The 144179-nt window shown below is 38.0% G+C and overlaps 4 protein-coding genes and 1 pseudogene across 4 annotated transcripts in view; 1 reads left to right on the forward strand and 4 right to left on the reverse strand.

Moving 5' to 3' along the window:
• Positions 1-28806: 28806 nt before the first annotated feature.
• LOC134380888 (hyaluronidase PH-20-like) lies at positions 28807-35004 on the reverse strand. The gene is made up of 3 exons (XM_063101022.1): positions 34051-35004; positions 33356-33445; positions 28807-29367 (listed from the first exon to the last, which is right to left on the reverse strand). Exons 1-3 carry the CDS (start codon positions 35002-35004, stop codon positions 28807-28809), a joined length of 1605 nt encoding a protein of 534 aa, XP_062957092.1.
• Positions 35005-43580: 8576 nt separating this feature from the next.
• LOC134380730 (GTPase NRas-like) lies at positions 43581-44139 on the forward strand (annotated as a pseudogene).
• A 12712-nt stretch (positions 44140-56851) lies between these two features.
• On the reverse strand, positions 56852-80556 carry LOC134380889 (hyaluronidase-4). The gene is made up of 4 exons (XM_063101023.1): positions 79603-80556; positions 71033-71122; positions 69082-69475; positions 56852-57036 (listed from the first exon to the last, which is right to left on the reverse strand). Exons 1-4 carry the CDS (start codon positions 80554-80556, stop codon positions 56852-56854), a joined length of 1623 nt encoding a protein of 540 aa, XP_062957093.1.
• A 10236-nt stretch (positions 80557-90792) lies between these two features.
• On the reverse strand, positions 90793-102473 carry LOC134380890 (hyaluronidase-1-like). Its single transcript, XM_063101024.1, is given in 3 exon segments — positions 90793-91260; positions 98282-98371; positions 101553-102473. Coding segments are annotated over 3 exon segments (1479 nt in total).
• A 39696-nt stretch (positions 102474-142169) lies between these two features.
• The window catches only part of LOC134380891 (hyaluronidase PH-20-like), a 6169-nt gene continuing 4159 nt past the window's right edge, over positions 142170-144179 (reverse strand). Inside the window, exon 3 of the mRNA XM_063101025.1 lies at positions 142170-142730. Within this exon, the coding sequence (XP_062957095.1) occupies positions 142170-142730 (561 nt within the window). The remainder of the gene's footprint in view (positions 142731-144179) is intronic.

Here is a 144179-nt window from a genome sequence, read left to right on the forward strand (position 1 = left end):
GCTTTGGACAAATTACTTAATCTTTTTAATTTAATCTCTTCAGCAGGCAGAAAAGAGTTCTTATGTCTGAGGATTCCTTAAGTAATGTCAAACAGACATCCTGTAGTCCATTTTCTTTTGACTTTTTGGCTTGCACTTAACTCCCATCAGATGGAACATATGTGCAGCTCTGGGATAACTAAAGAACTAAAAGACAATTGGTTCTTCCCTGGCATCCGCAAAGTTTCTGATCAAATTATTTTCCAACGTACTACTTGGAAATTTCACCAAATTTCTGAAGGTAACCAACATACCTTAGAAAATTCTCCAAGGCCCACACTGTCCTTTACAACGCTTCACTTGGATTTTATAGATTTACCTATTATCCTTAGTCTATTCCCACGGTTTGGTTGTCTGCATTTTTACTGGATAAACTGAAGGTCATACAACTACACATTCTGACATCATGACAATGGTATAGAAAATAATAGCTAAAATTATTTCTCATTTTGGCATCTCTTCATAAATTGAATCAGACCAAAGAACTCATTTTAAGCAGAAATAAACCACTTGTTCACAAAAACTCTGCGGCACTCATTAAAATTTTATAACTTTTTCGATCCTCAAACATCAAGGCAAGTGGAATGTAAAAATCCAGACATAAAAAGGATTTAAGAAAAAGTCTGTCAAGAAACTGGGCTTAAATGGCTAAAAGCATTACCTTTGGCTCTGACAAAAATCCGGAATTTTTCAAATGGGAGCCATAGATTAATCCCTTTTACAATCCCTTATGGACACCCTGTACCTGCTAGCATTTCTGCACCTTCCATTCCTGGATTGAGTGAACATTAAGGGGACTTGATGAACAATTTGATGTTATAACTAGCTATATACATGAACTAACTAAGTATACTTGGAGCATATCATAAACAAATGAAAAAGTGTGACCTCCATTGACTGACAAATCTTGCCATTTTTTTCCATTAGGAGATCAGGTGTACATCAAGATTTTTAGAAGAAACCATGCACTGTTACCTTGCCAGGAAGGACCTTGTTAAGTACTGTTAATCACTATGCTGCCATCCTAATAAAAGAAAAATCCTCCAGGACTCGTGTCAGCCACGCCAGGCTAGACCCAGATAATCACTCCCAGGAAAACTAGAAGATTATTCCCACAGGTGACCTCACAGTATGGATTTCAGAGCCCATGCCAAAGCTCTAGAAGCAGATGACACCACAAAGTAGACAGCTTTCCCCCAAGATCACAGATCAAAAACCCTTGCTTCCTTCTATTTTTCTCTCTTTTAAGTCTCTCTCCTCCCTGAGAAAAGAAAAGAAAAAAAAAGAAAAAAACTACCTCTTTCTCCACTTTATTGAAAAGCTGATTGGAGATGACTTGTCTCGATCTGATCTACTCTCCCTCTGATCTCCCACTGTGGGCTCTCTTTCAAACTGTGTCTCTCCCATATTAACCTTATCATTTTCTTAACAGGTCAGGCACAAACCTGGTACCCTCTTACATAAGTTTTCCAAACTCTGATCATTTTAACAAATCAATCTTATTTCTGGTCATGTCAATATCTAGATACCGTTAAAAACAAAAAAACAAAAAACTGGACTAATTTTCATTCTTGCCAGTGGGAGCACCTGGTGAACCAACTGTGGAAGATGGATGAATGAAAGCGTATAATGTCCATGACCAGAAAAACAATGTCATTTTACCTTTTCTTCCAGTGAGTTCATTGGGCCTGGGAAAACCTCTGTGTAAGCTTAAAGACTGTTCCTTGCTGAGGTAAGATATTGGAAAGAAATTTTTCTCTTTGTGTTAAAAACAGACATGGTCCTTGTGATATTTTGAAATACAGTGTATATTTGATCTTCATCTCCATTCCTGTACCTATCCTGGCATGCAACTTCTAAAATCCTTAGAATCTCCAAAGTTGTGGGGGTTTTGTATGCTAATGAGTTGACTTATGGCTGGCAGCCCCTAGGTAGCTTCAGAATGGGGGCTGGTCACGAGACACCAAGGCAGAATTTGAGGTTCAGGTCTTTCAGCCTCATCCCCCAACCTTTGGGGAGGGGAGAGGGGTTAAAGGTTAAGTTGATCACCAATAGCCAATGATTTAGTCAATCAAGTCTATGGAAAGAAGCCTCCATAAAAAGCCAAAAGGATTGGGTTTAGGGAGCTTTGAGATAACTGAACATATAGAAGTTGCTGGAATATGTGTGTGTGTGTGTGTGTGTGTGTGTGTGTGTGTGTGTGTGTGTGTGTGTGTGTGTGTGTGTTCCATATATAGTGGCACACCTGGGGAAGGCTTGGAACTCTACACCCCTGACCCGGTACCTCGCCCCATGCATCTCTTCATCTGTATCCTTTGTAATATCCTTTATAATAAACAGGTAAACATAAGCAAGTGTTTCCCTCAATTCTGTGAGTTGCTCTAGCAAATCAGTAAAATCTGAGGAGAGGTTGTAGGAAATCCTGATTTATAGCTCGTCAGTCAGAAGTTCCAGAAGCCTGGACTTGTGGTTGGCATCTGAAGTGGGGCAGTCTTGGGGACTGAGCCTTTAACTTGTTGGATCTGACACTATCTCCAGGTAGATAGTGTAAGAATGTATCTGAATTAGAGAACACCCAGATGGTGTCCACTGCAGAACTGATTGCTCATTGATGGGAAAAATCCCCACACAGTTTGGTCACAAAAATCAGTCTTATGCAATGATTGTTGCGGTGTGAGAGAATAAAAAACAAACAAAAAAAACCTTGTTTTCTTTCCTTTCTCACATTACTGGACTCCTCCTAGGTGACAAACCAAGACAATATTGCAATCAAAGCCTGTGGTTTGATTCCACAGGCAACATCCTCAAATCCTTTATGGATGTCATAAATATTTCTAGAACTGCCCTTTAAGGCACAAACTTTTGCCAAGTCACCAAGTGTTTTGACTGGTTTACAGGCCACCCTTGGACAACCTGAGGTAGCTCAGCTCCTGCCCTGATTAGGCTACATAACTCCAAAAATTTTATATGGGTAGACCAAAACTCTGGACTAACTTGGTCAGGTGACATAACCAACTCTTTAGCTGCCAAAGCCAGATTGCAGGCCTCCTATATCAAGTACTTTACATTTTCTGCTATTACAAACTTGAAATGGCAACATGAAAAATGCAAGTGTGTAGATGCCAACATGGCCAATGACAAAGGTTATAAACCACTCTGGACCTGAGGAATTGCAGGTTCCAATCTGACCTTGCCAATGAACAACACTGGTCTTTTTATCTTATATGGCAATAAAGTATACGAAGGGTTTCTACATACGTGGTCAGGACAATGTGGACTCAGATACCTGGATCATTCTGTTACCATATACTCCACCTTAAATACTAGCCAAATTATAAACTTGGGTTCCTTCATTCATAAAGTAATGCCATAGAAACATATTAATTGAGACTGCATAGGAAACCTGCCTGTGTATCACCACTACAAGTTGTTTTCAGTGAACCTTATTCCCAAGTTTTGAAACTTGTGACTTGGAAAAGCAATCTTCAATCCTTCCATGGTAATAGAATAAGAATAGTAGAAAATGTTGAATGCACTCCAATCAGAAGCTGACAGCTGAGCTTCTATTTTACTCTAAAATCGTTGTATCCTAGATACATGGCTGCCTAACAAGAAGGAGTTCATGCAACCACTGGTGAAAAATGCTGCTTTTATGTGAATCAGATGGAACAGATAGCATCTCATTTATTTATTTGTTTGTTTGTTTGTTTGTTTGTTTGTTTTTGGTGGCTGGCTGATACAGGGATCTGAACCCTTGACCTCGGTGTTATAATACCACACTCTAACCACTTAGCAAACCAGCCAGCCCCTAATTTATATTTTAACAGGAAAAATTAACACTCTCTGTCAGATAAATGAGGTTCAACCATTTTATTGGCTTCCCCTATTCTCAGGGTCAGAAGAGTGGTTTAACGTGATGCGAGAAAATGAGCTTAGATTTGTTCTTTTCTGCTTATTTATCCTCATTCTAATGTACATTCTTCTCCCTCTTTGCAAATCTCTACCATTCAGCTACTAACATAATTCTTCTCTCCACAGCCACCAATTCAGCTTTTATTAGGACAAACTTATGATGAAGTTTCAGATGGGGAATGTAAAGGGGTTCAGAAAATACCACCTGAATATATGCCACTTTGGCATATTAATTACTTTCAGCTGAAGATGATTGAGCAATAGCAGATGCAGGAACAGCTCTCTAACCTCCCCTTTTCTGACTGAAACAAGACATAAGATTTCCCATATGAAAGTTGCCCTCCGTGTACTAGGAAGAGGAGAGCATTTTTATCACTGGAGACTGGAGGTTGATGCTGAAATGGATCAGTACAAACAAATCTACTAAAATAACCCTTATCTAACGTTAGTTACCCCCATGTGTTTCCTAGTCTCTTTCCCACAAATTACTGCACCTAGAAGTTCAGACCTCTTTTCCTTTGTCTAGTCACTTCATAATTCATTGTTCTTTACTAAAAAAGTATATAAGCCCTCAGTTCCAACTGCTTTTTTGGGTCTTCATTTTTCCTGGGAAGGCTTCTATGTACACATAAAGATATTAAATAAAACTTGTACAACTTTTCTCCTGTTAATCTGACTTTTGTCAGTTTACTTCATAGGCCCCAACCACAGAATTTAAGAGTCTGGAGAAAGATATTTTTCCTCCCTTATACCTGGTACATAGAAAGTACCCAATAAATGTAAGTCATTCTTGTTGTTATTATTATTAATAATATTGTCTCTTGCGCCCACCCTCTTCTATATGAAATGCAGTGAAAAGCATGAGAAAAACAGGCAAAGCCCAAGTCCATTTAATGTTTCATCAACCTGCTGGAATAAAGCTTCCCTAGGAAATTAAGAACAAAAGCATGTAATCTAAATAAGTGAGCTATTAAGAACTTTTTCTGGTGGATATTAGATACTCAGCCAATTCATACTGCAGTGGAGCCAAATCTGATGACAAGGTGCTGTGCCTCAGTAAAGGCAAGCATCACCACACAGCATGCTTCTGAGAGGAAACCTACATTAAGAAATCTTCATTGATTATGACTATACCACCACAGGAGACTGGATCAAGCCTCAGTGTGCACTGCATTAACTTGATTGACTCTTTGCGTCTTTGTGAGGGAGTTCACTAGGGAAACACCCTTTTAAGCTCAGACTCCAAGTGGCTTTCCCTTAGCACAATTGAAATATTTTTCTAACATGTAAAATGTGAATTATCTGGAAAGTTTTCAGTCTTTTAAATTGGATTAGTGGAATGAGTCAGTGATATTTAAAACAAATAGTGGCAAGACATATTGACACAGAATCCAGATATTTTTACATGTTTGGTGGTTCTGTATTAGTCGAGTTAAACAGGCTGGTTGTGGTTCTATTTCACAAAAGAGGACAAAGAATAGTTACCAAAAAATTAAAGAAGCAATAGTTAACAAGATTATTTCTTAGTTTCAAACTCAAACTAACTTACTTTGGATATTAGCATCTATAAACTACAAGCAATCATTAACAACCATTATAGTTGTTGATGGTGTTATTAAAATAAACAATACGTCTAGCATATAGCCTGTATCATACATGTACATCAGATGCTATCCAAAAAGAAAATTACAACTTCAACCTTTTTATACCATTATAAACATGAATTAATACTCATACTTCCCTCTGCCCCTTTACACTACTTCATGAAAACCTGAGTACATTTACCCTTATGGATGAGAAGACCAGGTAGTTGTGTTTGTCTCCTCACCAGGAACAGAGGAAAACAGGAGTGCCCTATGATTCTCACCTGAGACAAGAGAAACAGGAACTCAGGGCTAGAGCAACAGGTGGCTAAGAATCTGGCTGGTAGATGACAGGATGGGAGTGTCCCTGACACTCACTGGGAGAAGGCACTGGAAAAGAAGGAACTCTGAGAGCATCTGGGAAATCAACTGTGGAAATATCCAGGAATATTCATTTGGATTGGGGGCTGTTGTGCTTCAGAATTTTGAAAAAGCTTGAACCAAGTAGGAGGTTGGGGGGTGGGGACACAATCTTTAATAAATCTATTATTTGTTTAAAAACAAAACAAAATTAAAAACGTAGAAGAGGCAGGTAGCAAAATAACTTCAAAGGGTTAAAAGAAACTTCAAAAGGCATGTGCTTAGTTGTAAACATAATTACAGGGCAGCGAGTCTCCAAACGTTGCACCTAATTAGTACCTTAGCTACTTCATGAACATTTATGATTGACCAAAATAAATATGGTTGTCATTCAGTTGTGTATGTCTTGTTATTTGCTTTTAATTCTTAACATGCAATAGCTACAGTTTCAAAAATCCAAGCTGTAAGTAACATTTATTGGTGGCCTAAACTGCTTTAACCAAATGTGGGGTACCTGTTGTCATCTTAAATGTTAAAATAAATATAACAAGTCTTTTATTAAAATTTCATTGAGATAGTGTTAAGGAAAGCAATTTCTACCAAATCTCTAAAATCAGACAATCCACTGAGTATGAAGTCATTTAATGATTTTCAGTAGGGTAAACAATTAATTACAGCATTAAACATTGCATCAACACTCTGGGGTAAGAATTATCATCTTCATTTTCCAAATGAGGAAATAAGCATTGGAGAAAATCAATAACTTCTCCATCGTCCCAAGGTAGAACGCCCAGTTCTAGCTAATTCTAAGGCTCTTGCTGTTTACCCTGCCCTCTAGTGGATGAGTCACTGTCCTTACAGAAATAAAAAGATAAACACGGGACATTTTCTAGAGAAGGGAGACTGACTATTTTAATTGTCTGGTATTGTATGTACATGACAGAAATCTTTCTGCCTGTATAATTAACCATCATATTTTGCTCTTAGAATCAAACTTACTTGAAAAATAAAAAGGAATTAAAGCTCACATTCTAAATATCCTCAAAGGTAGGCATTTAGTTAGATCCCAGTGAAGGGCTCTTTTCTTTACAGCCGTTTTTGGTTTAGATGACTTTGACGAAATGGTTGCCTCAAGTCTAGATTTTTTTTCACTCAGCATTTGTTGTTTGTTCATTTTCCCCAAATGATTAGAGGTGTTAACATGGCAATTAAGTTATGTTTCATGTTTTGACTTAGTTAAATCAGTTTTGATCAGGAAAATGGAAGTGCTTCATATTTACTAACTTTTCACATCATGGGATCGAAGAACTTAAAATAAGAAGCTCTTTAAACTAAGACAATTATTTATGAGGATCTTTTATCTCCTCCTTAATGGATAGTATCTTCTAACTTTGCCAACAGAGATAAACTGAAGGTCAGATGTATTATATAACTTTCTCAGAAAAATACAGTGAAAAATGGTTGAAGTCTGGGTCCATTAGTACCAGCCTGGAAATTTTTCAGATATAAAAGCCCAAGAAGGAAACAGGATGGAACACACTAGCATGAGTCTAACCTCTGTCCTAAATCTAAGAGGATTTAATAGTCACAAACTTTTTTTTTTCTTTCCTTCACTCTTTTACTCTCTCTCTCTCTCTTAGATACTCTACGTATATTAACACATGTAATAGTAATAACACTCATGAGGTAGGTACAAGTATTGTCCCTCTTTTACAGATGCCACTCAACTTTTTCTATCTCAGGTCAAGCAAATTTCAGTCTCATCTGTTGGATTCAGATTCAGAACCATGTCTGCCGCACTGACGAAGTAGGCGTTGCAGGTTTTTGGTTTAGCAGTGCAGGTGAGGATAATAAGCCAGTTGGGGTGAAGCCACCTGGGTTCTTCAGCTCAGGAGGTCTGTTTCATCAGAAGGCTGGCTTGAGTGATGTGTTTGATGTTTGGGGCCATCTTCATGAACTTAGAACAAAGCTTCAAAACCTGAGAGAGAGAAAACTCCAGAAGGTGCCATAAGGGGTGTGGCTGGAACCAAGGATCCAGACCAGATATTTGGCTAAAACAAGACTGTGCTCAAGAACCTTCAGTCTCTTTTAGTGTCCCTGTCCGCAACAAGCCATGACGTGGGGGACTACCAGGAGGGACAGATCGTTCCCCACCTCCATTCTGCCCCCTTCCATATTCCTAAGAGTGCAGAACTGGGGATTCTTTATTATTTTTTGTCACATGTCTGCTTAAATTGGCTCCTACCTCCAATGCATCTCCTCCCCAAACAGAAATAAAGACTTGGATTTCCCACAATTGCTTGTGTGCCTGTGCTCTGCTGGCCTCTCTAGGCTCTTGCTACAACCCACTGCTTCTCATTGCTCGACCTGTTCTGATGCCTTTGGTTTTCCTGGTTTTCACTTCTCTGCTTAGAGTATTCTGATGTACACCGCACATGCCCGGCCTGCTTCAGTTTTGATTCTTGTTTCTCCTCTGTACTCTATCTCAAGAATCCTCTTGGCTGTAATCTCTACAACCCAAGTAAGGCTCCCCACACTACAGTCAAGGTCTGACATCCACTCGGTTGCAGTGGATTAAATTCTACTTCATGATTCTGATCTTTCCTGGCCCACAACCCCAGTTAAAATGGACTTCTCTCGTGCTCCAATTCCTTAGCTAATTTACATCTATTTAGATTTTCATGCTGTGATAGTTTATAGTACATGTTCAGGAACTATATTCATATTATTTGATATATATATTATATATATATATAATATATTCATATTATACATTATACTATAATAGAAACAATGTTAGTGCATTGTAATAGATGCCCTCAGTGCTTTCATTGATTGCCTAAGTGAGAATTTCAGACATTGCAGAAGCATATTGAGGGGGTGTTCTATGGTCACTGGGGCATCTTAAACCATACCATAGTTGCCAACTACTTAATTTACTAATTCAACAATGTAACAGATGTTAATGAAGCATTAATTACATGCCAAGCCCTGTTCTAAGCATAGAGGATATTGGAATAAACCGCACAGAACAGAGTCTGCTCTCTTGGAGCTTAGTGAGAGGAAGCAGACAATAAGCAGGTAAATAAACAAATAATTTCAGAGTAACAGCTGATATTACAGAATTTAAAAAAGAAAAATGGAAGAGAGTAATCAGGGTTGAAAAGAATAATGCTGGCTTTTTATCCAGTTAGCACTTCTTCCAAAAATTGAGTACTTATTCCCCACAGCCAAGCTAACATTTATAATACTGTGTAATGTCTTTGCCAATTTAAATAGTGTAAAAATGGCATCTCATTGTCATTTTAATCATAAGTTCTTTTATTTTGAGAGAATGTGAGCCATTCATATTTTCTTTGCTGTGATTTTCTGTTTATGTCTTTTTTCCGTGTTTGGTTTGGGTCTTTGAATTGATTTGCTTAAGAGCTCTTTACATATTAGGGGAAATTAGCACTTTGTCACATTGTCCCAAATGTGTTTTTCCAATTTGAATTTTGACTTGCCTGTGGTATTATTTCTATGCAAAAGTCAAGCTCCTTTTTTTTATATACAATTTATTCCTAAATATTTGGAAAGTAAATAGGACTTAGGTCAGTTCCCCCAGTAGAAGACCCTAAGGTGAGGTTTCATGTGCAAGTGATTCATTAAGAAAGCTTTCTCAGGTAAAAAAAAAAAAAAAACTCTTAAGAAAATGGGAGAAGCAAGACTGGGAAGGAGATAAAGCCATGAAAAGGGTGTAATTTTACATAAAGGTCTGTGGAGGGCACCTTTAAGCTGATCCTACAGAGGATCTAATTAAGGACTTGTGGGAGGAAAAACCACACTGAATGGGATGGAGGGAGGGAGAAAGGGAAGCTCATAGATTCAGGGAGTAGAAATGGATACCTAATAAATAATAAAAGAGACCTTAGTAGATTTGTGTGGGCACTGACAGTGTCCCTTAAAAATGGGTGGGTCAAGGGTCAATGTAAGGAAAGAAAAGTGAAGTTCAAACCCAGCATTTTATTTCATAGTGGAAATCTCTTCTTATTTATCTGTGAATTATTATTAAATTAGGTAATAGAAACAACCCACCCAGTCAGGATACTTTAGTCAATCCTAACTTACTAATGATTAGTGATGTATAATTTGTTTCCTTCTCTCCTTCATATATTTCTGGATTTTCATAGTCAGGCCTGAGAGTGCCAATGTTATTGAGAAAGTCAGTTTTCAATAAGTTGAAGACCAGGTAAGTAACTATAGATGTAGATCCTAGGGGTCTTTGAAAAGAGGTAATGGACTGAAAAGGGGACACTCGGTATTGGTTAAGGAACGGAGAATTTAGTCTTGCACCATTACTCATAAAAGACATCCTTGCCTATTTCTGGTGTAACTGGAAAATAGCTCCTAATATTGACTCTCATTAGTATTAGACACAATATTTTTGTCTTGGAGGATACACAGGCTCCACTAAAGAAATTTCATTCTTAATCCTCCTGTGAAGTAAAACTTTTATCTTGTAAGGTAATATCAAGCTGAGAAATCAGTTCAACACACGTTTGCTCACATTTGAGGAGACAGTTTGCACAAGCTGTGGGTTGTTAGAATCTTCTATGAAAGTTGCACAAAGTTTATCTGGCCTGGTACTAAGGCAACTAGGAGTAGTAATTTTGCATAGCAGTGCAGTCTTTTACCAGCAGTGTAAACAACTTAGGTGAGCAGTGTTCGATGATGGGAGGGTCATTCAGTACAAAAGGTAGCTTCTGTCAATGACCTTTTGGTTGTTGCTTTTCTTAAATGAAGGCACTGAACCTTCTCATGAAGGTTTCGGAAATGACTTAGTAAATACCAAGGATTCTTTCTAAAATAGTATAGTCACATTGAAATGGTGATCCCCTATGTCTGAAACTGTAAGTCAGGCACAATGCATATGACTGAACTATTTGCTAGTATACGTTGGACATTACCACCAAATGTCCCCTGACACTGTTTCTGTTTAAAACTTTTAAAGTTCATCCCAAGCCCATACTATCTGAGTTTTTAAGCAGCAAATAATATACCTGTGTCTGGTACTACACAGCAAAAAAATTCTTTGTGGTCACTAACTCACCAGTGCTTATCACTTCATTTGGATTCAACAAATATCTAGAGAACGCTAGCTTTCACTGTGTACTGGATATTATGCAAAGACAGACAGTAGATTAGACTTGGACCTTGCCATCAAGGACCAAGACTGATGATATGGGTTGAATGTGTCCCCAAATTTTCATGTATTGGAAACTTAATCTCCACTGTCACAGTGGGGATTAAGAGGGTGGCAAATCTTATTATGGTAATTGAAAGGCAGAGGACTTTAAGAGGTAATTAGATTGTGAGGACTATATTCATAGTACAGTACTGATGGCTTTATAAGGAGAGCCAGTGAGCAGGTTAGCTCTCTCTTGATCAAACCATTTGCTATGAAATACCCTGCACTGCTGTAGAGTCACCACCAGCAAGAACAAGGTCTTCACCAGACACGTTCCCTGGACTTTGGATTTCCCAGCCTCTAAAACTGTAAGCAATAAATATCACTTCTCTACAAATTACTCAGTGTCAGGTATTCTGTTATAAGCAACAGAGATGGACTAATACAACTGATAAATATAAGATTAATATAAAATATATTCATATGTTTAGGTAGGAACATAACAGCAGAAGTAAGGCATAAATGATTACATAATTTTATGCACCAATGTGATTATAAAGCATAGATATTATTAGGCAAATGTTCTCACATTTAAGTTGCCTTAAAGTAGTATTCTGTGAATATATATTTCTATGTGTAATTGTCACTGGGCTGTCCTGATATTCTTTCTTTCAGGACATATCAAATATGTAGAAGAACCAAAATGAACTATGGTATATGTGATGATTTAACCTTAACAATAAAAATACAATCACATAAAAGCTCATGTACAAACAATAGCATAACCTACCATGGATTTTCCCTTCCATTTACTATAAGTTTCTAAATTTACATTTTTGTGTGTGTGTTTATTTTAAACTTAATCACTCTCTCACCTTTGCACACATAGTATTTTGCTATATTTCTTTTATAGTACTTTTCATAATCTACCTCTGTGTCTTTTCACTTGACTGTAGATTCCTTTAGAGAGGAGATAACGTCTTATTAATCTTTGTAATCTTCACAGTACTGAGTATATTTTATTCACAAGGAAAATCCTTACCAATGCTTGTTGAGTTAAGCTGAATGATCTTTTATTCGTTAAGCAAATTTGGGCAGTGTTCTGGGGCAAACAAGATGAATGAAATTCCACACCTAGAGTATTTATTTATTTATTTATTTAATCAAAATTGATTATACATACTTTGGGGGTTCAACATTGAGATATGTTGATCACATCAATATTACTTACTAGCTTATATATTGTTACAAACATAATTATACTTTATTCCCCTTGTCCAATCTCTCCCTATCCCCCTGTCTTCCCCCCTCCCCCCTCTAATTAGCCGAGATTTCTTCTCTCCTCCTGAAAGAATAATGGTTACTCTGTTGATTTGTTCACTAGATGATCTGTCCAATGCTGAGAGTTGTAATCGGGTCCCCCAATATTATCATAGAGCAGATGCTTCTTCTGTCATTCTGAAATGAGCTTTGTGGAGAGAGACATCCTTTTCTTTATCTCTGCTGGTGACTCTCCTTGTGTCAATGCCCTCCAGTGGCTGCTGGACCATCAGCATGGTGTTGTGGCATCTAGCCACTTTTGTGGCATCCATGGTTATTATGGTGACTGTGGTGGGCCACACACACAGAGGTGATGTTTTGGGCATGCTCCTTGGTGCTGGCAGTGTGCCTGGTTGTGGGGAGTGTCTGGTCCCTGACTCCATGCCTTGGGACCCCAGGTGGGCCCCAAGGCACTGGCCCGGTGTGCTTGGTTGTGGGAGGGGGTCCACTCCCTGGCTCCAAGCCTCAGGTCATCAGGCAGGCCCTGAGGTGCTGGCATGGTGTGCTGGTTGTGGGAGGGGGTTCTGGTCCCCTTCTCCTTACCCTGGGTCCCTGGGTGGGCCCTGAGGCACTGGTGCAGAGTGCCTGTTTGTGGGAGGATGGTCCAGTCCCCTTCTCCATGCCTCAGATCCCCAGGTGGGGCCATGAGGCACTGGTGGTGTGCCTGGTTGTGGGAAGGGGGTCTGGTCCCCAGATCCATGCCCTGAGTCCTCAGGCAGGGCCCCGAGGCACTAGTGGTGTGCCTGGATGTAGGAGTGGGGTCAGGTCACCTCCTCAATGCCTTGGGTCTCTGGACAGGCCCTGAGGTGCTGGCATGGTATGCCTGGTTGTGGGAGGGGAGTCCAGTCCCTGGCTCTAAGCCTACAGTTCCCAGGCAGGCCGCAAGGTGCTAGTGGTGTGCCTGGGCTGAAACAAATTTTTTGTCCTTTGCTTACTTCTAAAATGGGGGAACTTCCTGTGGGAACGAGTACTTGAGCTGTGTGGTTGAGCTAAAATTGCTGTTTTGTTGCTTTTTCCCTTGGAAAGGCTTTTTATGCAGCTCAGGGTTTATTGGTTGACCTAGTGGGTACTTCCGGCTCTCCAGAGACCTGGTGGATCTGGATTGTGTAGAAACTCTGATCTGGGCCTGAGATTTTTCATCAAACTGCACCCCCTGCAATTCTGCATTCCCAACCAGTCTCCTCTGAGAGGTACTGTGCTGATTGCAGGGCAGATCGGCTGTCCTTGCTGAGTCCCAGTGTTCTCCCAGTGGGCCCGTGTCCCCCACTGCCCGTGCTCCAAACACATCCCATGGGATGGCCCTGTGCCGGTCCCTTGTGATGACTCACTGGCCTCTTAATGGCTCCCTTTTTTCAGTTGTTCTGTCTCCTCGCTCCTGCATGGGTCCACAGGAACCCTATAGTGGTCTTGCTGTCCTGGGTGCTGCCAAGGCCCTCTTCTTCCCCGCTGACTGCAAGTAACTCCATCTGAAGGGCACAACTGTGACTTCTGCCAGCTCCTGCTCCATGTGCTCATCAGCTCGAGCCTTAAAGTGGCCATGGCCTGAAACAATCAGAGCAGTTTTTTCTTTTTCTCATCGTGTTTTCTCCCTTCATGAACTCCACAGGTCTCTCTTCCTCTTCCCCTGAGCTCCAGCAGCCCAGTTTGGCTGATGTTACATTTTTATAGTTGTAAATTGGTTGATTTGTGGGAGACAGTGATGCTGGGGACTGTCTATTCTGCCATCTTGACTGGAACTCCCCCACACTTAGAGTATTACTGGGTTGCTAGGACACATACAAAAATAACTATGGAACAATATAATATTTGGTACTTAAAAAAAGCTACTAAATAAATGTAAACAATACACTAAATAAATTCACACATTAGAGAGAGGGCATATATATCAAACAGTAAAGAAAGATTGCAAGGCAAAAATAAATTAGCAATTTTGATTTCAACAGACACGACGGAAGTAGTGCTGGGGGCTGAGTGGGGTGGTGAGGAAAAACATGTTACTACAGTCAAGGAAAATATGGTAGTATTTGAGTAGTAAAAGATAAGTCTAGAAAGATAAGCTGCAATCAAATTGTGGAAGATTTTTAACATTAAGGTTAAGAGTTTTTACTTTATCTGGCATGCAAGTGGTATTATGAACAAAGGAATGGCACTAGTCGAAATTAATCTTTAGAAAAACTAATTTGATATCTATTTATAGTGGCTTTGGTGCAATCAAGAACCAATCAACTGCAACAAAGAATGGGATCCTTGTCCCTCAAAGAGAAAGTGGCAGGATAAAAAATTTAAAAATAACAGATACATGGGTAAGAGCGCTTTCTCATTTCATATATAAAGAGACACTCACTGTAATTGACTGAAATCATAGGGACCATTTTAAATTACAAAAATCAAATACTGATAAAGACAGTGACAAATAATTGAAAGCAATAAACAAATAATGGGCTCTGAAACAGAAAGGAGAAGAAAGCCTTCTTCATCTTTTTATACAAAAGAAGTCATGTTGTACTTCCCAAGAGGTGGATTTCAAATTTATGAATAATTGCTAATGACAGGAAAACAAATGATCTTAATTGATAAAAAAAAAAAAGATACTCACTAAATAGTAAAAAATGTATCTACAATTCCCAGTACAAAGTTCTAAACAAGCACCTCTTGCAAAAAGACCCAAAGGTAAATTTGATGGCAACAATTAACTGATGTTCACAATTAAGATCATTTCTCTGTAACCGTAATAGCAATGCTGGGCTCTGACAAGTCACAACTTACTGTATGAGTGGCTTGGCAGGCCCCCAACCATGAATAAAAATGCAGAGAGGGATTGTGATCATCTTATTACAGCAGAGACCTCCAGTCCCAGCGAGGTTTGGGACTCCAAACTCTGTTCACATGTGCTGTGACCACCAAACCTCAGGAGCAGGAGCATTCCAGTAACCCTGTGACATAATGAATGGTTTCTTTCTCCAGTTTAATTACAGAGGTTTGTATTTCTCTTACTTTCCCCACATTGTCAAGAATCTCCTGTTTGAATGATCAGGTTTCATATTTCACCAGCTGAGTCCTGTAATTTAGCCACATCTCGATTTGTGTGAAATTGCTGGCTGATGGAGTTTGGATGTGTTGTCACCTCCAAAACTCATGTGGGAGTTTGATCTCCAATGTGGCAGTGTTGGAAACTGAGTCGTGGGGGCAGATCCCTCATGAATGGATTAATGCTGTCCCTGGCGGAGGAGGGGTAGTGAGTGAGTTCTGGCTCTATTAGTTCCCACGAGAGCTGGTTGGACGCTGGCACCTCCTCTCTCTCTCTCTTGCTTCCTCTCGCCATGTGATCTGCTTGTACCCGTGGGCTTCCTGCCGCTTTTCTGCCATGAGTAGAAGCAGGCTGAGGCCTGTGCCAGATGCAGCTATCTCAGAATTGTAAGCCAAATAAACCTCTTTCCTTTAGAAATTACCCAGTCTCAGGTATTTCTGTTATAGCAACACAAAACGGACTAAAACACTGGCTTCCTTGCTAATTCCTACTGAAAGTCTAATAGAGATACAGGCGCTGATGTTTATTATTCTGGAAGAGAAACATATTTTCCCAGCCCCTCTTGTTTTTTAGGAGAAACGGTCCCATAGTTATTAGTATGGCTCAGCTGTTAACATTTGTTACTTTGCTCATCAAACACAATGCTGCTATAGTGGGAGATGAGGCTTTGCAAGGCTTCCTTGTCAGTGTCCATGATTCTCTAGTCACGGGGGTGGCCATTACAACCTCATTTGCCTAGAACAGCTGATGAGGGATGCTGTTGTCTATGCTGAAGAGATGACAGTGGGATGGTCACCCGAAAGAGCAAGTGTTGGAGGGTTGGAACTTTTAGCCCCACCCACTGACCACCTCCACTGCATACCTTGGCCTATGTGTCTCTTCCATTTGGTTGTTCCTGAGTTGTAGTCTTTACAATAAACTGATAAACTTTTTTTTATAAAGATATATCAACAAAACAGTGAAAGTTGTAATACACGGTAACTTAAAGAGGCTACAGATCCTAGTGTTGTGGTTCTTTCCCCTCAAGTGTCATAACAATTTTAGTATAATTTTTACATTAAGTGCATTTTTTTTTTGCATATTACACTCTTTGTAGATATGATATTACAGCTAAGAACAAGCTGTGAGGTAATTTGTCACAATGAAAACATAAACGTCAGTTTGGAGGTTATTGGGATTTGGGGCAGAATTAATAAAGCTGATTTTGATAAACTGGGCTCTCACCCTAGCAACTCCTCCCTGCCAAAAGGCTTCTTTACTCTGATATTACATCTTGACTTGGATGGGCTTCAGGGGGAATCCATATTACATGCATAGATATGCATTTTTCTAAGAAGAGTATACCATACTTTACAGGTGTCTGCAGTAGAAAAATAGTTTTAAAATCTTGATGTACAATTAAGCTGGAAGAGAAAAAGACATTTCACAGCCAACTCGTGTTATGTGACTTTAGAAAAAAGTGGTTTCCATTGTATCTGGAATTGGACCTGACCTTTATTCCTGAGCATACTTACATTTCTTAAGAATAAAGAACCTAGATAATGTATATATGAAGCCAGATAGAGTTCCAAAGGAATGCAATGTGTGTGTAATACTGACTAAAATTGCATAAACACACTGTGAAGCTGAGATTTTCCTCACTGCAACTTCCTATTGTGACCATTCTGACACTGTCCTCTCAATGATAGGCTGAAAGAACATTCCTTTAAGGGAGACGGGATGTCAGGATAACAATTCCAAAATTGGAATTACAAAAAAACAACATTCTCTTTATCTCTCAGATGACGACAGTGACAAATAAGATCTAAGCTTTCCCATAGGAAGTCATAGTATCTTGTGAGCAGTCCTAATGCCCCGATGCACAAATGGCTCTAAGGGAGAAATATTTGCTCTGTCTGCTAGAAGACTCTCTACACCAGAGCTCCTCAAACTGTAAAGTGCTTGCAGATCACCTGAGTCCTTGCAAAATGCAGATTCTGATTCAGGAAGTCTGGTGTGGAGCCAGAGTCTACATTTCTAACATGCTCCCAGGTGGTGCCGGAGCTGTTGTCCTACTAACACACTTGAACATATTTAGCTATTGACATATGTAGCTATTCTTTGCTATTCTTCTATACTCTCCTGTAATCTGTTTAAAGTTATATGGTTTGTGCTGTAAGGTAGCCAGTAATTTATGAAGGAAGTTGAATGTTTAGACTATTTTTTAAAACTAGAATCACCTGGGAAACTCAACACAAACAAAGAGACAGGGCCCTTGTTCCATCCATATCCATTCAATCAGTATTTCTGCATATAAAGCTTAGGGTTTTCTTTTCAAACAGGTTTAATGAGATACAATTTGCATATCATACAATTCACCCATTTAAGTATACAACTGAGTGCTTTTTAGTGTATTCACAGATTTATACAACCATCAACACAATCAACTTTAGAACATTTGGATCACTTCAGGATGACATGCTGCACCCTTTAGTTATTACCCTCCTTTCCCCACATCACCCCCCAGCCCTAAGCAATCATTTATCTACTTTCTGTCTGTATAGATTTTCCCTTAAAGATGGAATTATGCAATTAATTACGTGTCTTATGTTACTGGCTGCTGTCACTTAGCATAGTGTTTTCAGTTTCCTTCCACATTACAGTGTGTATCAGTACCTACTCCTTTTTATGAACAAACAATATTCCATTGTATGAATATACCACATTTTGTCCATTTATCAGTTGAGGAAAATTAGTATTCTCTTCTTTTCACTATTGTAAATAATGTTGCTATAAACATTTGTGTAAAGTTTCCATATGGACATATGTTTTCATTTCCCTTCATTATATACCTAAGTGTGGAAATGTTAGACTATATGGCAACTCTCTGTTTAACTGTTTGAGGAACAAGCAGACAGTTCACCAAACAGCTGCAACTTTACATTCCCACCAGCAGTGTTTGAGGGTTCTCATTTCTTCTTTTCTTTGTCAACACTTGTTATTATCTGACTTTTTGATTATAGTCAACTGACTGAATATGAAATGGTATCTCATCATGGTTTTAATTTCCATTTCCCTAAGTACTAGCAAAGTTAAGCATCTTTTCATGTGTTTGTTGTTGATTTGGATAACATGTTCAGAGAAATATCTGTTCAAATCCTTTTTTAAATTAGATTATTTGTGTTTTTATTATTGAGTTATATGTTCTTTATATATTCTAAACACAAGTTACTTATCAGAATTATGAACTGCAAAAATTTTCTACCATTCTGTGCATTATCTTTTCACTTACTTGATAGAGCACTTTCAAACACACAGGTTTTTAATTTTGATAAAGTCCAATTTATCTACTTTTTCTTTTGTTGTTCATGATTTTGGTGTCATGTCTATGAATCCATCATTAAATACAAGGTCATGGACATTTATCCCAATGTTTCAATCTAAGAGTTCTATGAGTTTAGCTCTTATTTTTAGGTACTTGGTCTGTTTTGAGTAAATTTTTCTATATGGTGTGAGGTAGGGCCTCAGCTTCCTTCTTTTACATAGGGCTATCCGTTCTTCCAGTAACATCTGTTGAAAAAAAATTTATTTTTTTCATTTAATGTTGTTGGAATTCTTGTTAAAAATCAGACACATGGGTTTATTTCTGAATGTGGAGTATTGAAGTCTGTAACTATAATTGTTAGAATGTATATTTCTCTCTTCATTTCTGTCAGTTTTTGCCTCATGCATTTTGGTGCTCTGTTTTTAGGTGTGTATATGCTTATAATTGTTTTTTTCATGAATTTTCATGAATTGACCCTTTTGTCATTATAAAATGTTCCCCATTGTCTCTAATTATATTTTTTGTTTTAAAGTCTCTTTTGTCTGATACTACTATAGCCACTTCAGCTTTCTTGTGTTTGCTGTTTACATGGCATATCCTTTGAAATTAAAGCATGTCTCTTGTAGGCACTACATAGTTGGATCTCATTTTTTTATCCAGCCTAACACTTTCTTCTTTTTAACACACTCAATGGTATCATAGATGAAGTTGGATTTACCTCTGCCATTTTATTTTTTGTTTTCTGTATACATCATGACTATTTCTTATGAAAATTAGGGCTGCCCTCTCCTCATTCTTCCTCTTTGGCTTGACCATGTGTGCATATATATACATGTGTTTGTGTGTGTGTGTGTGTGTGTATGTGCTTGAGTGAATACACACACTCATACAACCTTGACACAGGATTTAATTATCTCTATAAATCTGTGTGATATTTGGGACAATGTGTAGATTTGAAAATAACACTGGGTCCTAAATTATCTATACAAGGCAAGCCTATCACACAGATAATTAGTATGAAAGTTGTCTATGTTCTCTTTAATCCTTTTTATATTAAAGAGAGTAAAATGAATTACAGGTCACTTGGAAGAATGCTGATCTTCTGTACTGTCAACAAGTGAGTCATGAGTCTCATCAGCAAAATGGCAGAATAGGAAATCTCAGGCTTCATACCTCAGCACTGAAAGTTTAACTGGTAATTAATAACAGGCCAGAACATCTTTTTAAAACTCCAGTATGGGGAAACAAGCCTGAGATACCCATGTGGTCCACAGAACTTACTGAAACCTGAATTAAACGGATAAGAATAATCTTACTTCTCCTACACCACCCCCTACCCCAAGTCAGTACAAATATACAGAATTTCTGCACACACAGTTTCTGCAGGGGAGAAATAGAACCAGAGACAGCCATCCAGCTTCTCTAACATTCCAAGTTGCTTCCCAGGAAGTCCATTCCAGTTTCACCTCATGGGGAACACTGGGGTAATGGCACAGCTAGACCACTTGGGTTCAGATAAAAACAAAGGAATTGTGACCAGCCTGCAAATCTTGTCAGTACCTCTGTGCTTCACCCAGCTATAGTACCAATTGGAGATACCAGCCAACTGAGTAGCCCACTCACAAAGCTGAGCTTTTCACTTTCAGAAGCATAATAGGAAGTTGAACCTGGACTCAGTCCTTGCATAGCTGGTCTCCATGACCAGTCTGAGTTAACCCCAATGACCTGACACAGGAAGGGAGATGCCTGCCCATCTTCAAATTTTAAATAGCAGAATTGACTGGCCAAGGTATACACCAAGTGACCAGCATGACCGCTGGCCATGGGAGTACCCCACCAGCAGCTCTGTGTAATAGCAGAGCCTAGCCTGTGATCTTGCTGGACAGCTAAGTTAAAACAGCAGCTCCACCAGACTTCAAAGCAAAGCCCAGGCAACTATAGAACACACTACAACCTCTGATATACAGTATTGTCACCAACTAGCCCTTTCAGTATTATAGCCTAAATAGTGAAGGTCGTTCCCTGCCATAGAACACCTGCAAAGACAGGAAAGAGTGGCTGTACCCTTAAATTTGAGGACAATAACATAAGAACAAAAGTTTTATGAAGAATCAGAGAATCATGCCACCTCTCAAAGAAAGTAATACAGCTCTAATAATGGACTCTAAACAAATGGGAACCTATGAAATGACTCACAAAGAATTCAGAGTATCTTTTAAAAAAAATTCAGTGTACTATAAAAATATACAAATAGAAAATTAAATAAAGAAAGAAAACAATACAAGATCAATGACAAAAAAATACAAGCAAACAAAAAAAGAAATCCTAGAGATGAAGAATAAAAGACTGACCCTAAAAACTCAATAAAAATATTTGACAGCAGACTCAATCAAGCAGAAGAAAGAATCAGTGAGGTAGAAGACAAATTATGTAGTCAGAGGAGCAAAATACAAAAGAATGATAAAGAATGTAGAAAGCTTATAGGAATTATTGAACACCATCAGAGACTATACCCTAGCATAAAAAAGCTCCAGAAGGAAAAGAAAGAGGAGAAGGACCAGAAGACTTATTAAAAGAAATAATGGCTGTATACTTTCCTAATATGAGGATAGATGCCAACATTCAGATACAAATAGAGCAATAATCTTCAATCAAATTTAATCTAGAGAAGAGTTCACCAATACGAGTAATAAACAAACAACCAAAAATCAAAGACAAAGAAAAAATTCTGAGAGCAACAAGACATAGAAATACATTACAAAAAAGGAGTGCCAATATTCCTATCAGCAGATTTTTTAGCAGAAACCCTGGAGGCCAGGAGAGAGCAGGATAATATATTTTATGTGCTGAGGCAAAAGAAAAAAACAAAAAACTTTCAACCAAGAATACCTTACCCAGTGAAACTTTCTTTCAGAAATTGTGATAAATTAAAACTTTCTGAGACAAATAGAGCTAAGGGAGTTTATTGCCACTAGGCCTTACAGAAATTACTAAAGGGAGCTCTTTAAGCTGAAGCAAAAGGCCACCAATTAATAATATATAATACAAAAATTACAAAACCGAATGGTACAAATAATACATAGCTGTACTTAGAATACTCTAGGACTGTAATAAGGGTGTGTAAAGCAATTTATCCCTAACATAAAGGTTAAAAGACCAAACTAATAATAACAATTATAGCTAAAGTAAATTGTCATGTGATGCACATTATAAAGTGATGTAATTTCTGACATAGAAAACATAAAAGGTGGGCAGGGAGAATAAAAGCACAGAATTGTCGTTTGTAATCAAACATAAGTTGTTATAAACTTGGAATAGACTGTTATAAGTTGTTCTGTGTAAGCCTCATGGTAATTACAAGCAAAGATCGTTAGTAGAGACATAAACAAAAATAGAAAGGATTAAAAGCCTACCACTAGAGAAAACCATCAACCTGCAAGTTAAGACAGCAAACAAAGAAAGAAACAAAGTATCTATTAAAAAATCAAAATGACAGCACCCCTAGCCTATGAAATTATCTTGAATATAACTGTATTGAAATCTTCAGTCAAAAGACATAGAGTGACTATATGATCTTAAAAAACCACTATCAAACTATGTACTGCCTACAAGAAACTCACTTTTCTTTTAAGGACACAGATATACTGAAAGTAAATGTATAAAAAAATATTTTTTGAGCAAACAGAAACCAAAACAGAGCAGTTGTAGCTATGCTTACATGAGACAAAGAAGACTTTAAGTCAAAAACTGTAAGAAGAGATAATGGAGGACATTATATAATCATAAAGGGGTCAATTCATAAAGAGGATATAAAAATTGTAAATATACATGAGCCCAACATTGGTGCACTGAAATATATAAAACAAATATTAAAAGACTTGAAGAAAGAAATATATTATAATACAATAATAACAGGGGACTTCAATACCCATTTTCAACAATGGGCAGATCAACAGATGGAAAATGAATTAGGAAACATTGGACTTGAACAACACTTTGGACCAAATGAACCTAACAGACATATACAGAACATTCAATTCAACAGCAACAAAATATACATTCTTTTCAAGTGCACATGAAACATTCTTCAGAACAGATCATCTGTTGGGCCACAAATCAAGTCATAGCAAATTTAAGAAGATTGAAATCATATCAAGTATTTTTTCTAAGCACTTTGTTCCAAAACTAGAAATCAATAACAGGTGAAATGTTGGAAAATCCACAATACATGGAATTTATGCATGCTCCTAAACAACCAGTGGGTCAACAGAGATATTAGAAGGACAGGTAAAACATATCTTGGGACAAACCAACTGGAAACACAACACTAACACATGGGATAGAGCAAAAGCAGTTCTGATAGGAAAGTTTATAGTCATAAATGCCTACATCAAAAAAGGTGAGAAATCTGAAAAAAAACAAAAAAACAAAACCAAGATTATTCCTCAAGGAACTAGAAAAAGAAGAACAAGTGATTGCCAAAGTTGGCAGAAAGAAAAATAAATAAATAAAAGAGACTAGTAAGATAATATAAATGATCAACAAAACTAAGGGTTGGTTTTTTTAAAAAAATAAAATTGACACAACCTTAGCTAGACCAAGACAAAAAAAGAGAAAATAAAAATAAAATTGGAAATGAAATGTGAGACATTACCACTGATAACACAGAAATACAAAGAGTCATAAGAGACTATTATAAATGATTGTATACTAACAAATTGGATAACCTAGAAGAATTGGATAAATCCTAGGCACATAAACCTACCAAGAATGAATCATGAAGAAATAGAAAATCTCAACAGTAAGGACATTGAATTAGTAATAATGAGTAAGGACATTGAAACAGTAATAATAATATAAGAAATCCCATCAAAGAAAATCCCAGGATCTAATGGATTCATACTGAATTCTACCATTTATAGAGCTAGTAATAATTCTTCACAGATTCTTCCAAAAAACCAGAGGAAATACTTTCAAACTCCTCTTAAGAGGCCAGCATTATTACAACACCAAAGCCAGATAAGGATATTATGGGAAAATAAAATTATAGACCAATATCCCTGATGAACTGGATGCAAAAATCCTCAATAAAATACTAGCAAATCAAATTCAACAACACATTCAATGATTCATACACCATGACTAAGTGGGATTTATCCCTGGGATGCAAGGATGATTCACATACATGACTCAATAATATGATCTATCACAAAGCAAAAAGAAAGACAAAAACCACATGATTGTCTCATTAGATGTAGAAAAGAATTGACAAAATTTAACATATTTTTATGATAAAACGCTCACCAAATTTGTTATAGAAGGAATGTACCTTAACACATTAAAGGCCATGTACGATAAACTCACAGCTAACATAGTCATTCCTTACTTCTTTTTAAAACTGCATGCTATCTCATTTTACAGATGTACTATAATTTATTTAACAAGCCCTATGTTGATACACACATAGGTTCTTTCTCCATTTTTAAAACTACTTATTTACTGAAAAATTCACATTATTTTTGCAGTAGATTGCCCTGAATTGTGATGATTACATCGCAGACATGTTGTTCTGCATTTTCTTTTGTTTCTTATGTTTCCTGTGAATTAGGAGCTAGATTTTAGAGGCCTGATCAGATTTCAGTTTGATTTTCTGGAAGGATTATTCTTGGCTGATGTTTCATACTACAACCATCTGGTATAACATCTGGTTGAATCCCTTGATTTTAGCAGCATTTGAGGAGCAATGTCTCTATCCATTAATTCATTAGAAATTGCAAAATGGCTATATTCTAATTCTGTCATACCCCCTTGGTTTATAGGCTTGAATAAAAAGAAACTTACTCTTCACTCCTACTTGGTTACCTTCAGACATAGTTCATATAAGAAATGTAGAGTAAATGGTTCTTTCCCTTTATTTACCAGTTTTCAGAGTAATGAGTTGGTTCCTTAATGTCTTTTAAAGGTGGCCAATGAAGTGTTGTTGTTGTTTTCTCTTTTTAAGTATCCCTTCAACCTCAAGGATTTAAACATATCTGACATCTTTCAACCAATTATTTCTTTAGCGACTTTCAAATTTTTCCATCTTTGGCAGGGGGAGACCCTTTAAGTTGACTCATGGTGCTTTTGATACAATCTTAGTGATTCTTGATAGCTTCCTTGCTTTATGATATAACCAGATATTCCAGACTCATCTTGTACATTTTCTGACTTGAACCTGGAATCAGACATTTTCCTAAATGGCCCAGTTTCTTTTATGGGTAAATGATATTTCAATATTTAGAATATGTGAGATGGATGCTTTGCTAGTAGACTGGTTAGTTTAACACTTTTCCTTCCATGGGGTCAAAAAAAGCCCTGATTGCCTGATGCCAGAATTGGTATATTTGCGGGTTATATTTGTCTGTTAATTGGTTAAAGAAAAGAAATGTGCAAAAAGAAATACATGCAAATTAGTCTTCTGTATTTCCTGCTGAAATTTGATGAAAAAGTAACTAGTTGAAGGCTCAAGAAAAAAGCTCCAAGGCCCGAGTACTTCTCCGTGGTACTAAGTAAGTCATTTTATAGTATAAGTCATACATAATTTCTTCTGCTTCAAAATAGTGGTTATATTACCTATCACAGCCTTTGTGAAGACCAATATTGAAAGTACTTGATAAAAATAGCTAACGTTTTACAGAGTTTATTTTGTTTGTTTGTTTTTATGGAGACTTTGCACTCCTTTTTAACCAGGTCTCTTAAGCTGATGTTCACAGAAGGGCATCAGGGACGTCTGTGAATCAGGCATGTGCATGTGTGCGTGCACACACACATGAACACAGATGCACACAAAAACAAACATGCACACATACACAGCAATTATTTTTTGATTTTTCCAAATCATCTTGATATACACATTACTTTTATGTCTATTATAAGTTGCTCCTGTCGACAGGCAGTGTATAATCATCAGTGTGGTCATGATATTCAGAACAGCTTCCCAATGGTAGAGATTAAAGAATACGCATCTTGCCATTATGATGAGCTTCTGTTTTTGTTTACTTTAGGATTGACTTAAGCTGTGAAAGAAACTAATAAAGCAGAAATATCAAATATCCTTTGGCTTTGCTTTCTATTGTGTGATTGAACATCAAAGCCCAGGTGCTTTATTATATCGTTCTTGCCAGTGGAAGAAGAATGAAACCAAAAATACTGAAGATTATAATTTTTGTTCCAAAAATATATTCATGCAGATCTTTCTTAAGGGAAGTCTAGAGTTGAAAAGGCAAAACTTTACCAAAATTTGGTCTGCCTTGATGCAATAGCCTAGTCTTTAAATAGCAACAAGGTCATTGGTAAATGCTGTGTACCCCAGAAATGGTCCAATTCACATGTAGTTTAGAGCAGAGGAAGCAGGTTAAAGTAATGCCTCTATAAAATGAAATTATCTGTTTCATGATTACTGACTTTTTAAAAATTAATATTTTGAGACATGTGATGGAGGAATTGGAAGCTTCTTCATGCAGCCAGCTGATGCCTTCAAAAGTGAATTTCTACTCAGCAGATCCTTTTTGAACTTTCAAGTCCATCAACATCTTTGGAATGCTGACAAGTTTTTTCTACAAATAAACCTCACTGGACACTTTGTGAACAAACAAAACATCTCAGGTGCTTTGTAACACATCTCAGAGTTTCATTGTTTTGGAGAAGGAAATACCTTTATGCAGTAAAATCTGACCCATTGCTTTCTATGGTCCCGCTTGTCTATAGCAAGATGTCAACTAGTGCTAAAGCCTTTAATTATTGCCTTTTCAATAGGTTTTCTCATGAAATGAAAGAAGAATATGAACTTCTCCTTTACAGATGAAACTCAGTGATGTGAATCCAGCAGAAATTAAAGGACATACATCCAGTTCAGATGATCTTGAAATATCATGGTGTTCCCTCATCACAAGCCCATTGTATTTTGTGTGAACATAAACTGATTGTTTGCTACAACATGCTGTTGTGAGCTCAGCTTTTCAGTGTGTGTTGCCACCAAAACAGAAAGTCTACAGGAAAGTGCATCCATTGCCATGTCAAAGAACATTCTATAATTTCAGATTCTCATTCAAGCTAAGGGAAAGATGCCTTCTCATTGGAGTTTAGTTTTTAGCAAAGCCAAAGGTAATTTTTAAATTCTCTTTATATACTATAGATTTCTTCTTTTTCTTTCTATTTTAAAAAATATTGCCCGAAATTAATTTTGCATGCAAAAATTTATTTTCAAAAAGCACAATTCATTAGAAAAAGTATTTTGATCCAATGCAATAAAACAAGTTGCACACATAATTTTGCTTTATAATTTTATATAAATGACTTCCGGAAGAGAAACTATAGCTTTCATCAGATTCCCAAAGCCTCCATAATGTCAAAGGGTTAAGAACAATAGCATAAGAATAAGACTATCCCGAGTGAAGGGCCATCTTTGTAACCTGCTTTCTCCCCACAGCATCTAATTCCCAAGGGTGTTGGCCATGGTAGCCATGGTTTTCCCATTCCCTAAAGAATGCTGACCACAAGGGACAGAGTTGGCTGAATGAACAGGAATATCTATGGATTTTAATTTTAAAACTGAGTGCAAATTTTTATTCCTTATCAAGAGAAAAAAGAAATCCTCTTTATTTAGTATCCTGTGGATTGAAGACTACACATCTGACTGGGATGATGTAAAACAAAAATTTATTTCCTTTGGTTGATATCACAAAATCTTGGGCCAGAATACGTTTCTTTACTCGCAGTGCAGTTTGGCACTAGATGCATCTAAGTCAAAGTCTTTAACAATAAAAATAAACATCATTAGAGTATTGATATTGTAATTGGATGAACTCTGTTTCCTCAAACTTCATATGTTGAAGTTCTAAACCTCGGTGCCTCGAATGTGACCTTCTTTGGACACAGAATCTGTACAGAGGTAGTTAAGTCAAAATGAGGACTTTAGGGTGGACACTACTCCCATACGACTGGTGTCCTTATAACAGGAGGCAATTTGGATACAGAGAGGGACACCTAGATGACACAAGGAGAAGATGATCATGTGCAAGGCCAAGGAGAGAGGCCTAGAACAGATCCTTCCCTCATGGCTCTCAAAAGAAACCAATTCTGCCAACACCTCGATCCAAGACTTCCACCTTTCAGAACTGTGAGAAAAGTAGTTTCTGTTGTTTAAGTCACCCAGCCTGCGGTACTTTGTTATGGCTTCCCTAGCAAGGTAATACAGATATACAGAATAAATCCCAGGGACCTCAAGCAAAGCGAATGAATCCAAGCTAAAGGACCATGGAGGAAACACCGCTGGGGCACAAATCACATATGACTTATTAATCCCTATGACCACTGCCTAGAGGAAGGAGAGACCTCTTAGGACTTGAAATAGACCAGCAGCTCTGAGGTTCTATGTTTTAAGTTTCCAAAACAGAACTCTGAGGCAAGGGGAAAGGAAGTGGGTGTCAGTAACATCTGCTCGTTAGAATGGGTGAGGCATTCAAGTACAACCGCTTGTAGCTTTAACAGGAAGGTGAAAGGAAATTGGGGTGGTCCTTTCAATCCTGTGCAAATCAGAGTCCTCAGTGGCATCAAAGAAAGCAAAGAATTCTAGTTCTTTTCCTTTACCTCTCTTTTTGGTTTGCTTTCTTCTTTCCACTCATTCTCTTATGTCCCTCTATCTTGATTGTAAGCAGAGGAGAAAAGAGAAATGCCCAGTGTCTCTAAATTTCTTGGATGAATTTTATTGATGGAATTTCATTTTTAAATTCTTAACCACTCCATGTCAAATTGCAATTTCATCAAAATATCAGTATCTTGCACAGAATGCAAGATAAATTGCATTTAAACAATCCTGGCATTTTTACACATGAAACAGATAATATGTGATCGTGTACTCTAAGCCTGGGAATACTGATTGGCAAGCTATTGAGTCCTGGAATACAAATCCTGAAGCCAGCATTGAGGATTCCTGTAAGATTGTAGTGTTCACCAAATTTAAAGGAAACTACTATTCACTAAGTATAGTAATTCAGGAAGAACATTCCAAAAATGCCTTTCAATAAGGGATGTTCTCTTCAAAGATTTATTCAGTCTAAAAACCACACTTTAAAATGGACATGTTGTTCATTTCAGCTAATATGGAGACTGACAAATTCACTACAGAAGAACTCATGGTAAGAAATAAAACATTAGCAAAGATCATTGTGGCAGACAGTGTGGAGGATGGGACATTGTCGGAAATGAGGTAAGGTTCCCCTTGCTCACTGTTAGGATAACTGGTTTCTGACTTTAGTGAGGCCTCTATACAAATACCTTCAGCAATACACACATCAACTGCATGAATGCCTTTTACATCAACTGTCTTCGTACAATTCATGTTGGTATAGCAGCTGCAATCAAAGTTTTCAGAAAATTGCTCCAGGTCTGCAAGTGTGGGTTTTCCATTTATAGTGTACAGTCCACCATTCTCCACTTGAATAACAAAATTCACTGGGTTCAGGTGAAGATAGTCACTTGAATTCCAGCGTTTCCTTATACACACTCCTTGTCCCTGGCAAAGCGCTTGGCCACACATTTTGGCTGCTAGAGTGATGTTGATTATGTAAGGATTCAATGTATTCTTCACGTAATCTTCTAGGTCCTCACAAGTTGCCTGCAAAATTGTAAGATAGTCAAAATATAAAGGGACAAGTAATTTTAAGGAAGAAGAAAATAACAGGTACAGAAAGGGGTAGGAATTATTGTATCTTTTTTTTTTAACCTAAACAAGCAAGATAATTCCAACTGTTTTTTGTAATATTTGTAAGTTTCACATGCTGTTTCATGCCACTGAATAATTGGCTAATTGAGACTTAGCATACCGTAGCCTTAATCTTACTCAACAACTCATTAACAAATTAGGGGGACAGAATAGTACGGCTGTTAGAATAAGGGTGCTGGGGTCCATTTGCCCTGAGTGGAGTCCCAGTTACATCAATGACTAGCTGCATGAACTTGAGGCTTTCTCAAGGTTTTTAAGTCTTAGTCTCCTATCTGGGTGACCCTGGGCAAATTAATTAACCTGGTTATGCTTTATCATCATGATCTGTAAAATAAGGATTATTATGGTGCCTACTGCATAGTCTTGTTGTGATGATGAAATTATACAATGCATAGAAAAGGGCTTACAGAGGCCTAGCACATCTTCAGTTAACACTCAATAAATTATAAATCAGCGTAATAAGCACCACATTTGTCAGACAAGTTTAAATAGCACTGAAAGAGTGACTCCCAAATGCTGGCTCAAAACAACTGAACAGGTTCAATTGAGTATACTTTGTGTTAAATGTTATGTATAGTCAAGTTACAAGTGAATAATAACAGCTCTATGACAAATTTGGCAGAGTATGAGTGCGAGTACTGAAATGATAAACCTTGAGACCAGTATGTTCTAAAATCTGGACAATATGCTTTTTAAAACATTAAAGGTTCTCATTCTCTTCCATGGTCAGCATTTCCAGTTAGTGAGCTGGCCGTGCTAGTCTTTCAGCAGACCAGAGGGAGTAGTGGTGGTAGGTCAGTGGTAAGTCAAGGAATCATGGCAGCTTCCACTTGAATTGATTTCTTGTTACCTTCCTTGAGATGATGCCATCCATTGTTGGCAGAATAGTGGCCTTTCAAAGATGTCTTCTCCCTAATCCCCCAGAATCTGTGACTATGTTAGCTTAAAAGGGACTTTGCAGATATGGCTGAGGTTATGGACGTTGAGAAGGGGAGATTATCCTGAATTATCTGGGTGGGCTTAGTCTAATTACATGAGTTTTTGAAAGGGTAGGAACTTTTCCAGCTGGGTTAGAAAGATGAAATGGAAGGAGGAGGAGCGGTTCAAAGTGTAAGAGGGACTCAACCCACCACTGCTGATTTTGAAGATAGAAGAAGAGGACCATGAGCTAAAGAATGTAATGGCACTAGAAGCTAGCAATGGCCCTCAGCCAGCAGCCAGACAGATAATGCAGATCTCATTGCTCCAACCACAGGGAACTGAGTCTGCCAATGACTCAAGTGAGCAAGTGAGGATCCTCCCCTAGAGAGGAATGCAGCCCTGCCAAGACCATGATGTTGTTAACTTATTAAGACCCAGGTTGGACTTCTGACCTACAAAACTATGAAATAATAAATTTCCATTGTTTAAGCCATTTTTTGTTGTAATTTTTATGGAAGCAATAGAAAACTAATATACTTTTCTTCTTCTTAACTCTCCAGTGGCTTTGGATGGTGTTTAGAATAAAATTCAACCACTTATGGTATAACTGTTCGACCCTCCCACACCCACTCTACCTTAGACATCGCACTTGTTTCACTAGCATGGCAGGTTCACTTCAAACTGCACGTATTGTTTCCTCTGCTTGGAACGCTCTTTCCTCTAATTTTTAACATTGTTAACTACATCTTGTCATTCCCATGGTAGCTTTAATTAGCCAATGCCCTTCTTGGATACCTTTTTGGTTGACTCTGTCACATACCTCTATTTTAATTCTCTGTATAGCACTTGCCACATCAAATACTTTTTCCCTTTTGTATATTGTTCCTAAGCACTCATGAGCTTCAATAGTGTGTGGACTTTGACAATATTCTACACTACTATATTTCCAGTACCAAGGATGTATGAGAATTTACACCAAGTTCAGATGACACTGCAGTTGGTTTTTCAACTCCACAGAGACAAGGGTTAGGCAAAAAGAGGAGGAAACGGATGAGAATGATTTGAAAATCATTAGTTCACATGCGATGTAGTCTATGAAAAGATCTAAGTCTGGCTGTCTAATATATAAGGTCTGGTTTATATCATATACATATATATGGTGTAAATACTTCTACCATGGCCAATTTCAAGCTACAATACTGGCATTACTGAATACAGAATTAGGAGTCGAGTACATCACCATTACACAGTACGGTAGTGTGGTGTGGTGTGGAGTAACACATCACGAAATAGTGATTTTTATTTATACAGATACAATAGGTGTATATAACCTCAAGGACAGAGATAATAGTAAAATGAAGTTAAATAATTAATACATTCTGAGTATTTATTTGCTTTGTTTTTAACATAATTTATTTTACTGTGTTTTTATAATTTAATTTTTAATAATGGCTGAATTTAACAGCTTCCCAAAATTCCTGCTTATTTATCAATCAGGTCTGACAAGATGGGACCAGTAAAGCTGGTTCCCTTGCTCAGCTTTGGATCTAATAAGAAGGAATGGAAGGAAATGGTTTACTTAAGTTTGTTTTATTTCAGTTTCAGAAATTGCAAGTAAACCTGCAATTACCAGTTTCTCAAGTTGCCAGTGAATCAGAGGAAACATGACAAGTAATCCATCAATTTATTGATTATAAATGACATAGAGAAAAGGGGAAGTAGTGACAGAACAAGGACTCAAAATGATCATAAACTGGGAACGGTAGCAGAAATATATAGAACCATAGCAGACAATTTCAAGACAGTGCCATTAAGTAGAAAACAGTCATATTAAAGTTTAAGAACTGTCCCTGTAGGAATAATGCTGAAGATGATTTGTGAGGCATGATAGTATAATGTGAACTAAGATTAAAGTGCCGTTAAACAACAAGCATGACACTTAAACAGTATGTCACGTCATTCTTCTCATTGGGGAATGCCTCATTCATTTTTCATCAAAGTAAGGGTAGAGTTCTCAGTTCTTTGAAAAAAAAAGAAGAAGGGAGAATTCATAAATTGTTTCATCATAGAATTAATAGGATTATTGAGAAAGGAGTTAATGGAATTAGGAAAACAAAAAATATGAATTAGGAATATAGTTAGGACAATTATAATTTTAAAATAATTTGCTGGCATATGAAAGATTTTACCAAGGGATATATACCTTTCTCTGAACTTATATTTTCTGTTATTCCTTTTTTACTGGAGACCAAACCAGAGACAAAAGAATTATACAAAATAGGGAGAGGGTCTCAGATTTCCATGGAAAAAATCTTACTAATGTGACTGCTAGGTATTTTTAAATGAAATAAAAATATGACTATTCTACCTGAAGGGTAAGAATTGAATATACTCCTTCTGAAAAGGACTCTTCTGGTCTGAGAGTATAAAGTCTATTCTGTACAGGGTCTAGGGTAGGACCCCTGGGCCATGAGCTTCGTTTGACATTCTCCATGGCACGTTTATGACTAGTATTTCCACGTCCAACAGAGAAGGAAAAGTACAGCTCAAATTCAGCCGTGTCCAATGGCAGCATTATTCTTGCATTGAGTCAGAAAGATTGAAGAGGTGAAGGATAAAGATCTGAAATGGAGAATTAAACAGGAATAAAAATGAAGAGAAACCTACCTTCTGACACCAATGTCAAGAAACAGATTACAGTCTTGTTTTTATTACTTAGCCTAGAGAATTTCAATTAATCTTACTGAATTTCTGTTTCCCCACTGGAAAACAGGTACAATATTTTCTGCCTTTCAGCATAACCACACAAATGCAAAATATTTTTATTTAGCCAGTATTAATTGAGTACCTACTACTATGTGCCAAGCATAGTACTTATTTTCTTATTCAATACAAAAACAATCCTCAAAAATATTCGAGGCAGAAATATTTTTATTTACTTCCTATCAATTCAACTTACCATAGTTCGCATTAAATTAATGCCTTCCCATATTATAATTCCAGAGGCACCCAGAGCAATAGTTTCGCCAAATGTATTCAAGAGGTCAACCTGGCAAATGCAACAGGAAAAGTTAACAGAAAGGTTCAAAATGAAAGTGTTATGCCAGTAACAACAAAGCTAAGCATGGTCACCCAAAAATAATAATTTAAATATTTCTCCACTATCTATTTCTATCCTTTACACAGCCATCACCCTGTTATGAAGAAAAGAAACTATTACCTGATTTGCGGATCACATACTGCACACAGGTATATTGATATTCAACTCTGTACCCCACAGATATGTACAATCAATTATCTTTCAATTAAATAAATAAGTAAAGTTTTTCTTTTTCTACTTTTTTAAAAAAGAGACTATTATTATTTTTAATTACATCTCTTGACAAGAAAGCAAATCCATTAAAGAAAGAAAAAAAGGAATTGAGTTAATAAAATCTCTATACACCCAATTCTCCATGATTCCTAAGAGATTATATGACTACATTAAAAATTAAATATATTCTTATTTTGCATTGATAGAATGATATAGAACTATTTGTGTGCATATTCTTAAATAATATTAAAAGCTAAATTTCACTTCCTTCAAAAATGATATTAAATTTCACTAAACACCACCAGTGGATATTATTTCATGGCCCTCATACCATAACTTACCGCTGAAAGATATCTCGTAGTTAGATCAGTATAAACTGGGCGAGCATATACATAAACCGGCACTGGATTTTTAGCATCACGTACTTTAGAAACCCTAATGGCTTCCTGAACACGGTTACGGACAAAGAGTGCAGCTCCTCGAACAGATGAGATGCTGTTGAAATAGACGGATGGGAAAAGGGCGGTGCTTTCCTTCCACAACCATTCGAGATCATCATTTCTACTCTTTTCGATATCGTGGCAATTTCCATTGTAACCGGCTTTATTATAATGATGGTTGTAACAATCAGGAAAAAGATAATAACCCCATAAGTGATTTGGTCGAAGTAATTTTCCCAGTTTTAACGTCTCTTGCATGAAAGTCTTTCCTGCCTTTTCAAACTCTTCTTTGGCTACCTTGGCAGCATCTTTGGCATTAAGGCTTACATTTTGTTGCTGAACCAACTCAATAGACCGATTCCTGTAAATATCTTTAGGTGCCCAGTTTCTTATCCAGCTGGGCCTCCATTCTTCCCAGTCAATGACAGCTAAGCCCACCTTGTCTGTTGGCAAGTAATAGGCAATGTCTTTTTTAGCTTTCTCCAAATGGTCATTTAAGGACCCACTCTGGGGGATTCCTCCATGCACACTTTTGCCTGTATTTATATCTATATGAGGATAGTAGCCAAGTCGATCTACATAAAATATTGTAACATCTTGCCCTGTTACGTCTTTTTGGGGGCTTCCTAGTAAAGAGAAGAGGCTCAGATCTAAAGGCACTTTAAACCTTTTATCACAAACATCAGTTGGGGCATTCCAGGCCCAGAGGAAAGGTATATTTGGTAGAAGAGGGGGTGCTATGAAATTCAGACTCAAGCTACATGGAATCAGAAAGAAGGCAAAAAGTGTCTGGGATAGTCCATTGGACTCAAAAAAGCCCTCAGAAAAGATGTGTTTGAGCCATAGCACTCCCATTGCAGAGAGTAATGGCTATGAAAAACACTTATTTCTTCCTACACTCTTTGGTTTACCCAATATTTGACGGAAGATATGAGCACAGATGAAAAATAGTGGACTGATGTCACTGTGATGAATAAAGAGGTATAATGATTGTGTTAGATTTATATACTTTCTTCTTGTTTCATGTTCAGGAATGTTTTGCAAGTTGCATCATCTATAACTGAAAAAAATATAGAATATGTTGTCATGCTGCATTTCATAATACAGATTGTAAACTTTTTACAAAGATCTCAACTTCAAGTGTGGGGAGTTTATTTCAATTTAGAAGATGGAGGACCTACTCCTGTGTTTGGATCAATAAAATTATTTCCTCCTATGTATGATTAAATTCTAAAATAATTAACATTTGTCCCATCTTCTCAAATTATTACTGAATCTGCAGAGAGGTGAATGTAGCTATTTTTCCTTTTTCGTTCCCAGCTGTGCAGATTGCTGTACCAAGCAATGCCTTAGCAAAAACCCGTTGAATTAAAATAAAATCCAAGTTGAATCTCTCATGCTTCTTTATTGCTTCTTGAAAGACCACTCTATACTGGTCTGCCAAATATTAAAAACAACCTGTCCTAAAATTGTGAAATTTCATATTTCTTTTTCTTTTCATCTTTTATTGAAGGGGATCAGTGAGGAAGGAGGGAAAAGTCACTTCTGACAGAGGTAACAAGACAAAAGTTTCCTTGAAACTATAGAATCAACCAAAACCTCCTACCAAAATGATAGCTTAAGTGCTCTTTGGAATACTGCTTGATCAAGTCTTACAATAATGTACTATCATGTGTAAAGTTAATAAAACATTTTACTATTTTATAACTTTTACTAAAAGGATTGGTTCTAGCCTAACTTCATTAAAGCAATATGAGTTTTGGCATTTTTATAGTGTTTGGTAAGTGAGATTGTGTTGTCATTCTGATTGTCACAAAGTGAAGTGTTACAGCAAATTTTGTGGTACAGTAAAATGGTCTGAGCCAAGGACAATAAATTAAACTATGTACTATTCAGCATTTGGCATTTGGGAAAATTACCTACAAGAAGATATATTTAAATGTTCCAGTATTTCTTTTCTTAATTCTTTTTTATTTATTTATTTTTTGGTGGCTACCTGGTAAGCAGAACCTTTCTTTATACCACTCTTCCCTGGAATGTGTCCTTACCATAGCAAATTATCCATTCATTCCCATCACTATGAAATAAATTACTCTACAAACAACACCGGTGTCAGAATAAAATGAAATCTTGAAAACAATTAAAGTCTCATATTTTGAAGATAAAGAAATTTTTCCTCATGTTTAGAAAATGTAAACTAGCTAAAGATTTTTATAGCTTAAACCTCTCAAAACTTCCTTACTCAGGGCCTAGAAAATCTTCACCTAAAGTAATACTGGGAGAAAAAACTAACTCCTTTCAAATCCAACTACCAATACCAGTGCTGAACAGCAAGAAGTGGGAGAAGGAAATGGAATAAAGGATTAGCTTTCCCTATATCTCACGGAAGGAGTACACCAAGTTTATTTAAATTAACATTCAACTCCAGTTTCTACATGATCATTTTATATAAGAATAATATGGCACAGAATGAGTCTACTGAGAAGGTCTTTACTCACAGAAATCTTCAAAAAACAATGGACACTTCTATCTTTGAAAATTAAATGAACGAAATAGCTCTTCTTTAGTGTCAATCTTCTGACAAAGTGTTGGAGCACAGAATTGGGGACATACCTAGAAGTTGGCATCTAAAATAGCATCTTCCTTTTATTTAAAGCATCGAATAGAGACCTTTACCTGTTTAAAGCGTCTTATACAGAATTTCATCTCCATGGAAAATCTTAACTGATTTAACCCCAGATAATTAAAAATTGAACTTATCTGCAACTAGCATTCCTAAAGTCTGTGCTCAATTTATACCTACTAAAGTCACCTCTTAAGTGTCCTCCTTACCCATTGTGTGGATAATTGCTTCTTAAAGCACTCCTGCTAAGTCTTTGAAATCCCCCAAACCCCAGCAATGGTACTTACCCAGAAGCTTACTTTCAAAGTCCAATTACTCAACCTGTCTAGTAGTACAAAGGCAAGAAGTGGTCTGGACACAATGGCTTCCTAGAGCATTGACATGTCATTAGTGTGCCTTTTAGAAAAAAAAAAATAAAGGTATTTTTATATCAAAATTTACTTGGAAGTTTAAGATCTGAATACATCTAAAATCGTATTTAGATTGAACTCTTTCCTGTTGTAAAGGAATTTTATCACCAGAACACATGCAAGCTAAATCCTTTGACCCAGGAAACCCTTCTCTGATGATAAGTCCAAAATTATTTTGTAATAAAAATAAATATATTTACATAAATTTATATAGATATGTGTAGATATTCACATAAGTAGTATTCACTACTATGTATTATAGCATCCATGAAATGAGAAATATAAAAAACAACTTTAATACCCAATGATAAGAAATGCTTAAATATGGTATCAGCCTGACGGAATTTATGCAGATATCAGAACTAGTTACAAGGATAATGAAACAATATATAAAGATATTTGCCTAAATACCAAGTGAAATAAAGTACAAAAGTATACACTATCAGTTTAGGCATACAAAAACATGTAAGCACATGCTTAAGGAATTGAAGAATATTCAGAAATAGAACAGAATATTTACATTTTCTGAGCATCCATTATATAATTTTTTTAATGTATTGAATTGTACATTTTTATGGGGTATAGTTTGTTGTTTCAATACATGCATATGTTGTATAATGGTCCTATCAGAATAGTTAGCATATCTATCATCTAAAATTATCATTTCTTTGTGGTTATGACGTACAAGATCCTCTTCTCTAGCTATCTCAAAATATACAATGCGATATTGTTAGCTATAGTCACCCTAGAGTAGCAGAATGTATTCTTCCTATTTAACTAACTTAGCAACTTTGTAGCTGTTTACTAACCTCTCCCTATCCCCCATCCCCCCTCCTCTTTCCATCCTCTGGTAACCACTATTATACTATTTCTTTTCTGTTTTTTTCTTTTTATGTATCTTTTTCCTAATTGACCCATGATTTATGGAGTTTAATGTGATATTTGGGCACCTTTATACAGTATGCAATGATCCTGTCAGGATATTTAGCACATCCTTCCCCTCAAATATTTGTCACCTCTTCATGTTGGGAACATTAGAAAATCCTTTCAATTAGCTCCTTGAAGTTACCCATAATTTGTGGATGACTTGAGTCTCCCTATACTGCTGTAGAATCCTTGATCTTATTCTTCCTATGTCTCCACAATTTTGACCACCATCTCCCCATCCCCTCTCCAGCCTCCCTTCCCAGTCTTTAGTAACCACTATTCTACTGTCTACCTAGTAAGTTGGGGTGTTTGGGAGATGATTAGATTGTAAGGACTGTGCCCTCAAGAATGGATTGATCCATTCAGTAAGTAATTGGCATGGTTCTGATGGCTTTAAACAGCGCAAGTGAAAAGATTAGCTCACTCTTGCTCAGCCATTTCTTGTCATGTGACACCCTGCATTGCTGTAGAGAGTGACCAGCAGAAGAGGACCCACCAGATGTGTTCCCTGGAGCTTGGACTTCCAAGTCTCCAAACTGTAAGCAATGAATTTTGTTTCTTTTGTTTCACATATTCTGTTATAAGCAACAAAAATAAACTAATACAAGGAGTCAATCATGAGACCATCTCCACAATCTACTCTTTTGGTATTCACATTTCTCATGAGTCTATACATATATGATCTCAATTTATTTAATTTATTTATTTAAATTTAGATAAAATCCTCTTACCATTAAAGTAGATTTAGATTTTGAATATAAATTACTATTATAAATGTAAAGGTAAAAACTCGGAAATATGGTCAAATATTAATAAGGGCAAGATTGTCACTTTGGTGAAAGCAGAATATAACTGAAGGGGTGGGTGAGTGAAGGAGAGATTGCCAAGGTTTAAATCATTCACAGGGCAGTCTCCACTTGTTCTTGGCAGTTTGTTGCTTTTTATCCTAATCACATTTGATAGGGTGTGTATTGTTTCCAAAGTTTATAATTTCAACTTAAGGGCTGACTTCTACACTCAGTTACAAGTGTAGGGGCCAAAGGAAAACTTCTTTACCCCTGGAGTTTCATTAATAAAGATCACTGACAAATTTAGATCAATATGAAGAAAAGGCATAACAAATTTTATAATTTAACATGCTGGGAACGGGCAAAGCAGGGGGGAATCACAAGAGAGTGATGTCCCAATTTTCCACTGGGCTACAGAGCTTATATACCCATCTTCATGCGGAAAGGGGAGATGGGGAAGTGCTTGTAGGAATACATGATTTTTAAAGGGGTGTAATGGGCCTGGAGAACATATAATGATCCAGAACAAAGTTTGTTTGGCTCACACAGCAGAAAATGTCTGGTAAATGATTTCTTTCTTTTTTTTTTTTTTTTTAATACTGAATGGGACCGAAATATAAGGCAATGGTCTGTGACAAAATTTAGTCCAGGTGTATTGACAGACTCCAGTCTTCAACCTGTGATATGAGTTAAGTTGATGAAATCCAAGCGAAGAGTTTTGAACAAACAGTTAAGAGACCAGAATAATATTCCCCCAAAGCAGAAAAAGTGCAAAAATTTACACTTTTTCAAGAAAGAAAGAATCCTTTGAACAAGATTTTTTTCTAGGAAGTTTCTTCTTAAGCTATGATATTTTATAAATAATCTGGCCAGAAATACATATAAACTTGACTCAACAGGAGAGGTTAATACCACTTTACATGGCATTTCATCAACTTCTTTTTTCTTCCCCTTTCCTTTATTATTAACATTATTATTCCTCTCCCTTGGTTCCTTCTAACTTTGTCTTAACTTTCTCAGTATTGCCTCAGATATATTTTGAACAGGTTGGATATTCTGAAGGCTAAAGAAATTGCTAATCCTTAATCTATGTAACCACTACTAGGCACAATTAAATGCCAGAAAAACTACTCACAGAGCTGTTGTGGTGCAAAAAACTGTTACTCAAACTATGGTCCTTTGACAGGCTGAAATAAAGAAGCAGCCTCAAGGTCTCTCTGACCTTCCCCTCCCCCTCAATTCTCTGTCACTCTCCAAAGCACAGGATGAAGCTGATTCCCTTATCTACCTGTCGTTTAGACCCACCAAGAAAAAGAAGACAATTACCTCTAGTCCCTTCTGTCATTTCCCTGAGTTTTCATTAACTTAACTCATATCACAGGAAGACTGTAATCTGTCAACACACCTGAACTAACTTTTATCATAGACTATTGTCTTATATTCTGGTCCCATTTGGTATTTTGGAGAAAATCATTTACCAGTCATTGTCTGCTTTGCAGTCCAAACAGACTTTGTCCTGGGCCATTGTTTGTTCTTCTGGCCCATTGAATTCCCCTAAAAATCATTTACTTCTACACCCCCACCTGTCCTTGCCCTATGGAGATGGGTATATAAGTTGTGTACCCCAATGGAAAATTGGGACATAACTCTTTTGTGATTCCTCTGTGCTTTGCTTTCTCCTAGCACATTAAATAATAAAATTTGTTATAACTTTTCTTCATATGTATCTAAATTTCTCTGTGATTTTTATTAATGAACCTTTAGGGGTGAAGTTTTTCTTTAGACCCTACAGAGCTAAAGAGGTAGTCTTAAAAACATGGCACATAGTAGAACTAATCCTTGTCCACAAAGTCATACCTGGTTTTCCCTACTAGGTTATGTAACAGAAAGAGAAAAAGACAACTTACTTTTGAAGTAAAACTTAAAAAGTTTTCCTCTAAGATCTCAGTAGATCAGAAGTTGCTCCACTCTGATAGCTCTGCAATATCTAACCTGTTGGGTGAGAATAGGCAGCACTTTGTCCTGTCAAAAGAAAGACTTAGTCTTCTGAGATGTCATGGGGTAGGGAAACCTCTGTGTGTCTGTATGTGTGTGTCTGTGTGTGTGGTTGGTGTTTTAATACCAACAAATTCAAGTGCTTCTGGCAGAGAAGATTAGCAAGGATGGTAAATTAACATAATAATGCTATCAATTTTTTATTAGCATTTGAAATGAGTTTCAGAGCCCAGTAGTAAAACAAGCTCCTATTGCAATTGCTTTGATTGCTAAGCATTTTGTTCAATTAATGACAGATTTCTGTAGTGTAATGCTGGTGAAGAATAAACTTCAAGGCAATGTTTCCAAGAAAGTACAGAATATACTGCACAAGTAATTTCTCCCTACAAAATTAATGAAACAAATTAGAATTAATGTTTTCAATGATAAAGAAAGTCATGTTTAACATTTGTTATTACAGGAAAATACTTCTTTCCTAAATCCTGCTCCTTTCTTTGTTAAGGTGGGAAGAGAGAGATGAAAGGAGAAAAAGAACAGCCAAATAAATAGTGAAATCCCTCAAGAGCAGTTCCCAAAATCAAATTTTATTTAATTGCTGGGGTGGAACATAGAAATATAATTTACACATGTCCAATTTATGCAATAAGTTAATCCTATTTTGACATAATTAGAAAAATATGTCTAAGAAGCTAGCAAACCACTGTCTGATTAAATGTAAATTCTAAATATTGAATCCTTAAACAAATTATATTGATACGTTGTAAAAAAGAATATTAGTACTTTGGTTTTTAGAAATGCATGATAGGTCAACACCAAAGGTGTTTTATTGAAAATAAGAAAGTAATTCATCTTATGCCTGAAAGAGAATTCCTTTGGAAAGAATGTGAATAACATTCTACGTCTAAAATGTCTTTGGAGACTCCAATGTACATTAAAAAATGTAAATAATAAACCTTTAATTGTAGGGTTAAGTTATTGTTCAACTTGCAGAGCCACTCAATGGATACTCAATAGATACATGCCAAATTAGTTAGTTAGTTAACCAAATGAATGAACCTGTACTTTAAATTTCAGCAAACTCAAAATTATGGTCAATGGTGACACTCGAAAATGAAGGTGTTCACACAAAAACTGAAGCATACCAAGTAAAGAGCACACCAAAAACACCATTTTCACATGGGTAGCTTTCCATAGCCACCACAATTTCCATGGCTGCTACAAAAGCAGCTAATCTCTATAGCAGCAGTCACACCCACCGTGCAGATGGCATGCCAGACTCTCAACTGCTTTGACACAAGCAGAGGCACTAGCTGAGATCCAAAAAAAAAGAGGTCCTTTCTTTCCACAAAGCACACACAGAATAATAGAAGAAGCATCTGATTTATGAGAATAGGGGAGGCCCTGATCACACCTGTCTCGCTGTCTCAGTACCGGACAGATCATCTAGGCAACAAACCAACAGCGGAACAGTTAATCTATCAGATGTAGAGAACAAATCTATGGTCATTAGAAGGGGGAGGGGAAAGGAAGAGGAGAGACTGGATAAGGGGCATAAAGAATAGGTATGATTTGTAACAATAAACATGCTAGTAAAAAATTTTTAAAAAGCAAAGCTGGACATTAGTTAAAGCAGTAAAAACAGATTTTATTCAGAAAAACTATTGCAACAGGGGAAACAAAACATTAGTAAAGAAATGACCTGAATCCCAAATACAAAAAATAAATAAATAAATAAAGTGGAAATTTATAGCCAAGAAGCAGGGTGGGGGTCAGTGAATAGGACATTTCGTCAGGGGCAAGGGGGATTCTGACTAAACTGGCCTCACAGGATTCTTGCTGGAGGCAGGCCAGGGGGTGATCAGACATCACCTGAGGGTGATGAAGAACCCCACCCCACCCACCTCCCCTGGGTGGTCTGATTAGAGGATGGGAAATTCTTGCTAAACTGACTTAGCAGGCTTCTTGCTAGAACTGGGCTCTAAAAGGAAGGACATAGAATCCCAGGGTTCGAGACCTAGTCAAAAAGAATGGACAGATGAACTGGATTAGACTTTGGTCAAGGAGAGAATCTTTGTCAGTCCCCCCTCTTGTATATGCTGGATGAGTTAAGTGCTTAATTAAATAAATGACCTTGATTCACTTTGAATTTCAGTAAACTGAAAATTATGGCCAATGACAATGCTTTAAAACAAAGACGTTCAAACAAAAACCACAGAAGCTCAAGCATTATTCAGAAGACAAGTACGTTTTCTACAGCCAAGCATGAGGCCAACACACCCAGATATAACTGAAACGAAGTAATTGAACGAAGATTTAAAAGAGCCTGTAAAGATGCTAGTTAAAAACACAATAGCTTTGCTAGCTAGGGTTGCTGTCTGCAATGCCATTTGTCAAGCCCCAAGCTAAGCTCAGTGATGCCCAACTTTCAGTCAACCCAACATTCCACTATCATAAAAGTAGGACCTGTCCTAGTTCTTCTGTGATTACAGTGGCTCAGCGGCCTAGCACTAACAGCAAAGGGCTTAGTACCAACTCAAGTCAAAGTAAAAGAAGAATAACAGCGGGGTGGGGGGTCACTCTGTGGTGGGGGCTATTAATGGCGGTTCCAGGGTCTGCAACATTTTTTCCAGTTGTCCTAAATTCATCTGAAGTGGAGGCAGCAAAGCTTGACATTTTTGCTGGTGTGGAATGACTGAGTACAAACTGGTGATGGTTGGAGCACGTGGTGGTATGGTAGAAAAAGCACATTGAAAATCTGCTAATCCAGAACCACTTTGTAGATGAATATGATCCCACCACAAAGGATTCTTAACAAAAACAGGCATTTATAGAGTGACATGTGCCTGTTGCACATATGGGTACACCGGGACAAGGGGACTACAGTGCCATGAGAGACCAATACGGGAGGACAGGCAAAGGCTTGCTCTGTTTATTTGCCTTCAATAATAGCAAATCATTTGCAGACATTAATCTCTACAGGGAGCAGATTAAGTGAGTAAAAGACTCAGATCTGTGCTACTGGAAACAAGTGTGATTTGCCAACAAGGACAGTTGACACAAAACAAGCCCATGAGCTGGTTAAGAGTAACGGAATTTTGTTTATCGAAACTTCAGCCAAGACCAAATAGGGTGTTGAAAATGCCTTTTACATACTGGTAGGAGAAATGTGCCAGTAACAATGAAAAAACTCCACAGCGGTGATGACGGGACTCGAGGTTGTACGGGGTTGCCATGTGTGGTGATGTAACAAAATACTTACAAAGTTCTGTCATCAGCAAAGAGCCACTTTGCAGGCTTCACTGACACCCTGGTCCTGACTTCCCTGGAGGAGAGCTATTCCTCTTGCTATCTTCAGTCTCCCAGAGAAACTCCTGATCATACCCCAACTCTGAGTAGATAGTACAGTATTCTCTATTGGAGAAATTCTCAGAATAACTACATCCTCACTTGGTTGTCGGACTGGAGAAATGCATCTCTTCCCAGTACGTTTCTGCCCTGGGTTCTCCTTAGACACATGCAAGCACACCTCCATCACCCCAGGTTTTTTATCTCAAAAGAGAACCAAACTGCAGACATGAAATTCTAAAGAAGCAACTGCTGATTTTTCTTTATTTCTTTTAACTGTTAGACTTGGAACTATGTTAGTTTGGGGGGAAATGTCATAAACAACCGATTTACAGAGAATATAGTTAACATTGCTGTTTGGTTGGTGTGTAATCTGTAAACTAGCATCTGCTCTGTATGTACAAATACAAAAGTGAATATTGACTTTTTAAAACGGACCTTAACCAGAAAAACAACCATCTTTGGGGTAACTAAGACCAAGCAGAACGTTTCAGTCAGCCCTTAACTTGGAAACTGATAATTATCAATTCCTTGAGGTTAGCCGGGAGATGAAATTACTGCATCTTATGTTGATTTACTTCAGAGGAGGTGCACCTACAATTAAGGACTGAAACTAAGTTTCTTGTTTTTCTTAACTCTCTAACTGGCTGCAAACAAGAGGAGATATAAGAGAGAGGCAAGACAACCTAGCTGATTGTAAACTCCCTCTCTCACTTAAAGGAAAACTGCATTCACATTAATTAGAAATCCATGTCAGGTGTGTTTATGATGTCTGACTAAGGTATTCTCCGTGAGCTCTCCCTAGGAGATAAGGACTCCAACTCTGAGGTAACATCAAGGACTTGAAGCTCACCACAGACTCTGTGATGCTGAAGTTTCCAATCCATCGTGGGACCCTGACATTTGACTCAGACCATCTGCTGCTCCCAGACTCCTCCCCTGCTCCTTTTTTTCTATAGAACAAAGACCCTTACCTCATCTTCCTGCCTCTTCCCCTTTATAAACCCCAGAACAGACATCAGAAGGTGGGATGATTTTAGCCTGGTCATCCCCCAGATGCCAGTTATGTGAATAAACATTCTAATCCTTGCACCAACTTCTGGATTTTCAAGTCATTTGTTTAATGCCAGTGGGCAAGCCGCGCCCGGTCTGGCAGTAGCATTTTGACTTTCATGTAATTAAATAGAACTCTCACAACAACGAGAAAAAAAGAATAATGAAGACCTCTATGATTACTGGTGCATTGCATAATGAACTCACAAAAGTGTGCTAGTCATAACAGGGGCTGTGGTTCACGATTGGCCTTCATCAGCAATCACCAGTGGTTCTCTTCCCTTTACCAGTCAGATACTTTTGATTTTTATTTCTTTGAGTTGCCAGTCATAGTTACTAAATCTTCTACATATGGATTACAGTGAAGATCCAAATGGTCACTATAGTCACATACAATCAGAAAATACCCATTTGTTAACAAATTTCCTTTGTCCAAAGGCAATAGGGACCCAATCTCTTCAAACGCAAGTAAGTATATTAACCAAATCAGAGGATAAATGTCATTAAAGAACAAAATATATATATCGTCAAAAGAAAATACAACAGGTAGTTTTCCTTTTAACTATTGAAGATATCCGGAGCCTACAAAGATACCAGGCCTGGAAAAGCAGCACTTGGGATGCAGACTGATTTTCTTTTAGGAAAGACGACTGGTCCAAAAATCTTTTCAGAGTTTTAAGTGTTCATTACTTATCTTCTTAAAGAGTCATCTTCTGTAGTCTACCTTAAGAATGCACATTTTGTGAAAACAAAATGATGTCTGAATTCTTAAGCAACCAAATGTCTTCCCAGTAGCAACTGCCACGTTCCCTTTAGCTAATGGTGTGATAACAGTACAAGATTAGAATACTACAAAGCAGCACTGGAAACACTCATTGGTGTCTTTCTTTACCATGACTTTATTCTCTCTTCTCACATTCACTATTAAACTTTTTCTTTCTATCTTAACTGAGTCTTCCGTCTGCCTATGAGACCTAGAGGCTGGTGACACACATGGCTAAAGGTATTAAAGAGCCCAGATCCAGAAAAGGATTGAGGCTTTATTTCCATTTTTAGCTCTATTCTGCAACAGCTGGAGGATCCAAATTATTCAGTCTTTATCACTTGATTCTTTAAAATTATTGTCAAAGGACAAAATTACAACAAAACTAGTTAAAGATCTCAATTGGCTTTATCATGAATCTAGAATCAGGCAACTTGTCATTCCATCAAATATAATAAGTGTTCCAATGAGTCAAGCAGAGGAAGTCGGTTTTATAGACAGAAAAGGCTGGAAAAAGCAAAAACAAGGAAAAAAAGCAGATTGGTCATTTCACAGTTACTTTCTTAGTAAAGCAGGGACAGAGAGACAGCACAATAGAAAAATAATTGATTATTTAAGACTAAGTTAAGTAAATTAACTGAGTTACTTGAGGCTATCCTTTTTGTGTAAGGATTAAAGCAGAGGGAACTTTGTTTTCATGCCTATTGAAGATTCAAACTGGCCCGTTTGGGAAACTGGCTGTTATCTTTCTCTCCTGATTTCTCAGTAAGTCAGACCACAACTTAGTTTAGGTTTGGTGACATAGAACTTAGCAGGAGCGAATCCATTTTGATTTTTAGTTTGGTTTTTTGGGGCCTAGTGCAGGAACTTGGTCCAAAACAATGGCCTCCTCTAAATTTTATTCAACCGTATATTGGTAATACCTAGATCTATCTAACACTGAGGAATGCTGGGATAGTGTGTGAAATGATACTCGGGAAGTATTTTTTATAAGCTATGTAAGTCTAAAGTGCAGTGTTATTTTCCCTGGACTACCAATATTATTAAATGTTGCTTACTATGGCTCATTTGCATTTATTGCAAACTACAAGAAAGACAGCTGTAATAGGGGTGGAGAGGATTCTTTCTGAACTTTTGGGAGTCATACAAAACAATGTATATTCGATTAGGGATATCTCTAGAAAAAAACTAAGGGATTTTAAATTCCTAGTCCAGGAAAACCAAAAATATATTTAACATGAATACTGATGCAGACAATATAGAGATGTTTGGGTGTAACAGTGGTAATCTAGAGTCGTGAATTACTTAATGATGAGGATATGTTCTGAAAAATGTGTCATTAGGTATAGCCTATTGCTCTTAGGCTACAAACCTGTACAGCATGTTACTGTATTAAATACTGTAGGCAATTGTAATACAATGATAACTATTTGTGTACCTAAACATAGGAAAGGAACAGTAAAAATAAGGTATGGAAGATGAAAAATGGTAAACCGGTACAGGGCACTTTCCATGAGTGGAGCTTGCAGGACTGGAAGTTGCTCTGAGTGAGTCAGTGAGTGAGTGAATGTGAGGGTCTAGGACATTATGGACACTACTGTAGACTTTATAAACACTATACACTAAGCCTACACTAAATTTATATAAAAAATAAAGTGTGCTTATGACAACTATGATGTCACTGTCCATTATAATCTAATGGGACCACTGTGGTATACATGGTCTGCTGTTGATCAAAACATGGTTACGTGGCACCTGACTGTACAAGGTTACTTCAAAAGTTCATGGAAAGATTTGCATTACCTTCTTTTTCTATTTTTTCATAGACTTTTTGAAGTACCCTCATATTGAACATCACTGTACTTTGATTTTTTAACTGTAAAATGTGGATGATAAAGCAACTATCTCATAATTCTGTTGTGAAATTTTAATGAAATAATCTATATACAAAACACTTAACACAATGCCTGTGAAGGGGTTCAGCATATGCCACTTCAAAATATGCCACTTTGGCATATTTGTCATTTTGAGGGAAGGTGATTGAGCAACAGCATATCCTGGAAAGGGTCTCTGAGCTCCCCTTTACTGCAAGAAAGACAGAGAATTTCCCGTGTGCAGTGCACCCTCCTTGTACCAGGAAGAGGAGAACATTGTTATCACTGGGGACTGTGAGTCAAAGCTGAGATAAATTTTAACAAACCTACTAAATTAACCCTTATCTTCCATTAGTTTTCCCCATATAATTTCTAGTCACTTTCTCACAAATTACTGCCCCTACACCTTAAAACTCTTTGCCTTTGTTTAGTCACTTCTCAACAATATATCATTCTTTGTTTTTAAAAACAGCATGTAAGCTCTTTCTTTCCCTACAGTTCTGGCAATGAGAACGGGACATCATTGGCTGGGACACCCTCTCCCTCCAGAGGTTACAGGTGAGAGAGTTCCTGGGAACACCTGACAAAGCCAGCAAAAGATAAGAATGCTTACCACATCAGCGTCCCAGATCTCTGCCTGTAGGGTTCAGTCAAGTGCGGGTGGTAAGAGTCTCTCCTTGTCTTTTTCCTTTCCCCATTTAGATTAACAGGAGAAAACATTTGTGTGAACTAGTTCTTTGCGTATAGTAATTCTTGTGATTTTTAAGTACTCTTGGTGTCCACTGATCCTTTCCTTTCCAGAGACGGTCATTGTTTTCCTTTGTCTCTGTCATTTGTGTCAGTTGTTATAAGTAGGAGAATCATAGGGTAGAACACAGACGTATGTCCTGTAAGCAAGTTATCCAAGCCGGCCTCATATCTGGTAAGTTCACAGTTCTCTCTAGGCTGGTGTCTGTTTGGACAAACTTTGCTGTGGGTCACCAATTGGAAAAGATGAGATTCTCTCTTCTCTCATTCTATGTCCTGAGAAATTGGTTTTAAACCAATAAGCCTACTCTCTCTGGCTTCCACCAACCATGGGGGGGATGCAGGTTGTCAGGCCTGCACTGGGTGACTACCATCAAGCTAGATACCCTAGATCTAAAGTGTACAAGCAGTATTTTCTTTGTCCAGTGGTGTCAGCTCTCAACAGTCCTTGCCTTGCAAATTGGGTCTTTACAAAACTGTAACTATGACTTCAGGGGTAACTCAAAGCCCACCATTTTCTCTAACAATCACCAAGCCTTCCCTATCCATCTCAAGATGTTTGCAGATACTGTAAAAAGCCAAAACCTTTGTCCTGAGCTTAAAAGAAAGAAAAGCTTAAATAATAATCTCCTTAGACCCCAACATCTTCAGAGGATCCATTTTCTCCTTCTGTGGGTCATTTCCCCACTGACTGATGGGGTCCAGTTGCAACCCAGAGCGATGATTTCTTATATAAATTTAATGCCACCGATCATATGAGTATAGAGTAATCAGAAAGGTTTTTTTATTTTTCTTGTCTCAGATCAAACCTCAAATTTTCTACCTTCCTAATGGAAATTCATCTTGATTTAGAATCCTCTGAAGAGAAAACAGTCTTAAAAGATGTTCCAATTAGTTTCTGAGCCTCATATATAAATGAGTTTGGATTGCCACTGACCTGTGTACATTACCTGGAAAAGTAATAAAGCTTTCCTATCAGTAGCCCAATACTCTCACTTTCAACATGCAAAACAATCAATTGAACCTATAAGAGACTCTCTTTTATAGCATGGTGTTCTTATCTCTACCTCTTCACCCTGCAATGTCCAATCTTGCCAATAGTAAAAGAAAAATTTGATTCAGACTGGAATTAAATCTATTGATTTGTACAAGATCTAAGAACCCTAAGCTCTGTTTTAATTCCTCGCCATTCCATAGTCCCTAATCCAACTGCTATTCTTTCCTTGATTCCTGCTGATGCAGCCTGGTTTACAGTAATTGACCTCTGCTCAGATTTCTTACCAATTCCATTGCACCCTGACCCACAATTTCTCTTTGCATTTATGTTTAGAGGAAGGCAGTTAATATGGACTCACATATCTCAGGGATATTGTGAGTTCCCCTCAATATTTTCCCATGTCCATAAAACCAACTTAGATCCTGTAGCTTTTACTCAAGGCTCCTCTGTCGTTTAGTAGGTGGATGACTTCTTACTATATAGCTAAACTAAACCGGGTGCTCTTATACACTCTCTCCTTCTCCTAAACTCACTAGCTGAATGAGGCCATAAATCTTCCAGATCTAAACATCAGTGGGTACAAATGACTATTACCTACTTAGAACATCCTGTATCTCAGGGTACTCAAAAACACCACAAAACTCCTTGAGTCAATTTTGCCCATCCTTGTCCCCCAAATGCAAAGAAGTTTTATAAATTTCTAGGGGCAGCTGGCTATTGTCACCAATGGATTCCTAATTTTGCTACCCTTGCCAAACTTCTACATACCCTCTTCCCAGATGCTACTTCAGAGTCTATTTGCTGGCTCTGGGAGGCATCGAACTCCTATGAAGTCTTAGAATTAGCATTCACCACATACCCAGCTATTGGCTTACACAATTTTGAGAAACGTTTTCATCTAATATTTCCATAAAAATAATGAGATTGCTTTAGGTATTCTAGAACAAACTTTTGCCTCTCAGATATGTCCTATAGCATATTTCTCAAGTCAACTAGAACCCCTGACATCAGGCACGTCCCCATACCAACATGGGGTAATTGCAGCTGCTGCCCTAATTGACAAATTAGTGCTCTTATATTAGGCTCTCCTTGCCCACTGTAAAATAAGCCCAAGCCAATAAACTCATAGCTCTTACTTACTAGAGCTTGCACACCGGCAAAAGAATAAACTGCTACTGTTTGTACTACTCTGATATGCTTCTGGAGACTGTCATGCTGATGTCAAAATCTGGAAATCCTTAGAATTCTTAATCTCTACCAGGACACCTATTGTCAACAGGCATATAGGCATATAATTGTTACTCTATTATAGACTATTCATCTCCCTACTAAAAAGACTGATTCTGTATCCCTAAGGAATGATAGGGTTGAAAAAGCTGCTAAGTATGCTACTGAAAATGGACTCCCCACCTTTCTTCACCCAATTTATAAACTTGCCTTTATCCCTGACTAATATTATTGATAATCAAGTAGATGTCCCACAATCGGAAAAATATAAATGGGTACATAAAGATGCCAAACAATTATCAGAAGGATTATGCATTGGGCCAAAAAGACTTCTTGTAGTCCACTTTCTTTTCACTTTTTGGCTTTCACTTTTCTCCCATCAGATGGAACATATGTGCAGTTATGGAATAGTCAAGGAACTAAAAGATAGTTGGTTCTGCCCAGACATCCATAAAATTTCTGACCAAATGATTTTCCAATGTACTACTTGGAAATTTCAACATATTTCTGGAGGTAACCAACGTAGCTTAGAAGATTTTCCAAGGCCCTTACTATCAATTATAACACTTCAAATGGATTTTATAGATATACCTCCATTTTAAGGCTATTCCCACTGTTTGGTTATTGCCTCCATGCTTAGTGGATGAACTGCATATCATTCAACTTGAAATGCTAACACCACGACGGTGCTAAAAAAATTAATAACAGAGTATATTCCTCATTTTGGCATTTCTTTATAGATTAGACCAAAGAACTCATTTTAAACAGAGTTTGTACTTGCTTACAAACTCTGGGGTACTCATTAAAATTTTATACCTTATACCATCTGCAATCATCAGGGCAAGTAGAACACAGAAATCTAGACATAGAAAGGACTTTAAGGAAAAGTCTTTCAAGAAACAGTGTAAATAGCTAAAAGTACAATCTTTGGCCCTTGTATAAATCTGAAATTTCCCGAATAGGAGCCATAGATTATAAAATAGAATACAAATTTTATAAGGTATAAAATAGCTTTTCGACACCCTACATCTACTGAAATCTCTAAACCTTCCATTCCTGAATTGAATGAACATTATGAAAACTTGAAGGAAGTATTTGATATTATGACTAGCTATATACACGAACTAACTAGTATAACTGCAGCATATCATCAAGTAAAAAGGTGTGGCTTCCATTGACTAACAAACCTTACCATATCTTTCAATCAGGAAATCAGTTGTACATCAAGAATTTTAGAAGAAAGTGCACTCTTACGTTGCTGGGAAGAACCTTTTGAAGTACCTACCATTAACCACGTACACCACCGTAAGAAAAGAAAAATCCTTCTGCACTGAGGTAAGCCACACCAAGCTACACCCAGATCATCATTCTCAGGATAATTGGAAGTGCATTCTTACAGGTGACCTCACAGTAAGAATTTCAGAGCCAATTCCAAGGCTCTAGAAGCAGATGACATCACACAGTGGACGGCTTTTTCCAAGATCACAGATGAAGAAACGTTGCTTCCATTTATCTCCCGCCCCTCCACCCCCTTCTAAATCTCCTCCCTGAGATGGGCAAAAAAGAAAAAAAAGCCAAAAAAAAAAAAAAAACAACAAAAAACAAACTCTTTTTAAACAAAACTTTCCCTTCCCCCAATTTATTGAAAAGATAACTGAAAATGACTTGTCTCAATCTGTTCTACTCTCCCTCTGACTCTCCACTGCAGGATCTCTTTCAAATTGTGTCTCTCTCATATTAATCTTACTGCTTTCTTAACAGGTCAGGCACAAACCTGACACACTCCCTTACACCAGTTTTCCACAACCTGGTCACACTACTGATTATGTCAACATCTAGATAATGTGAAAAAAACCTGCACTTATTTTTATTCCTTTCCATGACAGCACCTGGTGAACCAACTGTGGAAAATGGATGAATTAAAGAGTATAATATCCATCACCAGAAAAATAATATCGTTTTACCTTTTTTCTGCTGTGTTCATTGGTCTTCCTAAAACTTCTATGTGAGCTCAAAGATTTTCCTCACTCAGGTAAAGATATTGAAAGAAAAATTTGGCCTTTGTATTAAAAACAGACATGGTCTTTGTGATATTTTGAAATTCAGAATATATTTGGTCTTCATCCTCGTTCCTGTCCCTTTTCTGGCATGCAACTCTTAAAATCCTTAGAATCCCCAGAGTGGTATCCCTCAGTATGATAATGAGTGAGTGATGGCTGGCAGCCCATAGGTAGCTTCAGGATGAGCATTGTTCACCAGAAAGACCAAGGCAAGATTAGAGGGTTGGGACTTGAAGACCCACCTCTCTCCCAACCTTCAGGGAGAAGAGAGGGGCTGAAGTTTGAGTTGATCAACAGTGGCGATGACTTAATCAATTATGCCTGTATAATGAAACCTCCATAAATACCCAAAAGGACTGGGTTCAGGGGGCTTCCAGATAGCTGAACACATGGAGGCTCCTGGAGGTCATGTGCCCCAGGAGGGCATGGAAGCTATGCACCCCTACCCCAATACCTTGACCTATGCATATCTTCATCTGAATATCCTGTATAATGAATGGATAAATGTGAGTGTTTCCCTCAGTTATGTGAGCTGCTCTAGGAAATCAGTCGAATCAGATGAAGGGGTTGTCGGTGCACCAATTTATAGCTGCTTGGTCAGAAATTCCAGGGAGCTGGACTTGCAGCTGGCATCTGATGAGGGGGCAATCTTGGGTACCAATCTCTTAACTACTGGGATCTGATGCTATCTCCAGGTAGATACTGTCAGGAAAGATTTGGTTTAGAGAACACCCAGCTGGTGTCCACCTCAGAACTGACCATTTGCTGTTGGTGAGAAATCCCCACACAGTTTGGTTACAGAAGCCAGTCTTCTGTGTTGATTGTTGTATGAGAGAATAGGGGGGTAAAATTGTGTTGTTGTTTTTTTTTTTCCTCTCTCAGAGTACTGGACTCTTCCTAGGTGGTAAATCAAGGCAATATTACAATCAAACCCTGTGGTTTGATTCCACAAGCAGCATCCTCAAACCCTTACTGGATGTCATAAATATTTCTATAACTGCCCTTTATGGCACAAACTTTTGCCAAATCTCCAAGTGTTTGGCTAGTTCACAGGCTACCCATGCACAATCTGAGGGAGCTCAACTGCTCTCCTGATTAGGCCAAAAGTGTTACACGTGTAGACCAAAAGTCTAGACTAAATTTGTCAGGTGAAAAAACCAAGACATTAGCTGCTAAAACCAGACTGCCGGCCTCCTATGTCAGAGATTTCAAACATGTTGTGTTCTTACAAACTTCACAGGAGCACACAAAGAATGGAAGTGTGCAGATGCCAACATAACCAGAGAAAAAGAATGTGAAACACACTGGACCTGGAGAATTGCAGTTTCCACTCTGACCTTGCCCATGAAAAACACTGGTCTTTTCATCTTAAGTGGCAACAAGGCCTACAGAGGATTTTTACCTGAATGGTTAGGGTGATGTGCACTCAAATACCTCACTCTTTCTGTTACCTGATAATCTACCTTAAATACTAGCCAAATTACAAACTTGGGCTCCTTCTTTCATAAAGTAATGCCATATAAACATATCAATTGAGATTGCATAGAAAACCTGTCACCCACTTGTTTTCAATTGATTAAATTCTACTACATGACTGTAATCTTTCCTGGCCCACAACCCGTTAAAATGTATTTCTCTCATGCTTCAATTCCTTAGATGATTTATTTCTATTTAGATTTTCATGCTGTGATAGTTTATATTACATATTCATACTTATATAAGCATATAAATATATTTATATTATACATTACTTTAATGGTAATAATGTTACTGCATTTTAATAGACACCCTCGGTGATTTCATCGATTGCTTAAGTGAGAATTTCAGACATTGCAGAAGGATATTGAGGAGATGTTCTAGGGTCACTGGGGTATCTTATACCATGCCACGGGTGTCAACTACTTAATTTACTGATTCAGCAATGTAACAGATGTTAATAAAGTATTAATTATATACCAAGCCCTGTTCTAGGCATAGAGGTTATTGGAATAAACCACACAGAACAGGGTCTGCTCTCATGGAGCTTAGTGAGAGGAAGCAGACAATAAGCAGGTAAATAAATATAATTTCAGAGTGACAACTGATGTCACAGAATTTAAAAAGAAAAATGGAAGGGAGTAATCAGGGTTGAAAAGGTAAGGCATGTCCATTTTTAAGTGTAATAGATAACCACTGACTCAGGCTGGCAGCTTAGCTCAGTTGTTAGAGCGCCCCCTTGTAACAACAAGGTTAAGGGTTTGGATCCCCGCTCCAGCCAGCCACCAAAACAAAGGGTAATACAGACTCTTAAAGAGACTGAATACAGTTAGTTCTTCCTCCAGAAATTGCGAGTCTTTTTGTTGTTGTTGTCGTTTTGTTTTGTTTTTATTTGTTATGAATATTCATGGGGCACAAAGCTGATTGTCACCACTCGTGCCCAGAATGTGATGGCCGGATCCATACTGGCATTATGCCCTTACCACAAATCGTCATTATGCCCCGTGTCCCTATTTCCCCACACCCATGCTAACACTGTCTAATGCTTTGTAAAGTCTTTGCCAATCTGAGTAACATAAAAATGGTATCACACTGTCATTTTAAACATAGTTTATTTTATTTTGAAAGAAATCCAGTCATTCATATTTTATTTGCTGTGATTTTCTCTTCACATCTTTTCCCCATGGTCAGATTTAGGTCATTTTGAATTGATTTCCACAAGAGCTCTTTACATATTAGGAGAAATTAGCAGTTTATCGTGTGTTCCAAATGTGTCCTTTCAATTTGAGTTTTGATTTGCCCATGATATGTATTGTTTCCATGCAATAGAATCTTTCTAAATGTTTAGAAAGTAAATGGGTTTTCGGTCAATTTCCCCAGTAGAAGACCCTTTATGTGCAAGTGATTCATTAAGAAAGTTTTCTCAGGAAAAAAAGACTCTTAGGACAATGGGAGAAGCAAGACAGGAAAGGGACGGAGCCAAGAGAGGGTGTAATTTTAAGTAAAGACCCTAGGAGGGCAGATTTGGGCTGATCCAATAGGGGTTCAAATTAAGGGCTGTGGGAGAGAAAACCACACTGAATGGGATGGAGGGAGAGAGAAGGTGAAGTACAGAGATTCAGGGAGAGAAGAGGGATACCAAACAAACAATAAAAAGGATCTTAGGAAATCTGTGTGAGTATTAACAATGGGTGGGTCAAGGGTAAATGTGAGGAAAGAACAGGGAAGTTGATTTCAGTATGTAAATCTCTTATTTATCTGTGAATTATTATTAAATTAGGTAATAGAAGAAATCCACCCAGTCAGGACAATTTAGTCCACTCTAACCTACTCAGTAATTAGTGATTTATAATTTGTTTCCTTCTCTGCCTTACCTCTTTCTGGATTTTCATAGTAAAGCCCAAGAGTGCCAACATTATTGAGTCAGTTTTCAATAAGTTGAAGACGAGGTAAATAGCTATAGATGTAGATCTTAGTAGTTTATGAAAAGAGGCAATGGACTGAAAGGGGGACACTTGGTATTGGTTAAGGAACACAGAATTTAGTCTTGAACCATTACTCATAAGACATCCTTGTTATTTTTCTGGTGCTACTTGAAGATAGTCCCCAATATTGACTCTCATTAACATCTCAGAATATTTTCTTCTTGGAGAATATACAGAAATAGCATTCTTGGGGCTGGCCCATAGCTCACTTGGGAGAGTTTGGTGCTGATAACACCAAGGTCACGGGTTCGGATCCCTATATAGTGATGGCCATCTCGCTGACTTTGGAGAGCATGGTGCTGACACCACCAAGGCAAGGGTTAAGATCCCCTTACCAGTCATCTTTAAAAAATGAAAAGAAAAGAAAAGAAAAAAGAAATGTCATTCTTAATCTTCCTGTGAAGTCAAACTTTATCAAGCTGAGAAATAAGTTCAATACACACGTTTGCTCACATCTGAGGAGACAGTTTGCACAGGCTGTGGGTTTCTAGAATCTTCTATGAAGGTCACATGGAGTTTATCAGGCCTGGTATGAAGACAACTAGGAATTATAACTTCCATGGCAGTGCAGGTTTTTACAAGCAGCATAAACAGGTCCAGTGAGTAGTGCCCGGTGACTGTGGGTCATTCAGTATAAAAGGTAGCTTTTGTCAATGGCTTTTTGGCTGTTCCTTTTTTAAAATGAGACTTAAGCATGTTCACATGATTTCCAATGAGCCTTCTCATGAAGGTTTTAGAAATGACTTTTTAAATGCCAAAGATTCTTTCTAAGACAGTGTAGTCACCTTGAAATGGTGTCGCCTAGATCTGAAAAATGTAAGTCAAACACAAGGCATATGGCTAAACTGTTTCCTCACATCACTTTGAGATTACCACCAAATATCTCCTGATACCAGTTCTTGTGGACACTTTTGAAAAGTCCATTCCAAGCCTATACTACTTTCTGAGAAGTCACTATTTATTAAGCAGTAAATAATATACCTGTACCTGGCACCACAGGGCAAATAATATTTTGTGGTCACTAATTCACCAGGGCTTATCACTTCATTTGAATTCAACTAATGTTTAGAGAATGCTAGCTTTCATTGTAATGGATATTATGCAAATATGGACCATAGATTAGACATGTGCATTGTCATCAAGAACCGAGACAGATGAAGATAAAATTAATATAAAATATATCCACATATTTAGGTAGGTACATATTAGCCAAAGTATGGCATAAATGATTATGTCATTTTATGCAAAAATGTGATTATAAAGCATGGGTATTGTTAGGCTAATGTTGTTCTCACATTTAAGTTGCCATAAAGTAGTATTCTATGACTATATATTTCTATCTGTAATTGTCACGGAGTTGACCTGCTGCTCTTTCTTTCATAGGATATCAAATATATAGAAGAACTCAGTGATCTTTTATTCATTAAACAAATATTTATTAGAGCAGGATAAATATATAGAAGGATATCAAATATATAGAAGAACTCAGTGATCTTTTTTTCATTAAACAAATATTTATTAGAGCATTGGCTAAGTACAACTCTTTGAGCACTGTTCTGAGGCAAACAAGATGAATGGCATTCTTCCCACACTTAGAGTATTGCCAGGTTGCCAGGACACTGTATTTGTCTGTTTGCATTGTTTGTAACAGAAATACCTGAAACTGGATAATTTGTGAAGAAACAATATTTATTGGTTACAGTTTCAGAGGCTGGAAAGCCCAAAGTCTAGGGAACAGATCTGATGAGGGGCTTGGTGGTGACTCTACAGCAATGAAGTGTGTCACATGATGAATATGGCAGGAGCGAGGGTTGGAGGGAGAAAGAGAGTTTATATCATGTGCAAATATAGACAGGTTTATTTATAACTTTGCAATCTGGACGACTTCATTTAGTTTTCTTGCCTTTCTGTCCTACCTAGAATGTCCAGGGTAATGTTAAATAGAAGTGGCAAAAACAGACATGTTTTCTTTCTAATCTGAAGGGGAAAGCATCCAGTCTTTCATCACTGAGTATGTTAGCTGTGGGGATTTGTGGATACATTTTATCAAATTGAGTAAAATTCTATTCTATTTATAGTTTTTTGAGTTTTTCTTAGGAAAATGTGTTCAAACTTGTCAAAATGCTACTTCTGCATCTATTGAAATGATGATATAGTTTTTGAACTTTATTCTATTGATATTGTGAACTACATTAATTGATTTTTGGATGATAAACCAACTTTGCATTCCTGGGATAAATCCCACTTGGTCAGGTTGCATAATCCTTATATGTTGCTGGATGTGGTTTGCTAGTATTTTGCTAAGGAATTTTCCATCCATATTCATAAAATATATTGGCCTATACTTTTTTTGTGTTGCCAGTTTCTGATTTTGGTATTAGTGTAGTACTGGTCGTAGAGATTAATCTGAGTAGGGGGTCTTTCCTTTTGTGTATTTTGGAAGATTTACTTTAAAAATAATATTAATTCTTCCTTAAATGTTTGGTAGAATTCACTAGTAAACCTATCTGGGCCTAGGCCTTTCTTTGGGTTTAGTTTTATCATTATTATTACTATTAATACAAATTTAATCTCTTTACTTGTTATAAGTCTACTGAGGCTATTTCTTTTTAAATCAGTTTCAATAGTTTCTGTTGTCCTACAAATTTGTCCATTTCATCTTTATTATCTAACATCATCATACAAATGTTTATCATTTTTCTTTATAATATTTTATATTTAAGGCCATTAGTAATATCTTCACTTTAATTTCTACTTTTTCTTTTTCTTCTTTTTTTTTTTTTTTTTTTTGGCAGCTGCCCTGTGCAGGGAACCGAACCCTTGGCTACCCTGTTATAAGGCCGCACTCTAACCAACTGAGCTAACCAGCCAGTCCCTTACTTTCATTTCTAATTCTAGTAATTTGAATCTGTTTTCCCCCATCAATCTTGCTAAAGTTTTGTTAATTTTCTTATCTTTTCAAAGAACCAGATTGTGGTTTCATTGATTTTATCTATTGGTTTTCTGTTCTCTATTTGTTTATTTCCACTCTAATCTTTATTACTTGTTTCCTTCTGTTTGCTTTAAGTTTAGTTTACTCTCCTTTTTCTATTGTCTTAAGGTGAAGGTTAGGTTATTTATTTGGGATTTTTAAAATATAGACATGTATAGCTATACATTTCCCTTTCAGTACTACTTTACCTGCATTCCATAAAATCTATTTTCACTCAAACATACAACCTTTTTGGAAACTAAAACCCATATAAAGAATAAATTAGCATTTCTATTCTGCAAATGAAGCCCAAAAATAAACTAACACGTTGATCTTGAATATGGAAAGCGATAAAGTCAGTTTTCTTGGTCCACTTACTGCAATCTTTTTAATAATAAATGAGTCTGGTTTTTCTGTGTGGTTCAGTGATACATTCATGTCTTATTGGATGGATAAATCAACTGAAAATCTTGGTTAACATTTATAACTTTATTTAGCAAAGCATAGAAAGAGAAAGCCTCTGCTGATGTGACACCATTAAATTAAATTTTATATTTTAAATAAATAAATCATTCTGACCAGAACTGTCTCTTTCAAAAAATGACAAAGTAAATGCTTGGTAATTTACCTGATTCAATTACTCAGTTTTTCTAACCCCTACACATATTTTAAATAATTAATGTCGCAATAAGAAATCATTTTGAAAAGTACATATTCTAAGTCGTGAGAATTTCTCATTACCTTATTCAAGGTCATTTAAAATAGAATCACAGAATTGATGATGTGGTCAATGGTAGAAGACTAAATTAGCCTTCCAAGAAAAGGCAAGAAAGTCATTTGAAAGAATCTTAAGACTCTTTTAATAACGAAGAGTTTTCCAGCACAGAGCAATGCCCAATTCAGGGCTGCCCTGTCCCCACTCTTACTCTTAGGCATGCCATGTGCATGTGTTTGTATGCACGTGTGCACACACATACACAAAAAGATATTCACACAACCTAGACACAGAATTTTTTCTCTAAGTCTATGTGAAGTTTGGGACAATACATAGATTTGAAAATGACATTGTGTCCTAAATTATCTCTAGTAAACAAGTTTAACACAGAGATAATTTGTATCAAAGATGTCTCTGTTCTCTATAATCTTTCTAATACCCAACAGGAAGAAAAATAATTATGGGTCACTTGTTAGAATGCTGACCCTCTCTACTGTCATACACCTTAAAAGTGAGTCATGAGTGATGTCAGCAAAATGGCAGAATAGGAAACCTCAGGCTCCACTCCCCACAAGAGAAAGGTTAACTAGTAACTATTCACAGACCAGGACATCTTTGTAAAAACCCCATTACTTAGAAACAAGACTGAGACACACACGTGATCCACAGAACTTATTGAAAACTAAATTTAAAAGGTAATAATGAATTCACTTCAACTGTGCCATCCCACTCCTCTAAGTCAGCACAAAGAAGACAGAATTCTTCAGGACTCATGGCTTCTACAGAGGTAAAATAGAACTGGAGCAGTGATCCAGCTTCTCTACTACTCCAAGATGCTTCCTAGGAAGCCTCATTCTCACCTCATGGACCATCTGAGGGTAATGGCACAGCTATACCTCCCAGATTAAGATAGAAACAAGGAAAGCAGGAGGAGTCCATATTGCTCAGCAAAGAATCTTTGCAGTACCTCTGTGTTCCTGTCAGCTATGGTTCCCAACTGCAGATACCAGCCAATTGCATAGCTCACCCACAAAGCTCAGCTGGTTACTTTCAGAAACACAATGGGAAGCTCAACCTGGCTTGAGCTCCTAGATGGCTAGTCTTCATGGCCAATGTCAGACTCACCCCAATGGCACTGCCTAAGCAAGGAGATGCCTGCTTCCATGCATTTCAGAGAAACTTAGAAGCAAGACCTATTCTACCCAAAAGTTCAAATAATAGTTCAGTGAAGCCAAAAGCTCACCCAAGGCTCCACTCAGAGAGAGGCAGTCTTTAATTATGAATATCTAAGAGCATATCCTCTGCTCTCCCCTGTCCCAAGCAATGATTCTACCTAACCCTGGAACCCACCTGCAGTTCTGTCCAACTGTAGATATTAAATAGCCAAATTGCTTGGCCAAAGATGGACCTGACTAGTGTTCTTCATAGTACCCAGCCAGCATCTCTGCATGATAGTAGAGCCTAGCCAGTGATCTTGCTGGACATCAAAGCCAAGCCACTAGCTCTACCTGACATCATAGAAAAGCTCATGAAACTATAGACCTGACTACAATCTCTGCCCACATGTTGTTGTAACCAGCTGGCCCTTTCAGAACTATAGGCTAAATAGTGAAGACTTTTCCCTGCAAAAACACCTGTATAGGCTGGAAGAGGTGGCTGTCTCTTCAAATGTGCAGTCAACAATGTAGGAGCACAAGTATTACAAAAAACCAGGAAATCATGACATCTCTAAAAGAAAATAAAGCTCCAAAAATGGTTCCCAAAGAAATGGGAGATCTATGAAATTACTGACAAAGAGTTCAGGGTAATTCTGTTTAAATGTTTAGTGAACTATAAGAATATATGAATGAAATTTAGGAAAGAATACATGGTCAAAGCAAGAAATTTGAGAAAAATGTAGAAACAATTAAAAAATAGAAATCCTTGAGATGAAGAATACAATAAATAACTGAAAAATTCAATAGAGAGCTTCAATAGCAGACTCAATGAAGCAGAAGAACGAATCAGTGAGCTGGATCACAGAACATTAGAAGTTATCCAGTGAGAGAAGCAAAAATACACAAGAAAGAGAAAGAATGAAGAAAGCTTCTGAGAATTACTGAAGACCACCAGAGACCAAATCTTTGAATAATAAAAGCTGCCAATGGAGAAGAAAGAGGAAAAACACCAGAAAGCATATTAAAGGAAATGATGGCTGTCTACTTTACTAATCTGAGGATATATGCAATATTCAGGTACCAAAAGAGAAGTGTCCAATCAAATTTAATGCAAAAATTGAGTTCCCTAAAACACATAATAGTTAGAAACTATCAAAAATTAAAGATAAAGAAAAAATCAAATCTTCAGTTCTAATATGAATTTGCAGTAGCATTCAAATTTTTCCAAGTTCTTAAGATCAGCCTCAAAGACAGAGATCAGCAGTGTTTTTATGTATTTAATTCTGTAGTACAAACAAAATGCATAATACTGATATTCACTATGTCACTGTCACACAATTTATTTTTCCAATTATCAAAACTTTATTCCATAAGTTTATAATTATAAGTTATAGTTATAATACCCTAACAGAGCTGCTGTTCAAGGTTTCAAATATGAAAAGTCTCAAAAAATTGATAGTATTGTGCATTACTTTACATTTGCTATACATGGCTTCACAATGGTTTCTCCTGGTTTCCTTTCCTTGATGAGATTATTATTTTTTTGAACCACTTATGGCTTTTTTTATTTGTATCACTTAGAGGTCCATACCCAGTTGATGCTTAAGAAACTTTGGATGAGTTTATCTATCTCCAGGAACTCTTTCTAAAATGTGCCCAGAAATATATTTCTAATATATAAGATTATGAGTTTCCTTCAATATAACTAAATAGCAGTCAAAATAGTCTAAACAAGACAATTTTATTTTAGACATCTTTTGACATCAGCATACAGATGTCATTCCTTATTCATTTTTAAAACTGCATGTTATCCCATTTTACAGATGTGCTAGAATGTGTTGAACAAGCCCCATGTTGTTACAAATACAGGTTCTTTCTCCGTTTTTTTTTTTACTATTTATTTGTTGATAAATCCACATTATTTGTTCTATAGAGTTACCTAGGGTCTGAATTGTGATGATTACATCCCTGACATGTTCAGCATTTTCTTGTTTCTTACATTTCCTATGATTACTAGCTAGAGTTTAGAGGCCTAATCAGATTTCAGTTTGATTTCTGGAAGGATTATTCTTAGCTGGTGTTTCATGCTACAACTAGTTGCTATATAACATCTGGTCAAATCCCTTACTGTTATTTAAGCAGCAGTTGAGGAGTATTGACTCTATCCGTTAATTCATTATGAATTGCAAAATGGCTATTTCTAATTCTATCATTCCTTCTTCATCTATTGTCTTGAGTGAAAAGAAACTCACTCTCCTCAAATATTTGGTTACCATCAGGTATAGTTCATATAGGAAATGCAGGTTAAATGGTTCTTCCCTTTATTTACCAGTTTTAAGAGTGATGAGTTGGCACCTTAATATTCATAAAAATGGCCAGTGAAGGTTTTTTGTTTTGTTTTTTTAAGTATCATTTTGAACTCACACATTTAAAAATATTTGATGTATTTCAACCCATTATTTCTTTGGTGATTTTCAAATTTTCCTATCTTTGGCAGTAGGAGACTCTTTAAGTTGGCTCATGAGGTGCTTTTGATAGCCTCCTTGCTTTATGGTTTAACAAGATATTTCAGAATCATCTTGCACATTTTCTTTCTTAGACCTGGAATTGGACATTGTCCTAATTGGCCCTGGTTTCTTTAACGGGTAAATGATATTTCAGTATTTAGAACGTCAGATTGGAGGATGCATCACTAGTACATTAATCTAAAAGTTTTTCTTCCATTGCCTGATACCAGAATCATATATTTGTGGGTTATTCATCTCTGTAAAATTGTAAAAAAAATTTTAAAAATTTAAAAAGTAGAAGACTTAAAATAAGTCTTCTGTGTTTTCTCCTGAGATCTGATGAAAAGGTTACTAGTTGAAGGTTCAAAAGGAAAGCTTCAAGGCCTTCTGTGTGTGGTGTTAAGTAAGTCATTTTACTACAGTGTAGAGGATTCTTAAAGCAAATGTACTTCATAGGGCCTGGTTTTCCAAAGCCTTGCAGTTTCAAATATTGACCTTGAAGAGGACTGGAAATTTTCCTCAGGCTATAAATAAAGATAAAGATTTGTGGCACAGCAAGGTTGCTGGCTCAAGGACAGACTAGTTACTGATTGTTATGTAATGATACTGAGAAATTGCTGTAAGAAGGGAATGTTTGCTAGATCAAGCTTTTGTTGGTGGATCACTTAATTATCTAATAGAATGTCATATGACTTGTTTCACTGAAAGTTACCAGCCTATATTTTTAAACTATAACCCCACCTATATTCTCTTCCTGTATCTTCCTGGTCTGGAAAATAAATGCAGGAAGAGAACACCAATTGGGGTTAATTTCCCAACGAAGGCATGCCTCTCACTTGAGGGTTCTGGGGAAGTTAACCACTTCGGGGCTGCTCACTGCTCAGAAGAGATGGGCTTTCAGTAATCCTTTGTGACTCCCTCACCCAGGGGATGTGGGGTGACAAACCCATGGGGGGCAAAGCAAGACTACTCTGAGTCATACATAATTCCTTCTACTTAAAAATAGAGATATTATTACCTATCACAGCTTATATGAGGATCAATATTGAAAGTACTTGATAATAATAGCTAACATTTTCTAGGGGTTTCTTATGTGCCAGTTTTTAAGCTGGGTACGTTACCTACTTTATATCATTAAATCTGTATAAAAGGACAAAAAGTACCATTATTATCTCCCTTTTATGAAGGAGATCACCAAAGATGAGAGAGGCTGAGTATCCTGCTGTTCTCATAAACGGAAGTCAGGATGATCCTAAGAAGCTGAGGTCGTTAAACAGGTTAGAAGCTGAATTTCCTGTCCAAGTACAATTAGCCAAATTAACACCACAGAGAATGTATAGCTGGAAGATCTGGAGAGTGACTGGACATAACCAGTAGTAGCTGTCCAAATTAAGAAAAATTAAAAATGCATTAAATTCATGGTCAGAAGCAGAATGAATGTATTTGGATTCAATTACAAGAATTGAAATAAAAAGTTCTGATGGAATGAAAACTCGGCAACTGGGATTCCAGGTTGAGCTCTTTTACAAACTGGCTGTTTGAGTTTGCCAAGTGATTTATTCTCTCCAGGACTCAACTCTTCACAGGGGAGTTAGAATAGTGATTTCACAGGCTAATGTGCTAGGATAAGAATAGAATGGTAATGTTTGAGAATGACTTTACATAACTCACTATTAATGTGCAAAGTAAAAAACAAAAAACTTTATAACAAACTTACAGGTTCCACTGATCGAGGTTTCCGAATCACTCACTGACTCCTTCATTTAACAATACTTGTTGAACATCTACTATGTGCCAGGCACTGAAGCAAGGAGAGTTCTAGCAGTGAACAAAATGAAGTCACATGTTCTTAGTTTACAGTCCAGTGATGAAAGACGGAAAATAAACAAATAAATGATATATACTATGTCAGGTGGTGATAAATGCTACAGAAGAAAGAATAAACAAGATACGTTACTGGTGAAGGGAAATATTACAGTCCCAGTGGCCTCTTTGCTCTTTCTTGAATACACCAGGACTAGTACCAAATTTGCACCAGCTGATTCATCTGCCTGGCACACACTTCCCCCTAAATATCCTCATGGCTAAATTTCTCCTCTTTCAAGTTTTTGTTCAAAGGGCATCTGCTGGATGAGGCCCAACACATGGAAGGTACCGCCCTTGCCCACACTGTTCTCTATTTTCCTTCCCATAGATCATATCTCTTTCTAATATATGATATAAATTGCTTATCTATCTGTTTAATATCTATCTCCCCCCGCTAAAATGTAAGTTCCAGGGAAGCAGGGCTCTTTGTCTGCTCTGTTCAAAGATGTATTCCAAAGCATAGAAAGTGCTGATAAGAAATAATGCTGAATAAATAATTAATAAACAAATTTATCAATGAGTGAATGAATGGATTAGGAAGGTGATCTGGAAAGTCTTCTGATGTGTTGACTACATAGTAAAAGCTGGACATTTAAAAATTAAAACTTAAGAAATGTTGTTAATTAAATTGTGCTGCATCCAGTTGATAGACTATTATGTGTTCCATAAAAATGATTTTTAAATGACATCTGTGAGCATTACAAAATAACATGAAAACTGCTTGTAATATATAGCTAAGTGAAAAAGAGAGAATGAAAAAAATATGTTTATAGTCATAGAATTATAACAACCACATAAAAAAGTCCTGAGAATAAACGTTAGAAAAAAGTACACTCAGTGTTACCTGTATATGTTACAGTAATTATTGTTGATTTCCTTTGTTTTTCTATTTTACAAATTCTTTATAATGTGATTATATCATCTTTGATGTAAAAATTGATTTTTAAAAAAGTTCATCTATACAATGCTACCTCTCCTTCACGGGATTATAAAAGTTTCTTTGTCTTGATTTGTTTGTATTTTACATTTAGAAATTAGACCTTAACAATGCAATGTACCCTCTGACAAGCAGGGACCGGAGTTGAAAAGAGCACACCTACATCCCAAGGAGATTGTCTCCAGGACAATGAAGTCCTATCAATTGAACATGCCTTTCAAGAGAAAAACACAATGCATAAGTGATTATAAATAGATACATAGCACTAGGCAGTGGAAATTGCCCAAAATCCTGCTTTTTCGTGTGCTTTTCCATTACTTTGGAGATCAAGAGATGGTTGAGGATCAGCAACACATATTCAGAGCTTACAGCCATCTGATATTGGACAAAGGCAACAAAAATCTATATTGGGGAAAAGACTGCCTCTTCAACAAGTGGTGCTGGGAAAACTGGGTATCCATATGCAGAAGAATGAAACTAGATATGCACCTCTCACCATACACTAAAATCAACTCAAAATGGATTAAAGACTTAAGAATAAGACCTGAGTTAACATGATTAAGGGAAAATATAGGTGAAACACTTCAGCAACTAGGTCTGGGCACAGATTTCATGAATATGAGCCCGAAAGCACAAGTAGTGAAAGAAAAAATAAACAAAAGGGACTATCTCAAACTAAAAAGCTTCTGCACAGTCAAGGAAACAATCAACAGAGTGAAATGACAGCCTACACTGTGGGAGAAAATTTGTACTAACTATGCATCCAACAAGGGATTCATATCCATGATATACAAGGAACTCAAGCAATTATACAGTAAAAAACAAAATAACCCAAATAAAAAATGGGCAAAGGAGCTGAATAGACATTTTTCAAAGGAAGACGTACAAATGGCCAAGAGGTACATGAAAAATGCTCAACATCATTAGTCATCAGGGAAATACAAATTAAAACTATAATGAGATAATATCTCACCCCAGTTAGACTGGTTATAATCAAAAAGACGATGAATAACAAATGCTGGTGAGGGTGTGGAGAGAAGGGAACACTACTGCACTGTTGGTGGGACTGTAAATTAGTACAACCATTATGGAAAACAGTATGGAGTTTTCTCAAACAACTACAGATAGATCTTCCATACGATACAGCAATCCCACTTCTGGGTCAGAGGAATGGAAATCATCATGTCAAAGGGATACCTGCACTCCCATGTTCATCGCAGCTCTGTTTACAATAGCCAAGATATGGAACCAACATATATGTCTATCAATGGATGACCGGATAAGGAAAATGTGGTGTATATACACCAAGGAACACTACTCTGCCTTTAAAAAGAATGAAATATTCCCATTTGCAATAAATGAGCCTGGAGAAACAGGTTGAGTGAAATAAGCAAAGCACAGATGGATAAATACCACATGTACTCACTGACAAGTGGGAGCTAAGAGAGAAGAAGGAAGGAAAGAAAGACCACAGTGATGTTTTGCACTTGCAGAGGGAGGGAAAATTCTTTGGGCTACAAAGTGGAATGAGGAGAAAGGGGGAGGGAGAGGGAGGTTGAGGATAATTGCGTCGGGGACAAAGGGTACAAATGCAATTTGTACTAATGGGCACGCTGCCAGTATGAATCTGGCCTTCACATCATGGGCACGAGGGGTGACAATCAGCTTTGTATCTCATGAATATTCATACCCCCCCAAAAAATGTATGTCAGAGATGTGTTATTCCACTCGCTCCTCAGAATAATTCACTGAGGTAGGAATTATATTACCAAATTTCAGATGACAAAATAGGGAATATAAATAACTTGCCCAGGGTAATACACCAAGATTGCTGGTGAAACTATAACTCACATTAGATTCCAAGTGACTGTCAATATACTACTCAATTCTCATATGGGGAAGAGGCAAAAATTTCTAATATTTCTTGTAGGAAATATGAGTTGGAAATAGCTCCTTTGCCTCAGTCAATGTTGCCTCCTGAGAAGCTACATCAGGAATGGTTCTGTGCTTCATGAATCCAGGTGAGAAGCAGAGACCTAGTGTGAACCTGAGGCTGGAACAGAAACTTGGCATTTGGTCCTCTTTTGTGTACCAGTTGACCAGGTCATGCTTTGAGGTGACCCCTTCTGTTAAATCAAATGATTACACTCTAATCTGTCCTTAAAGAAATGGCTTGCTGGAGAAAACAGTTTTTGAAATCAATAATTTAATATTTATATGGGCACTTTCTTGTATGTACATTCATATAAAGACTAAAACATAGTAGCTTTAGTTTAAATAAACACTAAACATTCCAGCAAGGAAGAAAAGTGCATTGATTTTACTCCGAGATCTGGTTTCTCAGCCAAATTGGAAGCTAATAAAGTAGTATGTTTCTATTCATGTTAAGTGACATATATAATGCCAACTTCTAACACCTCTCAATGGAATTTATAAGAGAAATTGTTAAGTTTCATCTCTTCCCTAAGTGCCTTCTTTAGAGGCCATGCAATTCCTTCATTTATCTTACAACTGATCTTCCAATAACCTGCTAAAACCAGCAGACATAGTGTCATTAGTGGGCCAGAAGGGGAAACCGCAGAGCCCGCATCAGCCGACCTCATTTCTCGGCAATCAGCCCCTTCGTATCCTTGATAACAATGACAGGAAAATTTCTCCGCCATCACTGACAGGTCAGTATCAGATGCTTTTCCTTTCACAATAAATTCCCCATCCTCAGAGGCCTCTATGTGGTAACTTGCAGGGTTCAAATGAAGGTAATCAGGAGCTGTCCACATCTTCCTTATGCACCTCCCGTTATTCCTGCAGAGGTGAAAGCTGCACACCTCAGCGGCTCTGCTCACGTTGACTATGTAGCTCCCTAAATCAGAACTCACGAACTGCTTCACCTTTGTACAGTTGACCTAGAAATGTAGAAACAAATATGTGTTAGTGTTTTCCCAGGTACTGATAAGGTTAGAGCTTCTAGGCCTACAGGCAGCTCTTTGGTCTAGATTGAAAGTTATAGCTTGGTTGCAGGTATTGAACACTTAGAATCCTGTGCACAATAACACGGGGGTCGCATATCAGAAAGGGGAAAGGTCTAAGGAACAGGAGATGGAGAGTATGTTAGAGTCAGGCTAACTGACTGAACTTGCAAATGGACCCCAGAGTCAACATATGAAACCTTGTCTTCCTCCAATTCGCGCTGCCTTTTTTTTCTCCTTCTAGCTCCAAGTTAACAAGTGTGAAAAGGAGAGTAACAAGCCCAAATTAGAAGTCGTGCTGAAGCTGCTGTCCTCAGGCCACTTTCAGGTATTTGGTGCCTTTCATGATTGTTCAGAACCTGAATCATCATATTGCATGAATTTATTATGAACGTCAACCTGTAGCCTTCTGGATTTTCCTGTTAATTATGCTCAAACATCAACTGTCCTGGGTCCTACTCTTCTATATACAATTCAAACACAGGATGGCCTGTAAGGCTGACTAGGTAATTCGTATGTGTTGTTTCTATAATGTGTTCTAAAGAGAAGCCACCTGGGTTTAGCACCCAACTTCCCGATGAACCTCTTCTCATGAGCCACATGGGGGCTGGAGTGGAAAGGTCACACCTGGAATGTCAAGAAATGATTCTCTCAATTTCTACCAAATTCTCATACGTGGAGATAGTCATAAATAGTTTCATAAACAATCATCTCGGTGGCAACAAATGGAGTCTGTGAAATTCTAAGAATAATATCAGATGATTATGGACTTGCAAAAATTTAATTTAACAAAAAGTGCTGAGGATAGAAAGGTTATAATATTATACAACAGAGCTATAAACAAATGACATCTGGAAATAGAGAAGGGATCATGATTCACGTGGATTAGTGAAAACTAGGAAGAATTCTTGGAGTATCTAATATCTCAGCTGGGAGAAATTTGAAGAGCTATATAAATCTTATTTTAAATGCTATTAATTTTCAGCTGATTTCCCCATAGAGGAAAAATAGCTTTAAAATGGAGATTAAAAATTTACCAGCTGCTTCTACTTCTTAAAATGGGATAGAACACATTTTAGGTAGTGGCTAAATGCAAGGGCTCCAGCATCAAACTGTCCATGGCTAATGCCAGCTCCACCACTAACTGGCCTAACTACCTGGTACCCTAGTTAGGTTTCTTCTTTTTTTTTCCTCATCTGTAAATGAAGATGACAGTCACTACCTCACATGGCCAGTAAGTGAGCAAACCCAAAACAAAAAATCTCTTAGCACACAGTAAATATTTAACAAATGTCATGTTATGATTACTATCATTACATAAAACTGACAATATTTATTGAGTCTTTTCTATGTACCACACAGCTATTTGGACTTTTATTCTAAATCTGGTTTATTGTGGGGGTCATGAGAGCTTTCATTAGAGTGAGCTCTATAGGGAAACAAAGCAAATACTTTAAAAAAAACATTAAATATACCATCAAGGCATTGACTTACCTCAGATGAAGTTAAATTCATGTCTCCCCAAATCACAATGCCTGCGGCTCCCAAGGCAGCACTTTCTCCAATGGTACTAATTAGATCTTGCTAGATTAAAGAGAGTAGAGTTTATTATTAATATGAATGTAAAGAAAAAACCACTGGGGACTAGGATTAGAGGCTGACCTCAGTATAATAGGGCTGGGACTGAGCTCATACACTCTGTAAAGACAATTCTCCAATTTCTTAGAGTAACACAAATGTTCAATGAACCGATGCTTAACTCACACTCTATAGTCATATGCAAAGACACAAATATTTTTAATGAAAAGCTTATATTTTGCCATGCAGTATATTATTTTGAAGACAACCAGCATGTAAATAATCATCAAAAGTATTTTGATTAAAGTTGACTAGGAACATATACCCACAAACCAGGTCATGTGTAGATAAACCAGAACAGAACCCAAAAGTTTTCCTTCTCCAAAGGCAATCCTCTTAGGTTCCTGTTCCATTCAGAAACATACCCCTGAGGAACTTTGCCACTGCAGTGACTCTCATGGGTTTGTGCCATTTTGATTCCAAGACTAGGCGAAGGAACAAAGCTAAGGGCTTGCAGGCTCTGATATGGTTCAGCCTTTATATTAGGTCCCTGAAATTACCTGTGTTTTATTTCAAAGTATCTCACTTAATGGCCTTTTTCTTTTTAAAACTTATCCTGCCACTGTGATTTTTCCCAATATGGCTAAGATAGATGAAAACAAGATTTCCACAGAAGCAATTTTGGTTTTGTAATCTAAAAGGATTATTGTTTTGGTGTTTAAAGATTAATATGAACCTAGGTCATTTCAGGGGGAAATTAAGAGCTGAATATGTATAGTTGGTTTCCTAGTTTATTAATTTATATTATATTTCTCTACTCTTTAGGACACTGTAAATTCTCTTTTCACTCCAAAGACGAATTTCTACCAGTTATATGCTAGAAAATGTAATTGGGTGATTTGGTAGAAAATGAAAGAACTTTAAAATGTATTTTACCCTTTGCAGTTTATATTAATGTTAATATATGAGAGATAACTCTCTTTATCTGACACTTTTATAATCCACTACTCAAATTAAAAGGTTTTGCAATTTCAGTTTTAAAAGTTTGCTTTGTTTGCTTTTTCTTTCTGAATAATTTTTTGGTAATTTTCAAGAAAGGAAGAGATTTGGGTTTAAATTAATTTCCCTTTCAAGTTCACATCCATTTCTGTTCCCCATGACCATAGTATGTTCTGAACAGGTCAGAACTAACATGACAAGAAGGAGAAGAAGTTTTGTGAGGCTCATATGAGATACTGTAAATGAACGGCTTTTGAAAATTATCAGTGGTATGATGAATAGGGACAGAGAAGGAGCCATCTATGCAAGAACCAGATGGCAGACTCTGCTGGGTCCATATCTATTGTCTCTTTTGGCAAAGACATAAGGGAGCAGAACTACTCTCTTTAATCACTTTGAAACTTTTCTGAATGCTGTGATGTGATATTCACATGGTATGACTAGAGGGGCAGAAATCCCCAGCAAACTTCCTTTGAGTTAGGGCATTGTCATCACAGGAGGAAGGGAACATAGCGTTTACATTTTTCATCTTCAGGTTATTGGTCCATATTCAGTAAGTGTGGAAGCTACAGATGGTTGCAATGAAAGCTGCAACAACCTTCTGATGCTGATGTTAATTTCTTCCCAATATGTCCTTTAGTGTCATTATCAGAGAGAGTTTACTGAGACTGATTAAAAGCGAAATCTTCATGTTGACTGGAAATGAGGAGGCAGTAGCCTATATTAATGCAAATTTCTCACCAAATTAGTTCACTGTTACCTAGCAGAGAGCAGGGTGCTAAAAGAATCACAGAGCAACTATGCTTGGGGGATTAGAAAAGGAATGGCATCAACCAGTGAGGGAAGACACAGATAAGATGCCTCTGGGAATGGATTGGGACCATTTGAGATTGTGAGCCATATCAAGGATTCAGAAGTAGAAGGTAGGGACACCCAGAGGACTCATCCTCCACGCTTGGGTTTCAGTCCCTGATGCTTTCCAGAGTGCATGTAAGTAAGGTACCCACTGTGGGGAGCTGGAGCTTTACTAATGAGCTCCCTTTGTGTGTTACCAGAGGGAACATTAATTAATTACAGGGATGAACATCTTTAAATCTGCAGCCAAGGAAATGCCTTTTTTTTTTTTAAAGCATAGCATCAGGTTATATCTAGGTTGTGTTTACATGTAGGTGGTGTAGGCAATCTGTGTGAAATGAGCAGTTACTGACTCCATATTTCTCCGAGCTTTAGCTGCTGCATTGATTACATTTGTGGACATCCCATGTTAAAGTTCAAGGCTTTGATGCTTGTTAAAACGTGATCCCCATACCACTAACATGTCCGTAGTGCATCTAGTTTTCATATGTGTTCTATCATTGCATTTTCGTAATATTTCTATTAGGTAAGTAGAGCAGGTAATACTGTCCTATTTTGTACACTAAGACACTCAGGCACTGAAGTAGATTTGCTACTTACTGATATATCCTTTTTCTAATATTACTGTATGTGTGTGTGTCTTTGGGAAGGTCAGAAATGGAAACTTTTCATAGTCTTTTAGAGTTTGGTACAAATGAATATCGGGTTTTAAAAAATTTGGAAGCGGGAGCAGGGGATAACAAGAAATTAGTAAAGGTCCACAAAAAATGAATCCATCGTGTAATGATATAGATAAATAAATAAACAAACAAACAAATAAATAAATTCATGAACAAGAAGAAAAATTGGGGTGTAGATTTGTATGGCAGGTAGGGTACAATGGTGTATATACTGCTGGTGTAAACACGTGGAAATAGCTTGCCATTCAGAGAAAAAAAAAAGGTGCAGAATGAGGTGAGACCCAAACTGTTGTTCCTTCTTTCCTGAGAGGGAACAGAAGCATTTCCAAGGCTGTAGTTACTTTTCTTTTTTTAAATTTTATTTTGTCCATATACATTGTGGCTGATTATTGCTCCCCATCATCAAAACCTCCCGCCCTTCTCCCTCCCCCCTTCCCCCCCAACAATGTCCTTTCTGTTTGCTTGTCGTATCAACTTCAAATAATTGTGGTTGTTATATCTTCTTCCCCCCCCCCCCCGGTTTGTGTGTGTGTGTGTGTGTGTGTGTCTGTGTGTGTGTGTGAATTTATATATTAATTTTTAGCTCCCACCTATAAATGAGAACATGTGGTATTTCTCTTTCTGTGCCTGACTTGTTTCACTTAATATAATTCTCTCAAGGTCCATCCATGTTGTTGCAAATGGCAGTATTTCATTCGTTTTTATAGCTGAGTAGTATTCCATTGTGTAGATGTACCACATTTTCCGTATCCACTCATCCGATGATGGGCATTTGGGCTGGTTCCAACTCTTGGCTATTGTAAAGAGTGTTGCGATAAACATTGGGAAACAGGTATACCTTCGACTTGATGATTTCCATTCCTCTGGGTATATTCCCAACAGTGGGATAGCTGGGTCGTATGGTAGATCTATCTACAATTGTTTGAGGAACCTCCATACCATTTTCCATAGAGGCTGCACCATTTTGCAGTCCCACCAACAATGTATGAGAGATCCTTTTTCTCCGCAGCCTCGCCAGCATTTATAGTTCATAGTCTTTTGGATTTTAGCCATCCTAACTGGGGTTAGATGGTATCTCAATGTGGTTTTGATTTGCATTTCCCGGATGCTGAGTGATGTTGAGCATTTTTTCATATGTCTGTTGGCCATTTGTATATCTTCCTTAGAGAAATGCCTACTTAACTCTTTTGCCCATTTTTTAATTGGGTTGCTTGTTTTCTTCTTGTACAGTTGTTTGAGTTCCTTATATATTCTGGATATTAATCCTTTGTCAGATGTATATTTTGCAAATATTTTCTCCCACTCTGTTGGTTGTCTTTTAACTCTTTTAATTGTTTCTTTTGCTGTGCAGAAGCTTTTTAGTTTGATATAATCCCATTTGTTTATTTTTCCTTTGGTTGCCCGTGCTTTTGGGGTCGTATTCATGAAGTCTGTGCCCAGTCCTATTTCCTGAAGTGTTTCTCCTATGTTTTCTTTAAGAAGTTTTATTGTTTCAGGGTGTATATTTAAATCCTTAATCCATTTTGAGTTGATTTTAGTATACGGCGAGAGGTATGGATCTAGTTTCATTCTCCTGCATATGGATATCCAGTTGTCCCAGCACCATTTGCTGAAGAGGCAGTCCCTTCCCCACTGAATAGGCTTGGTGCCTTTGTCAAAGATCAGCTGACAGTAAGTGTGTGGGTTGATTTCTGGATTCTCTATTCTATTCCATTGGTCAGTGTGTCTGTTTTTATGCCAGTACCATACTGTTTTGGTTATTATAGCTTTGTAGTATAGCTTAAAATCAGGTAGTGTTATGCCTCCAGCTTTATTTTTTTTGCTCAGCATTGCTTTGGCTATGCGTGGTCTTTTATTGTTCCATATAAATGTCTGGATAGTTTTTTCCATTTCTGAGAAAAATGTCTTTGGAATTTTGATGGGGATTGCATTGAATTTGTATATCACTTTGGGTAGTATGGACATTTTCACTATGTTGATTCTTCCAATCCAAGAGCATGGGATATCTTTCCATCTTCTTGTATCCTCTCTAATTTCTCTCAGCAGTGGTTTGTAGTTCTCATTATAGAGATTTTTCACCTCCTTGGTTAACTCAATTCCTAAGTATTTTATTTATTTGGTGGCTATTGTAAATGGGCAGGCTTTCTTGATTTCTCTTTCTGCATGTTCACTATTGGAGAAAAGAAATGCTACTGATTTTTGTGTGTTGATTTTGTATCCTGCTACTGTGCTGAAATCATTTATCAATTCCAGCAGTTTTTCTGTAGAGGTTTTAGGCTGTTCGATATATAGGATCATGTCATCTGCAAACAGGGACAGTTTGACTTCATCTTTTCCAATCTGAATGCCTTTATTTCCTTCTCTTCTCTGATTGCTCTGGCTAGTATTTCCAACACTATGTTGAATAGGAGTGGTGAGAGTGGGCATCCTTGTCTAGTGCCTGTTCTTAAAGGAAAAGCTTTCAGCTTTTCCCCATTCAGGGTGATATTGGCTGTGGGTTTGGCATATATGGCTTTAATTATGTTGAGATACTTTCCCTCTATACCTAACTTATAGAGGGTCTTTGTCATGAATGAGTGCTGAACTTTATCAAATGCTTTTTCAGCATCTATAGAGATGATCATATGGTCCTTGTGTTTGAGTTTATTAATATGGTGTATCACATTTATTGATTTGCGTATGTTGAACCAACCATGCATCCCTGGGATGAATCCCACTTGATTGTGATGAATAATTTTACGTATGTGTTGCTGTATTCTGTTTGCTAGTAATTTAGTGAGGATTTTTGCATCTATATTCATCAAGGATATTGGCCTGTAGTTTTCTTTTTTGGTTATATCTTTACCTGGTTTTGGTATCAGGATGATGTTTGCTTCATAGAATGAGTTTGGGAGATTTGCATCTGTTTCAATCTTTTGGAATAGTTTGTAAAGAATCGGTGTCAATTCCTGTTTGAAGGTTTGGTAAAATTCTGCTGTGGTTCCATCTGGTCCTGGGCTTTTCTTTGTTGGGAGCCTTCTGATAACAGCTTCAATCTCCATTATTGTTATTGGTCTGTTCAAATTTTCTACGTCTTCACGGTTCAGTTTTGGGAGCTTGTGTGTGTCCAGAAATTTATCCATTTCCTCCAGATTTTCAAATTTGTTGGCGTATAGTTGTTTATAGTAGTCTCGAATGATTCCTTGTATTTCAGATGAATCAGTTGTAATATCGCCTTTTTCATTTCTAATTTTTGTTATTTGAGTCTTCTCTCTTCTTTTTTTTGTTAGCCATGCTAATGGTTTGTCAATTTTATTTATCTTTTCAAAAAACCAACTTTTTGATTCGTTGATCTTTTGAATTGTTTTTTGGTTTTCAATTTCATTCAGAAAGGATGGATAAAGATTTACCATGCAAACAGAAAAGAAAAACGAGCTGGAGTAGCTATTCTTATATCTGACAAAATAGACTTTAAACTAAAAACCATAAAAAGAGACAATGAGGGACACTACTTAATGATAAAAGGACTGATCCATCAAGAAGACATAACAATCATAAATATGTATGCACCCAATGTTGGAGCAGCCAGATTTATAAAACAAACTCTATTAGACCTAAAGAAGGAAATAGACACTAATACCATAATAGCAGGGGACCTGAACACCCCACTGTCAATATTAGACAGATCATCTAGGCAAAGAATCAGTAGAGAAACACAAAATCTAAACAAGACTCTAGACCAATTGGAATTGGCAGATATCTACAGAACATTCCACCCAACAACCTCAGAATATTCATTTTTCTCATCAGCACATGGATCATTCTCCAGGATAGATCACATATAAAGTCACAAATCAAGTCTCAATAAATTCAAAAAAATTGCAATTATCCCATGTATCTTCTCAGACCACAATGGATTAAAACTAGAAATTAATAACAAACGAACCTCTGGAAACTATACAAACACATGGAAATTAAACAGCATTCTACTTAATGACATATGGGTCCAAGAAGAAATCAAGCAGGAAATCAAAAAATTTATTGAAACTAATGAAAACAATGATACATCATACCAAAACCTGTGGGATACTGCAAAAGCAGTATTGAGGGGAAAATTTATTGCATTAAACGCTCACTTCAGAAGAATAGAAAGATGGCAAGTGAACAAACTAACACTTCACCTTAAAGAACTAGAAAAACAAGAACAATCCAAACCTAAAGTTAGGAGACGGAAAGAAATCATTAAGATCAGAGCAAGGCTGTAGTTACTGAAGAAGGAAGCTTACCCCAGGTTTACTGAATGTGCAGAATGTTCCAGCCTTCTTAACTAATCTTTTGAAATGAACATTTTGTCTCTTAGAGTTTATTATTTCTTCCAAAAGTAAATTTATTATCACTAAAGAAAGGAACTTGTCTGAGCCAAATATAGAAAACAAGATATTTATAGAAGGTAGTATTTAACTTTCAATTCCAGAGTCAAGCTTATTTTATGAAGAGTTACATAACTTCATTAACCCTTCCAGACAGTATTGATCTTCTATCATTCTTTATTCAATTATTTATTGCTGATTTTTCTGGGTAGTACGAATATCAGTTCACAGTAAAGATTTTTGTCTCTTCCTCATCTGTGAATGGTGTCAGGGCCATAGCACTCACCCCACTACATACATGCAGCCACTTCTCCCTCTGATGGACACGCTCCACTGTATACACGCTCCGCACATGCCTACTGGTCAGGGGAGAGCCCTCACCTGGGTGTTTCCTAAGCCTCCTCCTTAGGATGCCTAACACTCAGAACATCTTTGTATTTTAACATGTGCTGGTGAATTTAAATTTGTAATGGTCGAGAAAGAAGAAATGCCTCTATCAAAAGATATTAACCCCCGATATCCAGTAATTTCTTAAACACCATTGCATCGAAAATGTGAAGGCCCAAAGAAGTCTCAACTCTTCTCAATGTAGAGAGTTTACACATAATTATCCAAATCCAAAGATTAGAGTATCACTTCTTTCTTTAGATGTTTCTATTTAAATGGCTAGACTAGGGAAGGGAAAAGAAAGGAGTGAAAATCTGGCTGAAAGATTTTTTTTTAAAAAAAACTATTTTAAAAGATATCCTCAAGGTTTGTATACGGTCTTTGGCAGCATGCAAGACTTGAGTGCGAATAAACAGACAGAATAGAACTTTTATTTGTAAGTTTTAACTTAGGGTAACAAAACCATCTACTAATGATTTAACTATTGAATTTGGAAACTCACACTCCTCTTAACAACTTTCTATTAGATATGGTAATAGAGACAAGGATGACTGGACAGCTACATCTATAGACTCATCCACTGGTAGCAGATTTGCAACTACTTCATGCCTTTCTAAATTTTTAAAAAATTGTTTAATTGTGGTGAAAAACAGGTAACATAAAATATACTACCTTAGTCATTTTTTAAGTGTATAGTTCAATATATTTACATTATTGTTCCTTCTTCTACATTTTATCAAAGTTGGCATTACACATTAAAAAGAAACACTTTTGTTTTCTCTTGATATTTGCGATGGTGAGACCAGACGCAGGAATGTCCTCAATTATATTTCCACAGGTATGAGCAGACTGCTGAATTTTAGAACATCCTCTTCGATTTTCTGAGCTGTTCACCACCAAGGATTTCAATAGCCTTCCAAAATGGCCCATCATAAGGGAAAACAATCAAAGCTGGGACCGGGAAATGAAGTAGGTCTGCTATGTCACTTTAACCCTTTCCAGTCTTACTTGTTCCTTAAAACAGTAATAATACATAAGATAATCAAAATTCAGTTGGCATAAATGAAGTGTCTAAGTGGATGACTAGTCAAGGAAGGTTTATGCTCCTAAGAGACCACTAAGTGGAATTAATTTTTCCAAGAGCATAATTAACAAAGAAATGTGTCTTTTAGTAATAGGGAGAAAATCCCCCACCATAGGGCAAGGAGATCCTTACCTGAGAAAGAAAAAATAAAGGTTCGTCTCTGTACCCTAGCCTTGTGTAGACAAATATGGGCAGAGCGTAATCGTGGGATGTCATGACGGAGATCCTCATGGATTCATGCACCCGAAATTGAGAGAAGCGCAAAATGTTTTCACTATCTGCAAGGGATTTCCTGACACCAATAGAAGGATATAAAGCAGCACTACTGTTCCAGAGCCAAGAGAGCTCATTGTTTCTCAGAACCTCCTCTTCTGGGCATGACCCAGTATAGTTTGGGGCATAGACATTATAATTGTGGCAATCAGGATATAAATAATAACCCCAAAGTCCATTGGGTCGGCTCTTAATTCCCAATTTAATGGTTTCCTTCATGAAAGCTTTTGCGCTTTCTTCAAAAGTTGATTTGGCTAAATATTCAAGGTCAGTAGCTGATACATTCTTTTTCATATCAGAAATTAGCTTTCTTGACTTCTGTCGATAGACATCTTTTGTGTTCCAGTTCCGTGCCCACTGTGGTCGCCAATATTCCCAGTCTATAACAGCAAGTCCACTGAAATCTTCAGCAGGGATGTAATAAGTAATATCTTGGTCAGCTTTTTCCAGATGTCCTTGCAAACTTGTGTTCTGGGGGAGACCCCCATTAATGGGGAATCCCTGTGATGTATACCAGGGATAGTATCCCAATCTGTTGACATAAAATATGGTGACATTTTGTCCCCTGGCCTTGGCCAATGGGCTTCCAATCACCTGAAACATTTTCAAATTTAGTCTTAAATTATATTTTATCAAACACTGATCTGTGGGAGCATTCCACGCGGCTATAAAAGGTTTCCTTTGATAAACTGGAAGTCTGGCAGGTTTTAGAGAAGAGATAGACTTCAAAATAAAAAATATGTGTAGCCATGATGAGAGATGTATTGGGTGAATAACACAAAAACTTATTTGTCCTTCAGATAATTGTTTCATGATAAGGTAAAAATTTTATGCTATGTTCTGCTTTAACGCACGCTGGATGACCTGTGGAGAGATTTAATTTCCTGTTAGTGATAATTCTGAGGGAAAAGACTCAAGTATTGAATGGGTATTATTACTATTTTATATTTATATTTAATAAAAGCAATGTTTTATTTCCAAGCCCTCAAGGAAAGTACTGACCAAAGTGATATTTTATTGCCAATAATAAAAATATACTGATAAATATTTAACAGAATGGAAGACAGAGCAGAGCCACCAAGTTCAAAGTTGTATCCTCAATTCTGCAGCACTGATTATTAACCTGCTTTCTGATAAAAGCTTATTACAGCCAGTAATAAGCATTTATTTTTTTCCTCGGATGAATTTCTCCTCTTTTGAAATATCAGTGTTCTGCAAACTGGCTCTAAGCATTCCAGCAAAAAAAACCCAAAATATTTTAATGGTAGAGGTTTCTTGATTAAGATTTCTTCATAAGATTTTCTTTAAGACTCGATTTCCATTGGTTTATAATATAATTTACTTTATAATATTGTCTTTAAAGCCCATAGTTAATCATTAGTTACTGAATTTTATTACAATTCTATTTGATGTTATTATCAAATAATACTGATGTCCTTTTATCTGAGAAAATGTCAGAACTATGCTATCTCGATAGAACAAAATTGTTTCCTTCTCCTCAAAATTAAGCTTAAGTTTTGTAAATATATGAAAATGACTATTTCAGCATCACTTGTGCTAATGGAAAATTCACTATTATTCAATGTAAAATGCCATATTTTTAATGAAGCAAGACTATTGTGCATTTTTAAGACATGCAATCTTATGTCTTAAAATCTTATGAAAATATGATCATCCTTGTATAAAAGTATATAAATAGACTTTGTCAAAAAGTATTATTTCTCTTTCAGGACTTGAAATTTCTTGCAGCCTAGATCAACAGCTTTCTTGGGAAAGCACACAAAGTCTTGGGGCCACATTTTGAATAAAATATTCCCTCTGTCAACCTGTTTTTAACTAAGCTCCTTAAAATAACATTAAGGTGATTTACATCTTCAGTTTTCTAATTAAAGTTTTTGAACTAAAAAGCAGTCTAGTGGTCTGAGAACTGTTACTTACGTCCTTTCAATGTCCAAAGTTAAGATAACTCAAGACACCGTCTCCCACAAATATGACCCAAGCCATTGACTGGAAGAGCTCAGAGACTAGTCGGGGTAACCAGACGGTAACTAGGGATGGGGAGCTGAGGCTCAACCTCAGGCTTGAGGCCTGGAACAGTATTTGAACAGGAGAATTTGATCCAGGTTCTCCAGCTGCTGGAACCAAATGGAAGGTCAAGCATTTGAGAAGTCAAAGGTGGCAAAATCACATTGTCCTGTCTCAGGGAAACATGGTTTAAAATCAATTTCTGCCTCAGTCCTGACAGGAATGGCTTGGAAACTAGGGTTCACCCAGCTTTGCAAATGGCACCCATCTCTCTGTACAGGCATACATATTTCAGAAATTTGGCCAAGTGGAAATGCGCAGGGATTTACTCCAACCTGTTTGCATTGAAGAGGGATATATTTGTACTGGAAACAGAAGACTGGAAATTTCTATCTGAATTTCAAATGCACAAAATCTTTCACCTAGAAATTCTGCTTCTATATTACTTATTGCTTCATTGCTTGTAATTACCAAGGTTGGAAACAAATGTCCGTCATTAAGGGAAAGGTTAAACGAAGCATGACTTTCTACATAATGGTATGCTATGCACCTATAATAAAGAATAAGGTTGCCTCTACATATTGATATGGACATTCACCAGATATTAAAATATTCTTTAAAGTATATATTTGTTTACAAGTGTCCGTACATATTCTTCAATTTTTTAAAAAGTAATGTGTATAAAATGTTGCCATCTTTCTAAGAAAGGGATATACAGTGTTAAAAATGATAGCATTTTATATATCCAAACATAATACCATAGTACTTACGACTATTCTGTGTCAACTGAAGCCTTTTGAAAATTATGCTTATGAACTGGAACTTAAATTTTAATTTTCTAATCTATGAATATACGACAGAATCTTGCCCACCAATCCTGCCCCTATGCCTCTCTGCAAGCCTGTTGCCCTTTCCCTTGTTGAAGTTTTCACACAGGTTTTCTAACCCAGATGGCAATCCCTCTGAATTAGATTGCTCTATGGACATTTTACCACTATGTTCTGACCACCCGGTATCTGAGTCATGTCTGGGTTTACGATGCCCTTTGGCACTGCAACTAATGTTTCCTACTTGAAATAGTCCTGCCAACCTTCAGTAAACTTGACTATAAGCTGTCAAACCCATCAAAAGTACACAATCTGAGAAGATTTGGGCACATAGAGAAAATAAGAGCTGGTGAAATTGTGTTTGCATGTATTTTTCTTCACTTTTTAGGTTTAGATCTTGTATGATTAGCTGCATAGGTATTCCATATGTCCATTTAAGGCTCTAAGCTTCCACTCAGGTACACCCTCCAGATAGATGGTGAAACTCTTGATGTTGCAAATGAATGTGCCAATCACCCTGATCATCAACCACATTTTATTAAGTATTTGTTTATGTTATCATGGAACCAAGTGAATTATGCTTTGTTTCTATCAAAAAATACGCTTGTTAAAACACCAACTGTAGTAGTTAACTAATTTTTAATTTGCATGTATTTTTCAAAAGACGGTTAGAGAGCTTGTTCCCTACTTTGGTTGCTTATTCACAGGATATGAGAACTGTGTTGCATGTGGGTTAGTATAGAAAGTTGAGTTTCTGCATTAACTATAACAACTCATACTAACCATAAATGTGAAGCAAATACTTTTTTACCGAAATAATTTTTAATTCTTTAAAAGTAAGTTTACTTTTCCAAGACTGCTAATTGTGTGGTTTAATTACACAAACTTTATAACTTGAAAATATTTTAAAATAGATTTTAATTTCCAAATATAATCTTGAGAAAATTTCCTAATATAATAAGGAAATTCAGAAATGCTCCAATCATGGATTCTGGGTTGAACTAAGGATGCAGTGGGTTGTTCTGAAATGCCTATGGCAAAGACAGAAGTAATTCCAGCCTAAGATAACAGCCACTTTTGAACCGCCCAATATATTGTGTTAAATAAATATGTCTCCTAGAAAATGGAATTTGTTTTTTTGGGGGGGGGTTCCAAATTGATGATAGGACAGAACATGAGTTTCATTAATTTGGATCAATTACGAATATTAGACCTGTGCTTGGTGCTTAGGGAAAGAGGGTTTATTCTGTGAGAAAGACAACTGAACATTGTTTTTGTAAGAAAATCATGCATCTTCCACTGTGTTATATACAGAAAAATTCAAAACTAAGGAGAGTAAGGTTTCAACAAACAAGTAATTACAGATGACTGTGTAACTTTAATTAATGAATTTGTCAAAGCATTCCAAAGAATCAGATTCACATAGAAATTTGTTGCTGAGGAAACGTGTTACATATTATAATTCTCAAAAAATATATAAAGAATATAAACCTGAATCTCTGTACATGAATTGTTCTGTAGTTTGTTATTTTAAAAAAAGTTTTAACTTTCTCCATATAACACCTATTTTAACTCTTTCTTCATGACTCTAAGTAAACACTAATTAAGAATCTAAGCACTTCAGTTCAACAAGAGATCTTTCTTACATCATCAAACTGAATTCTAATTTAAAAGCAAGGCTGAAATAAATCATGTGACTAAGCTTACCTTGATATTGCTACAATAGCATAGCATTTATCAGTATGATAACTATCTCGAGTAACAATGATTCTAACGTGTGACACATTTATTGGAGGGATTCTGAAATCAATGAAACAAACAGAAAACTCAGTGCAACTGTAGTTGTACCTGATTGGCATGTAAGAGGGTTTAAAGGCTACTATAAAAAAGAAAACACGTGAGGGGTATAGAAAAGAAGGTTTTGTATAAACAGGTGTAGAGAATCAAAATTATTATTAAGATAATTCAAGTCAACATATGCCAATGGAGGGGTGAAAGTTTTGTCTTATAAGGTTTCTGTTTGTTTTGCTTTAATGTGAGGTGTTTGGAAAAAAGAAAGCCTGTCCTTTTGTTACTCAGGATCTGGCAATGACGAGGTTAGGGATAATCAAGTTTTATTGCCTAAACTATCTTATTCGACTACTAATTTTTCAAGTCTTTCATTTATTTTTGATGTATATGACCATTGAAGTAGATAGAGTTTTTCCCCATCCTTAGGATGTTACTTGACTTTAAGATTTTCTCTCTCCAATGGATTAAATGATTTAAGATTTATCTTCCTACTACTGTTTTGGTACTTGTTCTTTCTTTCTTTTATGTAAAATCTAAATCTATTTATCCATATGTATATACATGTATATGAAGGTACTTCAAAAAGTTAGTGGAAAAGTAGAATTAAATGATAATATGAATTTTTCCATGAACTTTTTGAAGTATTTCATATGCGTACATATTTATCCTCTTCCCAATTACTAAGAGATTTTCTTTTTTAAAGTGCCTATTGATTATCACCTCTAAATATTCAGTCACTTTAATACTATTTGGGAAAAAAAATACTACTTTTATGTCCAAAAGATACCCACTTTCTGAACACTTTTAAATGGTGCATATTTCCTAAAAACTGCAATACTTGTTCCAAATAACAGTCCTCTACTGCCGCTCATCATAGTAGGTATGGTAACTATAGAACACACCATGGAAGGTACGGTAACTATAGAAAAAGGATAAAAAAAATACTTTATTAAAGATTATGCAAAAATAAAATCTTTATCAAATAAATGCACTTATACTTTAATGGAAAACATTTCTGTCGGTAAAGTTACCTGGAGGATTCTTCATAGCTATCGGTTTTAAAAAATATTAAAGTGTGGCTCTCATTAAGCCACATGTTCCTATGGCTTATTTGCAGGTAGTTTACTCCTGCTTCATGGAGTATATTTTGATGCTATGGCAAGTTAAGAAGTAGTATATTAGGTTATGATAACCCAACATACTGTACATAGCTGCTTTTCAGGGAAACTGCACATAAAGGAGAAATGAAGCAAGCCTTGATAGCCAGTAAAGTGAGAATCATTTTCAAATATAAATTTATAGTAAATAAAAAATTACCAGAAATTTAACTTATAACTCTCAGTGACAAATGTAATTTTTAGGATGCTAGGTTCATAAAAGCAAGCTCACGTTTTTAAAGATACTTCATTCGAAAAGTAAATAAAGTAAGTGAAGCTAAAAAAGAAATTGTGTATTCCAAGAAATTAAAATTAGGTTTTTTCTAACTCCACTAAGAGTTTTTAAAAGCACTAAGACTGTTTAAAAACAATCTTTAAAATTTTTTCAAACAGAATAAAAAGTATATTTTACCTTTGCTTTTGTTTGCTGCTGGTCCGTTAGTCACCTGGTGCAAAGCAGAGGTTGAGTGGCAAAGGATGCCCCGTTGTAGTTCAGAGAAACATGTTATTACAGGGGTGACTCAGTCCTCCAAGTTAAACTGGAGGCTTGCATTAAGTCTCTTTATAACTGAAGTCAGACTCTCTTAAAAGCTTCTTGGTATACATGACCCTTACTTTCTGAAAATACCCAATTTAAGCTTACTGAAGAAAGAAGAAAGAAAGCTTGATTGAGACTTTAGTTGGAAAATAGGGAGGTAAAGAAAACTGTCTATTTAAAACTCCCAGATTAAAGAGAAAAGTGGGGTCAAGTGCTTTCTGAACTACAATACATATTATTTTAAACAATAGAATCCCAATACTTCATAATAATGGAATAATTGACTCTTACTGGGGCATTTGATATCATATTGAATTTACTAGAATTACAACATGAATTTACTAGAATTAATAGCTCAAGATAGGGAGCTAAACATATGTATTAGTTTACTGCATAACTCATTAGAGAAAAGTACAGTATAAAGCTGAAAACAAGAAGGGGTGGCATGACTCATGACTGAAATCAGGTAAATTTGAATGTCAGAAATTAAAAAAAAAAAAACATAGTAGAAAGTTACAGAGGTATGAGCTATTGCTTCCATTGTAAAGACAAACCTTAAGATCAAAAAATGAGAGTGGAAGGAGGACAAATTATTAGAACAACTAATTGGTCCAATTGTATGTTGGACCAAATACAAAAGCAGAGCTAAAATGGAAATAGTTTGGCCTCCCTAGTGGGCACAGAATGGATATAAAAAGAAAGTCTTCTCAACCATGAGGGAGCTACACTCCTCTCCCACGGTAGTTTTCTACTTACTTTGATAATGATGGGGGGTTTTCGCAACCTGCCTGTTTTCTACTCTCATGCTCCAGATAAAACTTTACTTGTCAACATGCCCCAACCCCTTTCACAAAGTCTGCAGTCCATCCTCCCACTCAGCACAAGAATCCTGTTGAGTAAATGCACCCAGACAAATGCGGGGGAGATCCCTGTGACGGATTTTTCAATCACTTTGGTCCGTAATAAATATAAACGGATGGCCAAGGATTTCTGAATATTTGATACAGACCAACAGTATGAAAGAGAAGAAATTAACAAAGGGAATAACTGATGTCAGAGGAAATGGAACAGAATAAAATGTACAATACAAACAATAAAAAATCTGATGAATATCCTCAGAGAGATTTAAGAACCTGCTGAACCTACAGACCAAAACAAGGCCAGTATGAAAAAGGAAAGATATACTTACACAAACGAAAAGAGTTCTTTGGAATTAAAAATGAATGTCAAAATATGGCGGAGACTAAACTAGTATTCTAGAAGAAAAGGCGAGCAAATGTATAATACAAAGCAGAAAAGACAATGACTTAAAATGTATGAGAGGAAAACAACACAGAGTACAGATGTGGAAGAGCCAAGATCTATCTACTAGTAATTTTATAATTGAAAAGAGAAAATGGAAGAAAGAAAACCGTTTGAAAAATATTAAAAGAAAATTATTCTGAGCCAAAGATAAGAGTCTAAATTAGGAGAGAAAGTCAGAAGGCTTTGTAAAGTACGTCACCAATATAAAAATAAACATAACACAAATTTATGAAGGGCTAGAAAGTATTATCATAACATACTACTTGTGAGACGAAGATATAGTTTTCTTCTGATTAAAAAATGGGTGGTGTGGAGCAATTAGATTCTGGGAAAACCAACTGTCTGGTCAAAAAGTTTCATATTTCAATGTTCATTCAAAAAACATATTCAATACATGTATGCCATGTGTGATGAACCAATCAAGGTAATTAGCCTATTCATCATTGCAAAACTTAATCATTTCTTTGTGATGTGAGATTTTGATCTCTTCTAGTCTTTTGACAACATGCAGTAAATCATTGTTAATTATAGTTCCTGGGTTGACTGCACACCAATAGGACTTATTTTTTCTATCTAGCTGTAATTTTGTATCCACTGACCAACTTCTCACTTTCCCCTCTCCTTCCTCCCTTTTCCCACATCTAGTAACCACAATTCCTCTCCTTTTAACAGTTTACTTATTATTATTTTTTTTTAATTTTATTATATTTCAAATCCAACATATGAGTGAGAACATGCAGTACTTCTCCTTCTGTGCTTGGCTTATATTACTTAACATAATTTTCTCCAAGTTTATTGATGGTGTTGCGAATAGCAGAATTGCATTCTTTTTTCGTGGCTGAATAGTTTCCATTGTGTATATATACCACATTTTCTTTATCCGGTCATCTGTCTGTGGACAGTTAGGTTGGTTCCATACCTTGGTTATTGTGAAAACAACTGCGATAAACATGGGAATGCAGGTATCCCTTTAATATGATGATTTCCATTCCTTTGGAAATATATATGCCTTTGGGTATATACCTAGAGTGCGACTGCTGGGTCAAATGGTATTTCTATCTGTAGTTGTTGGGGAAACTAGAAGCACTGTAAGTTTAATAATGGCTTTATGTGTATCTTTAATGTATTCAATGATTGTTGGGCAAAATTGCCTATGTCTCTCATTCTCTCCTTCTTATTTCTTTAATTTTTAAAATGATAATAATATTATTAATATTCCCTGCTTTACTGGAATTCATTGAATACCAAAACTCTGATATAATTTGTTGAAGAACTTATAGTCATTGTAAGTATAGAAGGAGCCGGGTTTTTTTCCACTCACAATGCCTTAATAACAACTTTAATAGTTGTAAAAACATGTTGTGCTTGGGTACAAGAACTAAATTACTATAATTGTAGCCTTAGTACAGAAGAATGCCACCACAATAGAGAAACTTGTAAAATAGCCCGCAATTTAGCTTATTGTATTTCACTGCCTCTTTAACTTTTCCCCAATGCCAATGACAACATGTGAATGAATGCACAAATGAATCAAAATAGGAATCTAAGTGTGATCTTCCTATCAAAGTTCTATATGTATATCAAGACAGAGTACAAATGAAAATGCAATATTTTGAAGGTATCAGACAGAAAAATACCTTCCCTTAACTAAGGGGGGAAATGGCATTTGGGGTATTCTATTCTCTTTTGAGTTTTTATGAAAGAAGATGATCTGGATTACGACAAGGTCGGGTCAAGTGACCAAATGAGTTGCCATGCATTTTCAACTGATGATTGCTTAGATACAGTAAATTTTAATAAACCAATAAGCACCAAATAAAAGAATTTTCCATGTAAATTTCCTTTTATGCGAGTCTAATAAGGTTTGTCTTCTGATATTGAAGATTGCTAAATGAATTTCCAGGAACCCTGTTGATACTGTGGGGAAAGTTGAACCATATAGCATTCAGTATAGATTCCTTCTGACCTCTATAACTTTGCTTTGTTTTTTTTATTTTATTTTACTTTCTCAATATACAATGTAGTTGATTTTTATGTCTATTTACCAATTCCTCCCTCCCTCCTCCCTCTACCCGCTCCCACCCATCAACATCATATCTGTTCACTTGTTTTAACAAGTTCAAGAAATTGTGATTGTTGTGTTTTCTTCCCTGCCCCCCCCATTTGTTTGTGAATTTATTTATTTATTTTTAGCTCCCATAAATAAGTGAGAATATGTGGTGCTTCTCTTTCTGTGCCTGACCTGTTTCACTTAATATAATTTTCTCTAAGTCCATTCATGTTGTTGCGAATGGTAGTGTCTCATTCTTTTTTATAGCAGAGTAGTATTCCATTGTGTAGATATACCACAGTTTCCTTATCCACTCATCTGATGATGGACATTTGGGCTGGTTCCAACTCTTGGCTATTGTAAATAGAGCTGCAGTGAACATTGGAGAACAGGTACACCTTCGACTTGATGATTTCCATTCCTCTGGATTTCTTTCTCAATAGTGGAATAGCTGGGTCATATGGTAGATCTATCTGTAATTGTTTGAGGAACCTCCAAACCATTTTCCATAAAGACTGCACCATTTTGCAGTCCCACCAACAATGTATGAATGTTCTTTTTTCTCTGCAACCTCACCAGCATTTATCATTCTCAGTCTTTTGGATATTAGCCATCCTAAAAGGAGTGAGATGGTATCTCAGTGTGGTTTTGATGTGCATTTCCTGAATGCTGACTGATGTTAAACGCTTTTCATGTGTCTGTTGGCCATTCGTATATCTTTCTTTGAGAAATAACTTTATATCCCGAGGTCAGGATATGTATTACTTAGGGATTCCCAGTACCTAGAGGCAAACAGCTATTTGCTTTTGCATTTGCTGTTCCCTATTCCAAGAATGCTCTATCCCAGATATGTGAGGGTACTTCAAGAAATTTGTGGAAAAATAGAATTAAAAGATAATACAAATCTTTCCACAAACTTTTTGAAATACCCGTGAATTTGTGACCTCCCTCTCCTGCCGTCAGGTCATCTCCTCAGAGAGGTCTTACTTGACCATCTCATATAAAATTTCCAGTGCTCTCTCATGCTGCCTAATCCCTTTACCCTGCTTTATTATTCTCTATAGCACTTATCATCACCAGATATATATTTGTTTATTTATTGTTTGTTTATTATTGTTCATTTCCCAACAAGAATTGAAGATCCCAGATGGCAGATATATTCACTTCCTTACTGCCTTACCTCTACTGCCTAGCATGAAGTAAGCGCCCAATAAATAATTGCTCTATTAACAAATGAAGTCAATGATTACTTTTTTGTTGTTTGTTTGTTTGTTTGTTTGTTTGTTTTACTGTAAATCCAATACATATTTTAGAAGAGGCTTTAATTAAAGAAAATAAATCAACATTTTCTACTCTTCACCATTGCAAGGAAAAATTGACATTGTAGTAAGGGTAAAAAAAAAAATTCACTGTAAAAAAAAAATTCAGCAGAATCACAGATAAGCTCATACTGAGAAAAACTGAGAAGTTAAAGTTAGTAGTAGGTGCCTTATTCTTCCCTCTCAAGAAATCAGAAGACTGATGGTTGCAAGACTGTCCATGCCAGCCTTAATAGCACTGACACTCAAATCCCTTCTTCGTGTCCATTATTGTCTTCAGTTTGTTGTTTTCAGAAATGATGAAACTAAAGCTCTTGTTTTGGACATAGTTCTTGCTGCTGCTTTCAGGCATATGCAGATAGGAGGAGGATTCAGGTGTTTTTCGAACACATCTTCCATGATCGGTACATAGACTTTGACTGCAGAGCTTGGCTGCAGATGTCACATTAACAGCATAATGGTCCAGTGGCCCTTGAATAGACTGTTGCACAGATAAGCAGGTCTCCTGTAGGGAAAATAGAAATCTACTTAAAGCACTCACAAAATGTGATTCCATTATCTAGGTGTCATTACTACCTGAAGTTCTGTATTTTGTAAGGCTAAAGAGGAAGAGCATTTCAATGGCATAATCATCTTAATGAGGGACTAAATCTTTATAAAGTCGAGTGATGAGCCCATGCCACTGATTAGGAGAGACTATGACCAACCAATTTCATGTCATTTCCAGGGGAAGATGATCCCACATTTTCCCACTAGAGACTATTCCCAAGTGTAAAAAAAAATTGTAGTAATGCTTTTAAAAAGTAATCATTAATACGGGATGACTTCTAAAAATTTAACTTTAATTGTGAAACATTGTCAGCGCTGATATTCAATATATGATAACATTAGGTCAGATCTTTCTAAAATTGCCAAGTCATCCTATTTTTCTTCCTACCTCTGTAGAGATGACAATTCTCCTAAAGCTGGTCAGTAGTCTTTTCATCCATGTTTCTATAACTTTATTATATGTGATGGTACTTCAAAAGCTTTGTGGAAAAATAGAATTAAAAGATAATATAAATATTTCCATGAACTTTTTGAAATACTCCCATATATGTGTGTATATATGTAATTATATACAGTATGTAGAATTATTTTGTGTTTTTTAAACATTCATATAAGTGTATATCATATGGGATATATTATATTTTCTACAACTTGTTTTTTACACTTCACATTTTTTAGATTGTTTTTCATGTTGATTCATGTAACCCAGCTTTTTCCTTTTAGCTGCTATTCAGTATTTCAAAATATAAATATACTATATTTAACTATCAGCAAGTTTAGAGAAGGTAGGATATAAAAGATCATTATTTACAACCAAATGCCCAAGTCGCTTGTACAAGGATATAGGATACAATGATAATAGGCAGGTCTGTCCTCCCACAAGTCTGCCATGAGGTGTTTCATTGATGTGTCCACAACACTGGGCTTTAACACTAGGACACATTTCTACCTGTTAATGATCACACTGTACTGCTAAGATGGGCAAAACTAAGTGAAATGATATCATCAGCTAAGCTAAAAGAGTCTGGCTGGAATCTTGATAAATGCCTGCCTTGACCCATATAGGAAGAACCCTGGGAAAATCCTAGTAGAGTCATTAATAATATACATTGAGTTTTCTACTAGAAGTTCAATTATTTTACCAATATCAGCACTAATGCATAGTTAAAAACCAATTACTTTACAGCAGTGGCATATTTTTCAATGAGAGGAGGCCCCAGAAATGTGCATCCATCCAGGAAAGACTTGGGAGGTTCAGGTGGAAAGTCACAAAGCAGAATAAAGCTCATAATGACCAGTGGTTGAACAAGGTAGCATTTTGGGAAATAGCAAGTTCTGAAAATCCTGTGAGCAGAATTACTCATTCCAGGCACATTCAATCTGGGCCAGCCTCTTACTGTGATTATGAATGAATGCTATTTTTAGTTGGGACAAGAATCCTTGAGGGAGTTTCTGAGGGGATTTCTAGGAAAGATGGAATAAAATAAGCAGAGCAAATAATTGAACCAAAGGAAGAAAGGAAGGGAGGGAGGTGGGGTGCAGAGAGAGAGAGAGAGAGAGAGAGAGAGAGAGAGAAAGATTGAGGGAGACATAATTAAGAGACTATAGAACACTGGCAAATCTAATCAAGATCAACTTGGGCATCCCCTGTTCTGTCCCAGCCCTTCTCGTAGAAATACCTTCTTCACTCAGCTTCCAGAATATCACAGTCTCCTGTTTTCTTTTCTTTATTTCTCCAGCTTTGCTGGATGATCCTTCTCAATCTCCTTTACTGGTTCCTGCTCATCTTCCCCATGTCTTAATGCTGGACTGCCCTAGGCTGAATTCTTGGACCTCTTCTCTCCTACAGATATACTTTCTCTGGATAAACTCATCCCATCTCATTGCTTTAAATACAACTCCCAAATGTGTATCTCCCAGACCTGAACGGATTGTACACCCACCCATCTACTTGACATCTCCACCTGGATGTCTCACAAGCATTTTAAACTTATACTCCAATCCAATCTACTGGTTCTCGTCCCAGCCTGCAACTCTGGCGGCCTTCCTCATCTGCGTTTGTGCCACCTCCCTCTTTCCAGTGCCTCAGAAGGAAAACCCTGGAGTCATTCTGCCATCTTTTTCCTCTCACATTTAATCCATCAGCAAGAGCTTTTCAGTCTACCTTCTAAAATATATCTAGAATTCAGCCATTGCTATCTAGTTCAGGTCACTAACAGCACTCACCTGCGTTATTTCATTAGCTTTTCAAATAGTCTCCTACTATCTGTACTAAGTACAGTAAGCACACACACATATATTTCTCTCTAATGGAATAAATAGAAATTAATAATATAAAGGTAGATAAACCTTAGCTTTTTTACAGATTAAAAATACTACCCCAAGTGATAATTTGGTTAAAGAGGAAATTTTAAAAATACAACTTCAAATTAGAAAATAATAGAATTAGAAAAATAATAACAATTAGAATACAACACATTAAAATATATTAATCAGCCAAAATAATTCTCAGTATTCAAGGCCTAGTCATAAATGCGTTTGCATTCCAATTCTTTGGGGAAGCAGTGAAGCAGTTGCAAGATGTCAACTAATGACTGAATTGTTCAAACTGAGCTTACCAGAGGTAAGAAGGGTGGGGGGCAAGGGAGGAATCAGTAAAGGGCCATGAAAAATGATTACATTGTATAATGTTGAATATACTAATAATTATCCTGATTTGAGCAAAAAACATTGCACACAGGTACTGATATTCAACTCTGTACTCCACAGATATGTACAATCACCTATGTTTCAATAAAATAAAAAAATAAAGACCGAATTGTTCAAATCGGGGAATGGTGCAATGCGGAAGATGGGGGAGGAGAGAGTTGCAGGAAGAGGGTGGTGATTGCAGATAACCATATCTCCGCAGTCCCTCGAGAAAGAAAGAAACAGCCCCTACATGGCAGCCATACCAAAAGGCTTTCAAAAGAAAATTACAAATGTCACTAAATCAATAAAAATTAAGTTTCCACTTGCCTCCCCTTCAGCTCCATCTCCTACACCCATTTTTCAAGGAGCTGAACAAAAGAACTGAACATACTCCTCTTTGCCACCCTTCAGACCCAAGCTGAGGGTGTGGCGAAGAGGGGTAAGTAGTAGGAAACAACACTAACGTGGCACTTACCATCTGCTAGGTACTATTTTAACTGCTTTATGTGTTTTAATAGTGTAAATCTCATAAAATCCCTATGAGACAGATACTATTATTTTCCTCATTTTACAGATAAATTAGAGTCAATGACATGTTCAAGGTCACAGAGCTAGTAGGTGACAAAAAGTGAGCCTTGTAACCCAAGCAGTTCAATCCCAGGGCTCCTGTTCTTAACAACTCTATGATCAGATTTGTGCCACACTAAATGAAAACAGATGGCTTTTTTTATATTCTGTGAGACTGGATGTTTTAATTCCCGAGAAGGAGACTGTTTGTCAATACCTGGAATTGAAGAAAAGCTGTGGTCACAGAATTTTTGCTTAGGCAGTGGGATGTGTGATCAACAGAGTAAGCTCAGGGACAGTTGTGAAAGAGTAATAGACTTATTTTATGTCTTTTATTTTATTTTTATTCTACTATCAAGAGTAGGTTGGGTGCTCTACCCCAAAAATATGTATAATCAGTTATGCTTCAATAAAAAAAAGTAGAGTACGTTGGGATAATTTAGGAAAAATGGATAAATTCCTAAATACATACAACCTACCAAGACTGAATCATGAAGAAACTGAAAATCCAAAGACACCAATAACAAGTATGGAGATTGAATCAGTAATCAAAAGCCTCCAAGCAAAGAAAAGCCCTGGACCTGATGGCTTCACAAGTGAATTTTACCAAACATTTGAAGAAGAATTAATGATAACCTTTCTCAAACTCTTCTAAACAAATAAAATAAAGAGGAGGGAAGACTTTCAGATTTATTTTATGAGGTCAGCTACCCTGACAAACATGCTACAAAACAAAATTACAAACCAATATCCCTGATTAACCCAGCTGCAAAAATTAGCAAACTCAATTCAATAGTACATTAAAAGAATCACACACCATAATCAAGTGAGATTTATCCCTGGGATGCAAAGATAGCTCAACACACACAAATCAGTAAATATGATATATTAACAGCATGAAGGATAAAAATCATATGATAATCTTAACAAATGCAGAAAAAGCACGCGGAAATGTCAACAGCCTTTAATGATAAAAACTTTCAACAAATGAGTTATAGAGAGAATGTCCCTCAACATTTTAAAGAACACTTAAGACGAGTCCTAGCCAACATCAGTCAGTGATGAAAAGTTGAAAGCTTTTTCTCTAAGATCAGGAAGAAGACAAGGATGCTCACTATGTCACTTCTGTTCAATGTAGTACTGAAAGTTCTAGCTAGAGCAACTAGGCAAGACAAATAAGTAATATTAATAAAAATTGTAAAGAAAACAGTAAAATTATTCCTGCTTGCAGATACATAATCCTATATGCAGAAAACCCTAAAGACTCTACACATGCACAAAAAAGTTAGTAGTATATGAATTCAGTAAAGTTGCAGGATACAAAGTCAACATACAAAAATCAGTTGAATTTCTACACACTAACAATGAACCATCATAAAGGAAATTGAGAAAACAATCCCATTTACAATAGCATAAAAAGAATAAAATGCTTAGGAATAAACTTAACCAAGGATGTTAAGCATGTGTACACTGAAACCTACAAAACACTGATGAAAGAAATTAAACAAGATACAAATAAGTGAAAAGACATCACATATTTATGGATTGGATAAATTAATATTTTTAAGATGTTCATACTACCCAAAGTGATCTGAAGATTCAATGCTATCATCATCAAAATCCCAATAGCATTTTTTACAAAAATAGAAAAAACAATAGCAAAATTCATCTGGAACCAAAGAAGACCCAGAATAGCCAAAATGATCTTGAGAAAAGAACAAAGCTGGAGGCCTCACACTTACTGATTTCAAAATATGTTACAAAGCTATAAAAACTAAAACACTATGGTACTGGCATAAAGAAATACATAGGCCAAAGGAACAGAACAGAGAGTCCAGAAATAAACCTGCATATATATGGTCAACCAATCTTTGACAAGGGTACCAAGACCACATAATAGGCAAAGGATAATGTCTTCAGCAAATGGAGTTGTGAAAACTGGATATCCACATGCAAAAAAAATTAAATTAGATCCCTACCTTGACCCAGACACAAAAATTAATTCAAAATGGATTAAAGACTTAACACAAGATCTAAACTGTAAAACTTTTAGAAAAGCCAAAGAGGGAAAGCGTTTTGACTCTGGTCTTGACAATTATTTCTTGTATATGAAACCAAAAGCACTGGCAATGAAAGCAAAAATGGACAAGTGAGACTACACAAAACTCAAAAGCTTCTGAGCAGTAAAGGTAACAATAAACAGAATTAAAAGGCAATGTATGATATGGTAGAAAATATTTGCAAACCATATATCTGATAAGGGGTTAATATCCAGAATATATGAGAAATTCCTACAACTCAATAGCAAAAGCAAGAATAACAGCAAAACCACACAACACAGTCAAAAAATAGGCAAAAGACTTGAACAAACGTTTCTCCAAAATAGACATACAAATAGCCAATAGAACTCTCTTTGTTTCTCTTCAAAATGTATAAATCTTTCGCCTTTTACAAATAGCCAACAGATATATTATATGATGATCAACATCATTAATTATCAGGAAAATGTAAATCAATACTGCAATGAGATATCATCTCACACCTGTTAGCATGGCTATTGTTGAAAACACAAAAGATGTCCACTGTTGGTGAAGCTGCACAGAAATTCGAAACCTTGTACCCTGTTGGTGGGAATGTAAAATGGTACAGCATCTATGCAAACAGTGTGAAAGTTCCACCCAAAGCCAAAAATACAACTACCACATGATCCAGCACATATACATTTATACTTCTGAGTGTGTATCTGAAAGAATTGAAATCACAATCTCAAAGACATATCTGTACTCCCGTGTTCATTGTAACATTATTCACAATAGCCAAGAAATGGATAAAGATAATGTGATATAGACATACAATGGGATATTAATCAGCCTTAAAAAAGAAAAAAAATCCTGCCATTTGTGACAACACAGATGAACTGGAGATAATTATGCTAAATGACATAAGGTAGTCACAGAGGGCCAAAAACTGCATGATTCCACTAATGTGAGGTATCTAAAGTAGTCAAACTCATAGAAGCAGAGACTACAAAAGTAGTTGACGGGACCTGGGAGACAATGAAATGGGGAGTTGTTATTCAAAAGGTATAAAGTTTCCGTTAGGCTCGATAAAGAAGTTCTAGGGATCTGCTGTGCACGTAGTGTTAAGAGTACTGGATTGTGCACTTCAAGGTTTGTTAAGAGGGTAGATCTCATGTTAAGTGTTCTTACCACAAAAGAGTAGACTGTTAATAAACCTTTATATACAAATATTCCCCCTCCCATTTGCATTTCATAGGTAATCACCAAAATAAAGAATCTTTTTTGAGGAATTCACCCTCCTAAGTTTGGATAAAATAATTATTTGCTTTTTAAATTTAGTATTCTTTTTCTGAGTGACATATATATTACACCATTTAATATACCAAAATTCCTGCAGAGTAGGAGAAGCTGAGATTCTGGGAGGTTAATTGACATGATCAAAATTCCATCCCTAGAATGAAAAAAAACGGATTTTTCACTAGGGATGTCTGATTGGAAAGATTGTGCTCTTTCCACCTTTCACTAACCGCAGAGGTTGGTGTAGAGTAGGTGCTCAAATGATATCAGCCTGTATTTTTCATACTTCATTAAAGCCAGGTGAGCAGATAGCAGCAACCATTTGGCTCTGATATGAAAAATTTTTTTAAAAAACTATACCTAGAATATATTCAAGATGCTGACAGAAGAATCATTGCTTACCTTTGAAGAAGAATATTCATATCCTCCCCACAATATTATTCCTGCTGCCCCTAATGCAGCACTTTCACCAATTGTATGTACTAAGTCCTCCTAGAAAAGAGAAGTGTCAGGAGTAGTTTCTGCCAAACCAAAGTTAGCCTTGATAATTCAATAATAAGACTCAACTTATCAACTGTGGAAAAGAACGCATTAAATAATGTTATTTTTGTTTCTAAAACAAAGGATATAGCAGAATTGGAAAAGGTGATTCTGCTTTGGATTTTTACATTTATTTGATAAATAATTTTGACTTTCCAGGCCATGAAATAGATTCCAGTACCTGCTTTGAAGGAGAGCTTTAGTGTGATGGTTGAGACAGACATATACAAACATGTAATCACTATATAATAAATTAATTTCTGTATTAGTAGCACCCACAAGGCATATATAGATTAGAAGATGCTGAAGAGTGAACAGAAGAGTCTGGCTAGGCTTCCTGGAACAGTTGCAATTTCAAATGGGTCTTTGAGGATGTGAATTGTCAAGGCAGACTAGAAAGAGCAGAGTTTTATGTCCAGAAGGAAGAACAAGAGCAGAGGCTCACATGCAGGCAAGAGCACGGTCCAGTCAGAGAACTACTGGTAACTAACTCCTTGTCATAAAGTCATGGTATTTGGGGAGAAGTGAAAGCACATGAATCCTTATATATAAGCAGAATCCAAATAGAAAGAAAAATGTTACCTTAAACTATTAGGACTTAACCACAAAAACTTTCTTAGTACTGGAAACACAAATTTGCAACTTTGAATTGAAAGATATTTTTAACTGTCATGTAAAGAATGCATTTGGAGGTGGAGGTCAATATGTTGTAGGCAGGGACACCAATTGGAAGAAATTGTTCAGTAAGAAATGATGAGCCCTTAGCAAAAGCAATGTCAATCCTTATAAAGAAGAGGAGACAGACTGAAGAGTTATTTGGAAATTAAGATGGATACATCTTAGTTACCTGACAGATAATAAATAGAGAAACAGGGAGGCATCCAAATAACTCTTAAGTTGGGTGACTAAGGAGATCATAATTCACCAAGATAAGAAATAAGAAGGGTATGTTCATGATTTAGGCCAAGGGCCAAGAAGCAGGAAATAGGGAGAGAAGGAAGTTAAAGGAAATATCTGATGGAGCAATCTGCATTCCTTCCTCATCTACAAGGAGTAGAGAGTCAGAGATCCAGTGCAAAGGTGGAGTGCTCAAGGACTGCAGTAGGTAAATGGCCATGCCACAGCAAGCTTCCTTCTTTAGAGGAAGGTCCCAGTAATACTAGTACAAGTGTTCTACAATTTGTCTAATTAACACAAGAAAGAAAATTGTTCATTCATTTTACTAACTACTATCACATTCTTTAAAAATAAATCAATTCTCTTATTTAAATTCAAAAACTTCTTAAAGAAAATGCGAAGCAGTAAGCCAAAAAAAAAAAAAAAATCACATTGAACATTATGTAGACAATAGGTGAGAAAAACCCATACTGTTTGTTGATATGTGGAAAATGGGGAGCAATAGGAAAGCATTAAAACACTTAATAAAATAATTCCATACTTTGGGGGGAGTAGAGTATGCAGTCTATTGATTTCTGAAGTAGAGCTCAGAGATGATAGTTAGCCCATAATTTACTTCAAAAGTCTAATAGTACAAAAAATAGGAAAGCAATGAACAAGACTTTCATGAAGATGTGGCTCATCTCACTCTATCTTCTACCAAGATAACTGACTCCATGGATTACTATTATTTTCTACTGTTATTATAATAATATATTATTCCTGACATGTTGTAGGCACTCAGTAAATAATTTTTGAATGAATAAATATAACCTAGTTCTTTTTCCCATAAGGATTTGAGAAAGGGACATGATTTGAGAGATCTGTTACTTGAGGAATAGCTTAGTGAGAAGTCTTTGGTAGGCATGACTGATGTCTTAAAATATCCAGAGAACTGGTTTTTGAAAAAGGATTTGATTTATACTACATTGCACCAGAAGATAGAATTAGAACTAGTGGTTTGAAGTTATCCAGAGACAATGTAGCTTTGACATACTCAAGCTGTCTAGGATTTAATATTGTCCCAAATGGCAGTTTTCCTTCTGATACAGGAAATGTCCCATCAAAAAGTGCTAAGCACTGGTCAGGTAAGAAAGGATTCACGTTTGGGTGGGAGGAGGATTAGAGACCTCTGAGATTTCTCCAATTTTCTGCCATGATGCTATAATTCTTTTCCTCCTGAACTTATTAAATGAAACCCCATTTTGAATAATACTTAGTAATCCTGCAGTGATGAGAATATCAGGTAAAATCAATAATATTTGGAGCAATAGTTTTTTTTCTAAATTATTTTTTAAAAAATTGCTACCTCTTTTAAATGTCCTTATAAAAAACCTAAGTGGTCTAAGAAAGTGAGCTGTGTATTACATATTTAACAGCCCTGCTTGTCTGCTGGGTACTGGAATAAAGAATTCTTGGCTCTCAGGTGTGGATGGAGATGTAAGGATTTTCCTATCTGACCACCCATCCAATGATTGCATCCTGATGATAATGTCCAATGTCCTAAGTGACAATTCAGGTAAAGCTTGAACATTTTCAGTGTCTGCAAACTCATTATCTTCCGAAAAAGCTCATCCCTCATCTCTGTGCTGCCTGCTTTGTGTTAATTCTAAAGACAATATTTGTCTGTACATATAAAACAATTTTAATGCCTTAACAATAACCACTACATGGAACAGTTAACTTTTAAAGAGAAAAATCAACAGAATCTATGTTATTTTTTCAGTTAACCTAATCAACTAATGTATAAAAATGCAATCTAAGGAAAAACGCAGTTTTTAAATAATTTACCTCAAGCTCTTTTTTGTTTGTTTCTCATTTGGAATTGCTGCTATGTTTTTATGTTATTTATTTATTTATTTTTTGCGGGGGCTGGCTGGTACGGTGATCCGAACCCATAACCTTGGTGTTATCAGCACCATGTTCTCTCCCAAGTGAGCTAACTGGCCAGCCTATGCTTATATATTAAGGAGCTGAATCTGAAATTTCTCCCTGGTTAAAATTAATCTATCTGTTATATTATTTAACTCAAATTTAACAACTGTTATGCAGGGAATTCCCGTGAATGCTAAGCTGGTAAAAATCATCATTCAAAACTATTATTAAGGGAGAATAAATATCCTAAATCATTTCTTTATAGACTTTATATATCATTCTACCAAATTTCCATTTTTTATGTAACTGTACTTTTTCGTACCTGTGACAGAGCTTCCATACCATGTAAATAAAATGGTCTGGAAAAAATAAAAACTGGTAAAACATAGTCATTTCTAGCCATTTCAGCAATTCTCATGGCTTCTGTAAGTCAATAATGAACAAATTTCAAAGCATTTAAACTTGACTTCAATATTTTATCCAAATATATTGAAGGATAAAGTGCTGTGCTTTTTTCCCACAGCCACAGGAGTCGGTCATTGTGGAAGATTTCCTCATTTGGGCAATTACCTGTGTAGCTCTCTGGATTTATCCTGTAATCATAATTGTAGCAATCTGGGTAGAGATAGAAGCCCCATAAACGTTTTGGTCTCATTTCCAAAGCCAGTGAGAGGGTAATGTTCATAAAATTCCTGCCAGCATGTTCGAATTCCTGTTGGGCAACTGTTTTCACTTTCCTTTCTGACCAATCAGGATGGTGGTTTCTAGTAAAGGCTAAGGAGTGATTTTTATATATGATTCTGCTGCCCCAATTTCTGTCCCATTGGGGTTTCCAACTTTGCCAGTCAATAACGACAAGTCCTTCTGATCGCCACCCAGGGACAGCTTTTGCAATGTCATTGGCAGTTTTCCTAAGGTGTTTAGAAAGGCTCGTATTCTGCGGTATCCCTCCATTAAAGGATGTTCCATCTTGAGAGAAATAAGGGTAATACCCTAATTCATCTGGATAAAAAATGGCAATTGTCGATCCACTCTGAGTCGCTAAAGGATTTGATAGAATGTTAAACACTTGAAGATTCATGTTCACGTTGAAGAAATTTTGACAATTCATTGTTGGGGCGGCCCAGAAGATGTTGAAAGGCTGGTTCTTGACCACTGGAGGCATTGCAGGTTTGAGGGCGGGCTGAGTTCATGCGATAGAGAGCAGCAGCTCTCCTAAGCGGGCCAGCCACGGGTTCTGCATGGCCTGTAGTTTTCAGCACTATAGCAGTCTCCTTAAAAGTGAGAAGGAGCAAAATTGTATATGATGAAGTCAAATGTCCCTTTAGTTTTACAGTACATAATAAATATAACTTATTGTCTAAATTGGGACAGTTTTGAGAATTGGAATGTGCACCAACACTCACACTAGGCCAATGGGAGTAAATTGTGACTGTCCTCAGGAAACCAGAAGTCTGGTCACCCTATAGACAGGTGTGAGGGGATTACATTTTAAAGTCTAAGTTTGAAAAAAGACTTATGAAGTTTATTAATACTTAGGCCTAATTTATAATTTCTTCTAAATCAGGAAAAAAGATCAGTTTTTTGTTTGGTTTTTTTGTTTGTTTCTTTTACTTAAAATGAGAAGAAAAAATCCAGTGAATAAAAACTTTCACACAGATCTTCAGCTGTGCAAACTGTACCTGCTAGCCATTCTGTTTTTAATTTTCTATTACTCTGAATACACTAACGCAAACCATCCTGCACTGACAAGCTTTTGGCTGTAAGGGAAAGTGGGAAAGAAAGTCTGAATAGATTGTTATGTCTCTTTATTGATTACTGGAAAAGTGACTTCTAGAACATGCCCAGTTAAAAATGAACACATACTGACATTTCTAACAAATATCAAATAGAATGCAAAGAAATAAACTGTACTAACAGTAGGTAATACCTTGTATATACTTTGAAATGCACTGGCTTCAAAAGTTTGTTCACATATTTGTTTTTTAAACAGAGAGCAGTTACCCTTGGAACTAGCATAGACAGAAATACGAAACAGGTACAGATAGAAATTACCTGTTGTTTATGATGGCTTCTGATGCTATCATCTCTCTGGTACATCAATAAGACTCAAATCCTGTTAGAGCTTTAATTCTATGCTTTCCCATGAAGAAATTAAACTGTATTTTCACAGTTCAATTCCAAATGAAACTTGGCTCTTGAGTCCCTTCTAACTAGTCAGTTGGGACAAAAACTGCCAAAGAATCTTCCCTAAATATAAGGACTGTCTAATAGTTTCTGCATTCTAGCCAATGAGTTCTCACCCTGAAAGCAATATGAAGTTATGTATTAAAATTAATTTATCAGGAAACAAGAAGGAGTCTCACAGTTTAACAAGGATAGGAGAATGGCGCATAGCAATGGAGAAGCGTCCTGTACTACAGGATTAACCTTGTCCAAGGGGGAGGGGAAGGTGGAAGCCCCAGGGGCCAGGTCTGGGTGATGCCTGTAACAGGAGTGCTATGCTTGGAGGTAAAGTGTTTAGGGTAAGAGTAGCTTTGAATTTGAAAAGAATGTCCCATCCTACTAAGGAGGCTGGGCATTGAGGCATTATTAGAAATTTGTGTGTGAAATGGGTGTGATGTAGGGTGCAGGAAAGGGGTTGAGTGATCCATGGGTGGTATTCTGATCACATAACTCCTACTATTGTGATAGAGGACATGGTTGTTGGTCCTGCATAGTTAGGAAGGGTAGAGTAAATGGCCCCGGTACTGATAACAAGAGATCAGCTTATGTGCTACAAGGTGAGTTACCCTGGCCTCACGCATGGTGAGCTCTGTGGTGGCCTCGGGCTCTGGGCATCATCAGTCCTCCTCCTGGGCAAAGCCTAGAAGCTCCGGTAGAGATGGCTGTGGAGCTGAACGTTGTGGGTTAGAAACTGGGCCACTCCCTCTTTGGCAAGTGGCACAGTCAACTCCCCAGTGACCTGGCTGTTTGCAGTGAGGACAGGGCCCTGGAGGAGGCTATGGTTTGGGACATGCTCAAGCCCAGTGGCTCGGCTGACTGCATTTGAAGCAGTTTCCAGGTGGCTACTCCCTAGAGGCAGCCAGCTTCGGAATATGTGAGCCATGGATGGCATTAGCCAGTAACTGGTATTAAGCCTGTTCTCTTTTATAGTTTTTCTTTTTGAATATCAGGGGCTGATTGGATAATGAAATGAGAGTGTAAGAGGGCCATGCCTGCAGATGAGTTTGGGTCTATATGTGTGTATTCATGGAAAGCCTCAAAGAGGTGGGTTAGGAACTCATTGGAATTTTCAGTGGATCTCTGTGTGATTTCTCTAAGCTTGCCATAATTGACTTACTTGTGAGTAGCCTTTGGGAGCCATGACGTAGGTATGTGATCATGTTATCCCAGAGATCCCAATCCCTGTGGCCACCTGGTAATCCCAATTTGGGTCTGTACAAGGAACAGCAATGGCTCCCACTGGCCACCTATTATTTTGAGCATGTACCTTGTCTGCCTGTTGGGCCGCTATCCATACCTGCTCCCTGTCTTCAGGGGACAGATATGTGTCTGGGTCAGACTGGGAGTGTACCCGTTGTTTTTTGCACTGGGAAAGGTCTGAAATAGAAAAGGGGTATGTACCTGGAAAATTCCCTCCATCCTAGCCACTTCACAGAGGGGGATATAAAGGAGCTGGGGCTGAGGATGAAGAGAGGGAAAAGGTGGAGGGGCTGGTGATGGATTTGGAGCATATGGAGGTAGTTGAGGTGGCCCGGACGGGGAGCAGAGTAGTCTGACAGATAAAAAGATTAATCTTTGTCCGGAAAGTGGAGGTCAAGCACAAGATAGGAGAATTTGAGATATAGGACAGCTTTGAGAGAGAGAAGAATGCATTCAGAGATCGAAGAAATCCTGAACAAGGAATCTCTAGCATTTGCCATTCTGGTGACAAAAGTTGTCTAAATCTCTGAGAGTATCTAAATCGAGAGTGCCATCTTGTGGCCACTGGGACCCATTTTAATGAGGTGTTCGAGTTTTAATGTCTCCATGGGGGCTGAGAAATTGACCAGGAGATGGACCCGAGGAGTAGAGTGCAGAGTATAATAGACCTTGGAGGTTCGGATTGTGGGGATCCCCTGTAGAGAGCGCGAAAGGGAATGGGCAGTCCTTGTAGGAGAACAATGCCGCCAAAGAGCATCCTCCTTGGTGTGCATCTTTTCAAGCGAGAAGCCGCCAACCAGCTAATGGAGCGTCCTGCAATAGCTGGAGGGCACGAGAAAGGTTCCCTTGGCCAGGCTCTTGGGTTTTGAGAACGAGAGAGAGAGAGAGAAATAGTCAAGGGAACCCAAGACGAGACAGGACTGACCCACTGACTCACCCTGTATTGAGGCTGGTGTTGATGCATTGGTCTGAAATGGCGAAAGGAGAGAGAGTCCCAAGTGTACCCGGTATCAGCAGGTCCAGGAAGGGCGGCTGAGGGCCAACCAACCAAGGTGGGGATCGTCCAACAACGTAGGCCAAAACACTTTCCAGGTTTTGACAGCATAATGAAAGAAAGTGAGCTGAGATGCCGGGCACCATTCAAGCTTTATTGAAGGAAAAGTATCTACTGTGTTGTTCCCAAAGTGGGGGGCCGGCCAGGGCAGCCCTCAAAATGGAAGGCAGTAGCAACAATGGGACTGTGATAGTTTATATTAGCTGTTGGGCATGAAATGTATGGGGGGTAGGGACCATTTGGTTGATGTAACTGGGTGGAGAACTACGCCAATGTGGAAGCTGGAAAGTTGTTTCTGTTTAAGTCCGGAGGCTTCTTCTAAAGAGAAGGGGGGAAGGGCTTGGTGCTGGAGTGGATGAGGAGGCCAGCAGCTATTTTGTGCTTTCTGTGTGCACAATGACGCCAGTCATGTCCAAAATCCATCATGTACTAACTTTACAATAACATAAATCCATTTATACCCCTTTCCTTTAAAGATATAAGAATTGGAAATAAAAAATAAAACTATAATTTTCAAACAACATTATTACTTAGGTAGAAAACTCAGAAGAATCTATAACTTATTTGAAATGATAGGAGAGTTTGTAAGGCTAGGACTAGGGCTCACAGGCCCCTCGAGCCCATTGTCCAGGGTGGATAACAAACCCTCCACACTCAGGTCTACAAGCTAGATAACAGGAAAGGGTCCTGGGCGCCATGGGTAAAAAATTAATAGTCTTTATTCAGAGCTAGGAGCAGCCACCTTAGTGGCTTCCCAGAGCATGTGGACAAAAACCACGTATCAGAGCCCTTAGTCCTTTATACTTAAGTCCGTAACCCAACATACCTGGGTGCACATGCGCAATTACATCAGACAATAACCAAGGAACACCTGGGTGCACAGTGAATACTCACATCAGATGCTCAGCAAGATTCTGAACATCTGAGGGGCCCTGACCATTTTTCTATATTTTCCCAACAGAGTTTAACAGGTAGTTGAATATAAGATTAAGAAACAAAAGTCAGATGTATTTCTGATTACCAGTGTGATTAAAGAGAAAACCAAACTGAAGAGAAGACTCAAAACTTGTGTAAGACCTCCTCAGGGTATTAAGTATAGATTAAGAATAAATGTAGCTCAAGAACATGCAAAATAAAGTAGATACAATTTGATTTTTTATTGTTGGAAAAATATAGAAAAATGGTCAGGGCCCCTCAGATGTTCAGGATTTTCCCGAGCATCTGATGTACATGTCCACATGTGCCCAGGTAAGTTCCTTGGTTATTGTCTAATGTAGTTGCACATGTGCACCCAGGTGTTTTGGGTTATGGACTTAAGTATAAAGGACTAAGGGCTCTGGTACACAGTGCTTCTTGGGATGCCCCAGGAAGCCACTAGGGTGACTGCTCCTAGTTCTGAATAAAGCCTATTAATTTTTTACCCACGGCTCTCAGGAACTTTTCCTATTACCTAGCTTGTAGACGTGAGTGTGGAGGGTTTGTGACCCAGTCTGTACAATGGGCTCGAGGGGTCTGTGAGCCCTAGCCTCAGCTTTACAAGTACCTAACAAAAGCACTGTTAATAAATCAAGAGGAGGGGTTGTCCAGTTAGCTCAGTTGGTTAGAGAGAGGTATTGTAACACTAAGGTCAAGGGTTCAGATCCCCATACTAGCCATCCGCCCAAAGGAAAAAACAAAATAAATGCCAAAAGGCATTTATGTATTAAAAGTTAAACAAAGGGTTCTCAGGAGCAGAGAAGGCATCCTTTGATAATACATAAAAATGAGAAAAAACTCTTCTTTAAAAAAAATTCTATTTGAAGGTTAGTAAAAGATTTATACTAGAGGGGACTTTGGTGAGGAGAGGGATACGTTTAAATATAATTTTCCAGAAATCCACATGGACATTTAAAATTAGAACTCTGAAGTAAAAAATGATCTTTTATATTTGTATAATATCAGAAATGTTTGCAACAAGCATTTGGAGAAATCTTTCTTTGTTGGAAGTAGCAAGCATTGCATTGGTTGCTTTGGCAATAGTTATACTTGGAGATTGCATGCTCAGTTTTTTCTCCCAAACTCATCAATCTGCAAAATCATTTCTCCTTCTCTTGGGAAGAATAAGAGAAGAAGCAAAAAGAAAAAAAAAAAAACAGAGAGAGAGAGATAAAAGTGTTTCATCTGTGCTATTCTGGAAATTCCCTCCACTCTAGGACTCAAACACCATGGAGGAAAAATGTACTTCCCTCACATTTGTCTATGGGGTGACCAGACATTCTGGTTTGCTGAGGACAGTCACAATTTGCACTCATTGCCCCAGTGTGTTAATAGCACACATTTTAATTCTCAAAACTGCCCCAATTTAGACAATAAATTCTATGGACACCCTGCCTATGTAGCAATCACCCCGTGTAGATGCACTAGATGAACAATATTGAACACAGAAGTTTCATAATACTTTCTACGTAGCCTACAAAATAGAGGGATGAGACATTGAAGACAAAAATATATCAAATGTGAAGTAAAATTGGTGACTTAAATAGATATGATACATGGATTTATCAACTTTATTCTTTATATTTGAGAATTAGTTTAAACTGCTTAGAAATAAGAATACATTTTTATAGTTTTTAATTTAACCATAGAATTCCTAGTCATCTTCTGTAAACCAATTTGTACTTTTTCACCCTTTCTCCTCATGAGAAAAAGGGCTTCAGGTAATCATTGGTTTAAGCTAACAAGTACATTGAAATTTTCATCCTTTTTTCAGAGAATATTAAGGTACATAGATAGAAAATAGACCAAAATTTCTTTCTGGATTAATAACTCTTAACTAATGCCTCCCCCACCTCCACTCAATTCCACTTGAGTTTAAAATCAGCACAGTAGTCGCCTTTATCCATGGTTGTGCTTTCTGCCCATTATAGTGACCCATGGGCAACTGTGGGTTGAAAATATTAAACTCGTAAGTTTTAAATTGTCCACTGTTCTGAGTAGCATGATGAAATCTCCCACCGTCCCACTCGGTCCCACTCCGGACATGAATTATCCCTTTGTCCAGCATCTGCATGCTGTCTAAATTACCCACTCTACACAATGTGATTGTATAAGAAAACATAGTACATATAGAGTTCTGTACTATCCTCAGTTCCAGGCATCCACGGGGGTTCTTGAAAAAAATCCCCTGCAGATAAGGAGGTGTCTATTGTAGTTGTTAAACATTTTTAGTAGATCTACGTACATGTCTTTAAGTGCCACAGTAAAGAAACCAGAAGTGAATGAGAAATGATAGGAATAATGCCTAAGTTTATCACATGCTCATCAGTCAATGAAGAATAAGGAGATAGGTGGTAAGTAAAGGAAGATCAGTGAAGCCTACACTTCAAGGATTTAACAGTCTAGTAGATGAAATAGACATAGAGGTCAATGTTGCATAATAAATTTTATTTCAAAATAGCATTGAGATTTCAGATGGGTATTAGACTAGAAAATATTCTCCAAAATACAGAGAAAGGGAGTGATTGCATTCTAATTCAATCATAGCATGTGACACACTAATTTAATTTTTTTAAGTTCCAAAGGAAAAGAAGCTTCTATTTTTAATTTACACTTAATTCATGTTCCAAAATATGTACTCAGAAACATATTCCCATTCGGATGGCAATCAAAGAGAGACCTCGTTTAAAATGCAAGAGATTCTTTTGTGGAAAAATATGTCTGATAAAAAGAACAAAAAGAATAAAAAACATAAAACTAAAATGAGTAAATTAAAAATTATTAACAGAAAATGTTAGCGAAAGAATCCATAATTGCTTCTCAAAGTATTATATTTTTTAAAAGATTTTTATAAATGAGCCTGCTGATAAAAGAGTTGAAAACTAAAAATACAGGCTAAAACAGGAGATATGAAAAATTTTTGTCTATATTGTTTTAACCAAAAAAAAAAAATTGAAGAGAAATGTGCAATTAACAAATAATAATGATTTTTATAAGCTATGAGGGGAAAAAAAGAGGAAGACACATTTAATGTGAATAAATGAGAGGGAAATGGCATTACTTTAACAATACTGAAAGAGTCTGTAGTGAGTCTGTTGATGTATTTTGAGTTCACTGATAAATGTGGATGCCCTCAGCTGAATCACTGCAATAGCCTCGCACAAGACCCCTGCTTGCCTCCAGTCTAGTTGCAACTACAGTGTTCTCTTAAAAACTTAAGTCAAGTCATGATACTCCTCTGTTCAAAGTTCTTAATTGGCTCCCATTTTCTTCAAGTTTCTACAGGCTTCAGTGATGGTTACCTCTCTGACTTTCTTTCCTCTCTCTCTCCCCTGATCACCTTCGAGTCATACTACTGCCCTTGAAGTTCCTACAACAGAATAGGAATGTGCCTCCCTCAGTGCCTTTCCTCCAGCTCAGTGGTTCTCAAAGGTGGCCCAAGACCCTCTCAGGAGATCTATAAGGTAAGAAAAAACAAAACAAAATAACTCTTTTAAACAAATTTTAAGAGTGCAAAAGTATCCCGTAGACCAAAACATTGAGAATCACTGCTCTAGCTAATCCACTCCAGCTCAGAGTGCTCTGCCCTCAGATATCTGCTCGATTCATTACACCTCCTTGAAGACTTTGCTTATATTTCATCCTCCAGGTGAGACCTACCCTGACTACCTCCTCCAAAGCCCAGACTTCTCACTCTCCTTCATCCTCTTCTATATTTTTTTCTTTTTCATGACACTTATTACCTCCCAACATACTATGTAATTGACTTAAATATTATATTGATTGTCCATCTCTACAACTCTAGAGTGCAAGCTTCAAAAGGGTGGAATGTTGTCTGTTTTGCTCATTGATATATTCCAAGTGCATAGAAGATTGCCCAATGTGTAGCAGATGTTTGTGAAATGAATGAATAAATGAATGATGAAGAGTTGATAAAAATAGATTTCCAAGGCATGTAGAAGTAATAGCTTTACAAAATGAAGCAAGTAATACATACATTCATCAATATTTAACAAGCACTTGGGAAAAATACTTCTGTCTATAAACACCTAAACAACAAATGATAGTAAAAAGCAATGTGACTACAATTTTATCTGGTGACCCCATGGAAGAAGGAAAGAAAATCTGAAAGATTTTGTACCAGTAATTATATGATACGTCGTGGGAGGGACACACACCACTTCCATCACAGCTCATTAGCTACATCTAGCCACATGGCCCCACCCAACCAACAAAGGGACCAGAAAACACAATCCAAGCCTTTACCTGAAGGCATAAAGCTGGAAATATTTAATGACTAGCAATACTACCTGATGCAATTGTGTTTCAAATTTGTAGAACAATTTAATAACAAGGTTTTATAAATTTCCTTGTGAAAATGGTTCTGAACCTATACAATGATTGTAAAAGTAAGTAAATGCTAATCTCATTATAAATAAGTAGATTATTGACATATAGCAGATAACTGCTTAAGATACATTACATTCATCATAATGAACTTTATTAATGGTTTTGACTTAGTAGCCTTAATACATTCCCCACATCTTTTTTTCTTTCTTTCCTTACTTTCATCTCTCTCTTTCTTTCATTAGGTATTTATTGACCCCTTCTATGTACCCCATAAGGATTCTAGGTGTTGGGAATACAAGAGTAAACAGACAAGATTTTTGCACACACAAAGCTTATAATCTACTGGGGGAAACCTGACAGCAAACAGATAAGCAGAATTTTTAAAAACCAAAATAGTTATAGATTGTAATAAATGTTACAAAGGAGAAATACAGTTGATAAAGAATAACTGGGACAGTCAGAAAAGTCTTTGTAAGGTGATACTTGAGTTGAGATCTGTAGACTGTGAAGGAGCCAGTCTTGCAAAGATCTAGAAGGAGAAAATTCCTCCCACACAGAACATGTGCAAAATTTCTGGCATGACTGAAAAATATCAAGAAGACCTGCCTGGCTTCAGCTGTGGGAGGAAGGAAGATAGTGGTAAAAGATAAATTTAGAGAGGCAATCAGAGACCAGACCACACAGGGCTTTACTGAAGAAGGCAAAGGGTATAGATCTTTATTTCAATAGCAATAGGAAGTCCTCAAAAAGTTTAAAGCAGGGGATTGACAAGATTTTTTTTGTATGTTTTTAAAGAACCACATAGGCCTCTGGTTGAAAAATAGAATGAATGGGGACAGAATGTTAAATGCAGAAATATAGCTGGTTTTGACTAAGTTTAGATAACAGAGATAGAGAGAAAGGAATATAGTCGAAACATATTTGGTGAGAGAGCCAAACAGATTTCTTCTGGATTAGATATAGAGATAAAAGAAAAGGGAAGACTCAAAGACTGAGGAAATTGGCTGAATGGTGAGGACATTTATTGAAATGGAAAAGACAGGGAAGAAATAAATTGGGATCATGGGTAATCAAGAGTTCTTTATTTAACATATTAAATTTGATATGCTTCTTAAATATCCAAGAGGAGATGCCGTTTATTCTGGAAGTTTTAGGTTAACATTAACATTTATTGAGCACTTATTCACTATGCTCATATGAAAGGCACTGTGCTCATTATTTTATATGTATAGCAGTGTGAGACCCCACCACAGCAAATAGTCCTAGATGATTAGCCTTAGAAGAGCCATTTTGTAAAATACAGCTTTAAGTAGAATGCTAGCCATTAAAAAAAAAAAAAAAAAAAAAAAGTCTCTTGGCAACTTTGGCTCAAAGCACAGCTCAGGAGAAAACTCTACAGAACTTAGTGCTTGGGAAAAGCAAGATAATAAGAGCTGATCAGTAACTTGCAGAACTAACCATTCTTCCTTTGGAGTCACAGCTGTCCAAGAACAAGATGACATCCAGCTTGTGGGAGCCAGATAATGCCCACATCCCAAGAATAAGTCGAAGAGTTACAGGCCTGACCACGAGATAACAAAAGCCTAGAGTCTGCAAGATTGCATGTAGGAATCTACTACTAGAATACCTCCCCCTTTTGCTTCCCACACTTTGCTCTTTAAAAACCCTGCAGAATTTCCTGAGCCTTTGACACAGGTCAGCCTGTCTCCCAAGTTGCGCTTCATGAATAAAGATTCCCAACCTTGCATCAACATCAGACTCTCAAGTCCTTTATTCCTGGTAAGAGGCAGATGAATTTGGTGCTGGTAACAGCAGGGTCATAAATTAAAGTCGTACTAAAATTCATATCTATGCATGAGGTCTAAATTTTTTCTTTTATCTACAACTACTCTGGTCTTCAGCATCAATCCCCTACATCTGACTAGGAAAAAAAAATTAAATGTCCAATTATGTTTACATTTAATCCATTCCAACATTTAAAAATATATGTTCCTTTCTCTAAAATAAAAATGTCCAGTCTCTCATATGTCTCCTCCATTCTTCTACCTCTTTTCCTAAGGATGGTATCTTTCCATGGGGGTACGTTGAGGAAGCTTATATAGCCTCATGGCAGCAAGAAAGAGTCAGAAGTCTTGAGTGTAATCCCCTTTGCCTCTTCAAGTTTCTACAGCAATATTCTTTATCTACCTGAATGGTATTTCAGGGTGAAGTTCAAGACTAGCATAACTGTAATTCAGTTTTTCTAGCCTCAGTCATGGTCTGGTAATGATTTCTGTCTGTCTAAGCTTCCTGTTATCTCCCGCTGGACCAACTAACTGCTACAGGTCTTGCTGTGCCTCCCATTTGGTCCAAGTCTCTTCTGAATGCGATACCATTCACTAGGCCTCTTGTTCTGCTATGGTGACTCCCTGTGGCAAGCTCTCCAGCTCGATGTTCAGTTACTTAGTGTCATGTCATTCTATACCACATAGGATCAAAGGCAGCTCAGGAAAGCTAGACCCCCAGGCTTTCCTCCACCTGACCACAGTTTATTTTAATGTGACTGGGCTCCAAATTGGAATTTGGCAGCCAGCATGTTTGTTTCCTTACAGAACTCAAATCTTGAGTAGGAGGTGGAAAGATTCCCTCTCTGCTTTTGGTGTACTCTCACCTAATTAAAGAACATCCAGCTCTAGACCAGAGCTATAACACAGAGAGGGAAAAATGCACAGAGGCTATTGTCTTACTGGACAATTATATATATATCAGAATATATATATATCAGAAGCAGAATTTTAATTTATTTTTTCTATTTCCATTCCTCATATAACAAATTTTAAATTCAGCTTGCACAGATAGAAACCTCCTTAAAATTAAGGTTAAAGTAATGATCTCAGAAAGGCAAAAAAAAAAAAATTATATTATTAATTTTCAAAATATTACCTAAAATATATTTATTATTTGATTTAATCACATCAAATTTATCAGCTAGGTACTATTACTACTCCCATTTTAGAGATGAGGAAACTGATGCTAATGAAGGTTATGAAAAATAGATTATAAAATGATATTGCTTGGACTCCAGCCAGTTCTGTCTATGAAGCTCTTACTAAAATGCCTTCTCTTGACACTTTTGTAGTCAATCTTTGTAAAGAGAGGAAAATATAAATCAAGGATTCAAACACAACCTGTGATACAGAAGAATATAGATGGACTTAAAATCTACACCCTAACAAAAACTCCAAAGGCAAATGCATGTGCTTAAGTGTTAAAATCAACCCTAAAATCTCAGTAGGTTAACAGCACAGACATTTATTTCTTGTTCACATTATGTCTCCCTCATGAGTTGACATGCTCCACTTGGTCACTCAGGGACCCAGGCCAATGGAGCTGCCATCATTTTCACATCTGCACCATCCTAAGCACACAGCTTCCTTGGGTATTTTGTTTGAGGAAATGAAAAACTAGAGAAATTTGCATGAGCTTTTCCCTGCCTCAGTCTGGAAATGACACACTTATATTCATTAATATTTCATTAGTAAGAAATAGTCCTATGAACCCATCTAATTGCAAGGGGACCAGGAAATGTAGGGGAGCAAATGGAACACTCCATCTGTTCCTGCCGTAGCCCCAAAAACATGATTCACACACCCAGCCACCTGCCGCCTCCTAATTTCAGCTTTTTCTTTTCCAAGGTTGCTTCTAGGTTCAGGATAAATATAATAAGCCTTTTTTATAGATGGCTTTACATTTTGTGGTCAGAAAAAAATATTGTAAGATCTTCATAAATCTTTATTAAAGACTAAGTAAAGGTTCTAAAATCACTGTAGGTATTTTTTTTAATAAAGCAGTGTTTGTGAGATGAGGGAACACACTTACTCTTGCACCTCTAAGAATAAGGCAACAAGGAAGTAGAAGGGTGGAAGCTCTGGGGATTGTGTAATTTTTGTAACCACAGTTTGCCTATAATCACTTCACTTACTTCTTATTTAGATACGCAAGAGTGACTTAAAAGTTAAACTTCTGAATGTGTTTCAACTAGCTCTTCAACTACCATTAACCTGTCTCCAATTACAAAATTCCTACTCTTTACAGATTTGAATATTAACACAGAGGTACTTAAAACTTACTATATAAATTTCCTTCAGAAGTCAATGTCTTTAGGGAATGTAAGGACTTATCACCATCTGGTGGGTGAGACTGAAAGGAAAATTTGGGGAGTTGCTTATCGTTATTGCCATAGATTTAATTAATTAATTTAATTTAATTAATTTTTTAATTTTCCAAATTTTCCAAACTAACTTAATTAATTTTCCAAATAAAACTTTCTGAGAGCTTTGGAGTTGATCTGAAGATTAAAATCCTCTCTTCGGAAAGCAGATAAACATAAGGTATATGACTCTTCAAACTACCATTTCTGATTGATAGCTACTCATATGAAACCCAGGTAAATTAAAACAGGCTCTGGTAATGAGGAGAAGGTTATGTACAATCTGAGACTATTATCATGCAAGAGCCAAGTGTCTTGGTAATTTTAGAAAGTTTATGTAAACTTTCTAAAGGGCCTTTAGCGTGGGCCTCCAATTCACTTAGTGCTTAGTAAAGGGCCAGCAGGGGGCCCTTCTTCAAACCAGTATCAGAAATTAATGGTGAAATTTTTTTCACAAAGGCACCAAAAAGAAAAGTTTTTGGCTTTTCAGCTTTCAGGTATCTCTACCCCATTTACTCAGCTGCCATTTTTTTCAGAACTTCAACATTAATTTCTTGAGAAATTTAGTGTAGAGTTTTATTTAGTCATTTTTTTTCATGGTTTTTTTTATATGCAACAATTTTTTTTCCAAGCACAACATATCAAGATTTATAGGATTCAGTGCTCATGCAGTGCTCAAAAGAAATTTATACTTGTAAATAACTATATTAAAAATAAGAAAAATCTCTTCATCAGTAATGTAAATTCTACCTTAAGAAAGCAGAAAAAGAGCAAACTAAACTGAAAGCAAATATAAGTGGGAAATAACAAAGATTACAACAGAAATATATGAAATGGGATATTAAAAAACAATACAGGATATCAACAAAACCAGAAGTCGATACTTTAAAAAGATCAAGAAAATTTGCAAACCTTTATCTAGACTGGCCAAGAAAAAAATACAGAAGACCAAAACTACTAAAGTCAGAAATAAAGCAGGGGCATTATTACACTGACATTATGGTTTTTTGTGGTAGTAAGGTTTAGTTGCTTTCTCCTTCTGGTTTGCATTTTTGTTCTACCAGTGGGTTTTGTTCTTTCTTGTGCATTCGTGGTAGTGATTACCATTTTTTAGATTCCAGATGCAGGACTACCTTGAGGATTTCTTGTAGGGCTAGTCGTGTGGTGGTGAACTCCTGCAGTTTTTGTCTGTCTGGAAAATACACTATTTTTCCCTCATTACTGAAGGATAGCTTTGCTGAGTATAGTATCCTTGGCTGGCAAGCTTTTTTTTTTATTTTCATTTGGTATTTTGAATATATCATCCCATTCTCTTCTGGCTTGTAGAGTTTCTGTTGAGAAGTCTACTGTTAGTCTGATAAGGGCTCCCTTATGGGTGATGACATTTTTCTCTTGCTTCTTTTAAGATTCTCTTTTTATCTTTGAGCTTTGCCAGTTTGACTATAATATGTCTTGGAAAGGATCTTTTTGGGTTGAATCTGTTTGAGGATCTTTGAGCCTCCTGAATCTGAAGTCAGTGTATCTTCCTATCTCCGTATCCCTGGGAGGTTTTCAATTATTATTTCATTGAATAGATTTTTCATGCCTTTTCCTTTCTTCTCTCATTCCAGAACACCCATGATTCAAATGTTTGTGTGATTAGGGTTGTCTGCTAGTTCTCTTAGATTTTCTTCATTTTGTAAATTTTTTTTCCTTTTTTGTCCACTTCGGTTATTTCAAAAAGACTATCTTCGAGATCAGAAATTCTTTCTTCTGCTTGTTCTAGTCTGCTTCTTAAGCTATTGGTTGTGCTTTTTATTTCACTGAGTGAAACTTTCAGTTCCATGAGTTCTGCCACATTTTTTCTTAAGGTATTGATCTCTTTGTAAATTTCCTCCTACATATCCTCGATTTTTTTTTTCTCATTTCATTATGCTGTCTGAGTCTTCTCATATCTCTGAGTTTCCTTAAGATTATTGCTTGGAATTATTTTTCAGTCATTTCAAGGGTTTCCTGCTCTATACGGTCTGGTATTTGAGAATTACTGTATTCTTTTGGTGGTGTCATATTTTCTTGGGTTTTTGTATTTCTAGTATCTCTACATTGATGTCTGGTCATCTGGTATACCAGTTGCTTCCTCTGTTACTGTGGAGTGGGGTTTGAGGAGAGAGATGTTCTCTTCTTTTTCTACTCTCCACTAGTGAGTCTCCTTCTGCCAATGCAGTTGAGTGTCTAGTGGGCCACCTGCATGATGGATGTGACCACTGCTGTGGTGCTGACCCACGTTTACAGCAGCCATGGCTGTGGCAGTGGCTGTGGTGTGCCCCCTATGTCAAAATAGTGTTTCTGATGTGCTCTCTTGCCTGCTTTCAGATGAAGGGGACTGCCCTCGGCTCCTGTCTAGGACCCCAGCACACTCTCTTTCATCTATTTCATGATTTTTGAAAGGTTAGCTTAAACAGAGAAGCAATGTAAGGGACCTGTTCTAGAATCTTACCCTGACCCTTTATCCCAGCTTTTTCTGTTATGTTCAGTAAGAATGAAAGAATTGAAGACCTTTTCTATATGGGAAGAGTGGAAGAAGAGTCATAGCAAACAAATGCTGAAACCTCCTATAACTTGGTACCCATCCATTTATCATTGAGCCTTAGTAAGCCAGGATTCTTTTTACCTTTTTTACCTAAAGAACTCTTTTTTACCTACCTTTGCCTCATATTAATACTAAACCATATGTATTTTATGGTATCCCAGTATATACAATAAGTACTCTTAGTCAGCAGGAGTCCGCAGTCAAGAAGGAGAGCACAGTCCAGGAGTTGAGAGCCCAGGTTCTTGAACCACACTCTTTTTTTTTTTTTTTTTTTTTCAAGATCCTGTTACCACCTTAGCTATCACCATTCCTATGTCCCATCACACCCTAGGCAACCACTAATCTACTTTCAATCTCTATACATTTGCCTGCTTGGGACATTTCATACTAATGCAATCATACAATGTGTGGTATTTTGTGACTGGCTTCTTTTATTTAATGTTTTCAAGGTTCTCCCCTGCTATAGTACGTATCAGCGCTACATTCTTTTTCATAACTAATATTCCAATGTATGCATATACTACATTTTGTTTATCCATTCATCTGTCCTAAACATTTGGGTTATTTATACCTTCTGGCTGTTATGAATAATGCTATGAATATTAGTATACAAGGTATTGTGTGTGGACATACATTTTCAATTCTCTTGAGTATGTACTTAGGAGTAGAATTACTAGGTCATATGGTAACTCTGTTTAACCAAACTATCTAATTTTTAATCCTGGTTCTGTTGTTGCTTGCTGTGTTGTAGGGAAACTGCATCTAATATAATTGTTTTAAAAATTAAATGTTACAAATTCAAAGGTTTGTGTATACCTGTAAACAGCATATGTTTGTTTGCTTTTAAATCAATTTCCAGACCCTCTTTCTTAAAGATTTTGTGAAAATCCTTAAACCAAAGTGACAAAATAAATTGTCTCAGTTTTGGTCAGGTTGGGACAACTGTGTCTGTTCAGTCCTAGCTCCACTAATCATTTTATGTTTTTCCATGATGTGAAACCCCTCACTGTTCTGTGTTTGAATTGGTGTTTCTTGCCATCAGTGCCTTATAAGGATTAATAAATAGTTCTTAATCTTTGCATTAGCAAGAGTTCAAATTTCACCTAAATACAAGCTTTTAGCAGGTCAGTTCCATTGCAATATGGTTTGCAAACAGCTGGCTTCCTGCTTTCCCATAAAACCTAGACCAAGTTGTTATTGATTTGCTTGACCTATGCTTTTAACCCAAGTGGCCTATCCTATGTGACTCTGTCATATGGTACACAAACAGCCAGTTTTATTCGACTCCATTTTTGGTAGGAATTTATTGCTCCTTCGGTCCAAGTTGTATGGAATCCCACCATAAACAGGTTTTTCAACCTGTTTGGTAAATAGGAGATTTCTATTTGGAACAACCAGAGGTGTTAAAATCAAATACTTTTTCCATTTCTGAGAAAATTGTCTTTGGAATTTTGATGGGGATTGCATTGAATTTGTATATCACTTTGGGTAGTATGGACATTTTCACTATGTTGATTCGTCCAATCCAAGAGCATGGGATATCTTTCCATCTTCTTGTATCCTCTATAATTTCTCTCCGCAGTGGTTTGTAGTTCTAATTATGGAGATTTTTCACCTCCTTGGTTAACTCAATTCCTAAGTATTTTATATTTTTGGTGGCTATTGTAAATGGCCAGGATCCTCAAACAATTGCAGATAGATCTACCATACCACCCAGCTATCCCACTGTTGGGAATATACCCAGAGGAATGGAAATCATCAAGTCGAAGGTACACCTGTTCCCCAATGTTCATCGCAGCACTCTTTACAATAGCCAAGAGTTGGAACCAGCCCAAATGTCCATCATCAGATGAGTGGATACGGAAAATGTGGTACATCTGCACAATGGAATACTACTCAGCTATAAAAACGAATGAAATACTGCCATTTGCAACAACATGGATGGACCTTGAGAGAATTATATTAAGTGAAACAAGTCAGGCACAGAAAGAGAAATACCACATGTTCTCACTTATTGGTGGGAGCTAAAAATTAATATATAATTCACACACACACACACACAAAAAAACCGGGGGGGGGGAAGATATAACAACCACAATTACTTGAAGTTGATACGACAAGCAAACAGAAAGGACATCGTTGGGGGGGAGGGGAGAGGGAGGAGGGAGGTAGGTTTTGGTGATGGGGAGCAATAATCAGCCACAATGTATATCGACAAAATAAAATTAAAAAATAATAATAAATAAATAAATAAGAATAGTAAACGGAAAAAAAAATCAAATACTTTTAAGAAAGTTTAATTGTCATAGGACAGATGTGTTGATTAAGTTTAACATATAACTTTGTTAGGTAACTTTCACTATTCTGAAGCGTACAAATTCTTGAGATTTATATCTAAAGATTAAACCAGATAAGGTATTTTTACTCCATGACATCCAAGAATGGGTACATTTATTTTGGATAAAAAGAAAACAAGGTCTCTGGGGTTTGAGGGATATAGAGAGATTAGAGTGAGGGGAAAGGGGTATTTTTCAACTCATGACACAGAAAGAAACTTGTGTTCCGGGTCTTTAAAAATAAATTGGTTTTAAATGTTACAAACACATTTACCCCTGGTGACACGCCAGGCGGGCGACAGAAGTCTTTTCTACGTGCCCTTGTTTTTTAAGTCCATCAAGAAGATCTCTTCCACAGTCCTGGGAGAGGCCTGGCTGTTCCTCCATCCCACTGGGGACGTCTGGACAAAGTCTGAGACGCCCCAGGCACCTGCTGCGCTGACTGAAAGCGGCGAACAAAGAGTGTCTCTCCTGAGAGGAAGCGCCTGAGAAAGAAGAGCTACTCCGGGGAGACGGACCAGGGTTCCTACTGGAGGAACCTCTATCCTGTCTTTAAGCAGCAGTCGCTGGGCCCGGGGACCAGAAGGACTAGCCGAGACTCCCGAGGACGAGGCCGGCGCCATCGAGGGCCGCGTGGACGCGCGGCCCGCGGCTCGGCAGGAAGGGGCGGGGCGTGGCGCCCGCTGCGGAGCGCGGAGACGGCGATGGTTCCTCCCGGGTCGGCCGCACGCGCGTTTCTGGCGCGCGCCCCCGGGTCTTGTGTCGTGTGGTCTCGCCCGCCCCGCTGCCGTGTTGGGTTGTGCGGGCCGCAGCCTCCGCGGGAGGGTTGGAGGAGGAGTTGGGAGTTTAGCGCAGTCGCCGGAGTGCGAGGACAACGACTGTCCGGCCCGAGCCTGGGCGAGCGGGAGCCGGAAGCTTCCTTTTCTCATCCCGGCCCGAAGGCAGCTCCCGTCAGCTCCTCCTTCCCTAGGCCGCCGCCTCCTCGCGCCGGAGGAGCTGCGACATGCTGCGCCTGTGACTCTGCTCCTCCCGCCCCTGTCACCGAGAGGGGAACGAGCGCTCGCCCACTCGCCGGAGGAGACGGCCCTGGACTCCCAACCCCACCGGCGAAACCATGAGCTCCGGCCAGCAGCCGCCGCCGCGGAGGGTCACCAACGTGGGGTCCCTGCTGCTCACCTTCCTCGGCAAGAAATGTGTGGTCAGTGGCCGAGACCCGCGTCGCCACCCCGACCTTCCCTCACGGGCTCGGGCTTGAGGACCGGGAAGCGGGAGCGGGGACAGAGGCGGGAGCGGCGCGGGGAGGGGTCCCCCGGCGGCCAGGCCTCCAGCCGGCCCCGCGTGGGCGCCGTCGCCCTGCTCCCTGGGTGCGGGCTGCTGAGAACAAGGGAACTTCACCTTCGAGGCCTGCCCTGGACTCCAGCTTGGCCGCCCGGTCTGCGCCCTTGCAGCTGGTTCAAACTGTACTCTCAGGCCACAAGGGGATTTTCTTCTTGCAAAAGCCGCTTGATCTCAAGAGCCTCTGGGGTCTCTGCCCTGGCTTTCGCTTCACCTCCTATTGCTTGATCAGGAGGTACCTTTAGCAATGCCAGAGGGTTAAGGAGTGGACAGATCAGGGAATGAAGGGGACCATGAGGTGTTTTTTAATCTCCCTTTAGGATTCCAGGAGGGAATAAAGTGGAGTGCAGGGTCCTGGGGCATTTGTAGGGGCCAAAAGAAAACTTCATGCCTGAAGATACATCAGTAAATATCACTGACAAATTTATATGAAGAAAAGGCATAGCAAATGTTGTTATTTAACATGCTGGGAGAACGCAAAGCAGGGGGAAATCACAAGAGATTAATGTCCCAAATTAGTGGAGGTACAAAGCTCATATACCAGTGAGAGAGACAAATTTGGAAGAGGGAGAAGCCCCACAATAATGACCTTAGACCATGTTTCTGTGAAGTTCTGGGGGAGGTGCTGTCGGTAGTGAGAGAAGGAAGTCAGAAATTAAGAGAGACATGTTGCATGATAACGAATATATTTCAGGTACTCTCACAGCTCCTCTCAGAAACAGCAGATAATGGCCCAAGGAGGGAAAATTGCTTTGTAAATTTCTTTCCACAAAGCGCAATAGCCTGCTTCTAATTTTTTTTTTCATTGTCCTTGAATTAGCCATCTGGAGATATATGAAAGACATATATTTTGGTGCCAAAATGTTTTGCTTTTCAAATAGAGGGTAGGAAATGCTGGTTGCAGGTCTGACACCCTGAGGGGGTGTGACTGAGGACCTCAGCCCTCCTTCTTCCCTGGCTTGGTGGCCCAGGGGACTTCCAGTCCTTCTAGGTTTTAAAGACGTTCTTTAGTGATGAGAGACCTTTGCTAGTTAATATCAAAATTTGTCTCTGGTCTGTGAGTATTTTGCTTTTTCTTTCTGTTCTGTGTTGAATTATTTGCTGTTCCTATCACTTAAACTCTAGACTGGAACTAATTTATTGTCCTCTGCTTAATTCTAAAACGGGGGAACTTCCTCTGGGGACCAGTACTTGAGCTCTGTGGTTGAGCTACATTGTTGCTTTGCTGCTGTTTCCCTAGGGAAGGCTTTTTGTGCAGCTCAGGTTTTCATGGGTGACTTTACAGGTGCCTCCAGGACTCATGAGAACTTGGTTCTGGGCCTGAGTCTTTTCAGGAAACTGTACCACCTGCCCTTCTATATTCCTGACCAGTCTCCACTGAGTGGTCCTGTGCTGACTGGGGGCAGATGGGCTGTCCTTACTGTGTCCCAGTGTTCTCCCACTGGGCCTGTCTCCCATACCACCCATGCTCCAAACACTTCCCATGGGATGGGCCATGTGCTGGTCCCTTGCGATGACAAACTGGCCTCCGACTGACTCCTTTTTTTCAGTTGTTCTGACTCCTCACTCCTATGTGGGTCCATGGGCATCCTATTAGCAGTCTTGCTGGCCTGGGAGCCACCAAGGCCCTCTTCTCCCCTGCCACCTCCATACAACTTCATCTGCAGGGCACAGCTGCACTTTTTGCCAGCTCCTCCTCCGTGCGCTCACCAGGGCCAGCCTTGAAGTGGCTGGGGCTTGAAAAGGTCAGAGCACTTCTTTCTTTCTCTCATCATGGCATCTCCCACGTTCATGCACTCCTCCTCTTCCCCTGAGCTCTAGTGGCCCCAGCTTGGCTGTCGTTGCTTTTCAGTAGTTGTAAATTGGTTGGTTTCTGGGACCGAGTGACACTGGGGACTGTCTGTTCTGCCATCTTGACTGGAAAACCTTAACCAGTGATATTGCCACTTATTTTCATTTTGTATCTTCTCTTTTTTATTAATTTATTTTACCTTTCTTGCCTTCTTTTGGGCTGATTGAATTTTTTTGTTGTTCCACTTTATTTTTATCTACTAGCTTCTAAATTATACCTCTTTTTATGATGTTGTTAATGGTTGTTCTGGAACTAACAATATGATTACTTAAATTATCAATGACTATTCACAGTCAATATTGTTTGTATTCACACTTCACGTTTCATAGCTAACACTTTTGCTTCCACTTTTCAGTTCTCGCTTCCCACTTCACATTTTACACTCCACACTTCACAAATATACTGTAAGAAAGTGAGCCGAGATGTCAGGTACCATTCAAGCTTTATTAAAGGAAAAGAATCTACTGGACGGTGCCCAAAGTGGGGGGCAGCCCATGGCTGCCCTCAAAATGGAAGGCAGCAGCTACAATGGGACGGTAAGAGTTATTATTAGCTGTTGGGCGTGAAATGTCGGTCGGGGGGGAACCATTAGGTTGATGTAAGTGGGTGGAGAACTACGACAGTGCAGAAGCTGGAAAGTTGTTTCTGTCTAAGTCAGGAGGATTCTTGTAAAGGGAAGCAGGGAGGGGCTTGGTGCTAGAGTGGAAGAAGATGCCGGCAGCTATTCTGTGCTTATTGTATGTGCAATGGTGCCAGTCATGTCCAAAATCCATCATTCCTGCCTTTTAAGCATAAGAAGGGAAAAGGGGCAAAGGTCTCATTCTTCTGAAGCTACTTCCTGCTGGAGATGGGCAAAGGTATGAAAAAAATACAAGATTTATTTTGGTAGGTAAAATAATTAGGTGGCACATTTGCCACAATGAAATTGATCAGAAGCATCCTACTGATAGGAGGTAAAGGAGCGCCAGGAGGAAACTTCCGGTAATGTTACACTGCTCTGGGGCAACACTGGCTAATCCTGTAGCAAGTACTAGAACAGGTAGTATAATAAAGGTTAGGGACACCGGGTGGCATATACTTATCACGTCCTGTGATGGCAAACCTGCAATAGGAGGTCGGGACCAGTCCTGGAGTAGCTCTTGTGCAGAAGTAATGAAGCGAGCCTGCAAGAGTGAAAGGATAATCACTGGGGGAAAGATCATCCTCCTTCTGGGATTGGGGGAAGAGCAGAGGTGCTGGAGATTTTTAGTTTTGTAAGTCCTAAAATGGACGAAGTGTGAGGAGATGTTGCATTGGGGCTTGAGTAGAGGGACCCCTCTGGTTTGGTGTCAATAGATTTTTGGGTAAAGTCTCAGGTAATAGTTTTACCAAGGATAAGTGATACCAAGGCGGACTTTATTAGTACTTTTACTGCAATGTGGGTGGTGAGAAGTACTCTATAAGGCCCTTCCCAGCATGATGAGAGGGGCTTTGGGATTCAGGTTTTAATATCCACTTGCTGACCCAGGCCCAGTTTAAAGTCTGAGAGGGTGGTGGGGAAAGGATCAGGTAACAGATGGTTGGCCTGCTCCCTAAAAAGATCCCTAATGAGTGAAAGAGTAGGGAGATACTGGCCTAAAGGCGACGAGCTGGAAGGGAGAGGTATGAGAGTGAAGGGCCTACCGTACATAAGTTTGAGGGGGGCTGAAGCCTTTGGGCTTGCGGGGGGCAGCCCATAGGTGAGTGAGTGACTGGTGGGGAGGCCAAAATGAGGGATGATTTCTGAGGTGAGAGTATGTGTTATTGCTGTAGCATCCTCTGAAGTGCAAGGAAAAGCCTCAACCCAACCTGAAATGGTATCTACTAAGGTTAGATGATAGCATGTCCTTTTGTGTGGAGAGTAATATAAGGGCTGAAGAAGGTGTAGTAGGAGTTCATAGCCTATATGAACTGAATTAGGGAAATCTAAAAGGACTTGATCAGTTTGTGTGGTAGGGAGGACATAGCGACTGGAAAGAGTATACCAGTTGTCCTTTCTCTGTACCCCCAATTATTGGAGGTACTGTATTTCTTGAGGTGTGTATTTGGGTAAAGGGTGTAGGGGCCATGAGAAGAACCTGACCAGGAGAGGAAGAGTGGGGGGGCCTGGTGATTGAGCAGCCCGTTTTGCGGTTAGATCCACCACTTTCTTTACCTGGGCTATGGGGTTGATGGAGGTTTGGTGTCCTCTGCAGTGTATAACCCCAACCTCCTTTGGGAGATGTGCAGCCTCAATAGCTTGTGTTAGGTTTACTATGACATAACCCGCCCAGGGGGCAGGCATGGAAGTGGCACTCCCATCTATGAACAGTGTAATGGGATGCAGCAAGATGTGTGTAAAGGGATTGAGAAAGAGGTCTAAAGCCTCCATGCAATTGTGTTCTAAGGGTTGTGAGTGTTTGGGGATGAGAGTAGCTGGATTTAAGGGAGGGCAAGTTTTAAAGGAGAACTGGGAATTTTCCTCATGCCTGAGAGAAGGTCTTGACTGTTTGTTGCCAAGGTTAGTTTAGAGCTTTCTTGTGCTAAAAGGGCTGCTGCTGCCAAGGCCTGTAAACAGGCCCATTTCTCAAGCTGTGGTGTCTAGTTGTTTAGAGAGATGGGTAGCCAGGGAGAAAATATCTCCTGCCTCTTGTCCCAAAACCCCGACTGCCAATCCTTGGGATTTAGTGTTGTATAGGATAAAAGGATGAGATGGATTTGGGAGGGACAGAGCTGGGCCTGCGAAGAGGGTGGCTTTTAATCGCTGGAAGGAAGAATGAATGGGCTTTGTGGGATCTATAGGAATGGCAGGATCCCCTTTGGCTGCCCCATAAAGTGGCTTTGCTGGCACTTGAAAGTGCCAGCATAGGAATCCATAGGCAAAGATGCCCTGCAAGCCGCAGGAAAGAGAGAATTTCACCCTTTTTGGTAGGAGAAGGAGCTCAGAAATTAGACTCTTGTGATCTACAATTATTTCTCTGGTGTTGGGGGTGAGGCAAACTCCCAAGTAGGTGACTGAAGGAGAAGAAATTTGGGCCTTCCTGGGGTACATTCAACATCCCCTGGAGAACAGGAAATTAAGGAGAGCAACAGTGTGGGCCTATGAATCCTCATAGGAGGGGCTGCAAAGGTGGAGGTCATCCACGTGTTGTATTAAAGTGCTAGAGGTTGGGGGGGACATTCAGATAAGTCCTGAGCTAACGCCAGAAAGTGCAGGTTATCCTGAAACCCCTGTGGAAGTACTGTCCAGGTGAGTTGTTAAAATGACGTGTGTCAGGATTAGTCCTGTACTAAACAATATGAGCCGTTAGGCTTTATAACCAGAAGGATGGGTATATTAAAAGGTGAGTGGGTAGGTCATGAGAGATGAAAAGAAAGCAGTTTGTATGTGATGGGTTTTAAGCCTATTAGGTGTTTGTTAGCAATGGGGTACTGTGGGACATCAGGGAACAAGAAGAAGTTTCACAATTTAACAAGGATAGGGGAATGGCACATAGCAATGGAGGGAGAAGCGTCCCATATTACAGGATTAACCTTGTCCAAGGGGGAGGGGAAGGTGGAATCCTCAGGAGCCAGGTCTGGGTGCAGGTCTGGAATATTGTAGCTGGAGTTAAACTGTTTAGAGTAAGATTAGCTTTGAATTTGAAAAGAATGTCCCATCCTAGTAAGGGGGCAGGGCATTGAGGCATTATTAAAAGTTGGTGTGTAATTTGGGTGTGATGTAGGGTGCAGGAAAAGGGTTGAGTGATCCATGGGTGGTATTCCGATCCCATGACCCCTACTATTGTGATAGAGGACAGGGTTGTTGGTCCTGCATATTTAGGAAGGGTAGAGTAAATGGCCCCTGTACTGATGACAAAAGAGATCAGCTTACCTGCTACAAAGTGAGTTACCCTGGGCTCACACATGGTGATCTCTGTGGAGGCCTCCTCCTGGGGAAAGCCTAGAAGCTCCGGTAGAGATGGCTGTGGAGCTGAAGGTTGTAGGTTAGAAACTGGGTACTCCCTCTCTGGCAAGTGACACAGTCAACTCCCCAGTGACCTGGCTGTTTGCAGTGAGGACAGGGCCCTGGAGGAGGCTATGGTTTGGGACATGCTCAAGCCCAGTGGCCCACCTGACTGCATTTGAACCAGTTTCCAGGTGGCTTGTCCCTAGAGGCAGCCAGCTTTGGAATATGTGAGCCATGGATGGCATTAGCCAGTAACTGGTATTTAGCCTGATCCCTTTTATAGTTTTTCTTTTTGAATATCAGGGGCTGGTTGGGTAATGAAATGAGAGTCTAAGAGGGTCATGCCTGCAGAGGAGTTTGGGTCTATATGTGTGTATTCATGGAAAGCCTCAGAGAGGTGGGTTAGGAACTCATTGGAATTTTCAGTGGATCTCTGTGTGATTTCTCTAAGCTTGCCATAATTGACTGACTTGTGAGTAGCCTTTGGGAGCCATGACGTAGGTATGTGATCATGTTATCCCAGAGATCCTGATCCCTGTGGCCAGCCTGGTAATCCCAATTTGGGGCTGTTCAATGAACAGCAATGGCTCCCACTGTACGCCTATTATTTTGAGCGTGTACCTTGTCTGCCTGTTGGGCTGCTATCCAGACCTGTTCCCTGCTCCCTGTCTTCAGGGGACAGATATGTGTCTGGGTCAGACTGGGAGTGTACCCATTGTTTTTCGAGTTGGGGAAGTTCTGAAAGAGAAAAGGGGTATGTACCTGGATAATTCCCTCCATCCTAGCCACTTCTCAGAGGGGGATATAAAGGAGCCAGGGCTGAGGATGAAGAGAGGGAAAAGGTGGAGGGGCTGATGATGGATTTGGAGCATGTGGAGGTAGGTGACGCGGCCCAGATGGGGAGCAGAGTAGTCTGACAGATAAAAAGATTAAACCTTGTCTGGAAAGGGGAGGTCAAGCACAAGCTAGGAGAATTTGAGATACAGGACAGTTCTGAGAGAGAGAAGAATGCATTCAGAGATAGAAGAAATCCTGAACAAGGAATCTCTAGTATTTGCCATTCTGGTGACAAAAGTTGTCTAAATCTCTGAGAGTATCTAAATCGAGCGTGCCATCTTGTGGCCACTGGGACTCATTGTAATGAGGTGTTGGAGTTTTAATGTCTCCCCGGAAGCTGAGAAATTGGCCAGGAGATGGACCCGAGGCTTAGAGTGCAGAGTATAATAGACCTTGGAGGTTCAGTTTGTGGGGATCCCATGTAGAGGTCGAGAAAAGGAATGGGCAGTCCTGGTAGGAGAAGAATGCTGCCTAAGAACTTCCTGCTTGGTGTGCATCTTCTTTTCAAGTGAGAAGCTGCCAACCAGCTAATGGAGCGTCCTCCAATAGCTGGAGGGCACGAGAAAGGTTCCCTTGGCCAGGCTCTTGGTCTTTGAGAACGAGAGAGAGAGAGAGCGCGTCAGGGGAACCCAAGACGAGACAGGAATGACCCACTGACTCACCCTGCATTGAGGCTGGTGTTGATGCATTGGTCTGAAATGGTGAAAGGAGAGAGAGTCCCAAGTGTACCCAGTTGCAGCAGGTCTTGGAAGGGTAGCTGAGGGCCAACCAACCAAGGTGGGGATCGTCCAACAACGTCGGCCAAAACCCTTCTCAGGTTTTGGCAGCATAATGAAAGAAAGTGAGCTGTGATGCCGGGTACCATTCAAGCTTTATTAAAGGAAAAGAATCTACTGGGCTGTTCCCAATGTGGGGGGCTGCCCAGGACAGCCCTCAAAGTGGAAGTCAGTAGCAACAGTGGGATTGTGAGAGTTTATATTAGCTGTTGGGCATGAAATGTATGGGGGGTAGGGACCATTTGGTTGATGTAACTGGGTGGAGAACTGCGCAATGTGGAAGCTGGAAAGTTGTTTCTGTTTAAGTCCAGAGGCTTCTTCTAAAGGGAAGGGGGGAGGGGCTTGGTGCTGGAGTGGAAGAGGAGGCCGGCAGCTATTTTGTGCTTTTTGTGTGCACAATGGCGCCAGTCATGTCCAAAGTCCATCATGTACTAACTTTACCATCACATAAATCGATTTATACCCCTTTCCTATAAAGATATAAGAATTGGAGAGAAAAAAATAAAACTATAATTTTCAAACAGCATTATTACTTAGGTAGAAAACTCAAAAGAATCTATAAATTATTTGAAATGATAGGAGAGTTTGTAAGGCTAGGATTAGGGCTCACAGGCCCCTTGAGCCCATTGTCCAGAAGGGTCCCAAACCCTCCGCACTCAGGTCTACAACCTAGGTAATAGGAAAAGGTCTTTGGAGCCGTGGGTAAAAAATTAATAGGCTTTATTCAGAGCTAGCCGCAGCCACCTTAGTGCCTTCCCAGAGTGTGTGGAGAAGCACCATGTATCAGAGCCCTTAGTACTTTATACTTAAATCCATAACCCAAAACACCTGGGTGCACATGCGCAATTACATTAGACAATAACCAAGGAACACCTGGGTGCACGTGAATACTCACACCAGATGCTTGGCAAGATTCTGAACATCTGAGGGGCCCAGACCATTTTTGTATATTTTCCAAACAATCCACCCCTTCGGGGTCCCTTGCCATACAATCTACATGTTCAGAATCTTCTGCAATGTTCCCTTAGTGAGGATAAATGACCCTTACATTCATATAACCTATTGTCTGTTCAATATGCCTTAAGGTTTGTCCTTAAGGCTTGCCCTGTAGTTCTGTCCTTTTAACTGTTAGCCGCACATGTCCAGGTAGTAGTCATCATTGGTGTGATTTTCCATGAGAATAATCCTGTATTCATACTGATGGGCAGTTCAGTGCATATTCAGTAGGCCAACACATTGGTCACATGAACGTATGTATGTGCCCAGTCGCCTCTGGTACCTGCAGCCAGAACACTACAGGCAAAAAGACAGAAGGGTTATTGGTACCAATAGGGGGAACTCTCGCCCCTCTGGTAAGATACATGCCAGTTTGCCATCCTGAGAAAGGATGGTTTCAGGAATAGGAATCTTACCTGGTTTATGATACCATACATCATCCACTAACACTGTTGGATCTATAGTTTTACATATAACAGGATAGGTGAACACATAATTGGCCCTTTGGAATAGAGTGCTTATCTGTGCCAGGCCATGTTACCTTTACTTGAGGAGGCCAGGTACTTGTCACCCAAGATGAAACTTGCAAGTCTTCTTCTAATCCTTTTCCCCAAGGCCCTATTAGACCTACCCAGCATATATGGGGGGCTTCTGTTCTCCGAGGCCATTCCCATTGTACTGTCTTTGTAGTAAACAGGTTGGGGCTAGTAAGAGAATATTTCCATTCTTGCCATATCTTGGCTTCAAAAGTTTATCTTTAGTAGTGACTTGCAGTTGTACAGGTGCCGCAGCCCTATGTAACAGAGCTTCTACTAAAGAGGGCCCACCCTTGTGGGGTCTCTCATTTAGAATTCTGTCAGTCATAACCGCTGTGTCCTCCCCTTCAGGGATGGGGGTTGGGCAGATAGCCTTACTCCCTTTTTGAAAAGACTATTGTACTGTTCAATCATTCCTGCTTCCTGGGAATGATATGGCACATGTAACTTCCACTGAATAGACAACTGGGAAGCCCACTTCTGAACCTCATGCCCAGAAAAATGGGTTCCATTATCACTCTCTATGACTACAGGCCAACCATACATGGCCATAAGGCTGTTCAATGCCTTCACAGTGTTTACCTGGTCTGGGGCCTTACAAGGCCATACAAACAGAAGACCAGTAGCCATATCAACAGCTGTGAAGATGTACCTGGAATTCTCTGACCTTGGCAGTGGTCCAACAAAGTCCATTTGCCATCGAGTCAGGGGCTCCCTTCCTCGAGTTATTTGCCCATCTGTATGGAGCACCTGCTGGGGGTGTGGACTCTCTTGAGCACATACTAGACAAGCACGACAGGCATTCACTACATCTTCCCATTTTATAGGCAGGGCCCATCGCTGAGCTGCCATCCACATGGTTTTACTGCCAGCATGCTGCATTCATCGATGTAACCACTGGGCTACATCAGTAGCTGGGGCTCTCTCTAGCCATCTTACCTTAGCCAAAGCATCAGCTTCATCATTTCCTGGACTGGCTTAAGGGGAAGTGTCCTGTGACATGGAAAAGAGTTACTTCTTTCTCATGTCCCAATTCCCATAACTCTTGCCACATGGCTTGTCCCCACAGGGGTCAGTGGCCTACCATCCACCATTGACATTTCCAAGTAGAGATCCAAAGGGTTAAACCTTTGCACACAGCCCAGCTGTCAGTACAGACGGTTAATGGCCCAGGCTCATTTTATATCACCATCCATACTGTTCTTAATTCAGCCCGTTGACCGCTTTGCCTTGTGTCATTTTCATATCACATGGACTCTGTTAAGGGCTGGACAGCAACAGCTGTCCACGATGCTGAGGGTCCCATGCTAGAGCCATCTGTATACCGAGCTTGCTCTGTGATAGGCCCCTGTCCCTCATGGAAAGGTGTAGCCTCCACCTCCATGGGTAAGGGTTTCTGTCAAAGTTTCCTCCACAACTTCTACTGGTCCTAGCACAGTTTGCAACTCTTTGGACAGAGGACTCATTGACACAGTGCTTCTTTATTCTATATATGCTCCCCATTTAGACAGAGTGGGAGTCTGAGCTATGCCCATTTTAGGGTTGGATGCCCATGTGCGCAGCCAACCTAGTATGGGGTATGTCATCCTTACTACGACTTTGTCAATTCTTGTGGTAGCTTCAGTAGCCAGCAAGGCAGAATACACAGCTACTAACTTTTTCTATTAGAGAATAATGCACTTCAGCACCCTTTCAGAGCTGAGACCAGAATCCTACAGGTGTTTGGAATCAGTCTTGTCTCTGCCACAGACCCCATCCTAACCCTTCTTTGGTTATATGTACATCTAATTCAAAAGGCTTATTAGGATCAGCCACTAGTAAAGCCAGTACTTGATGTATTGCCCTTATTGTTGTCTGGTAAGCCCATTCTACTTCCTTAGTCAAATCCTGGGGGCTCCTTTCTTTGTTAATGCATATAGTGGGCATGCCATTTGAGCCATATGGGGTACAAAAGCTCTCCAATACCCCAGAAGTCCCAAATATATCTGTAGCTGAGCTACAGTTGTGAGTCAAGGGTGTGCCTGTATCTTGTCTATAATAGCTTCTGGCATTACTCTCATCTTACCTGACCAGACCACTCCTAAGAATTTGACTGACAGTCCAGGTCCTTGCACTTGGGCTGTGTTCATGGCCCACCACATTGTTCCAAATGACTTAGCAGCATTGGAGCTGCCTGGGTTAAATCTGCAAGAGAATCGGAGGTTAGTAACATGTCATCAATGTAGTGAAACATTGTAACTGTGCTGGGCCTAGTCCACTTGGCTAGGTCCCCAGCCAGCAAACCATGACAGATGATTGGGCTATTCTGATATCCTTGAAGCAATACCTGAAAGTTCCATTGCCTCCCTTCCCAGGTGAAGGCAAACCGATCTTGGCTATCAGCCAAGATGGGAATAGAGAAAAAAGCATTTCAATGTCCAGTACATAGTGATAAGTTGAGTTGTTACCTGTTCCATCCAGTCATGAACCGAAGGCAGAGCTGCATGCAAAGGAAGGACTAGTTTGTTTAGTTCTCAATAGTCTACAGTCATTCTCCAGGTACCAGCAGGTTTTTTCACCAGCCATACTTGAGCATTAAATGGGCTATAAGCCAGACAAATAATGCCAACTTTCTCTAACTCCAATATAGTGGCACTTATCTCTGCATGTCCTCCTGGTAGGCAATACTGCTTTATATTAACTACATGTCTTGGCTGAGGTAACACCTGTGGATCATGTTTAGCATATCCTCATACCACAGGCTTTATTGTCCGAATTCGTAGCCAAAACTCTCCCACTGTTGTTTGTGGGTGCAAACCATAAAGTATATCCATACCCAAGATGTATTCAGCTACTGGGGATATATATACAATATACACACGGGGGGGCAATTATCCTATGCCCAATGGCAGTGACACATCTTTGACTTCAATGGCATGTCCTCCATAGCCATCTATACCAACTACGGCCCCTGGAAACTTATTTGGATTGCCATATTATCAGGCTACATTCTGCACCTGTATCCACCAATGCCAAAACACGCTGCACATTTGTCCTCGACCAATGTATTGCCAATTCAACATGAGGCCTCCGGTCCTCACCTGCCCCCAAAAGATGAGCACCTTGGCCTGATCCCTAATCAACATGGAACATTTCATCTGCCTACTTGGGAGCAACCAAAAAGTCTTTGGAATCCACTGAGTATACCTTGCTACCTATTACTGGATGTTTAGTGAAATGCTGTTCAGGGTGCAATTCTGCCACAAGACAAACAGAACTGCATTTGGCTGCCAGTCAATTTTTTTTCTATCGACCCCTGCTGTAAGCAAATCAAGCCACATCTGCTTATGGCTAGTCTTCCTTGGTCCCCTCGGGATAAAATCCCGAGTATTTCTTGGGGGGTTTGGTCTTAGCCACCTTTCGGACCCCTTTTGCTTTTCTCCAATCCTCCACTTCACCCAAGCTAGCTATCATGGTCATTACCTCATGCATAGGATGACCAATGTATGGGGCCTGTATGGCCATCAGTGACCCAAAGGAGGTTGACAGGGCATTCTGCAGCACTATGTCTCTCATGCTGCTGGTAAAATTTCCATTGTCTGAGCCACAAGTGTTCACATTAAACATGAACTGCCACATCCCCAGCTCCCAAATTATTTGAACCAACTCAGCATATGTTTGCCATTTACTAACAATCTTAGGCAGTTCTCCAGCACTTGCCCACATGGATCAGGCAGCAGCACTCACCCATTCCATTAAGGAGTGATTACCTCACCCTTGTACATATCTGCGGCTGTTCTGTAGCCACTGCCTCAGGGATGGGTGCATGGTGATGGAGGCCAATTTTTCCATCTCCTCACCAGAGCACATCACACTATCCAACCCTAGGTCCCATAACCACAGCAGCCAAGCAGCCAGGGGCTCCCCCTGTTTTTGCCAGAACTGTCTCCCCAAGTCAACTAATTCAACCTGGGTATACAGGACATATGTAGTGAATTGGGTCACCTGTAGATTGCCTGCCAGTTGTCCACCTGCTCCCATAGGCTGCTCATGTTTCATTTTCGGATGCACAACAGGTCATGCCTGGAGATGCATGGTCTCCCCCAACTCACCACTGGGTTTGTCGTCCTCCCTGGTGTGAGAGGCAGGGGTGGCCAGTCGCTGCACATCATCCTCCAGGACATTTATGCACACTTCCAACAACTCTGCTTTCTGCTTCAAATCTTGGTCAGCTTGCAGTATAGTGAGCAGTAGCCAGGCTCCAGTCAGCAGAAAAGTGGCCACTGGGCACCACATACTCAAGGATAGCCACATTCCCCCCCCCTCCCCAGGGGCTCTCCACTGCATATTTCAAGGCCACACTGCTTCATGGAGTGCCTGGTCTATATTGACTTTCACTATCGTGAGCAGCAACCAGATCCCAGTCAACAGGAAAGTGGCATAGGGCACAACATACTCAAGAGTAGCCACATTTCCTCCTCCTCCTAAGGGGCTTCTGGCTTCTGTACCTGCTCAGAATCCTGCCACCAACTATGCCAATTGTAAAGCTAGGGCTAGGGCTCACAGACCCCTCGAGCCCATTGTACAGACTAGGTCACAAACCCTCCACAGACAGGGCTATGGTGTAGGTAATAGGAAAAGGTCCTGAGAGCCGTGGGTAAAAAATTAATAGGCTTTATTCAGAGCTAGGAGCAGCCTTCCTAGTGGCTTCCTGGAGCATCCCAAGAAGCACTGTGTACCAGAGCCCTTAGTCCTTTATACTTAAGTCCATAACCCAAAACACCTGGGTGCACATGTGCAACTACATTAGACAATAACCAAGGAACACCTGTGTGCATGTGCATATTTACACCAGATGCTCAGCAAGATTCTGAACATCTGAGGGATCCTGACCATTTTTCTATATTTTCTTAAAGAGTTTAAGAGATAGTTGAATATAAGATTAATATGCAAAAGTCAGATGTATTTCTGATTACCACTGCAATTAAAGAGAAAACATAACTAAAGAGAAGACTCAAAACTTCTGTAAGACCTCTATAGAGATTTAAGTATAGAATATGAATAAATGTAGCTCAAGAACATGCAAAAGTAGATACAATTTGATTTATTATTGTTGGGAAAATATAGAAAAATGGCCAGGGCCCCTCAGAAATGCCCATGGCCCCAAATAAAGCTAAGGGAGTTTATTGCCACTAGGCCTTACAGAAATTGCTAAAGGGAGCTCTTTAAGCTGAAGCAATAGGCCACCAATTAATAATATATAATACACAAAACTGCAAAACCCAATGGTATAAATAATACATAGCTGTACTTAGAATACTCTAGGACTGTAATAAGGGTGTGTAAAGCAATTTATCCCTAACATAAAGGTTAAAAAACCAGACTAATAATAACAGTTATAGCTAAAGTAAATTGTCATGTGATGCACATTGTAAAGTGATGTAATTTCTGACATAGAAAACATAAAAGGTGGGCAGGGAGAATAAAAGCAGAGAATTGTCGTTTGTAATCAAACTTAAGTTGTTATCAACTTGGAATAAACTGTTATAAGTTGTTCTGTGTAAGCCTCATGGTAATCACAAGGAAAGATCTTTAGTAGAGACATAAACAAAAATATAAAGGATTAAAAGCTTAGCACTAGAGAAAACCATCAACCTGCAAGTTAAGACAGCAAACAAACAAAGAAACAAAGTATCTATTAAAAAATCAAAATGACAGCAGCCCTTGCCTATAAGACTATCTTGAATATAATTGTATTGAAATCTTCAGTCAAAAGACATAGAATGACTATATGAACTTAATTAACCACTGTCAAACTATGTACTGCCTAAAAGAAACTCACTTTTCTTTAAGGACACAGATATACTGAAAGTGAAGGTATGAAAAACTATTTTTTGAGCAAACAGAAACCAAAACAGAGCAGTTGTAGCTATGCTTACATGAGACAAAGAAGACTTTAAGTCAAAAATTGTAAGAAGAGATAAAGGAGGACATTATATAATCATAAAGGGGTCAATTCATAAAGAGGATATAAAAATTGTAAGTATATATGAACCCAACATTGGTGCACTGAAATATATAAAACAAATATTAAAAGACCTGAAGAAAGAAATATATTACAGTAATAAAAGGGGACTTCAATACCCATTTTCAACAATGGGCAGATCACCAGATGGAAAATGAATTAGGAAACATTGGACTTAAACAACACTTTAGACCAAATGAACCTAACAGACATATACAGAACATTCAATTCAACAGCAACAAAATATGCATTCTTTTCAAGTGCACATGAAACATTCTTCAGAACAGATCATGTGTTGGGCCAGAAATCAAGTCATAGGAAATTTAAGAAGATTGGAACCATATCAAGTATTTTTTCTAAGCTCTTTGTTCCAAAACTAGAAATCAATAACAGGTGAAATGTTGGAAAATCCACAATACATGGAATTTATGCATGCTCCTGAACAACCAGTGGGTCAACAGAGATATTAGGACAGGTAAAAAATATCTTGGGACAAACCAACTGGAAACACAACACTAACACATGAGATAGAGCAAAAGCAGTTCTGAGAGGAAAGTTTATAGTCATAAATGCCTACATCAAAAAAGGTGAGAAATATGAAAAAAAAAAAAAAAAACCCAAGATTATTCCTCAAGGTACCAGAAAGAGAAAAACAAGTTAATGCCAAAGTTGACAGAAAGAAAAATACATAAAAGAGACTAGTAAGATAAATGATCAACAAAGCTAAGGGTTGGTTTTTTAAAACAATAAAATTGACACAACCTTAGCTAGACCAAGACAAAAAAAGAGAAAATAAAAATAAAATTGGAAATGAAATGTGAGACATTACTACTGATAACACAGAAATACAAAGAGTCATAAGAGACTATTATAAATGATTGTATACTAACAAATTGGATAACCTAGAAGAATTGGATAAATCCCTAGGCACATAAACCTACCAAGAAGGAATCATGAAGAAATAGAAAATCTCAACAGTAAGGACATTGAATTAGTAATAATGAGTAAGGACATTGAAACAGTAATAATAATATAAGAAATCCCATCAAAGAAAATCCCAGGATCTAATGTATTCATACTGAATTCTACCATTTATAGAGCTAGTAATAATTCTTCACAGATTCTTCCAAAAAACCAGAGGAAATACTTTCAAACTCCTCTTAAGAGGCCAGCATTATTACAACACCAAAGCCAGATAAGGATATTATAGGAAAATAAAATTATAGACCAATATCCCTGATGAACTGGATGCAAAAATCCTCAATAAAATACTAGCAAACCAAATTCAACAACACATTCAAAGAATCATACACCATGACTAAGTGGGATTTATCCCTGGGATACAAGGATGATTCACATACACGACTCAATAATGTGATCTATCACAAAACAAAAAGAAAGACAAAAACCATATGATTGTCTCATTAGATGTAGAAAAGAATTGACAAAATTTAATATATTTTTATTATAAAAACTCTCACCAAATTAGTTATGGAAGGAAGGTACCTTAACATATTAAAGGACATGTATGATTAACTCACAGCTAACATTATACTCATTCCTTACTTCTTTTTAAAACTGTATGCTATCTCATTTTACAGATGTACTATAATTTATTTAACAAGCCCTATGTTGATACACACATAGGTTCTTTCTCCATTTTTAAAATTACTTATCTACTGAAAAATTCACATTATTTTTGCAGTTTATTGCCCTGAATTGTGATGATTACATCCCTGACGTGTTGTTCTGCATTTTCTTTTGTTTCTTATGTTTCCTGTGAAGTAGGAGCTAGATTTTAGGGGCCTGATCAGATTTCAGTTTGATTTTCTGGAAGGATTATTCCTGGCTGATGTTTCATACTACAACCATCTGGCATAACATCTGGTTGAATCTCTTGATTTCAGCAGCATTTGAGGAGCAATGTCTCTATCCATTAATTCATTAGAAATTGCAAAATGGCTATATTCTAATTCTATCATACCCCCTTGGTTTATAGGCTTGAATAAAAAGAAACTTACTCTTCTCCACTACTTGGTTACCCTCAGACATAGTTCATATAAGAAATGTAGAGTAAATGGTTCTTTCCCTTTATTTACCAGTTTTCAGAGTAATGAGTTGGTTCCGTAATGTCTTTTAAAGGTGGCCAATGAAGTGTTGTTGTTGTTTTCTCTTTTTAAGTATCCCTTCAACCTCAAGGATTTAAACATATCTGACATCTTTCAACCAATTATTTCTTTAGCAACTTTCAAATTTTTCCAGCTTTGGCAGGGGGAGACTCTTTAAGTTGACTCATGGGTGCTTTTGATACAATCTTAGTGATTCTTGATAGCTTCCTTGCTTTATGATATAACCAGATATTCCAGACTCATCTGTACATTTTGTCTTGAACCTGGAATCAGACATTTTCCTAATTGGCCCAGTTTCTTGTATGGGTAAATGATATTTCTATATTTAGAATATGTCAGATGGATGCTTTGCTAGTAGACTGTTTAGTTTAACAGTTTTCCTTCCATGGGGTCAAAAAAATCCCTGATTGCCTGATGCCAGAATTGGTATATTTGTGGGTTATATTTGTCTGTAAATTGGTTAAAGAAAAGAAACATGTGCAAAAAGAAATACGTGCAAATTACTCTTCTGTATTTCCTGCTGAAATCTGATGAAAAAGTGACTAGTTGAAGTTTCAAGAGAAAAGCTCCAAGGCCCAAGTACTTCTCTGTGGTACTAAGTAAGTCATCTTACTACATAAGTCATACATAATTTCTTCTACTTCAAAATAGTGTTTATATTACCTATCACAGCCTTTGTGAAGACCAATATTGAAAGTACTTGATAAAAATAGCTAACGTTTTACAGGGTTTATTTTTATTTGTTTGTTTTTATGGAGACTGGTTTGCACTCCTTTTTAACCAGGTCTCTTAAGTTGATGTTCGCAGAAGGGCATAAGGGACGTCTGTGAATCAGGCATGTGGATATGTGTGTGCACACACACATGACACAGATGCAATCAAAAACAAACATGCACACATACACAGCAATTATTTTTTGATTTTTCCAAATCATCTTGGTGAACACATTACTTTTATGTCTATTATAAGTTGCTCCTGTCGACAGGCAGTGTATAATCATCAGTGTGGTCATGATATTCAGAACAGCTTCCCAATGGTAGAGATTAAAGAATACGTATCTTGCCATTATGATGAGCTTCTGTCTTTGTTTACTTTAGGATTGACTTAAGCTGTGAAAGAAACTAATAAAGCAGAAATATCAAATAACCTTTGGCTTTGCTTTCTATTGTGTGATTGAATATCAAAGCCCAGGTCGTTTTTTATATCGTTCTTGCCAATGGAAGAAGCATGAAACCAAAAATACTGAAGATTATAATTTTTGTTCCATAAATATATTCATGTAGATCTTTCTTAAGGGAAGTCTAGAGTTGAAAAGGCAAAACTTTACCAAAATTTGGTCTGCCTTGATGCAATAGCCTAGTCTTTAAATAGCAACAAGGTCATTGGTAAATGCTGTGTACCCCAGAAATGGTCCAATTCACATGTGGTTTAGAGCAGAGGAAGCAGGTTAAAGTAATGCCTCTATAAAATGAAATTATCTGTTTCATGATGACTGACTTTTTAAAAATTAATATTTTGAGACATGTGATGGAGGAATTGGAAGCTTCTTCATACAGCCAGCCGATGTCTTCAAAAGTGAATTTCTACTCAGCAGATCCTTTTTGAACTTTCAAATCCATCAACATCTTTGGAATGCTGACAAGTTTTTTCTACAAAAAAACCTCACTGCACACTTTATGAACAAACAAAACATCTCAGGTGCTTTGTAACACATCTCAGAGTTTCATTGGTTTGGAGGAGGAAATATCTTTATGCAGTAAAATCTGACCCATTGCTTTCTATGGTCCCGCTTGTCTACAGCAAGGTGTCAACTAGTGCTAGAGCCTTTAATTATTGCCTTTTCAATAGGTTTTCTCAGATTCCCAAAGCCTCCATAATGTCAAAGGGTTAAGAACAATAGCATAAGAATAAGGTGCCTCCTTAGCGCAGTAGATAGCACATCAGTCTCATAAGAATAAGACTATCCTGAGTGAAGGGCCATCTTTGTAACCTGGTTTCTCCCCACAGCATCTAATTCCCAAGGGTGTTGGCCATGGTAGCCATGGTTTTCCCATTCCCTAAAGAATGCTGACCACAAGGGACAGAGTTGGCTGAATGAACAGGAATATCTGTGGATTTTAATTTTAAAACTGAGTGCAAATTTTTATTCCTTATCAAGAGAAAAAAAATCCTCTTTATTTAGTATCCTATGGATTGAAGACTACACTTCTGACTGGGATGATGTAAAACAAAAATTGATTTCCTTTGGTTGATATCACAAAATCTTGGGCTAGAATATGTTTCTTTACTTGCAGTGCAGTTCTATACTAGATGCATCTAAGTCAAAGTCTTTAACAATAAAAATAAACATCATTAGAGTATTGATATTGTAATTGGATGAACTCTGTTTCCTCAAACTGCATATGCTGAAGTTCTAAACCTCGGTGCCTCAAATGTGACCTTCTTTGGACACAGAATCTGTACAGAAGTAGTTAAATCAAAATGAGGACTTTAGGGTGGACACTATTCCCATACGACTGGTGTCCTTACAACAGGAGGCAATTTGGATACAGAGAGGGACACCTAGATGACACAAGGAGAAGATGATCATGTGCAAGGCCAAGGAGAGAGGCCTAGAACAGATCCTTCCCTCATGGCTCTCAAAAGAAACCAATTCTGCCAACACCTCGATCCAAGACTTCCACCTTTCAGAACTGTGAGAAAAGTAGTTTCTGTTGTTTAAGTCACCCAGCCTGCGGTACTTTGTTATGGCTTCCCTAGCAAGCTAGTACAGATATACAGAATAAATCCCAGGGACCTCAAGCAAAGAGAATGAATCCAAGCTAAAGGACCATGGAGGAAACACCACTGGGGCACAAAAACACATATGACTTATTAATCCCTATGACTACTGCCTAGAGGAAGGAGAAACCTCTTAGGACTTGAAATAGACCAGCAGCTCTGAGGTTCTATGTTTTAAGTTTCCAAAACATAACTCTGAGGCAAGGGGAAAGGAAGGGGGTGTCAGTAACATCTGCTCGTTAGAATGGGTGAGGCATTCAAGTACAACTGCTCGTGGCTTTAACAGGAAGGTGAAAGGAAATTGGGGTGGTCCTTTCAATCCTGTGCAAATCAGAGTCCTCAGTGGCATCAAAGAAAGCAAAGAATTCTAGTTCTTTTCCTTTACCTCTCTTTTTGGTTTGTTTTCTTCTTTCCACTCATTCTCTTTTCTTATGTCCCTCTGTCTTGATTGTAAGCAGAGGAGAAAAGAGAAATGCCCAGTTTCTCTAAATTTCTTGGATGAATTTTATTGATGGGATTTCATTTTTAAATTCTTAACCACTCCATGTCAAATTGTAATTTCATCAAAATATCAGTATCTTGCACAGAATGATTGCATTTAAACAATCCTGGCAGTTTTACACATGAATCAGATCATATGTGATCGTGTACTCTAAGCATCAGAATACTGATTGGCAAGCTATTGAGTCCTGGAATACAAATCCTGTAGCCAGCATTGAGGATTCCTGTAAGATTGTAGTGTTCATCAAATTCAAAGGAAACCACTATTCACTAAGTATAGTAATTCAGGAAGAACATTCCAAAAATGCCTTTCAATAAGGGACGTTCTTTTCAAAGATTTATTCAGTCTAAAAAGCACACTTTAAAATGGACATGTTGTTCATTTCAGCTAACATGGAGACTGACAAATTCACTACAGAAGAACTCATGGTAAGAAATAAAATATTAGCAAAGATCATTGTGGCAGACAGTGTGGCGGATGGGACATTGTCAGAAATCAGGTAAGGTTCCCCTTGCCCACTGTTAGTATAACCGGTTTCTGACTTTAGTGAGGCCTCTATACAAATACCTTCAGCAATACACACATCAACTGCATGAATGCCTTTTACGTCAACTGGCTTCGTACAATTCATGTTGGTATAGCAGCTGCAATCAAAGTTTTCAGAAAATTGCTCCAGGTCTGCAAGTGTGGGTTTTCCATTTATAGTGTATAGTCCACCCTTCTCCAATTGAATAACAAAATTCACTGGGTTCAGGTGAAGATAGTCACTTGAATTCCACTGTTTCCTTACACACACTCCTTGTCCCTGGCAAAGCGCTTGGCCACACATTTTGGCTGCTAGAGTGATGTTGATTATGTAAGGATTCAATGTATTCTTCACGTAATCTTCTAGGTCCTCGCAAGTTGTCTGCAAAATTGTAAGATAGTCAAAATATAAAGGGACAAGTAATTTTAAGTAAGAACAAAATAACAGGTACAGAAAGGGGTAGGAATTATTGTATCTTTTTTTTTAACCTCAACAAGCAAGATTATTCCAACTTTTTTGTAATATTTGTAAGTTTCACATGCTGTTTCATGCCACTGAATAATTGGCTAATTGAGACTTAGCATACCGTAGCCTTAATCTTACTCAACAACTCATTAACAAATTAGGGGGACAGAATAGTACAGCTGTTAGAATAAGGGTGCCGGGGTCCATTTGCCCGAGTGGAGTCCCAGTTACATCAATGACTACCTGCATGAACTTGAGGCTTTCTCAAGGATTTTAAGTCTTAGTCTCCTATCTGGGTGACCCTGGGCAAATTACTTAACCTGGTTATGCTTTATCTTCATGATCTGTAAAATAAGGATTATTATGGTGCCTACTGCATAGCCTTGTTGTAAAGATGAAATTATACAATGCATAGAAAAGGGCTTACATAGGCCTAGCACATCTTCAGTTAACACTCAATAAATTGTAAATCAACGTAATAAGCACCACATTTGTCAGACAAGTTTAAATAGCACTGAAAGAGTGACTCCTAAATGCTGGCTCAAAACAACTGAACAAGTTCAACTGAGTATACTTTGTGTTAAATGTTATGTATAGTCAAGTTACAAGTGAATAATGACAGCTCTTTGACAAATTTGGCAGAGTATGAGTGCTGAGTACTGAAATGATAAACCTTGAGACCAGTATGTTCTAAAATCTGGACAATGTGCTTTTTAAAACATTAAAGGTTCTCACTCTCTTCCATGGTCAGCATTTCCAGTTAGTGAGCTGGCCGTGCTAGTCTTTCAGCAGACCAGAGGGAGTAGTGGTGGTAGGTCAGTGGTAAGTCAAGGAATCATGGCAGCTTCCACTTGAATTGATTTCTTGTTACCTTCCTTGAGATGATGCCATCCATTGTTGGCAGAATAGTGGCCTTTCAAAGATGTCTTCTCCCTAATCCCCCAGAATCTGTGACTATGTTAGCTTAAAAGGGACTTTGCAGATATGGCTGAGGTTATGGATCTTGAGAAGGGGAGATTATCCTGAATTATCTGGGTGGGCTTAGTCTAATTACATGAGTTTTTGAAAGGGTAGGAACTGTTCCAGCCGGGTTAGAAAGATGAAATGGAAGGAGGAGGCGCGGTTCAAAGTGTAAGAGGGACTCAACCCACCACTGCTGATTTTGAAGATAGAAGAAGAGGACCATGAGCTAAAGAATGTAATGGCCACTAGAAGCTAGCAATGGCTCTTAGCCAGCAGCCAGCCAGATAATGCAGATCTCATTGCTCCAACCACAGGGAACTGAGTCTGCCAATGACTCAAGTGAGCAAGTGAGGATCCTCCTCTAGAGAGGAATGCAGCCCTGCCAACACCATGCTGTTGTTA

The sequence above is a fragment of the Cynocephalus volans genome, chromosome 6 (assembly GCF_027409185.1).
Source record: "Cynocephalus volans isolate mCynVol1 chromosome 6, mCynVol1.pri, whole genome shotgun sequence".
NCBI lineage: Eukaryota > Metazoa > Chordata > Mammalia > Dermoptera > Cynocephalidae > Cynocephalus > Cynocephalus volans.

What these genes read in the sequence shown, in the direction of transcription:
- LOC134380888 (XM_063101022.1), bottom strand. Translation starts at nt 35,004, where the DNA reads ATGGGAGTGCTATGGCTCAAACACATCTTTTCTGAGGGCTTTTTTGAG. An exon ending in CTACGAGATATCTTTCAGCG is followed by an intron (nt 33,446 to 34,050) that starts GTAAGTTATGGT and finishes TGCATTTGCCAG; the next exon opens with GTTGACCTCTTGAATACATT. An exon ending in TTAATTTAATGCGAACTATG is followed by an intron (nt 29,368 to 33,355) that starts GTAAGTTGAATT and finishes ACAATTTTGCAG; the next exon opens with GCAACTTGTGAGGACCTAGA.
- LOC134380889 (XM_063101023.1), bottom strand. Translation starts at nt 80,556, where the DNA reads ATGAAACAATTATCTGAAGGACAAATAAGTTTTTGTGTTATTCACCCA. An exon ending in TGAATTTAACTTCATCTGAG is followed by an intron (nt 69,476 to 71,032) that starts GTAAGTCAATGC and finishes CTACATTTCTAG; the next exon opens with GTCAACTGTACAAAGGTGAA. An exon ending in AGGTTATTGGAAGATCAGTT is followed by an intron (nt 57,037 to 69,081) that starts GTAAGATAAATG and finishes AATGACCCACAG; the next exon opens with TCACCGGGCACTACTCACTG.